This window comes from Perognathus longimembris, chromosome 1 (assembly GCF_023159225.1).
Source record: "Perognathus longimembris pacificus isolate PPM17 chromosome 1, ASM2315922v1, whole genome shotgun sequence".
NCBI lineage: Eukaryota > Metazoa > Chordata > Mammalia > Rodentia > Heteromyidae > Perognathus > Perognathus longimembris.
In genome coordinates, this window is record NC_063161.1 from 107493674 (window position 1) to 107599813 (window position 106140).

Here is a 106140-nt window from a genome sequence, read left to right on the forward strand (position 1 = left end):
AGGTAAGCTGGGGAGACCCGTAGGAGTCTGCCTGCCGTCCTTCCAGAAGGCCGAGAAGCAACTCCTTGGCCCTGAAACTTTCTTCTGACCCCCAAGTGGGACGAATGGGGATTTGGGGGGGGGGGGGTGAGGGGTAGCCCTCCTCTTCCTGGGCTTTGCTGCCTCCCTCCCACCCAAATCCCCACTGCGTTTTTGGCTCAAATACAACTTCCCCCTTCCCTCCTTCCTGGCTGGGGGCTGCTGGCTCCCTCACAAGATTCCGTGGATTTTCAGTCCCAATAGGTAGAGGATCAAAATCAGGGGACCCTAAAGCTTGCTGGCACTATTTGGGGTGGCCCTCTAAAGAGACAGCTTACCTGACGTTTGTGTTGTCCTGGAACTCCCGGTGGAGCCCACAGACCTGGAGACCTAAGAGGCAGGAGAGCAGTCGAGTGACCCTGCATCTGTGCTGCAGGGCCCTAGAGAAAAAGCCAAGGGGCTACATTGTCACAGTTGCCCCTGTAAGCCTTTGCACTGATCTGGCTCTTTGGCCTTTGGTGTGGGTTGCAGAGAGAAGGTGCCTACTGGGGAATGGTGGCCTTCCCCTGTCCCCTCCTCAAAATGATGCATCCTTTGGGCACCCCTGGTGGACAGGTGTTTTGGTTTTTATAAGAAACCTATCTGCTGGACCCTGCCTCCCCCCCCCAATCCCCAATCCTTAGCAAAATCCACATTCCCTTGCGAGATGCACATCACTTCAGATGACTTCGAGACTTAGACCTCACAGCAAACACAGTCCTTACCACTGTCACTGGCCAGCTCAAAGCTGCCCAGCAGTCCCATTGACAGCAATTCAGTGAAGATCCTCCTGTTAGAACAGAATCTGCCCTCAGAGTCACCAGCCACCCTTCAAACAGGTGGCTCCTGGGCCACAGATTCAGGATATGGTCCAAGGATGGGCCTTACCTGAGAGCAAGTATGAAGAGGAAGGTAGTGATGGGGTGGGGGGAGGGCTAGAGACAAGGGTAGAGAGTACTCTATCCACACCTTTGAGCTGCCCAGGATGACCACAGTAGGGCCACCTGTCTAGATTCCAAGATTCCAGTTGTCAACTTTTGGTGTTCTTCCCGCTGGGTGGTTCTTAACATATTAAGGTTCTGGGAAAGAAATAACTGTTAAGCCACTGTCTAGGATTAGTACCTGGCTGTGAATTCTTAGGCACAAAAGGTAGAGTCCAAAAGGAGGCTTAGGATGAGTCCTAGTGAACTGGGCACAGTGTAGTTACACTCCCCTTGACTGAAGTACTAAAGTACTCATAGGTCCAGTGCCCAGACCACTCTTGAACTGTCCAGTCACTAAGTCTAGAGACTTCTGGAAGCCCAGTACAGGGAACAGCTCTTCCTCCCTGGAACAATTTATTTTCTTGTTTACATATAGTGATGGCGGCTCCCAAAGCTCACCAAATGCTTCCCAGATTTCACAAGGTTTTGCCTGAGTCATAGTGCGGGAGCCATTTTACAGAAATGAAAACTGAGGCTCAAAGCAACTAAATGTGTAAGCCGAAGAGGACTGGTCTGGTAAGAGGACAGAGGGAGCAAGTGAAGGGCCCACATTTCTCCAAGTCCTCAACCTGTACTCCCTCCCCTTGGCCCTCTCCCAGGAAGTCCAGCCTCCCTTCACAAGTTATCCCCTGGGATGCCTTCATCCACCCTGCTTGGTCCCTCCTCTTGGTAGCCAGCTGTGCCCTCTGCAGCTATCCCTGTGAATGTCAGCCAAATACTTCCCTGGTACTCAGAGCCCTTCCAGGGCTGTCTGCTGTCTGCTGCATAATCAAGCCTCATCCCAAACCTCCCTATTCTCTGTCTCCATCTCTTCTCCTGACATGCTCCTCTCTCTTTCCCTCCCTCCTTCCTTGTACTTATGTGTATTGAGCAGGGAAGAATATGACTCCTGAGGATGGGACAGCAATTGACTCCCAAATTAAGGAGGCATGCTTCCCTCCACATCATATCACTTCTGGCCCCCAATTTGGTAGCCCCCTCTACTTGTGCTCCTTTACCACCAACGGGCCAACCAGCTAGTACCTACAAGTGTCCTCATGTCCCAGCATCATCACCAAGGACCCAAATTGGCCTTCCTTTTGGCAGGTATAAAGAGGGTGGGTGCAAATATAGTACCTGTACACATGGAATTTTACCCAGCCATTAGAATAATGTCATTTTCAGGGAAATGAATAGACCTAGAACAAACCCTATTAAGTGAGGTAAGCCAAGCTCAGAGACACAAACAGTGCATATGCAGAAGCTCTATCTAAAATACACTGGGACATGATAAATTACACAATATTCTAGGCATTCACACCCAGTGAGACCAAAGGAGGATACTCTTAGGAGAGGAACACAGAGGCGCAATCCCTATGTGCATCTCATAATATAAAATAATATTTGTCAAAATGAACTCCAGGAAATGGAAACAGGAGGTATTGGGGGTGGGGGGAGGGGGTTGTTTTTTTCCCCCCAGTCCTGGGACTTGAACTCAGGGCCTGGGCACTGTCCCTGAGCTTTGTTGCTCAAGGCTGGCACTGCCACTCCCCAGAAGGCCCTAGGAAAAAAGGCCTTGAGCCACAATGCCACTTCAGGCTTTTACTGTTTATGTAGTGCTGAGCTTCATGGTACATGGTACAGGACTTCATGCATGCTAGGCATATACTCCACCACTAAGCCACATTCTCAGCCCTTCCCTGAGCTCTTTTGCTAAAGGCTACCACTCGACCACTTTGAGCCACAGTGCCACTTCTGGCTTTTGAGTGGTTAATTAGAGCTAAGAGTCTCACAAGAACTTTCCTGCCTGGGCTGGCTTCAAACCTTGATCAAATCTCAGCCTTCCAGTAGCTAGTATTATAGGCATGAGCCACCAGTGCCCAGCTCTAAGGCATTCTTAATTTTCTTTTTACATTATTTGTTAGTGTATGGAAATTTTTCTTTTTTTAATTTTTGAGTCAGTACTGGAGTTTGAACTCAGGGCCTTGAGCTTTCTCTACTGGCATTTTGGAGATGGGAATTTTCTTCCTATGCTTGTTTTGAACCACATCATTTGACTCAGCCTCCTAAGTAGCTAAGATTACAATACAGATGAGAATCACCTCTACCCAGCAAAAGTGATTTTTATATGTTAATGTTATATCCTGATCTTTGCTGAATACGTGTATTAGTTCCAAGGCATGAGCTTACAGGTGTGTGTGTGTGTGTGTGTGTGTGTGTGTGTAAGAGTTTAAGGCCACTCTGGACGTGCACCTGAGATGCTCTGCCTGGGTACTTCCTGTCCTCTGGTGACTCTTGAAGGGCTTCCCTGATCCAGTCCTTCCACACTATGCATAGAAGTTTTCTTTTCCTCTCTTGTCCTCTGCTTTTCTATCACTACCATTGCTTTCCTCACTCAGGTGAAATTCCACAGCCCTGGGACTATCCCCTCTGCAACAAACCCAGCACTGCTCTGCCCTTCCAGGAGTGACCAGTGGGCAGATTAAAAATCTCCAATATACATTTCTCCACACAAGCCCAACCTAAGATCTTTCAAGACAGACTTCTGTAGGGTTAAAGCCTTCAACTTGTTATATGACCTCCATTTATCAGAGAGACAGGCCAGCTAAAATTCTGGCTCTTCAGGCAGGGTTATTCTCTGTGGATCTATGGAACCTTTCACATTTTGGCTTTCCAGTCACAAGAGTCAGAAAAAATGAGTGTAGCCAGACATTGGTGGCTCTTGCCTACAATCCTAGCTACTTGGGAGGCTGAGATCTGAGGATTGTTATCTAAAGCCAGCTCAGACAGGAAATTCCATGAGACTTTTTTCCATTTAACCAGTAAGCAGCTGAAAATGGAGATGTGGAGCAAAAAAAAAAAAAAAAAAAACTAAGGGAAAACACCCAGGTCCTGAGTTCAAGCCCTAGTATCAGCACCAAAAAAAGAAGCAGAAAAAAAGAAAGGTAGTGAGGGAAAGAACTGCAGCAAAGTCACTCTCCACTGGGGTAACTGTTGCAGGTCATTGCCATACATGTGTATGGGAGTTCAGGGTTGTGTAACAGAAGACCACACACTGGGTACCTTAAATAGCTGACACTTAGTGTCTCCAGTTCTGGAGGCCAGAATTCCCAGATCTAGCGGTCTATAAGGTGATGCTCACCAGGAGGCCGTAGAGAAGTCTATTCCCTGCTTCTGTCCACCTCTAGTAGCTCTTGGTAAACATTCCCTGTCAAAAGAAAAATTAAGAAATGGAGAGCGGATTAACCATGAACAGACAAGTTCATTCTCACTAGAAAACAGAGTCATCCAAATGAAGTTAGGTGTGGTGATACAAGCCAGTAATCCTATCTGAAGCAAAAGGATAGTGAGTTCAAGGCCAGCCTCGGCTGCATAGTGAGCACAGTAAAATCTCATCACACTAAAAAAAAAAAAAAAAAAAAAATACCACCAGACCAGTAGCTGAGTGCCAGTAGCTTATGCCTTTAATCATAACTACTCAGGAGACTGAGATTCAGAGGATCACAGTTTTAAGCTAGCCTGGGAAGAAAAGTTCACCAGACTATTTCCAAACTAGCAAAAGGTAGAGTTACAGGCATGGCTCAAATGGTTACTGTGAGTTACTGTGAAGAATTGTGAGGCACTCAGTTCAAATACTGGTACAAAAACCAAAGTCAAAGAAAAATGGACTCTGGTTTCCCTCATAGGGAATAATTAGTACAAGTTTAGGTTAGTCATAGCAGAAGATCACAATAGCCCAACAGCTATGCCCTTATGAACACATAAGTGAAATGAACTCCACGTTATGGAAACAAGTATTATATCATTGTTCTAATTATTTGCAACATGCCATGTGAAACTATACCTCTTTTTGTTTGTTTCTCTCATATTCCCTTCCTGTGGTTGTACCCCTGCTATCACTGTATCTCATCTGAGTATCTGAGTACCCTGGATACTGTATATATGTGTATTAGAACTAGGAAAGGGAAAGAGAATTCAAAATCAAGAGACAGGGCTGGGGATATAGCCTAGCGGCAAGAGTGCCTGCCTCGGATACACGAGGCCCTAGGTTCGATTCCCCAGCACCACATATACAGAAAACAGCCAGAAGCGGCGCTGTGGCTCAAGTGGCCGAGTGCTAGCCTTGAGCGGGAAGAAGCCAGGGATAGTGCTCAGGCCCTGAGTCCAAGGCCCAGGACTGGCAAAAAAAAAAAAAAAAAAAAAAAAAAATCAAGAGACAATGAATAAAAAGACAAATGATTCCAAAAGCAATACTTACAAAACCATTTGGTGTAAACAACTGTACAACTCATGGGGAGAGGGGATGGAGGAGGGGGGAGATGGAGGAAAAATGAGGGAGGAGGTAACAAGTTAAACAAGAAATGTACTCACTGCCTTACATATGAAATTGTAACCCCTCTGTACTTCACTTTGACAATAAAGGGGGAGGGGAGTTATGGTTGGGCACTGATGGCTCACACCTGTAATCCTAGCTACTCAGGAGGCTGAAGATCTGAGCATCGACGTTCAAGGCCAGGCCAGGCAGGAAAGTCTGTGACACACTTAACTCCAATTAACCATGAGAAATCTGGAAGTGGTACTGTGGCTCAAAGTGCTAGAGTACTAGCCTTGAGCAGAAGAGCTCAGGGAGAGCACCAAGGTCAGGTCCTGAGTTCAAGCCCCATGACCAGCAAAGAAAAAGTTAAGCAAATGAAAAGACATTTTTACCTGTCAAACTGGCTAAAGGCCAATAGCCTGGGTACTGTGCCTGAGTACTTACCAAGCAAATGAGCATACACAGACAAATGGCTTCACTTGAGTGACACCAGGCAGACTCTGGTGGTTACATCAACAGGAATAGCTCCTGGTGAAATGCTCAGTTGGGATAATGACACAGACCATCACAAGATTCATCTTCAGGATGGCATAGACTCTTGGGAACCACCAGGCTTCTGAGCACACGTACCCATCTCATGGCTTTTCAAGTCTACTCCAGGCCCTTGCCTCAGGTTTTTCTCCTCTCCATGTATTCTCCTCTGTCGCTAGTCACCCCATTCATTACCTCTTTTTTAACCTCATTCTCTCACTTTTTTTTTGGGGGGGGGGGGGAAGGGGTGCTGGTCTTGAAGCTCAGGGCCTAGGCGCTGTCCCTGGATGTTTGTGTTCAAAGCTAATGCTCTACCACTTAAACCCTAATTCCACTTCCCACTTTTTTGAATTGGAGATATGAGTCTCATCGAGTTTCCTGCCTAGGCCAGCTCTGAACCATGATCATGAGATTTCAGCCTCCTGAGTAGCTTGGATTACAAGTGATATCACTGACACACAGCTTTGCCTAAAGTATTCCTGATTGTACACATGTATGTTACTCTCCCATTCAAATGTAAAAACAAGTCAGTGGTAGGGGATGAGGGGCTGTGTCCTCCAGCCTTCTGTCCCTTGGGGACCAGGCAGGGTCCAGCAAGAGGTTCCACAAAACCTTGCTCAACAAATGAGGGAAATGTCTTGCTTTGCTGCCAAAGATAGGGAATCCACTGTGATGTGGTCATCATCACATGATCCTAGGTGGGAAAAGGGACACAAACATCTATGGGCATCCTGATTGTTTTCTGTAAAAGAAAAAACCAACTACAACTATATTGCACCAAAAAGAGAGCAATCCAGTCTTAACAATGAGTGTCTCAGAGTAGAAGAGTTCCTGGTAGCTTTTTTCTTTTTGTTTGCCTATATTTTTAACTTGTCACAATAAATACAACTTTTCAAACAAAAAGTCAATAAAAACTATTTTTCAAAGGGAAGAAAACAAAGCCAGAACTGGTGAATCACACCTGTCATCTTAGCTACTCAGAAGAATGGGATCTGAGGGCTAGGAATATGGCCTACTGGTAGAGTGCTTGCCCTCGCATACATGAAGCCGTGGGTTTGATTCCTCAACACGACATACATAGAAAAAGCCAGAAGAGGTTCTATAGCTCAAGTGGTAGAGTGCTAGCCCTAAGCATCAGGGACAGTGCTCAGGCCCTGAGTTCAAGAGTCCCTTTAACTCATCTCAACACTGTCTCCTGATTTTTTTTAATTTTTATTTTTGGCCAGTCCTGGGGCTTGAAATCAGGGCCTAAGAACTGTCCCTGGCTTCTTTTTTCTCAAGGCCAGCACTCTACCACTTGAGCCACAACACTACTTCTGGCCTTTTCTATATATGTGGTGCTCAGGAATCGAACCCAGGGCTTCATGTATAAGAGGCAAGCACTCTACCACTAAGCAACATTCCCAGCCCCTCCTGATTTCTTGTTTAGCCCCACATTGCTGATCCTTTTCCTTCATTCCCCTTGCTCAGGCCTGAACCTCTCAAGCTTTGGGAACCTGTGGAGTCCTGCTTTGGAACTATGCTTGATTTTCTTGCAATTGCCCCAATGATGAGATGATAGGAGGGAGCACTTATTTCACAGAGGGCACATCCCTGAGATGACTACATTTGTTGCTGACACTGCCTCCTCCAGCTTCAAGCCACAGGGCTGTTCTCAAATGTGGTGAACCTGAGGACTCTGGAATGGCGGGATCTGTGATGTTTTCACCCGGGGGGGGGGGGGTGGGGACACACCTGGGTGAAAGGTGATTGGACTGAAACCACTGTTTCTTCCACCAGGGGTTTGGGAAACAGAGTGGATTAAACTTTTCCTCAAACACCAATGTCCTTCCTGGAATGGGCATTTTGTCACACAGAGTCGTCCTTGCAAAGAAGGGGGCTTAATGACCTGACACCCCCCAGACAGCTGGCAACCAGAAGGGTAGGAACCCTCAAAGCTTATGAAGGATGAAAGAGGAGCCAGAGTGAGAGTTTATTTGCTCCAAGTTTGGAAGCCAAAGGGTTGGATTCATCGTGAGTCTGCAAAGGCAAGCTCATAAGGGCTCCTAGAGGCTTAGGCAGACCTTGAGGCCATAGATGGATCTGGGTATATACATCAGTCCCGGGTGGGCCCAGGGAACATCGGGAATGCCTTCCTTCTGGGGTTGCCCACGAAGAGGCCTGCAGAGTGAGCAGGATCACTAGCCAGCCAACTCTGGTAAAAAGCGCTCAGCTGGAGCTCCTGTGGCAGCCGCGTCTGGAGGACCCAGCAGACGCCGTCTGCTGGCGCCAAGTAGTCACCAGGGCTCACTAGGACATCCGGCCACTGCGTTGGACACCTCGGCAGGGCCACAGACGAGGCTCCGCCCCGGGCTGCGCGCGCACCGTACCCGCAGGAGGCCCGGACGAGCCACGCGTCATCCCGGCCCCGCCCTCCTCCGGGCACGCGGCCTCCTCTCAGGCCCCTCCCCGGTGCGGCGAAAAGCGCGCGCTCTGCCTGGCTGCACCGCGCAAGTCGGGAGGGACTCTTGTGTTCTACGTCAAGCAGCCGAGAGCCTCAGGTTAACAAGATGCACCAAACACAGTCCACACCTATTAACTCCCGAGTTTTAAAAACATGACTTAACCAAGATCCAGTTTATATGTTCCCTGGGACGCAAAGCCTGGAACTTATTGGAGTTTCTTTTTTGGCTGCATGAAAACTTGGAACGTGAATAATATTTTCATATTCACTACACATTAGTGTTCCCCTAGAGCTAGAAAAGTGGAATTATGCTGAAAGGGCATAATGCTTCTAAACTTTGACCAAGCTCTTCTGGAGCTATCACAATTAGAATTAAAATTCCTCCAGGTTTCTGCTTTTACAAATGAATTTAAAAGCCACACAGTAGTTTATACTAAAAGAATAAAGATTTTTATTAAGCATTGTAAGTTGCATTCAATAGCCTCCAGATACACCACACCACAATCCATCAACAGTCAATCAGACCCAACAGCAGTTCATTCTTCACAATCCATGAGTTAGGGCAGAACTCCCTTCAACTTACAGTAAGATCCTACTTAGCTCTTGCGGGCAGGGGTGGGGGAATTACACCTCATTTCTGATCACTAATGTGATGAAGAGCATCAGAAGTATATGAAAACGATAAGAAGTGATTCGGATTTCAAAGTACATTGTTTGGAAACATTAACAAAAACATCAAAATGATAGAAGTATACCTGCTTCTACTAAATTCTTGATGGGAAAGTTCTCAAGAACAAGCAATTTATTTCCTGCTACAGAAGGGGGGGGTGGTTGTTTTTTTAAAGATCAAAGGGTTTTTTTCACAGAATTTCATATTTTGCTAATATGAAGGCATAAAACAGCAACAAAGAACAATAATGCATACAGCAGTGAATACACCAGGGTAATGTCAATATTTGAAACGGCTAGATAATTTTTTCGGGGGGTTGGAATAAATGCAACAGAGGTCAATAATCACAAAATTTTAAGGTTAGAGCAAGATCAGTCAATGACTAAACAGAGTTAACATTTTTATAGGACTATTACTGATTATTAGCATTTTTTTGTTTTGCAAATGGGCACGTACTGGTAAGAATGGAAGAAAGGACAATAACATGCATAATATTAACTACACACTTTAAAAATTATGAACCATGCAGAAGTTTAGCTCAAGTAGTAGTACTAATGGTCTACATCCGATTCAAAACCACATAGTTCATTGATCACAGATGCATGGTATTAGTCACAAAAAGTTTCAGAACATATTGTGTTGATTTTGAAAGGTCATTTGCATCTTCTATGATTTCAACTTTATCTCCATTGAACTTGCTTGTAAAGTATGTATGATGTACTGTATATTTAAAATCAGCAGAACGGCAATATTACTCTATAATTTTTTAGTTTCGATAGTTGCACTTTTTTAAACACAAAAGAACCACATCAACAGTGATGAAATTTAAGTAAGAAAGAAAAACTGTGGTTGTGCCTTATTTCTTTCATAATCATAAAAATCAAAGCCTTAAACAAAGCTTCATTGTGAAACAGTAATGCAAAATCAAATATAATGGCATACATATGGTGCCAAATGCTAGAAATTATATTTTAAGCTATATATACTTAAAGACTGCCAAAATTTGTTTTCTTTATAGTTCAAGAAACACAACTATAGGCTTTTGTCATAACCAGTTTAAACTTTATGTGTACTTCATTTTAAGTGCGGGAGTCAAATGCTCTTCATTTTCTTTCTTTTTGTTTTATTGTAGCATTTTGACTACAACTGGTTAAAACTAAAAATGTGTTGTTTAAATCTCTGATATCAAAGAGGGATCTGAATTTCCAAAGTCCTCATTTTTCTCTTACGGAAAGGACAAAATGTACATAACTGCAGGCTCTCTTTCTCTCCAGATATTTCTAAATCCTTACCCTTCCCAGCATCCTTCACCCTCTATAAAAAATAAGTTTACTCTTCTTTATTTAAGACAGCTGCCTCCAGAGCAGCCTCCCTGCGGCAGGCGCTGTCTGTACTTAGTGCATTTAAATGAGGATTTGTATTGCACGTTTTAGAGTCATTATTCAAGGCACTTTCGAGGTGGGGGGCCCTGGTGTCTCCTGCACTCCCATTCAGCTGGGGCACCAGCTTCTCTTCGGCCATCACTCCGTTTTCAGCAAGGGACCCATCTGATGACACAGCAGAGGACTTGGATTCCCCAGATTTTGACTTCAGTTCTTTGGCCACTTCTTCTGCTGAAGCAGCATAAGGAGGTCTGCCCTGTTTAAAAAGAAGGACAACCAATAAGGCAGGCTTGGATAAAGAGGCAGAGAGAGAGGATATCAGTTTGGCCCTAATGACTCTGGCTGCAGGCTCAAGAGCAGAAAGTGCAAAGCTGGGTCCCTCTGAGTGTCTTTGAGTGGCCTTCCATTGGTGAAACTTCTGCCAAAGTCAGTTCCTTCTGCGTCCCTTCCCTGAACTTCTTTGCTGTTAATGTCGTAAAAATGAGGGAGAGTCCCATTTCAAGAGCTCTATCTAATGCCATATACAGGACCTAATCTTTTTTTTTTATCATTGAAAGATTTTATTGAGTGATACTCTTAGGTACAGTTATAGGTACGAATCATTGCGTCAAATGTGCAAAGTGGCTAAACATTGTTATGACTGGTTTTCTGAAGTTTTCATCTTTACTTTTTTTTTTTTGCCAGTCCTGCGCCTTGAACTCAGTTCCTGAGCACTACTACCCCTAGCTTCTTTTTGCTTAAGGCTGAGCACTCTGCCATTTGAGCCACAGTGCCACTTCTGGCCGTTTTCTATATGTGGTGCTAGGGAATCAAACCCAGGGCTTCATGTATACAAGGCAAGCTCTCTTGCCACTAGGCCATATTCCAAGCCTTATCTTTACTTTTTGACAGTGCTGGGGCTTGAACTTTGGGCCAAGGCACTGTCACTGAGGTTATATGGCTCAAGGCTAAGGCTCTACGGCTTGAGCCACAGTGGCACTCTGGCATCTTCTGTGTGGCTTACTGGAGATGTGAGTCTCTGAGACGCTCCTTCCCTGGCCTGGTTTGGAACAATGATCCTCAGATCTCTGTCTCCTTGCACCAGATGCAGGTGAGGGTTTGTTTCCTTTTAACATAGGGACTCCTCCCTTAGAGGACCTAATCTTTTAACCTAACAAATACCCTTTGGCAAGTCTGCTCTGAAGTTGTCTAGCATGCATGAAGTCCTGGGTTCAATTCCTCAGCACCATAAAAACAGAAAAGGCCAGAAGCATCACTGTGGCTCAAGAGGTAGAGTGCTAGCCTAAAGAAGCCAGGGACAGTGCTCAGGCCCTAAGTCCAGGCCCCAGGACTGGCAAAAAATAAATAAAGAAAGAAAGAAGAAAGAGAGAGGGGCTGGGGATATAGCCTAGTGGCAAGAGCGCTTGCCTCGTATACATGAAGCCCTGGGTTCGATTCCCCAGCACCACATATACAGAAAATGGCCAGAAGTGGCGCTGTGGCTCAAGTGGCAGAGTGCTAGCCTTGAGCAAAAAACAAGCCAGGGACAGTGCTCAGGCCCTGAGTCCAAGGCCCAGGACTGGCAAAAAAAAAAAAAGAAAGAAAATAAAAAAGGAGGGAGGGAGGGAGGGAGGGAGGGAGGGAGGGAGGGAGGGAGGGAGGGAGGGAGGGAGAAAAAAATGACCAGGTGTGTTGGTACACACTTGTGGTCTCAGACAAGACAGGAAGATCACAAATCTGAAACCAGCACTGCTTATACTTCTAGCTACTCAGAAGGCTGAGAGCTAGAGGACCACATTTCAAAAAATAATCTAAACACAAAAGTATGACACTCTATCCCCAACTAACCAGTAGTTCCAGGCTGGAGTTATGGCTTAAGCACTGCCACTATCACTACCACTAACACCACCACCCAAAAAAGCCCCATAAATTCAAAGGCTAGCCAAAGTAACTTAGTGATTCCCTGTTGGGATCAGCTGCACCTTTAAGGGGCCACAGCTTACCTCAGCCTGTCCCTCCTCTTCCTGTGTTTAACCGGAAGAGAAGGAAGTCTGACATCACTTGAGGGACAGCTCCTTGGGACCAATCAGGGGCCCCTCTCTTGTGCCCGCCTTTGGAGTATATTTGGGAGGTTCCTCATTTGAATAAACAGAAGCCCTAGAGGTTTTCTCCAGGGGCCCACACGCCCGGGTCACGCCACTGAGGCTACCCGTGCTCCTTCGTGAGCAATAATGGACCACCCAGGAAGGGGCGGACAAGCCCCTTCCCCCCCAAGCGAGGGAAATTTGAGAGAGACAAGGCTACCTGTGGCCATGTGAGAGCGATAAAGGGCCACACAGGAAGGGGCGCACAAGCCCCTTCCCCCCCCCAAGCGAGGGGAAGTCGAAAGAGAGAGCCCACAATTCCCTGCCTCAAATTTTAAAAAAGGGATTGGGGGTGGGTGAGGCTTGTAATCTTAGTTATTTGGAAGGCAGAGATTAGGAAGACTGGCTTGAGGTTATACTGTAAAAAGTCTTCAAGACTCCATCTCAACCAATAAGAAAAGGCCGAGTACAGTGGCATATACTGGTCATCTAACCTAAGCAGGAAGCTTAAATAGGAGGATTCCTGTTGAGGTCAGTTGGGACACAAATGTGAACTTACCTACAAAACTAAGTAAAGCAAACAAAGCAACAACAACAACAGAAACAGGGATCTGGCTCAAGAACATGTGCCTACATGCTTCTGGCAGCACTGAGGAGGCACCACTGGTATTGTGCTGAGGGGGTAAGTACAGTGAGAAAGAGTGAGGTCTGAGTTAAATCTCCAGCATTAGGGGGTAGAGACACCAAGAGCTTGGCACTGGTAGCTCACATCTGTAGTCCTAGTACTCAGGAGACTGAAATCTGAAGGATCAAGGTTAAAAGCCAGCTGAGAAGAAAAGTTCCAAAGATTCCATTTCCAAACAACCAGCAAAGAGTTAACTGGAGAGATGACTCAAATGGCAGAGTTGCCAGCTGAGCAAGTGTCAAGTTCTGAGTTCAAACCCTGATGTGAAGGCAGAAGACCAAGAATGTCTCCTCTTCTCAAAACCAGTGACTGAAATGAGGCTAGGGCTGGGGGATGTGGCTCAAGTGGAGTGGTAGCACTCCTGCGCAGCAAGTGCAAAGCCCTGACTTCAAATCAAAGTACCCCCCGCCCCCAAAAAAGAATTTTCAAGTGGTATGCTACACAACAGAAATTCACAAATCCAAAATGCAAGGCCCTAAGTTCACTTAGGGGAAGATGCTAAACTAAAAGAACCCTTGTAAATGAGATGCAAAGAAATTTCAAGAATTAAAAAGAAAAGGAGGGCTGGGGATATAGCCTAGTGGCAAGAGTGCCTGCCTCATATACACGAGGCCCTAGGTTCGATTCCCCAGCACCACATATACAGAAAACGGCCAGAAGCGGCGCTGTGGCTCAAGTGGCAGAGTGCTAGCCTTGAGTGGGAAGAAGCCAGGGACAGTGCTCAGGCCCTGAGTCCAAGGCCCAGGACTGGCCAAAAAAAAAAAAAAAAAAAAAAGAAAAGGAAAGCCAGAAATGAAGCTTAAATTAGACAAAACACAAGAACCAATAAATACCATAATATAAATCAAACTCACTATAACATACTAGGCCACTCATACTAGGATGGCTAGAATTAAGAAAATGGAAACGTGTGTGTGTGCGCGCTCGTGTGTGTGTGTGTGTGTGTGTGTGTGTGTTACTAAGGCTTGAACTCAGGGCCTAGATGCTGTCCCTAAGCTTTGCTGCTTAAAGCTAGCACTCTACCACTTGAACCACAGCTCTACATTTTGGTGGTTAACTGGAGATAAGACTCTCACATACTTTGCTGGCTGGCTCTGAACTGTGATTCTCAGATCTCCAGCTCCTGAGGAGCTAGGATTACAGCCATGCGTCATCAGCACCTAGCTAAGATGGAAGTTATTAAGTGTTGACAAGGCCATGGAGATAGTGGAACCCATATATGCAGCTGGCAGGAATGTCAAAGAGCACAGACACAATAGAAGATGATTTGACAGTTTCACAGAATAACCACACAATTAAGCAATTCTATTCCTAGCTGTATGCTTAGGAGAATTGAAAAGAAACGCCCACACACAAATTTGTAGCTGAATAATCATAGCTACAGTCTTTGAAATAGCCAAGAAATGTAAACAACATGTGTCCATCAGCAGATTAATAAATGTGGGATGTTCCCTGGAACATAATTCAGTAATGAAAAGGAGCAAAATGCTGCCACTGGTACTAAAACATGTACATTTACACCAAACCTTGGAACAGGCAAATCCAGAGGCATAACATAGATCAAAAGTGCCAGTTGCTGGAGGAGGATCAGTGAATGACTGCCAGTGGGTAAAGTGTTTCTTTATGAGATGAGATATTCTGGAATTAGTAGTGGCAGTTGCTAGATCTTGAGAACAGACTAAAAACTACTAAATTATAAGTAATTTGAATGGAAAAATGACACAAAGACCTAACAGATACCTAACCAAAGAAGACAGAAGAATGGCAAATAAGTGCATGAAAAGATGTTCCTCTACCATATGTCAGATAAACGCAAATTAAAACAAGATACCATTACCCATAAATATGTGGCCAAAATTCAGGATGCTGACACCACCAAATGCTCATTTACTGATGGTGGGAATGCAAATCGTACAGCCACTATGAAAGATAGTTTGATGGTTTCCTACAAACTAGACATATTATTGCCATGAAATGCAGCAACATTGCTCCATAGTACTTACAGTCAATGTAGTTGAAATTTACATCAGCACAAAAATCCGCACACAAGACAGGAGCCAGTGGCTCATGCCTGTAATCCTAGTTACTCAGGAGGCTGAGATCTGAAAATTGTGGTTCAAAGCCAGCAAGGCAGAAAAGTCTGTGAGACTCTTATCCCCAATTAACCACCAAAAAAGTCAAAAGTGGACCTGTAGTTCAAGTGGTAGAGTGCTAGCCTTGAGCCAAAGAAGCTCAGAATGTGCTCAGGCTCTGAGTTCAAGCCCCAGGACTAACACAAATTTAAAAAAAATTAAAAAGAACCTACACACCAATAATGTTTTCTGGTTGTCATCTGTGATGCTAGGAATCAAATCCAGAGTCTTGCATATATGCTAACAAGCATTCAGCCACTGAAAGACAGTATAACTTTTTTCAATCATCCAAACTAAACTATCAAGCTATCCTTCAGAATGATAATAGCTAGTAAGCCTAAACAAAGAAGTATTATATATACAGCTAAAAGGAAATCTACAAAAAGAAGTGACTTCCAAGTAAAAGTTTCTGGTCTGAAAAGATAATATCCTGTATAATTCCAACTATCAGATATTCTGGAAAAGCCAAAGCTTTGGAGAGAGGTAAATCATCAGTGTCTGCCAAGAGAGGGAGGGATGAGTAGGCAGAGGACAGAGACTTTAGAGCACTGCCCTCATTTGAGTACTACAATGAGAGAGATACATGTGGGTATACATTTGTCCAAACCTGCAGAATACACAATAACAAGAACAAAGTCTAACACAAATCATGAACTTTGGATAATTCTGTCAAATAGGTTCATCAACTGTAATAAAATTTTCACTTTGGTGCGAGATGTAATAATAGGGAGATTCAGTATAAGGGAGGGAGAGAGGAAGAGGAGAAGCAGGACATGTATATATGCAGCCCAATACCTTCCTCTTAGTGCTGAAAACTATTCTAAAAATTAATGTTTAAGAAAACCAAATTTAGGGGCTGGGAATATGGCCTACTGGCAAGAATGCTTGCCTTGCATACTGAAGCCCTGGGTTCAATTCCCCAGCACCACATATACAGAAAACGGCCAGAGGTGGCGCTGTGGCTCAAGTGGTAGAATGCTAGCCTTGAGCAAAAAGAAGCCAGGGACAGTGCTCAGGCCCTGAGTCCAAGCCCCAGGACTGGCAAAAAAAAAAAAAAAAAGAAAGAAAACCAAATTTATGTTGAATATCAACTATATGATTTGTGGGTAGGTATAGGTGGGAATAACTGTGATAGAGTGAGAGAAGGGATGACATTGCCCAAAAAGAAATGTACTCTTTACCTGACTTATGTAACTGTAACCCCTCTGTACATCACCTTTGTAATAATAATAAAAAATTAAGCTGGGCACTGGTGGCTCATGTCAGTAATCCTAGCTACTCAGGAGGCTAAGATCTGAGTATCACAGATCAAAGCCAGCCTGAGCAGAAAAGTCCATGAGACTCTTATCTCCAATAAACTACTCAGAAAAACCTGGAAGTGGTGATGTGACTCAAGTAGTAGAGCACTAGAGAGCACAAAGAGGCTCAGGGACCAAGCCCAGGACCCGAGTTCAAGCTCTAGGACATACAAAATAACAACAATAATAAATTAAAAAGGAAAACCAAACCACTGACTGCATACTTTAAACAGATGAATTTTAAATATGTGGGTTGTATGGCGAAAAGGAATCAAGAGTCTACCAAACACTGTAGGCAAAGAAAAACTAGTGTGAGGCCAAGAGGGCCACTGGGGATGAAAACAGCACAGAAAAAGAATAGAACCTAAAGACTAGTAGTTTAAGACATCTTTCTCAAAGAAATCTGAGTGCACGTGTGAGAAGAATCAAGAATAAGAACAATCAACACCAGGCATTAAAGGAAAGGCATTAATCTTTTACAAAAAAAGCACAGAAAAGCCACAATCAACCTGGGCACTTAAGCCTAATCTCCAAATGACTATAAAGAGAAAGACATTAGCAATGTCCCTGATAGCAAAGCTTTATGAATGAAGGAAATAAACAAACATAAAATATGTAAGAAAAAAAATGAATGAGCATGTTTCCTGATTAGGAAAACTTTTCACACAGAATGCTGTTTCCAGACTCTTCAGAGACCAAAATGGACATATGGGGGAGGTAACGGGTGCACTTGCACTGTCAAGATAGGTAAGAAGGGCTAGCAATATGGCCTAGCGGCAAGAGTGCTTGCCTCATATACATGAAGCCCTGGATTCGATTCCTCAGCACCACATATATAGAAAAGGCCAGAAGTGGCGCTGTGGCTCAAGTGGCAGAATGCTAGCCTTGAGCAAAAAAGAAGCCAGGGACAGTGTTCAGGCCCTGAGTCCAAGCCCCGGGACTGGCAAAAAAAAAAAAAAAGATAAGAATACAAAAAGGTAAGAATACAACTATTAGAAACTAATGTAGGGAGAGCAAATGGGGAATGCATATGAAAATATTTTCCTTCAACTCTTCTCAGTGAATTATGTCTCTGACAGTATGAACAAATATTCTGACATAATGGGAAAGTCTTAACTCTACCAAAACTGGAATTTTTTTTGTCAAACCTGGGGCTTGAACTTGGGGCCTGGGCATTATCCTTGAGATTTTATACTCAAGGTTAGCTACCATTTCAGCCACAGCTCCATTTCTAGCTTTTTGGTAATTAATTGTAGATAAGAGTCTCACAGACTCTCCTGCCTGAGTTAGCCTCAGACCGCAATCCTGACATCTCGGCCCTCTGAATAACTAGGATTACAGGCATGAACTACTGACACCTGGCTAAGCCTGAGACTCTTGAGATTCTCAGAACAGAAAATTAAATGTTATAATACAGAGTAAAATTCATCGGCCTTTTGATGGAACTAGAAGACTCACTATAGACAAGATTTTACTGCGGTGGGGAAAGTACGCTTAATGTGGCTCACACATAAGTGTGAGCTTTTTCTTAGTGTATATTTCCATAAAGAAAGTCTACAAATGGGCTCATCTGGAAGAAATAACACAAGAATATAAGACACAGAGGTAAAATAAAATCCTAGAAAATACCAAGCAGCAGCTACCCTGGGTAAGGGATGTCCAGGAACCTGGGCCTTGTGTCTCAAAAGCAAAGAAACTGGAAAGGCTTCCAAATAACAGCAATGACTAGGGCTGGAAGGGACTTACATCTTTTGAGTCTTGGACCAGTATACCGTGTTAAGAGACCTGACAATTACAGAACACAATCATAGCCTGGCAGTCTAGTTCAAAAAGGAGACACAGACAGGGAATGACAGAATAACACTGTGACATTGAGAGGACATTACCTGAATCGTTCCCTGGCTTTTATAGCCTCTGCCATAGTACCTTCCACCTCTTCCAAATGTTCTAATCACTGGGGTAGAAATAACTCCCCTTGGACGTCTAGATCAAAAAGGAAAAAAACAAGAGAAAATAGACATAGATCTCTCAAAGGCCACATTTAAAATAATATCAAGCACATATTAAGGGAACTAGTCTACTGTATGAGGCATTGAGTTTATTTACGGTCATACTAAATTATGGTCATACTTATTCAAAGGAATCAATATTTTTCTGCTTCAAACCCACATTTTATTTACTTATTGACTTCTTATTCATTTATCGATTTATTTTTACTAGCTAGCTAGTTCTGGGGTTTGAACTCTGGGCCTGGGCACTGTCCCTAGGCTCCTTTTGCTCAAGGCTAGCAATCTAGTCTACCACTTGAGCCATTGTGCCACTTGCAGCTTTTTCTGTGATTAATTGAAGATAAAGTCTCATGGACTTTCCTGCCTGGGCTGACTTTGAACCACAATCCTCAGATCTCAGTCTGCTTAGTAGCTAGGATTACAGGTGAGCCACCAGCACCTGGCCCACATTTTTTTGTATGTGTGCTGGTACTAGGGTTTGGAACTCTCACTAAGCTTTCTTGAGCATGGCTGACACTCTAGCAATTGAGCCAACACTTGCAGTCCAACATTTATTTTTGATTAGATGGAGATAAATGTTTCACAAACTTCTACCAGTATTGGCTTAGAACAGGGATCCTCCAAGTCTCAGCCTTCTGAGTAGCTAGGATCATAGATATGAGCCAGCTCAAAGTATTTGATTTGAAAAATAATACTTTAAAACAATTTTTAAAAGAGAACTAGTAAACTAAACATGTACCTAAATATTTAATAATGGTTAAATAACTATATAATGTTATATAACAAGACCCTGTGCAACCATTAAGAATGATGTAAAGAGGGCTGGGGATATAGCCTGGTGGCAAGAGTGCCTGCCTCGGATACACAAGGCCCTAGGTTCGATTCCCCAGCACCACATATACAGAAAACAGCCAGAAGCGGCGCTGTGGCTCAAGTGGCAGAGTGCTAGCCTTGAGCGGGAAGAAGCCAGGGACAGTGCTCAGGCCCTGAGTCCAAGGCCCAGGACTGGCCAAAAAAAAAAAAAGAATGATGTAAAGAAGTCTATACCTAATGACATAAAAACATTTCTGTTAAGTAAAGAAGCAACCCCAAGGCCGTTCTTTGCATTTATATAAGATTCGTTTTTCCAGTCTGGAGCTTACCCTCTTGCTGGTCCTCCCACGGAGACCACCTGCAGTGGAAAGGGCCCACGGCCTCCACGGCCCCGCCTGCTCCCAGCCCAGTGGCCAACCACAGTGCCAGCTATTTCTAGTTTCCCTCCCTGAGAAGGTATAGGTTGGACTCCTGCACACACAGAGAAAAAAAAAAAAAAAACATGAGAAAACAACTTTTTCTTTTTTTGGTCAGCTGTGTGTCATGAACTCAGGGCCTAGGTTGGTGCTGTCCTTGAACATATGTTTGCTCAAGGGCTAGTGCTCTACCACTCTGAGCCATAGTACCACTTCCGGTTTTCTGTTTTTGTGGTTAAATGGAGATAAGAATCTCATGGACTTTCTTGCCTGGCTGGTTTTGAACTGCAATTCTCAGATCTCAGCCTCTTGAGTAGCTAGGATTATAGGCATTGGCCACCAGACTGAGAAAACAAAATCTTTATAACATAGCTTGAGTGGCGAAGAGAAGTAAGCAAAAGACTTTTCAGTATTGGTTTCTAAAATCAATACAACATTATAAAAACTAATAAATACTTATAGTTGGTAGCACTTTTTTCCCCTCTCTCTCCATTAAACTCACGATCTTGTGGATGTCAGGCAAAATGTCTACAACTGAGCTATATTATTAACCCATGTTTTTTTAAGACAAGGTCTCACTACATACTTCAGGCTGGCCTGAAACGTCCTGCTTCTGCCTCCTCAGTGCTGGATTGCAGGCATGAATCACCATGCTCAGCTCGCTAGTTCTTATTTTGTTCAATTAGGATTTCCTTAAGCAGAATCTAAATTGAATTCACAAATCTCTACTAATTTCTGATAATAAGACTAGTTGGGACATTCTTAAGTTTTCTGATTTAAGAAAATTCTTAAATCATTAACCAATAGCAAAACAGATAAAACAGACCCCTTAGCATATTGTGTTCTGACAGGGAAATAGACTATCACAAGCTCTACACAATTCTGGTGTGGGTGGGGTGTCCAGGCTACTGCAGTAGCTATGTCAGTATTGGCCATAAGAATCTAGAATGGGCCTTATGTTTTCTAATGGTCACATAAAAAAGTCCAAAGAAAGAAGAGAAATGCTTTAATAATATATCTTATTTTACCAACATTATTATTTCAACATGTAACGAAAATAAGAAACTAACAAGTTGAGCTGGGTGCTGGTGGCTCATGCCTGTAATCCTAGCTACTCAGGAGGCCAAGACCTGAGGATCACGGTTCAAAGCCAGCTGGGGCAGGAAAGTCTGTGAGACTCTTATCTCCAATCAAGCACTACATAACTGGAAGTAGCACTATAGCTCAAGTGGTAGAACGTTAGCCTTTAGCAAAAGAACTCAGAGACAGTACCTAGGCTCTGAGTTCAAGTCCCAAGACTAGCCAAAAAAAGAAAAAAGAAAGAAAAGGAAAAAAAGCTACTTTAATTTTTTCCATGTATATACTACTGGCCATGCTACAAGTTATTAATGTACAAGTGGCCATTGGTAGCCACTTAGGACCGCACAGGGGGGAGATTTAGACACCATAGTAGCAAAGTTGGGGAGCAAGTTCCTTGTGCCCTGCTCTCTGCTACTCCCCAAAGACAAGGGCCTGAAGCACACCAAGAAGAAGGGTATGCTACAGAACAAGTAAAGTCCCAGGGAAGTAAAGTCGTAGAGGCTGGAGAACAGAAGGAAGGAGATGAGCCTTCTGTGGCTAAACATAGGTCGAGCTATTACTCCAAATGTGTTAGAACAGACCAGCAATGCAACTGAGTAAGCCAGCAGCTCATCCCGTGAGCATGAAGTGCTGGTCAAGTGACCCAAATACGAGATGGGCTTTGCTCTAGCAGAACACTCAGTGGCCTAGCCTGAAAAGAGGGACAGTAATGGCCAGGCCACTACAAAGACCTGCAGGCAGAGGGCTGGTCAGGGACCCATGAAAACAGGCACTGTAGTGAAGAAGGTGGCTCACAAAGACAATCAAGGAAGACAGGCACGAACCACTGCAGCAGAAGAGGTACAGGCAGGCAAAAGCTCTGGAAGGGGTGTGGGTATAATTACCGCCCTGGGACTTGCTAGTCCTGCTGTTGTCACTGCCTGAGAAGGCTCCACAGTGTCCTGATGCTGCTGCCACCCGGAAGGCACGGTATGGGCCTGTTGCTACTGTTTCCCCATAGGGGCCTCCAAAGCCACAGACTCCTGTAGGATTGGGGGTAGAGACAAGGGAGAAACATGAGGAATGGGGCTTAGGGCCCCCTGCAGGGTTTGAGACAAAGCAAAGCACCCCATCTCCTCAGCTGCTGAAGAGGGGTCTCCTAGACCCTCTTGTTCACCTCATCATCATGCATCCATCATCTCCAGGGGCCCAGTACTACTGGCCACCCTCACTTAGCAGTCATTTAATAGGGCCATGAGCACCCTGTGTGACATCAGTACTGGAAAATGAATCTCTCTGACTCAGATAGGATTTATTTTCTTGCACATAAGGAAGAAAAGTCTTTAAAAATATGAACACAGTGGTCAGCTTTATTGACAGACTGGCATTCTCCCTTTCTCTTTCAGACCATCTCCACTGGAATCTAGCTCACTCCTTTGCTGATTTGGAAGATTACTATTGCATTCTTTTTTTTGTTTTTGGCCAGTCCTGGGCCTTGGACTCAGGGCCTGAGCACTGTCCCTGGCTTCTTCCGCTCAAGGCTAGCACTCCGCCACTTGAGCCACAGCGCCGCTTCTGGCCGTTTTCTGTATATGTGGTGCTGGGGAATCGAACCTAGGGCCTCGTGTATCCGAGGCAGGCACTCTTGCCACTAGGCTATATCCCCAGCCCCAGGAAGATTACTATTGCAAACTGCCTAAGACCCACAGTTAACAGGTCTTTGCCAAAGTAAGCTATGGTTACACTAGAAGGACCACACTTTCTGTCCCCACCTGAATAAGTCTTGACATACAACTTACCTGCAAAGCCCCTACCCCTGCCCTGTGCGGGTGGGATAGGCCCAAAGTGCCGTGGGTATACAGATGTGGGATAGAAAGGCAGAGCAGGAGGTGGTGGGAAGGGGAGCGGGTGGTTCTGCCGAGAGAAATTGAGTCCCTCCAGGACACTCTGCCGCATCTTTTCCACCTTGGCAGCCTGCTCAGCCTGGAAGTCAACAATCAGGCAGGTAAAAGTCATTCACAGTAATCTAACTACAGTTGAATGAGCACTAACAAACTAAGATTTACTGACTATTGTAAATGTTCTCTATCTGCACATGTATCTACTTGCTGATTTTCACTTGCAATCCTAGCTGAGATCAGATGCGACAAAATTGGCCTGGCCTGGCTTGTTTTAACGCATACATTGCATTTTAATTGTTTTATTTCTAGGTGGTGGTTGTTGATTTTAGTTAAACATTGGTCTCCTCATGCTGCAGCACTGTCCAGGGCCAGTAAACACAAACGTGGCTAATGTGCCCATGGAGAAACCTGTGCCAGAGAAGCTTCCACTGGCATAAGTTACAGTGGTGTTGGCAATGAGTGTAATATGAACAAACAACATATACTAAATGATTGTCTGTAAATAGAACCCCATACAGAATGAAGTGTGAGCATACAAGAACAGAAATTTGCAAGCACCAAACCCTACATTTCTCAGAACAATGGTTCATACTCACTAACTCAGTATTCAAAGCAAAGTCAGAACCTATCAGAAATAATGAGAACCGCCCTGAGGTGATATTTGGTAGCACAGGGCTGGGCCTTCTCTAGTAGGATTCATGACAAGTAGGGTATAAAAGGCAAAAGATTTAACTATAGTTAGAGATGGCCACCCTGACTCCCCAACATACCTGACCATCACAGAGGTCGATGAGTGGGGTCTTTTCCCGGCTGGCTTTGAGGAGTTTGGACTGGAAGAGCTTCCCATCAAAATACATCCAAGGACAGCAATGTTCCCAGGGGATTGGCTGTCCGCATGCGTCGTTGGCAAACAATGCCATGTCTACTCCACTCATGAAGAGGGCTGACAGCTGAATTCCTCGGGGATCTAGGTTCTCAATCTTTAAATTGAAAAGAACAATTTCTATGGCAGAAGAGTACTACAGTATCTAACTCTTCCAATTGTCCCAGTCAAATTCCCCACAGTAAAAGAGCACAAAACCTTGACATAAGCATGACTAAGTAGCACCACTTGAGCCTCACCTAGACCTGCTCTTACTGACTGAGGTAACGACACATTTAAATTTAAGAGCATGTTTTATGAACATACTGAAATATTCCAGTTTGCATTATAAATTGTTACACAGCGTGGATAATACTGTATTAAGGCTGAATATCACAAAGGGTATCCTCAGAAGCCCAGAGCTCCACAATCACTTCATGAAATAATACTTCACTCTTCATATCTGAACACAGGCTGTGGTTGACAGAAAGGGTGTTCAAAAAGAAATGCTCTAAGATGCTACCCTTTTCAAGCAGTTATTTTTTTTTAATAACTATGTAATGTGATTCTGAAATAAATTTATACTGTTATACATATACATATATTGCTGTCCCAAATAGCCACTTATTAATCAAATTATCAAAATATTTTAGGAGAAATGGGCAGTTTGCAAAGAAACAAGGCAATACTAGACACTGTGTTTGAGCTGAGCACAACAGTAGAATCTGCACAACTTGCACTTCCTAAGTGTTGAAAACTGGTGTCTACAGTGCCCAGGGCCCATTCCAATGCATATGATGGCAGAGTTAAGATACCCTAACACCAGTACAGTCAACTTTTGATCATTTGTGTGTGAAGGACCCAGTTTGTGGATTACCCAAGACAGTTTTAATTCTGCTCTGGTTTCTGTCTCCCCACTTCGGTGGCTTATCAAAACTGCCGACTTTCAGTCTAAGCAATTCTTCACCATAATAGCAGCTAAAATAGGTTTACACTAAAGACCAAACATTCTGGTATCCAGTCCTAATAAAGATGCAATTATCATGCCACTTGTACCAACATTTTCTATCATTGGTTAATACTTTTTCACAATTTTGCCTAAATGAGCATGCATGTGAGTATATGTATATATGTGTGTGCTCCAGCACTGGGGCTTGAACTCAGGGCCTGGGCACGGGCACTGCCCCTTAGCTGTTTTTTTTAAAGGTTGATACTCTACCACTTAAGCCACAGCTCTACTTCTGGTTTTTGCTTGTTAACTGAAGATGAGCTTCTCACAGGCTTTCCTGCCTGAGCTGGTGATTCATGGATCTCAGACCCCTAAGTAGCTAGGATTACAGGTGTGAACCACAGGCATCTGGCTCTTTTCTGAAATTTTATTTTTGGTCAGTCGTGGGGCTTGAACTCTGGGCCTGGGCACTGTTCCTGCACTCTTCAGCTCAAGGCTAGTACTCTACCACTTAGCCACAGTGCCACTTCCAGTTTTCTGGTTGCTAACTGGAGATAAGGGTCACATGGACTTTCCTGCCTGGGCTGGCTTTGAACTGCGATTCTCAGATCTCAGCCTCCAGAGTAGCTAGGATTACAGGTGTGAGCCAATGGGGTCTGGCTTTTTCTAAAATTTTAAGTAAGTGTAATAAAACTTTCAAAAGTTGGAAGAGTACTACCCAGAGATTTACAAAAGTTGTTTATCTATACCTCTTGATCCTAGGATGTATCACTGTTCCTACATTTCTCCTATCAGTGTTGGGAAGCAGGTGAAGCTGGGTAAATGGAGTTAGTTGCACTCTCACATTTACGTGCAATGTGGAGAAAGAGGGAACAATTGAAGCAAAATGGGGGGAAAATGCACCTGGTTTATTTATACTTTAGTCTCATTTATTTAGCCCTATCTGTGAACTACAGAAAGGAAGGAGAATCCTCACAGCAGAAAGAGGAAACTGGCTATTAATGAGTGGTCAAGCAAAGGTAGAGCCCATGAGTAAATACAAATAAGCCCAGGACATGGGTCTCCTGATCTCACACTCTACAAGATGGTGACCATGAATCCTTTCTAGTCAGGTAAGCGTCCACTGCTTCCAGCCCTATTGCTAGAGAACAGAGAACTTGGGTCAAGGATTAGGGAGAAAAATGATGAAGTTGATGGTGCTCTGCTGCTTCTATGCAAACGTTTAGCGCACAATGTCATACCTCTTGTCTGTGGATGCACATGCAGCAGCTCGTGCAAAGTTCTCGGTCATAAGCTGCTGGTGGTCATGTCCAGAAACAAAGCTCTACTGACTAGCTGCTGTCCACATGCTGAGTTTAAGATAGCACAGCAGATGGGCACAGCACAGAACCACTCTTGTCAGAGCTACTCATCTCTGCATTTGCTAAAGCAGGAATAAAAACTATACTGTATGCAAACTCCCCACTGGTTGAAGGGCTGTATTTTTTTATGGATTAAAAAAATTATGTTTATAGTTTTGAGGTAATTAGCAATTTTAGTAATGACAACTTCCATTAATGTAACAGCTTAAAAGCTATATAACAATGTAAACCAAATTTCCATTGTTGTGTAATTTCTTCCTCTGGTTTTCACTTTGGGCTGTGTAGCAAGATCTGGTCTTGACTCTAGATCTTCTACCTCAGCTTCTAAATAGCTGAGATTAAGGCATGCACCAACATGCTCAGCAGAAAAAAAATTTTTTTAAACCTTACAACAAATAGTGTTTTTCTTTCCTCACATGTTAATTACACAAGTAATAGTATAATAGTATATAACATTTATGGAAAACTTAATAAAAATGCTTTTGTACATGCATTATCTCACTGCCAGCTCTCAATAACCCTAGGACACAGGTACTTGATAGTACTCCACTGTACAGACCACCACAGAACTCAAGGTCTCAGATATTCACATTCTAACTTTACTCTCTTATGCCAAGAGATAAATATTCAACATTAACTGAAATCCTCAAGTAGAGAAACAAATATTCTGACTGCATAGGAAATATATACATATGTGTATGTGTGTTTATGCACACACATCCACATATATATGTATTTATTTTCTGCCTAATTAGTTCATGAACAATTTCAGTGAAGTGACTTTGTCCAACTTCTAATTACTGGGCAACAGACTCTTACTTTAATTTTATATTTACCTATATGAAAAATAATTCTTACAGGTATCACAGACATGTTGCACGCCCCTAATACTGTCTTTAAAGCTCTTCATTTTCCATCTTTTATATTCTGCACTTGGCAGGTGAAACTGTTAAAAGAATTTAAAGCAATTATAGGGATGTCAAGAGCAAGGGAGAAGAAACTGTACACATATCACAATTGTACAGAGTTCCTTCTCCTCGTCCTTTACCCACCCTCCTTGAAACCCAGGCTCAGCGCTAAGTTTACCTTAGTGATTACATTCAAAGTGGTAATTTAGGAAAACAGCTTTGAAAATATAACAGGAAAAAAAAATGAGGATCATCAATCACCGTCACAGGTATTAAGGAATCACACAGAACACGCTCAATTATTCATGGACATGGGAGACGAAGAAAGCATGGATGAAATGGAATTCTTGAAAATTCATTTTAGCTAATGGTTGCAATGCTTTTTCCCATTGAACCTCCCATCAGAAAAGCTAGCAAGAGTCCAAACTGTAAGAAGTGGGTCTTTTCTTCCTCTTTTCCTCCCTGATGGCAAAGCGTGAGCTGGGCAGTGAAGGGGAGAAGAGTGATAATCAGTTCTGGGCAATCCACAAACCGGGTAAGGGTCCTAGCACAGCAGCACCAACAGTCAAGAGGTGACTGTATCTTTAACAGTAAAGTGGCATCTTACAGAAAGGCACTGTTATTGCTTCTAGTATGTCAAAAACACTTAATGGTTAAATGAAAAAGCAATTTTAAAAGCAATTTAGTTTTCTATCACTGAATTTTGGAACCCTCAGCTTTGCATATGAATTTTGGTAACACTGAAATAAGGATTATTCTTATCAGTTCTCAATGTGATAACTAAGAGGATCTTTAATCTTTAAAAAAAGAAAAGAAAAAAACAACTGCCTTACTCTCAGCAAATGTTACTTTTTCTCACAGCTCTCTTGAAATTCGCACTAATCCTGACAATGAAGCTCTTATGGTGTGGGCTGTGCTTGTGAAGGGGACCATCGACCTCCACACAAGAAGACCCAGGGCGGCGATGAGTGAGACAGAAGGCAACTTTATATGGAATGTGTCTTTCTGATACATCTCTAGAAACACCTCGCCTTAGATGAAGAATCAGTAGAAAACCAGTACTAAGACCTCAAAAGAACCAAAATGAAAGCTCTTTCAAAAGTTATATCCTGTGTGTGGATCCGAAAATGAAAAGGATATGGGAGATAAGATGAACTTTGATTAAAGTAACTTGATGGTGAATAAGGCTTGGTGGGCATACCTGATCCCTGGCGGTCTGATTTTCAGAACTGGGATGTCAATACTGAAGGAATAATCTACACAAGAGAAACAGGAGTAGAGGTAGAGGGTGGCACCACACTCTAGGGCAGTGTTTCCACCCCCTGAAGCACAGCCTGCAGCGAGGACGGTGGTGACGGGCACCCGGGAGGACCTGACTGGGCCCGCCACACTGCCTGACACCGAAAACAAAAGCGTTAAAGACAATAACAATTTCTGCCTAACAAACAGAAAAGCTTGATCTATAAACTAAAGAACACAATTTGAGGGGAATTCTGCTACATTTGAGTTTTGTACTTAGCTTATTTCAAAGTCATCAAAAGCCTTAGGTGAGTACCTCTGAACACCAAATTACAAAATTTAACACAGTGATTTAGGGAAAACCAGAAATTTATTGAGCATCACCTGTCAAAAATCTATAAAGCAAGTCTAAAATCCCTCTGCATGGAAAGATGCGTTCATAAAGAACGGCAAAAAGATCTAAAAGTGAAGGCAATTTTGTCAAAAGAGATTAAGTGATTGCAAATCAAACTTGATAAAATAAATAAAAATGTAATTGATGACAAAGAAAAAACAAAACCCTGTACATTAAAAAGAAAAGGCAGATCTATGAATTTAGCTAACTTTGAAAGTCTTGAACTAACATTTAATATAGAAATTAGAAAGCAATTATAATCATGTGAACATATCAACTAATAAAGGTATACTGAAAAGATATATACACTGAAAATTGAGTGACAACTTACACAACATAAAAATTGTCAAAACAAAGAACAAAAGAAACTACTAGAAGGCAAAATTAAAAGGAATATGATGATTAATGCTGACTCAAACGTGTTGGGATGATAGTGTAACATCGTTCTTCAAGTGGGGTTTTTTTCTTTATAAAGGGAGTTTTACAATATTTGAAGGGCAAAGAATTTTTTTTAAAAGAAAACTAAAGTTGTTGCTAGGAACAATGGAATAAGAAAAAGAATCCTCGCTAGATGTTAGAAAATAATCTTAAGATCAAGCCCTCTCAGGGCCTGGAATCCCATCCTAAAATAAAAAAAGAGAAGTTTACTTCCTGATGTGAAAAACAAGAATAAACATCCATTAGTGGTAAACAAGGGAAAAGTGGCATTGATTGTTAGGGATGGCAAATCTATAACTACACAGGAATGACCCCTTTGCCCTGAGGGCTCTCAACTCACATCAAATTAGTATCATTAGTTTAGTGCACTGAGCAATTCTGCCTGGTGAAAATTAGCTTTGTTACAGCAAGATCCAAAGCAAGACTTCCCAAGACAATGAAACAGGGTTGATGTGTTACCTTGAGCTCCTGTAGCTGGTCGGGCTCGTAGAGTTTAGGGGACAGCGCCTGAGCCAGGAAGGCATCCAGTTCTTGACGCCGTAGAATGCGAGCTCCTGGCCACTGCACCATGTACCTGAGGAGGCAAAGAAAGGATTAAAGTGGAATGACTGAGTTGCCATCTGTTCCATGGATGAAGCCAGGAGGATCTAAGTAAACACTAGGAATGCTTGGAGCTGAGAAGATACCAAGGCTTTTTTTCCAGTTTTTCTATTTAAAAATGCAATCACCATGTGGGCTTACCAGAATGCTTTAGAGTAATTAAAATCAACATGCTAAGCTGTACACACTATAAATGAGCTAGCTGGTCAATAATTTTTTTCAATTTTATTCATGTGAAATATTTAAAACCTCAAAGAACATGATAAGCAGCAATTGACATAACTGGCTCGTGATAATTAATTTTCTATCATAATCTTCCTCCAGGGTCACAACAGAAGATTAAAGGTCACAATAAGAAAGAAAGAGCAGCAAGTAAAGAGCTTTCCTGTAGCAGTTGAAAAATGGGGAAGGGCAAGATGGATCCACAAAAGAAATGAGTTTAAAGAATACAATACACAGGACAGTCTCTACAGCTAAAGTCGTCAAATGGGACGCATTCTGGTATGGGCAGTCAAAAGGAAACCAACTTCCAAATCTTCAACTTTCACTAAAACAACTCTGTCAAGGGTCCCAGGCTTCCCTTTTCTGCACGAATATTCCTGTGAGACAGCCTGGCTTACTCCTCAGGGCACCAATAATATTAATGTATGCTCATTCAAATAAATATTTGCAATGACAAAACTGCATCTTTTGCAATTGACTACCATAAGTCCTAAATGCAATTGCCTTACTGAATTTTTATTACAGCTTGATAAAGAAACAAGGATAAAGAATACTCCTACTGGTGTTTGAAAATTTTCACTGGGTGAGAGAATATGCTCAATATACAATGCTCCTTTCCATAAAGTATATTTGTTTTTAGGCTCCTTTATGTTTCTTCTCTACTTAAAAAAACAAAATTCTCGATTGTAATTCTTTAACATGTTCGTCCCAGTAGGGTTATTAGCACAGTCATGCAGCCCCACCATCCTCATCCACAGGATGTCTTTCATCTTCCCAAACTGCAACCTCTATCCGTGAGCACTAACTCTCTGCACTGGGTTCCTTTCGCATTTTTGAATCAGAAAAAGATGGTCTTGGCTATAGGCCCAGATCTTTCCTGTTTTTCTGGCAGCAGAGATTCTCAGAACTCAACATAGCTGCAGGAACACATGGCCTACTAGGATGGAATGTCTGTTTCCTCCATTTGCCTTTCCACACCAAAGTTACCATTTGCTTTTCTCAGATACAGACAGTAAGAGAATGAGCATACACATACATGTGGGTTAGATACTAAAACCTGCAGCAGCTCACTCTTGAATAACTCATTTATTCAGGCTATCCCTATTTGCACATTTAGAATGTTTCACACTGCCAAATCTTCCTAGAGAACTTTTGAAATTTTTTTCTTTAAATGTTCTAAGCAGAGTGAAAAACATTACTTGAAGAGTTTACTAGCAACAGGCCTTGGGAGAGCTGTTAACCTTACCTTCACTTTCACACACTGAAAGGTGAGGGTTATCTATACAGTTCTAGGGTTTTCCATGCTGTTCATTCACTGTCTTACACTATATTGGAAGCTGGAAAATACCAGAGCTCCAAACACAGAGAAGCAGCATCTGGGCAACATGGGCCCAAGTGTGTGCTTTGACCTTACCCTTGAGGAGGGCACTACTTGTCCAGATTATCTACTAGTCTACTGTATATTTCTGCTGTGTGTTCCATATTCAGCCCTATTCCATGCTACCCAGTGCTCTGATTCCCTTCTTCCTTATTTCTGCTACTGAGTGTTCCAGATACTGAAATGACTTTTCCTATATCTATCCCAATTGTGGTCATAAGGCAACATTTAACAACACAAAAATACTACCAAGAGGTAAAAATTCAAAGTATCAGTAAAGGCCAAACCTGTTTTCAGGTACATGAAGATGAGCACGCCAACATTCTGTGTCATTGTGCCTGAATGCATGGTCTGAATCTAATCATGAAAAAATATTTGTCAGTTCTAAACAAAGAAAGGCCTATATGGGACTTGAAAAACTACAGTCATAGGCTATCTACCTGTGTTTGTAAATAGTCTACTATAGCACATTCTTGTCTGTGCATCATGTCTGGCCTATGTCTTCTCCTTTGAACAGCGATGAAAAGAGGGTTTACAATTAAACTGCTGAGCCCTAGGGGAAAGACAAGCACACAGAAGCACAGAGGTGGGAGGAGTCGTGCCCCCATGTCTATGCTTCTCAGAGCTGGCACTAGCCACATCTGGAACTGGAAGAATAAATGGTCAAGATGCAATAACAGAAGCCATGACTGACACACAAAGGAGCACAAACTAGACCATGAAAATGTGAACCTCCCATTCTATCCATGACTAACACTTTGGCCCTGCACTGTTCAGATGTGCCCTCATATTACATCCTCACTCAGTTCCAGGATGCTCTGTAGTTAGGTCAGGTGTTATACAACATTTCACACTTGGAAGAAAGGAATACAAGTGACCAAATTCACTTGTTAACTTGGTCTCAAGTCACCTGAGTTCTCCATCTTAAATTTTTGACAAATAGATGATTTGGTAAATAAAAGTATGTCCTTAATTGAATCAGTTTATTGAATTATCCTTAATCAGAAGAGACCAGAACACTTTAAAAACAAAAGCCTAGTAAAATAAAGTTAATGAATTAAGCTTGCCATGCTCTAGTTGATCAATGTCTATTCAGGTAAGTCATTTTAACCAAATAAATGGTCTTAAAGTTCAAGATGAATTTAAGAAACTTTAGAAAATATAGTCTTTTCCTTTCTAAAGTCAGAGAGGTGGGACCCATAAGGACAGGTGAGAGTAGGGCTGAGTAGAGCCAGCTGGGCCTTCAAGAGGTCTACCCAGAGGGTAAAGTCAACTTCTAAAGGAGCATAGCTCCACGCTACACAAGGAACACGAACAAGAAGGGGGCCAGGGACCAAAGTGAATCCACTGTTTTTACTAGGATAGGAATACACAGACAGCTTTTGTCATGTGGATCCATAAATACAGCTGGAGGGATAAGGCATAAGGAGTCACTAGTAAAAGAAACTGGTTTTCAAATGCTACCTCCTACTTGGAGTAGACCCAGGGGAATGTGAAGAATTGGAGACCCTGGAGCTAAGGGCAGAGAAATAGGCTGTGAAAGAGAAAGTCTATAGAGATGTAAAGAGGTGCTCAGAGAATAGTAGGGTAGTTGGACACCATATATACTAGCTACCACAACATGAAGGTACGTCAAAATAAATAATGGTGCTATGAGTGAAAGACTCCCGGAGAAAGCCCACACTGACACAGGTATGTGGATGGCTGGATGGGAGAGATGTTTCAAAGCACCTCTTTATGCAGAAGCTACAGGATTCCACCAAGCCTTTAAGGTGCAAATCCTTACCAACAAGGAAGACCAAATTGTGCAACCCCAGATTGGACATCATTCTTGAAAACAGAGAAGGCCTGGAGTGGGTCTCTTATCGCAGAAAACACTGCTGGGACAACTAAGAAATGAGCCTGAGGTGAGATGAACTGAAGGATCTACATGGCTGACTTTGATAACACATGATGATTCAGTAAGAAAAATGGCTTTATGTTAGAAAACTACACTGAAATATGCAACTATAAATATTTTTAAAGCTTTTTATATTGTACTTGCCACTTTGATTCTTTCAAAACCATCCAAGCTCTAAAACCTAGTGAACATCTGATATGTCTACAAATTCTAATGAACCTTAAATGACACAGCCACCTACCACTGCAAGATTCTCAAGAGGGCCTAGGGGAGAGGCCTAGGGGCATACCAGCCTGGGTTCAAACACCCACTTCAGGGAGCCAGACTGCTCCCTGCAGATGGCTGGTACCAGGAGAGACTAGATGCACCCTAAGCATCTTGATATACCAGAAAGTAAGGAAGTGCCTCCAAACTGAAGGATATGTCCCAGGGCCAACACAAGGGAAGTCCTAAGGCTAGAGCCAGGACAAAGTGAGCAATAAGATAGATAACACATGCCACATGCTGGATCATAGCACAGAACCAAGTGATTGTCTGTGAAATATAACCATGTTCATATTGACTAAATGAAAGGGAAAGAAAACACCAAGTTTCTTCACAAAAGAACTGCTAATACATATACTTCCCCTATAATCAAATATCAAGTTATCTAATATTTAAATAGACTATGTTAAAATCATTATATAATATTTACAAGCTATACATATTTACTAAATATACCTTTCTATAAACACTCTGTACTATAAATTATTTATTGCATTTACACAGCCTACACTCGTAGAGTATTATGAGTTCAAGACACCATGATTTGTTTCCCTTTTCCCTTACTACCCTGGCACTCACCGTAGAACGCAGCAGAGCACCATGAGGTGAGTGGGCACATTGGCAGGGTTGAGCATGGCTGGGGTGTCAGACCTCATGCAGGCTAGGAAGGCCCTCATCCTACGGTTCTTGTCCTCTACTGCTTTGCCCAGCCAAAGCCTCTTCAGATTGGGGCAGGTCCACTCCCGGAAGGCCAGGGCTTCCACCAGTTCTGGAGTCTGAGGAGACTTCCCCTTGTAAGCTGCCCATTCCTTAATGATCACTGGTGAAACTGTATAAAAGAAAGAAAAAAAAAACCCTACACTTACTGAGGTTCACTCACCATCTTCATTCCATTCTGCAAAAAACAAAAAAACAACTGTGCTTGTATAGCAACCAGTCAGAAGATATGGCCTTGCAGGTAACTTTGGCAAGCTATCACCCACAAAGCCCTCAAGAGTTTTTGCCTCTTATATTGCTTGAAATTCATGGTTTATTCTGATTTTCAGTTAGGACACACATAAATTTCTTCTCAGTCAGATTATGATTTTTATTTTCAATGCATAACTCAAAACTAATAGTTTTAGTGATAACAATTGGTGTAACTCACATTAGTATATGATTATCTGGTTACTTCAACAGGGAAATCCAAATTACACAGTGCATCTCCTTTCTATGAAAATACTCTGATAAATTAATAATTAAGAAATACTTGCATTTGGCAGTAACTTTACTTAAGGACTACCTACTTGAATAAAAGTAACCTTTAAAGCCTGATCATAAAGGAACAAGTACAAGCAGTATTCTGAGTTTTGAATCCCAGATGATGCCAGTACAAAATAATTATATTCAGCAGAACTTAAGACAAAATGCAATATTCTCAAACATTTCACTTTTTTAAAAATGCAAAACATTCAAAGTCCATATAATACAAAAACAATGACCTCTTATCCACAATGTTTGGTCACTACTAGAGTCACTTAATTCTTACAGACACAGAACTATATATGTGTGCACCCCCCAAATAGTTTTCAAGTAAATTAAGGGAAATCTGAGGGTATACAATGAAAACAGTCTATGGTGCAAACTAGTTTGTTTAAACTTGTCATCAATTGCATTCAGATGACAATTAGGTGGTAAAATATGAGTGTGAGGTGGTAAAATATGAGAAGGACAAATAGCTCACTCTGGTTCAGTAAACACCAGAACCAGAGCAGAGACTCAAATGCCCTGTGCCCAGTGATATGCTTAGTGTGAGCCCAAGGCACCACTGCTGGCTACCAGCATCCCTGAAGCACGGCTGCTCCAAGACAGAGAGGTAATGTAAACCAGGATGGAGCCCTTCAGGACATTCTACTCAAGTAAAATCAATCCTCTTGGTTCATTTTCTCTAATGTACTGCCTATAGCCACAGAGAGGCATGACAAAATTACTTGGATAACCTTGTCTGGAACTGGTCTCCAGTTTTGCTACCAAACTCAATACAGTCATGTGATACAATCAATGACCTCTTGAAACATGGAACAGCAAGGAGTCAGGTACTGGGATGTACAGTTTATCAGCAAGAGGAAAACAAAAACAAACAAAACAAAAACACATTTCAACCCCAACAAGTCAGGTAGCAGTGTCGCATACAGGAACCTTTATCAAATGCCCCTTCTACAAGTTCCGACAGTCACTAAAAATTTTTCTTTTACAAAAAGGCATTAACTGTCATTAGGCAAATTCCTTTCATTTACACTTTACTCTCTTAGATGTAAAGTTAGCATCTTTAAGGGATATTTAATGTTAAGTGTTAAAGGGATATTTAAAACACTCAAAATGCTTATTTGGAAGTTCATTGACTGAAAGCAAAAAATTTACATGTATATATAGACATATACTTATTTACTTTTATTCAATATTTTTAGATGTCAAAAAGAAAACCAGTAAACTCTCCATCACCAGTAAACCTTGTCCTCAGACGCACAATCTAAGGCACCACCCTCCCACCTGGTTCCTACTGAGCTCCAGCACAGCTCAGCTTCCAGAAGCTTGCTTCCCCAGCAGCAGCAGCACAATATATGAAATAATCATCAACTGAGCAGCCATCCTGGGAGCCTACAACTCTTTCTACCTCCCTCCATCAGCCAAAACAAAGGATATATGGTCCTAAGAGGAGAAAGCAGGCCAAAGCTTGAGAACAAGATGTATGTATACCTCATTCCTAATGCACATACACACAAAAAAAAAACTGTTCCACAAACACACAGAGACACAAGTAACTCCCCAGAATAGATTTTTTTTTTTTTTTTTTTGCCAGTCCTGGGGCTTAGACTCAGGGCCTGAGCACTGTCCCTGGCTTCTTTTTGCTCAAGGCTAGCACTCTACTTCTTGAGCCACAGTGCCACTTCTAGCCTTTTCTGTTTATGTGGTGCTGAGGAATCGAACCCAGGGCTTTATGCATGCAAGGCAAGCACTCTACCATTAAGCCACATTCCCAGGCCCCCTCCCCCCCAAATATTTTTTTTTAAAATTTTATATACCGAAGCCAGAGTTCCCATCCACATCCTTTTGTGTCCTGGGATCAGTAAATGGGTGTGTGTTCTTTTTTATTTTTTAATTGATTGATTGATTGATTGTCAAAGTAATGTACAGAGGGGTTACAGTTACATACGTAAGGCAGTGAGTACATTTCTTTTTGTTTTGTTTTTTGCCAGTCCTGGGGCTTGAACTCAGGGCCTGAGCACTGTCCCTGGCTTCCGGCCTTTTCTATATATGTGGTGCTGAGGAATCGAACCCAGGTATTCATGTATACAAGGCGAGCACTTTACCACTAGGCCATATTCCCAGCCCCAGGATAGATTTTTATAAAACATAAAAGAGCATAGATTATATGTGTTAAGAATCCCCTTGGGGTTTTCTCAAGGAGAGGCATTATTATGAAATCTATCTTGATCTTCAAATTTTCTTTCCCTTTTGTTTGGACTTCTTTCCCTGAGTTTCTGTGGCCTCATTTTAGCAATAATGACTATTTAGTTATTTGAAACAGGGTCTTGCTAGATTTTACAGGCATGTACCACTGTGCCCAGGTAATCCTTTTTATTATGCTTTCTTCTTCATTCTAGGCAGACCTGGAAATACTGGCCCTACCTACTAGGCACTATCATAAACATTTACTCCACCTTCATGGCCCTGCCAACTCTCTTGCCTGGGTCTGAGAATTAGTAGCAGACTGAAATGGCCTCAACTAATGCTGCAACTCATATTTATACTAGGCTCAAGTGGGTGCACAGAGTAAGAAGCAAGATCTGAGACATGGAAGGGTCAAGAAAAAATTTGTGCCCTCCTTCACAGTGCTAACATTTTCATTGTCCACCTGTAATATTCAAAACAAACAGTGTAAATCTAACAGTGGGGATGAACTCAAAGCTGGATCCCCAAAGTACTCTATTCTTGCTTTATTTTAACAAGATGATCAGATGTTTTTAAACACTATTACCTGGGCTGGGAATATGGCCTAGTGGCAAGAGTGCTTGCCTCCTACACATGAAGCTCCCGGTTCGATTCCCCTGCACCACATATATGGAAAACGGCCAGAAGGGGCGCTGTGGCTCAGGTGTCAGAGTGCTAGCCTTGAGCAAAAAGAAGCCAGGGGCAGTGCTCAGGCCCTGAGTCCAAGGCCCAGGACTGGCCAAATAAATAAATAAATAAATAAACAAACAAACACTATTACCTGGGAAACGTTCACCATATTGCCACTCAAGAACTGTGGAACCTTTGGCAATCATTTAACAAGTATTTTAGTGGCTACTGTGTGCTAGGAAGGGCTAGGATAAGGGAAGTAACTCGCCTATCAGCTCAGCTAGGGTCTCTTTAGGTTCTCAGACCTGGTCCACTTACATAGACCAAAAATGCTAAAATTTTCCTGTGCAACAGAATCCTGATAATTAAACCTTTTGGCACCTGGCTCCCCTTGCCATGTAGGCAAACTCTAAAATCATAGTTCATACTACTTATATTACTATGATTATAATTTTTATATTAGTGGTACTTACAAGAAATTAATTTAAAAATAATATCTGAAGATAAAAGAACTGTAAAAGGCATCCAGTTTGGGGGCTGATGCAGTCTTTAGGGTGCTGGGAACTGAAAAGAAAATAAAGGCTCAGCCTTGGTTTCTAAGTTGAAATGAGAGAGGAGTGGCTAAGGATCCTCCTGCTCTCTGCTCTATCTCCCTGCTAATAGGTAACAATGAGTAATCTGGAGGTTGTTTTTGCATAAGCCCCTGGGCATGGGGGCTTCCCCACAAGGGTGCCAGGCTGAGTCAGAAGAATACCCTAGGAAGAGCACAGTAGGATCCATGATTCTGTGAAAAGTCCTGGCCACACTGCGTTTTCAAAACAGAAGAACGGGAATGCTGCTAAAGTCAGAGCAGCCAGCTAAATATCTAGAACAAATCTATGTATCACTATTGCCTATTTATCTTGTCTTTTCTATTGATAGGAAAAGCCACTGTTTCACGAAGAAACTCACTTCTAAAAGCATGAATTCAGTCTCTCTATTCTATCCTAAGCTTACTTTCACCCTGGCAAAAACAATTCTCTAACACTGGCTTCCTATGTGATTGGAAACTAAAAAAAAAAAATTATTATTATTTTTTTTTTGCCAGTCCTGGGGCTTGAACTCAGGGCCTGGGCACTGTCCCTGGCTTCTTTTTGCTCAAGGGTAGCACTATGCCACTTGAGCCACAGCGCCACTTCTGGCCTTTTCTATATATGTGGGCTGAGGAATTGAAGCTAGGACTTCATGTATAAGAGGCAAGCACTCTTGCCAGTAGACCATATTCCCAGCTCTGGAAGCTAAATTTCTAATGCTTTGGTGGGGGGGGTGGGGGGGAGGGGGAGGGGCGTGCCAGGGCCTGGGCTCTATCCATGAGCTTCTTTTGCTCAAGGTTAGCACTCTGCCACTTGAGCCACAGCACCACTCTGGCTTTTTCTGCTATGTAGTACTAAGGAATTGAACCCAGGGCTTCATGCATGCTAGGTGCGCACGCACACACACAGAGTCACATTTTGAATTTTCAGTTAAAACATTTTCAGTCCCATACATTTTAAGTAAAGGATAACCAGCCTATATAGGAAAATATGTGTGGTTTGAACTCCTGGGTACTGTCCTAGAGCTTTTTCGCACTCAGGCTAGTACTCTACTATTTGAGCCAAAGTTCTACTTCTGGGTTGGTTGCACTGTTGTTGTTGTTTTTTTTTAATTTTTGTTTCTTTGTGGTGGTTAATTGTAGGTAAAGAGTCTTTTAGGCTTTCCTTCAAATCATAATCCTACCTACTTAAGAGAATGAAAACAAAGGACTGTGGTTCAAAAGTAGCCCAGGCAGGAAAGTCCATGAGATTCTTTGTTGTTGATTGGTTGGTTTTGATGTTTTTGCTGCTGTTGTTGCTCAGAGGGCTTGAAATAGGGGCCTGCCCCCTGTCCCTGAGATCTTTTGCTCAGGGCTAGCCCTCTATCACTTTAAGATTCCACGCCACTTCCAGTTTTCTGGTGGCTAACTGGAGATTCATGGATTTTTCTGCCTGGGCTGGCTTTCAACAGCAAACCTTAGGTCTCAGCCTCCAGAGTAGCTAGAATTACAGGTATGAGTCACCAGTGCCCGGCCTGTGAGACTCTTACTTATCTCCAATTAACTACAAAAGGGGCAGAAGTAGAGGTGTGGCTCAAATAGTCAAGAGTGTTTAGTCAGAGTGTTAGCTTGAGCATAAAAGCTCAGGGATAGTGCCCAGGCCTGGAGTTTAAGCCTAAGGACTGGCACAAAGAAAGAAGGGAGGGAGGGGAAGCCCTCTTAGTTTATAAATTTGCTTGCCATTTCCATAAACTTACCTCAAGTATCTCTATTTTGGGAGAGGGAAGGTAGGGTTAGTGGCTAGAGGCCAAACCAAGAGCTTGCTTATGCATGCTAGGCAAGTAGTTTAAGATTATCATAAGGCCTTCAGTCTTCCACCTATGTTTAAAAGGGTTTTTTGGGGAAATTTTATTTATTTATTTATTTTTGGCCAGTCCTGGGGCTTGGACTCAGGGCCTGAGCACCGTCCCTGGCTTCTTTTTGCACAAGGATAGCACTCTGCCACTTGAGCCACAGTGCCACTTCTGGCCATTTTCTATATATGTGGTGCTGAGGAATCAAACCCAGGGCTTCATGTATACAAGGCCAGCGCTCTTGCCACTAGGCCATATTCCCAGCCCACCTATGTTTTATAATACTACTTTTTATGTAAATTTTGAGTTACTGGAGAAGATTACTTTTAGAAAACAAAAAGCAAGAAAGCAATAGCTAATTTTATTAAGATGATAAATTTTGATTTGGTCTGATAGGGCACTGCTATATAGTACAGGCCTCAAGTGTGCAATCCTCCTGTGAAAGATTCCTGAATGTGTGTGTTCCTACATCCAGCTTAAGAATGATGTTAATTTTAAAGAGTTAATCAAGCCAGGTGGCTCAAACCTGTAATTCTAGCTACTTCGGAGGTGTAGTTTAAAGCCACTGTAAGACTATCTAATTAAGCATGGTGGCCTGTGCCTGTCACCCCATCCATGGGGAAAAGCACAACGGCTGGGTGGAATGGCACATAAGGGAAAGATTAAGTAGGAAGTTCACAGCCCAGGACAGCTGGATATAAAACAAAACTACCTGAAAAAGAATCAGGAGTCAGGTGCTGGTGGCTCACTAAGGAGGCTACCTACTAAGGAGGTTAAGATCTGACAATTGAGGTTCAGAGCCAACCTGGGCAGACAAATCCTTTTTAGATATTCTTATCTATAAATATTGGGGGTGAGAAAGAGACACACGAAAGTGGAGTTGTAACTCAAGTGGCAGAGCAAAAGCAAAGCAAACATCAACAACAAGGCCAACTAAAAGCAGGAGACAGAGTTCAAGCTCTAGTGCATCATAACCAAAGAAACAAATAGGAAACTGAAAACATGTTTTAATTGGAGGCCTGGTTCAAGTGGTAGGGAGTAATTGGATGGACAGGGGAATAAAGGGGAATGGTAGGCAAATAACTGTCATAATACCTAATGAATATATATGTGAAATCGAAGTGGGAAACTTGTGACTTGTGGGCAAAAAGATAGGTAGGGGGAGTGATGGAAAGAGTGACTCTGATCAAGATATACCATTCTTAACATAAAGAGACATTAAATTGTAATCTTTTTACAACTATCTGAAGGTAAAAAATTAAAATAAAATAAGGGATTTGAGAAGTAGCTCAAATGACCAAATACGCCAGTACTGGAAACAAACCAAAGATATCTATTAAGCTTTACAACTTAGTAAGCTGTACAGAAGGCAGTTTGCCCCCTTACTTGTAGCTGAGGCTCCTCCTGACACTACATCCTTTTAAAAGTTAGGCCTTGCTCTCTTGTCCCACATCAATACAGCACTTGCCCTTGAAAAGAACCAGATGGCTAAGAGGCACCTAAAAGAGGAAAAGCCCCTGGAACTGCAAAGGCTCTCTCTCAGAAAGGAAGGACGGCAGGGAAATAGATGCACAAAACCACCTGTGTGTCTAGGGAACTCCCCATAGCTTCTCCATTTCCACAGATCAAAACCTCAAGTCAGAAGATGTGGCTTAAGAGACTGACTTCTACCTGTAGGCTGCCTTCCCAGGACACTTTCTGTAGCTTTTGGCTCTTTTTTCATGTTCTAATGATGTCATGTACCATACAGGTGATACAGGAGTGACCATAGGTTAAATTGCAGATGTCAATAAGACTGAAATTCAATTATTGTTCCATCTCATTAACCAAGTCCTCCTTCATTCAAGGGCCTTCATGCACGATTACTTTCCTGTCTCATTTTGGGAGCCCAGAAGTGGCAGCACTCTCTGTAACACTACTAAAATGTGCAATTAATTAACAGATATTTCAAGTAGGGAAATCTTAACAAATAACTTGAGTGGAGTTAGTATTTGGTCAGCTGAAATCTAAGGAGCAAGTTTACAGGGGAGGCCTTTTTATGCACACCCGTTAATAAGAATTAGTAGAGATCACACTAGCTGTACATATAAGGTTTGTTTTGAGCAAGTGGTGAGTAAGTTATTTGGCTCAACATTCAACAGATATTCTCAGGACAAGAAGAGCCCTGAGGAGACTTGGAGATAGGGATGGGGATTAGGGTGATCATGGGTGGGGATGAATTAGTGACTTAAGAACATTATTTATTTATTGCCAGTCCTGGGCCTTGGACTCGGGGCCTGAGCACTGTCCCTGGCTTCTTTTTGCTCAAGGCTAGCACTCTACCACTTGAGCCACAGCACCGCTTCCGGCCATTTTCTATACATGTGGTGCTGGGGAATCGAACCCAGGGCTTCATGTATACGAGGCAAGCACTCTTGCCACTCTTCCCAGCCCTTAAGAACAAGCCCTTAGACTTGTTTTCCACTCATGAACTTAGTAAGACCTTACCCACCCAGAAAGGACAAACAAATGAAATCATGCTATTCAGTACATACTAGGTAAAAATGTAATAGGCAGTTTGTAAACAGGGACAAGAGGAGAAAACTGGAGGTGAATGAAGGGAGGAATGAGTGACACTGTGGCCAAGAAGATTTGTAATCATCTGACTATGGAATTGTAACCCCTCTATACAACACCTTATTCACAACAATAAAATTATGTTAACTTAAAAACGCCAGATCTGTCCATAGTTACACAGTTTCCAGTCAGAAGTAATTTTTATTTGTAGCTATACAATAATCTTTCTCTAGAAACTTAAATTTTAGAGGTTTAATTAACTGTCTACTCAAAGGTCACCTGAATTTACTCTTTCCCACTTGAAGGCTTCAATTCCATGTGGAGATAGGCAATATCATTAAGCACGAGTATCAAACCCTTACCTCTAGGAAGTGCACAAAACACCTAAACAGAGAAGGATGTGATTTCACTTAGCACTTTACTTATTGAACCTCCAAAGATCCTCAGAAATTACGCACCCTCTTACACAGAAATATTTATTAATTTCCTAACATACTAAACTTCACATCCTCCTTCAATTCAACCAGAGCCATGCACCGCCATCATATCAGTCCTTCCTTTTTATTTTTGCCTGGTAATCTAACAGTGTGACATACAATAGTGATAGACAACTTTATAAAATTTCTGAACTTTAATTTACCATTCAAGAAGTACAAACTGTAAGGTCCACCCCCAGAAGGGCTCCATGAAGAGAAGATGTTGCCTCCCTCACCACCACCCCCAATATACCTGTTTAAGTCTCCGCCCAGTACATGCATCACCTAGGTAACTGGCACACACACCAGGAGACAGTTACTTCCTGCTTCTCTGAGATCACATCCACCTGACCACACCTTTCACCCCTGCTCTAGATAAGGCATGGACCAGGTGGTAGTTCAGCCCTTCTTCTGGCCATGCAGGCTAGCAGGTCAGGAATAAACTTTTCTCTCCTGCCTGAATACCGCGTGGTGTTCTCATTCACTGGCTACCTTCAATAAACCTTACTTTACTATACTTGGCAAGTGGTAGTCCTTACTCTTATGTGTGGACAACTGGACAGGGCCTCCATCCTCTTGCACAAATAAAACCAATGAGTATCTTCTAGGTCTTCTTGCCCTCACCAAGAATGGTGGCTCTCAATATTGGGTCATCTATCTTCTCCACCTAATTCTAGACATCAAATCCATACCCACATCCCCCCCCTCCCCCGCCCATTCTCTTCTGGCATCTTATCTCTTTCCTCCTGTTCAAAGAATACCACAATAGCCAAACTGTTTTATTTTCCATCCTTATAAAGGAAGAAGCAAAGTGAGGAGAAGATGGATAGTGTGGAGACTGAAGAGAGGAGGAAGGGGAGAGGAAGAAAACACAAATCCTCCTTCTGAAGACATGGCATTCTCATTATCTCAGCTGTGTCTGAAGAGAAAATGTTTGAAGACTATCTCTTCCACCCTTTATGGCCTGTCCTATATTCCTGTCTTGCTCTATTAAGATCTCATGTTAAGATCAACAACATGCCCATCAGAGATTTCATGTATCTCTGCCTGAGTCACCTCAGACTTTCTTCCCTTCATACTCATTTCTGTGACCTCTGACCCCAGCCAAAGCTGGCCTCTTGGAACATAGTTAGAGACTGGCAGGTAGTTCAAAGGCCAAGTCTTTGCCAGAGTCTCAGTAATTCCACTCTTGTGCTCTACATATATTGTTCTTCAGATGGCTTGTCCCTATTTCTAGGCACTGTCATACCCAGGCACAGATCAGCCAGCCCACCTGCAGCAGGGCATGAGAGAACAAGAATATTCTCACATCATCTCTGGTACACCATGATACAAAACATCCCATGAGTGAATGACATAGTACAACTAATCATTGGAAATTCCTTGAAGAGTTTGCTATGCAAAGGTAACTGTTTTTCAAACAGTTGCAAATAAATAAAAGGACACCTCCTGCAAAGCCAGCCTAGTGCTCTGAAGCAGAAGATGAAGACTGAACAGCCCCATCACTGAGGCACTGGCATTTTTAACTCTCAGCTCCAGGTAGGCTAAAGAACTGCTGGGCAGAGAAAGGCAAGCCATTCCTTCACAAGCTAATGAATCAAACAATGTAAGGAAAGAATGAGAATGTGTACAGGAAGAATGCACTATTCCTTTGGGAAGGATGTGTGCTCCTAGCCATCAAAGACCCTTACCCCTGTCAACTACAGTCGCATAAGCAATTCAGCAGTAGCTGGCAGCTTAGCTATTGCCAGGGAAGTAGCAGTGAGAAAGGTGTTTGTTTTAAAGCCTCACTGATCACAAATTTGGCAATGCAAACAGAAAATTTAAGCATCTTTGGAACTTAGCTCAGAACCACAGTCAGGACTGACAATGAGCTCTACGAGACCTGAATGTGCCACAGCAGAACATCTGTAACTCAGTGCCCTTGCTTAAAGAATGATCTAGCATTTGTAGTTCCCATAATTCATAATATCCTTATTTTAGACTATATGACTTGAGAGTTTTTTCCTTGTAATTCCTAATAATTAGAGTAACTTTTTTGAAATCCTTCTCCTAGGAGATAAAATTATAAAGAATAAAAAGGCACTGTTTCTCTGAAATATGACAGAGGCTCACTAGAAGATGAAGAAAAACCCTTGGAGCTCAACTATGATCTGCATTCGAAACAGTACTTTTTAGACTTCTCATCCACCCCCCAATTGATGAGCTGGAAGTTCACACTGTGTCTGAGGACTCAGGAAAAACAGGGCAAGTCCTATGATGACCCATTTGTCCCATGACCTCCACTATGGCAGCAGAGCCCTGTAGAACCTACTCTTCAGAATGCTAGACTATTGGGAGGGAAAGACCTGCACTTTACAAACACTAGAGTACAGACACACGTGTCCAGAGTGCTAAGATGGGGGTAATTACAGAGTGACAATCATTCCAGACTGCTTCCAGATCAAGATTCAGTTTAAACAATAAATCTACTGTTTTATTATTTTACTGAATAGACACAGTTACTGGAATGTTACTGAGGAAGAAAAGTCTGGATTCTCCTCCTGTTCTGAGGGCTCTACCCTGGTCTACTGCCCCAAGGATGGACCATGGAGCCAAGAGCCATGGAAGCTCCTGGGGCAACTCAGTCATGATTCTTCTAAGGCTTTAGAAAATGCATAAGAGATTACGAGGTACCGAGGAAAACAAACAACGGATTGTTACAGTACATACATTCTGGTGGAAGTCTGTTCTTTCTAAAAGCAAGTCTCTCAGTTTTCTTTCTGCTTTCTGCCAAACTAAACAGGACTCCGTAAACATACTGACGAACTGGCCTATAGAGCAGGGCGGCCGGAGGCAGGTCTTTGTTGGCTTCATCTTCAATAGAAACAGCAATTTTGATTTCACCCTTTGCATGGAAGAAAGCAGAATAATATTGCACATTTTTCATGATGAATTTACATCAAACTCACAGAAACATACTGTATTATCTCCATTAATGACATTCTATTTCAAACCAATGGCTTAACAATCTGCATACACTGAGATGTTTATGAGAGGTGTTTGGCAGTGGTCCCAACTTAATGCTCAAAGACTCAAAACCTATATTACTTTATTTTTAATCCAAAACCAAGAACAAAAGAAAGCCACAAAAATGACCCAAAGTCATTGAAACAATCTAGACAGATAACACCAGACAACAAAGAGAATAGAAAACATCGAAAACCTACAACTTTTATTATAATCTAAGTGGTCATATCTTATAAAATTTATCACTTTTAGTGACTCATATGCAATTCAAGGAATGAAGTGTTGCTCAAATAAAATGGTGACATTTTCTTTACTAAGCTCTTTCGAAACAAAGTAGTACACATGGAAAATGATCTACCCAAGAGAATTCTGTTCTAAACACTTATTAGGCTTCTGCCACATAGCAGCAGGTGCTCAATAAAAATCTCATTGAGTGAGGCTGCTAAAAAACAAGACAAAAACACCCCACTTTGCTAGTGTTTCAGGCTGATGTGGCAAGAGCTTTATATGGCTCAAGAAAATGCTACCAAAAGACAAACAACTGACTGGCTGTGGCTTTCCACAGCCAAGGTCACCAAATTTCTGTGGTCCCATCTTGGATATTTTACGGCATCAAAATACATCTCAACATATTTTGCAAGAAATTTTATTTACATATATTCATAATAACAAAGATACATGTATGATCCTCAATGTCTGTTAATTTTTTTGATAAATTCTCTTAATTTTCTGTAACATTTTCATATGAATTTAGTTTCAAAACTGTCATTCCCTTTATCCTAAGTACTTTCATCCTGATTTACTCTCATCTAGGGTTATTTCTCCTAATATTATAATGCTTTGATAATTCTCTACATTACCATGAAAGCTACTATTTCACTGAAAATAGCTGTCATCTAAACTTTTCCCTAAAGTACTGAAAAGGTCTAAGTAGCATTTGAAAATCTGAAAAAGACAGTTAAGTTTAATTTCCTCAAACACAGTTATTTTGTGAACATTTGCCCTTGGAATTGGTGAGAATTGAGGAAGAATATTGGTATCGCCTATACCCCTCACGCAGATCTAGCTGACTACTGTTGAAGCACCAGTAGTGGCAGTATGGATGCAGTAGGGGGTTCCAGACACTTTAGATTTTAAACAGGCCCATGGGAATGGGTGCCATCTTTATACATGTTATTCTGAAAGATGTCTTCCCAAAGTTTTGGGCTCTGAAACTTAGCAAACTCTTTTTTCCGTAACAATAACTTTCATTCTTTATAATATATTCCCCTCCCATATGATATTTACCTTACAATTAACATCTGAAATGTGATACTATTCATGTATGCCCATATTAAACAATAAGACAAGATTTGGAGAAAGTTACAACCAATATATAAATTTAAAAAACGGAATAAAATAGTATTGGCAAAATATTCTTTTTATCCTTTAGTTCATAAAAATAAGCAATGATGGATTAAACAATCAACAGTCCAGCTCACAAACACTGTGGAATAGGAGTCTTATGAAGTTACTAACTCCATTTTATAAACCACAGATATATTGCATAAAATAGCAAGAAAAAGGCTGTGGTATAGGTGTTGAGTAAAACATGTTAATACTACAAGATAGCAATAAACCAATTCTGTATGAATCTGTCACTGAAGTAACTGGTGCCAACATAAAGACTACAAATTATTAAAGAAATTTAAATACACAGATGCATCTGAGACATAAGATTCAAAACAACGCCACACTCTATATATCTAACATTTGGTAAGACATTAAAAAAGTGAAGTTATGACACTGAGTAAAATAATAATTGTACTTTCTGACTCTTCACATGTTTAGATCCTATATTCCATATTTTTCTTAGAACTATTAAAATTGCATCCAGAAAGATAAATCAAGTCAAAATGCATGAAGTGCACTTTTTTCTAAGAACAAATAATAAGAAATCAGTATGACATCAGAATTAAGCCTGACATTTCAGCACAAATATGGTATAAGAAATTCTGAAGTTGAAAAAAGGAAATAGTTACAAGTCATAATAAAAATAATGTAGTGTTATTATTTCATTAGACATTTCAAAACTATTTTACATTAATTTAAAAGGCTAAGTGAGACTTCTCACTGGTTTTTAGTTGTACTTACAAGTATACTTTTTCTCTTTTAGTTTAATTAGGAAAGGGAAACTAAAATCTGATTCAGACTTTAGTAGGATGGAAAATGGTTCCCAAATGGGGAAAAAAAAAAAAAAAAAAAGGACAGACCACCAGTCAAGTAACAGAAGCCACTCCAGGAGCCTGGATACTACCTTCGTCAGAACGTGGAAGATGTAGGGGTACATCAGCCCCTTCTTGTGCCTGTGTTCAGCCACTCTCAACACCTCAGGTGCAACTGGGGGAAGGGGAGGTGTAGTGATGTCCATGTGGTTCCTGGTAGGCATTGACAGAAGGCATGGGATTGGCTGGACAGTGCCCATCTGGCTTCCTTTGCCTTCAGCTAACTGACTTCCCGAAGAGGCAGTGGATGAGCCTTCTGCCTACAAAGCAGAGGGTAGTAGGGGGAAGAGTGAGTTAGCGTCAAGTTTCCACAATCTCAAGTGTTAGGTACTTGCCCACTATTTGCTAGCCACAGAAGGTACAGAGGTAACACCTGTTTGAAGAGACCAGCTGTAGTGTCCATCTAAAGATAAGGAAGGCAACCACAAAACACTGATGCGATTCCTTCTTAGACCAAGAAACACATAGAAACCTCATTGACATCATCTATGCTACACAAGACAGCCTTGTGCTCCCAGCTTCTTTGTGTTTCTCTTTGTGCTTCAGTGCTTGAGTGGGGAACCTGACAAGAAGGTTCATCTTAGGAAGCAACTTCAGCTCCTTACAGCCATTGGGTGCCTCCCTTGGGCCTTCAGCTCTCTACGCTTGCCTTACCATCCTGCTTGGCTCTCTTTGACCACCACTATGTAGTCTGCTAGCTCTGAGAAGGGCTATGTAGTTTTACCACTAGTATGTCACAAGACATATACAGGACTGATTCAAATCTTGCTCTCCATTGCCATATAAAACTAATTATGCACAGGAAAAAATTTTTAAAAATTGCCACGATAAAACACTCTAATTCCTCTCTGTGATTCCAGGCTAATGCCATCAAAATCAACGACTCTGATCCATGAGCACCACCAAAAAAAAGATGGGAGATAGCTATTCTGTAACAATAACCCACCAAAACAGGGTATGGATATACAGAACAGAAGAGCCTCTGAGCCCCAGCTGTTTAAAACTCAGTGCTGGATTAATGCCAGGCTAAGAGAGGAAGAAGTGAGATACTCTGACATACTTTGAAATATGTGACTAACTGCCCAAGAGCAATTATTATTTGTACAACAAACTAACACAGGGCCTGGGGGCTGTCCCTGAGCTCTACCACTTTGGAGCCACAGCTCCATTTCCGGTTTTCTGATGGTTAATTGGAGATAAGAGTCTCATGGACTTTCCTGCCTGGGCTAATTTTGAACAGGGATCCTCAGATCTCTGCCTCCTCAGATTCTCTGCCTAGATTACAGATGTGAGCCACCAGCACTCAGCTCTGTTTTTCTCGATCATAATAAACACTGAAAATGAGAACTGCTTATTGTTTTTTCTTTTTGTACTGTTACTCTAAAAATATGTACAGGTTTCTGTTTTTGAACACAATGTCTTTATTACAATTATATGTAATTAAGTGCTTAATTTTAACCTTCAATTTACGAGTGCCAAAATGGTCTTAGGGACTATAACCCATGGATAACTCATATTCTCTATATAAAATAGGTCAAAGTGCTTGCCTTCCAAAGCAAAAGATCTTTGAAAATAGTTATTCAAACTACTTAATAGTGATAACTTAAAAAATAGCTATTCACATAGTATTTCTGTTGTCTATTTGCAGGACAAGAAAATTGAAGAGTTTTAAAAGAATTACTGACAATTCTCACAACTCTGTATATAATCAGGGACCACAGGTGTTGATATGGCTTTGTAATTCAAATATCTATAAAGATCACTATGGGCAGGTAGAAGTAGGTAGGAAGGAAAAATGGATTTTAGTTTATTTCCATTTTTAACAAACACATTCTAGGCACACTTTCTCAGTTAATCCTCACAAAAGCCCCTAAGAAAGGCATGTAGGAAGGCTCAATCACATTGTTTTAGAGGACAGGGAGGTGCCTGGACATTCCTACTTCACTATGGAAGGCTCTGGTAGCTCTGAACTCCTCCTCCCTTCTCCTTCCCCTTTGGAAATGTGGTATGTGACTTATGGCATGCTTGAGAAGAAGGGTTTGTCTTTAATATTATTACTAATAAACATACTCAAACAAAAGAATAGACAGTACAAGCTCTGTACCTTCACTTGGTCTCCTGGGTCTCCTCGTGCCTGCTGTTCTGTGTGGCTTCCGGTCTTCTCCCAGCCAATCTTGTTCCCAGTGATGTGGCTGAACATGAAATAAATAAGATCAAATGAAAAGAAGGACTTAAAATATTCTGCAAACTCATAATAGTAACAACAATAATGCATTCTGTGTTTTATTAATCATGTTATACGTAAGAATGTATCTCCAGAAATAATTCTATTACAGGAATATTTCTTCTTCAAAGGGGCTGGCTGCTTGATAACCACTTACTAAGGAAAAGACTGTACTGAAGGCCAGCTGCAATGATTCACACTTATAATCCTAGCTACTAGGCAAGCAGAGATCAGGAGCACTGTGGTTTAAGGCCAGCCTAATCAAAAAGTTTCTAAGAAATAAGACAGGGGGGGGGGGGGAAGGCTGGGAATGCAGCTCAGTGGTAGGGTGCTTGCCTAGCATGCATGAAGCCCTGGGTTCTTCAATACCACATAAACAGGAAAGGCCAGAAGTGGCACTATGGCTCAAGTGGTAGAGTGTTAGCCTTGGGCAAAAAGGCTCAGGGACAGCTCCCAGGCCCTGAGTTCAAGACTGTCTCAAGTGATACAGTACCAGCCCAGAAAATGAGAAGGCCTAAGTTCAGACACCAGTAACTCTCTCCCCAAAAGCACTAAGCTAGGAGTACTGAATTAGGAATTATCAAGCAGTTCAAAGATATTCTCAGAAGGACAGAGATGCTGAGAGGAAAATGGTAGGGTTTGCCGCAAATGAGCTTTCAATGGTCATGAGATGACAAAGAATCACATTTCAGCCAGGTACTAGTACTCACTCCTATAATGTGAGCAACTGAGCATGATGACATCAGCAAAATCACCATTTGAAGCCATCCTAGGAAGGTAAGTCTACCAGACTCCATCTCCAAAATAATTAGTAAAAAAAAAAAAAAAAGCTAACTTAGAGATTGTAGCTCAAGAGGGAGAGCGCCAACCTTGTTCAGCTTATTTGCTTAGCAGCACCTGCTAGAGCACCTCTTCTACTTGCTACCATAGCTCCCATCCAGTCTTTTGCTGTGGATCTATCTTGTGACTAGCTATGATTACAGAGGTCAGTCACCAGCACCTAGCCTAAATCTCTGATAATAAAAATCAGGTTTAAAGAGAAGGAACCACTCATTAAATAAATAAATAAATAAATAAATAAATAAATAAATAAATAAATAAATAAATGGAGCTGGACCACGAACTCATTTAACACTGGCTATATACTGGCATAGGAAGCCTGCTGTAGATGAAGCTGGACACTTGCAAGAATGTAGCAAGTATACAACAGAAAAGAACAACTTTGTATCTGACTTCATCAAGCCAGTTATAGCTAGGGAGTCCAGCTCATTGAGTCAGGCTTTGCATGTTATTTAAGGCATCACTTCACAAGGGAAGCTCATCTATTTTCATATATGGCAGCCCATCATATCTATATGCTGTCTACAGGCAGCAATAATTTCCAGCCCCTGAACCATTTCCTCTCCCACATTTCTAGACAGCTGGGTGGTAGTGCAGAGAGGGGATGTCTTGGTGTGCATCCCTCTAATACAGTAGCATGTGACTTCAATGAGCAGAAAAGGAGATCATATGAACTAAAAGCAGGTTCTGTCAACAGGAAAGAACAAAGGAAAATAAAACCAATGTGGAAGAAATAAGTCATTAAATTTGTGTACATGTAAAGTCAGATACAACCTAACCAAAGCTGACTCAACAAGTACGTATAGATTTTTCACTGCTAGCAGCTCCTTAACTCAACAGGGCTGAGCACAGAAACAAGAAGCTAGCTCTAGGTCCATAAATGTCAGGAAGGCATGGGACCAAGGTGCAGTGGCAGCAGAACATGGCTTCATTTGGCAAGTGCTCAGGGCTCTCCAGCAGGCCCACCCTGAGTAGGTGCCACCTTCCTACAAAAGCATGACAAATAGGAGCTATTACAGAGTAGAAAGAGAAAATGCTTTCCCATGCAGCAACAAGACAAGGCTCACACTTCTCTCACAGGCTTTCACAACTACCCACTGTTTTTAGGAGTGTTTGTCCTGTCAGATCTAAGTTGCTACCTTGCCCAGGAGTATAAGATAGTTCCAAAACAGCTACCAAGTGTCTAATTACATCAATTGATATTTAGAGAAGGCACAGACCCTCTCACTAATGGCACAGATTAAAATTAATTTTTCTAAACACATGAAATTAAACATTGTTTCCATGAGAAAATATTAGAACCACCAGGTGTTTAAAAAGATCAAAATATGCTGGGCACCAATGTCTCACAACTATAATCCTGCTTCTCAGGATGCCGAGATCTGAGGATTACAGTTCAAATGAAGCTCTTACCTCAAATTAACCACCAAAAAACTAGAAGTGGAACTGGGGCTCAAGTGGGTAGAGCACTAGCTTTGAGCAAAAGAAGCTCAGAGATTGCACCCTGAGTTCAAGCCCCAAGACTGGTACCAAAAAAAAAAAAAGATCAAAATGTAGTCAAGACTGGGCTAGGACTGTGGCCTAGCGTTAGAGTACTTGAAAGCCCTGGGTTTGATTCCTCAGCACCACATACATAGAAAAAGCCAGAAGTGGTGCTGTGGCTCAAGTGGTAGAGTGCTAGCCTTGAGCAAAAAAGCCAGGGAGAGTGCTCAGGCCCTGAGTTCAAGCCCCAGGACTGGCAAAAAAATATAGTCAAGAGCAAGTAGCTCACATCTACAAACCTAGATACTTGGAAGCTTGAAAAGAAAAGGGCTGAAGCTTGAAAAGGTTCTCAAGACACATTCTCAACCCAGTGTTGTGCATGTGATTCCAGCCATAATGAGAAGCCTGCATTAGGGTGGGTCATGGTCCAGGTATGTGCATAGGCAGGAAGTGAAACTATCCCCAAAAATAACCAATGAGAGATATGGCTACTTGCCCACCAAGTAAAAGGCCCTGAGTTAAACTCCAGTACCACCCCACCCCACCCCAAATCAAGATATGAATGTGAAATAGATACTTGTCTGGTGAAAAAGCAAAGAATTTGAACAAGCCTACAACAGCATATAAGTCAATCATTCCTTCAGCTCCTAGACTGACTGTTCCCTAGATCCCAGAGCAGGGGAACATGAAATTTTCTTGGTGAATCAACTGCAAGGTTCTGAGGTGACTTCAAAACAGAAAATAACACTCCACCGCTGACCCTGCCCCCCCCCCAAAAAACCATACAAGAGACCTTTAAAAAGACATACATGTGTCAAGCACGTATTTCTTAAGATTCCAGGTCAAAAGGAGTCAAACAAAACTATTTAGCTATTTTACATTAAAAATTAAATTCGTTTTAATTTTATAGTGCTTTAAGACTTAATTTTTGAGTCATAGTAATAGCTGCCATTTATTGCATATGCAACTCTGCAGACTTCTCATCATATGGGATAGTACTGGATGGAGTATGGTGCGCAGGCAGTCATACAACCACATCAGTAGGAAGCATCAGCCCACATCTTTGGGCTGAGGCTCTTGATATCAGCTGGGTCATAGAGGCACCCACACAGAGGTCCGCCAGCCCCCGGGATGCTGATAGCAAATTGCCTTCCCAGGCTCATCTTCCAAGGTTTAGATGCAGTCTTTCAAGAGCCCCTGTGTCATTGGCATTAGGGTGGGGAGGGAAGTATAGGCTGCAGAAAACTATGAAAGAAATACTGCTATGTTTATAGATTAAAACCAGCAATACAAACTGACATGTCCTATTGCATTTCTAAGTGGAGAGACATGGGTTAATGTGCAAAAAAAAAAAAAAATCTATACATATAAAGTCACAAAATTCAAAAGTTAGTGTTCTCTCCAAATAGGACTTTTATGCAAAAACATGAAAGCAATATTAAGTCCCTACAGATATGTACTAAGTAGAAATACATATTTATACTCACAAGCACAAATAAGTACACATATAAATTTAAGTGCATTAAGTATAAAAGGAAGAAAAAATGGTGTCCTTAATACTCATAAAAATACATTTTAGTATATACAAAACAAAATAAAGTGTTAAAATATTCACCAATCTTTAAAAAAAAACCAAACAGGCAAGGACTGTTTATTGAGGGGCATAGACCTTCCTGCATATTTGGAGGTTGTGCCTTTACTACTCTTTTGAATATAGTATCTATCTAGAGGCATAATCATGGGGGAGTCTCTAAAATTTTCCAAAGCTTGGATTCTATATACCTTTGTATCAGATGCTAATTAGAAAAGGATGTAAAATGAACAATTAAAAATATCCACATTAGCCAGGCACGCCTGTAATCCTACTCAGGAGGCTGAGATCTCAGCATCGCAGTTCAAAGCCAGCCTGAACAGGAAAGTAAGTGACTCTTTAATAAATTCCATGTTAGCAACTTGTTTTTATTCAAATTCTAGAAACCTAAGGGACTTTATGAAAATAATATATACATCCTAGTGCCAGTTGCTCACGCCTGTAATCCTAACAACTCAGGAAGCTGAGAATTATGGTTTGAAGCCAGCCTAGGCAGGAAAGTTTATAAGATTCATATCTCCAAGTAATCACCAAAAAGCCAGAAGTAGAGCTATGGCTCAAGTAGTAGAGCTCGAGCCTTGAGCTTAGGGACAACCCCACCCCCAGCAACTTCTCAACCCTGAGAGTTTAAGCCCCAGGACTGGCGCGCGCACGCCATACACACACAAAAAGAATATATAACAAAACAACTCTAACAACTGTTCAAGTGTAATTTAATCCTCCAAATTACAAGTCAACAAAACAAAATAACAAAAGTCTGGCAGAAGAAAAACAAGAATGCAAGCTGATTTTTTTCTTTTTGGTGGAATTCTCACACATTGCTGTGGTAGTGAGGAATCAAACCCAGGGCTTCGTGCCTGCTAGGCAAGCACTCTACCACTAAGCCACATTGCCAGCCTATCCAGCTGATTTTTTTTTTTAAACAAGCGTGTTCTGATATTTTGGTGACAAAGGAAACAGGAGAAAATACAGCTTAGAAATAAACACATTTCTTTCTTATTTTACTGTTATGCTGTTATAGACCTAGATAAATGTCTGATCCATTACTACCCAACACATTGGCCTATTTTTCTTCACAGGACACAAACATTCTAGAGCACAGTGTGCCTCTCTACAGAAGTTTCTGATTAAACTCAACTCTGGACTTCCCACAGGCCTGCCTCTGTGGCTCTATCTTTGCAGGAAAATCACCTCCAGCAGCTGTATCTGTGCAGAACAGCTGCCCATACTGTAAAGAAGCTCTTACCTAACTGCAAGATTTACATCTAACTCTCCCAAATGGATAAACAGAAATCCTTCACAAGGCACTAAAATAAATGTAGAGGAAAATGATATAGCAACAGGGCCTCACCAGTGCAGGCTGTTAATCAGTTCTTAGCAGTATTGGCTTCCTTGCCCACCCCAACCACAACCTGGGAACATTCCACATCCTATTTGGCCTTGTGGGGTATCTGTTATTCATCAGGATGTCAGTCCCTGCATTGCAGGTTAAGTTCTGTTTCAGATGGCCCCTGATGACAGCATAAGGATATTCTTATGTCACTGTAGTGCACAACCCATTACCTTCACCTTCCTGTAGGTACAAAGCCCATATCTATGAAAGGTGCATAGGAGAAATGCCTGCTAGGAGAACCCACACCCTCCTGTCTCACACTCTTCATCCAATGCCCGCTCTACAGTTTAAAATGTTTGACAATGTTATGGGCTTTTAGACAGGTATCATGTACATTCACCAATCCTGGGGCTTGAACTCAAGAAGGCCTTGTGCTTGGCTCATTTGCTAACAGCTGGCACTCTAACACCTAAGCCACTACTCAACTTCCAACTTTTTGCTGGTTAATTAAAGATTCTCTTGGATATGCTTGCTTTATTCTCAGATCTCAGCCTCCAAAGTAGCTAGCTACAGACATGAGCCATCAGCACCCAGCTGAATGCTACTTTTTTATGTTTTAAGTTGCATTCCTTTGATCTTCTCTGTGTGAGGGCGCTCAAGCCTGTCCTGGCCAAATGAGTGCATCACTTCTTTTCCTGCAAGACCGTTCTCAAAGCACAGAATAGATCTGGGGGTCCTAATTTAGTTAACACCAAAGGTAAAGTCCTGACTTGTTATCCATTTGAGTTGTGTTGTTACAGACAGGTCTCATTACCTTGTTCGTGCTGGCCTCAAATGTCTGGGTCCAAGCAATCCTGCTGTCTCAGCCTCTTGAGTACCAGGGATTACAGGCAAATGCCACCAGGCTCAGCTTCTTAAACTACTAAAGCAATTCTCTATTCTGTGTGCACAGAGTAAATAGAGCTGTACATAATACATGTCATACACAATTCATTCAACAGGCCAGGATTCTCACTGGAAACCATTAACATCACCTCTTCTTAGTCCCTGCTACACACCTAAGCATAAATTGTAGCACAGCACTTGCTATAAGGAAGTTTGTCCCTACGTCTTCAGGTACAAATATGCTTACCTCCTCTGCCTTACTTCCTCACATCTCTGCTATAATTAATTACTGAATACAATAATTGCAGAAGCAGACTGAATTGCACAACCCAGTCCAGTCTTTTGCTTTAAGACTGCCTGTGTAGCTAGCCTTCTGCAGGCACTTCACAATACTAGGACCAGGCACTAGACATTGAGCAGTTCACTCCACTGCAGAAACAAAACACACCTCCAGAAAACAGTAAAACTGCAATAATCAGAGCTTTGAGAGTTCCAGAAGGTCTAGAAAAAAGGCACCCAGAACTTTAGAGTATGTGAGAACAGAATACAGAGGGAAGGGGAACCACTCAACAATTTTTCTTGCTTCATGTACACCTCTCATGCAGCTTTCTTGAATGTTCATCCTGAGGAGCAGGGCAGGCTCAAGATCCAGAGTCACCAAGCACCCTTCCCAAGCAGGGGACCATACTTGGTTTCCCCATTTGTCACTAGCATAGCTCTCAGAGTATATAGCTTATTCCAGTCTTTTTGCCTCTCTGCCTTCTATCAATGTTAAGTTTAGAATAAATATTTCTCTTTACCCCCACGTCCCCCCGCCCCTCCCCCCCCCCGGTCCTGGGGCTTGAACTCAGAGCCTGGGCACAGTCCCTGGTGCCTCTTTGTGCTCAAGGCTAGCACTTGACCACTTGATTCACAGTGCCACTTCTGGCCTTGTCTGAGTGTTTTATTGGAGAGAAGAGTCTCACAGACTTTCCTGCTTATACTGGCTTTCAACCATGATCCTCAGATCTCAGCCTCCTGAGTAGCTAGGATTACAGGTGTAAGCCACTGGTGCCAGGCTTAGAATAAATATTTCTTCTGCAGAATAATCTGCACTGTACATACAGATACTGTAATCTTGTTGAAAAGGGTGGATCTTGTGAATCTTTTACAGAAAATGCAGTGCCTCAGAATTTACACTGGAAGTCCAAGAAGGGACTTTCCAACAATCTGTTTATTGTTCTTAAGACTTTGTGTGCTTGAGATTCGCCATGTAATTTCTGCAACCCAACTCAGAGATTATAGTTAAAAGGTCTTAAAACTATCACCTCATAGTTAAATTACTTTGAGGGAACTGAGGTTTGAACTCAGGGCATACCATTTTCTAGACAGGCATTGGAGCCTTTGAACCATACTTCAGCCCATTATGTTTTGGGCTACTTGAATGAAGATTCTCCTATTAAGTTTCCTGTCATAGTTTAGATGACAGGCACATACTACTTAACCTAACAATTTATTTTTGTTGACATGGGTTCTTGTGAACTCCTTTACCATGATTTTCCAGACACAGGCTACCATGCTCAGCTATAAGCTGAGAGTCTCACCAACTTTTTGCCCAAGCTGATCTAAAACAGTGATCCTCCTGATCTCCCCCTCCCAACTAAGCCATCAGAACTGGCCTAGTTAATTTAAAATATACAAATACTAACTTACATTTATTACCTTTATTTTATGGTTTTAGGATTGCATATATAACAAGTTAACACTTATTCTTCTGCTACAGACAGCCCTAAGTCCCTGGGTAGCAGCAAACTTTGAAGCAAACACAGTGCTAGGTCAGCAGACATCTGCTCCCCATTTTGAAGGTGAACACTCCAAGGGCAGAGAGGATTTCAAGGGGACAAACCAGCAGGAACCTATGTTAAGGCTGGAAACGGTCTCTCAAATTTCTTATGCCAGAGATCAGAAACAGACATAATGTCTACCAGCCATGCTACAAATAATACAGTATTAACCAACCTTGCTTATCACTCCTAAAATGGAATTCAAAGTAAGAGGAAAAAAGGAAACATAATTCCCCTTTTGGGGGAACAGGATAGTTTATAGAAGGGAGAAGTGTATATTTAAGATTTCCTTGACATGAAGAAATGTTCAGTATCTCTCTGGCCATAAAAGAAATGCAAATCAAAACAACATTGAGATTCTACCTTACCACCCTTAGAAAGGCCATTATCAAGGAAATTAACAACAAATACTGGTGGGAATGTGGCCAAAAGGGAACTCTACTACACTGTTGGTGGGAATGTAAACTTGTTCAACCACTCCAGAAAGCAGTATGGAGGTTCCTTAAAAGACTAAACATAGAGCTTCTCTATGACCCAGCAATTCTACTCCTAAGCATTTATCCAACAGAACACAAATAAGGCCACACTAAAGCTATCAGCACTATGTTCATTGCAGCATAGTTTACTATAGCCAAGATATGGAATCATATCTTTTTAAAAAATGTATTTCTTATTATTGTGAAATGTACAGAGGAAGTTACAGTTACCCAAGTCGGAAAAAGAGTACATTTCTTTTGAACAACATTACCCCTTCCCTCACTCCGTTTTTCCCTCTCTTCTGAGGTGCCCCCTCAGAAGAAAATGTGGCATAAATATACAATGGAATTCTACTCATCCATTAGAATGATATTGTACCATTCATAAGGAAATGGAAAGACTTTCATACAGAGTGAGACCTAAGGAGGATATTCTTAGGACAGGATCACATAGGCACAATAAGCTATGTGGCATCTGACTATATAAAATAATATTTATTGGAATAAACTCCAGGAAATGAAAACAAGAGGCTCTTTTCTCTTTGTTGCTGTTTTTGTTTTCATTTCCTTTTGTCTTGTTAGTTCATTTATCTGTGTATGGGGCATACAGAAATGATGGGACAAAAGTGAAAAATGTAGCAGTGATACTCACTAGATACTATGTTGGGTGGAGATGGGAGAGAAAAACTGGGAGAGTGAGGGAGAAGTAATATTGTTCAAAAGAAATGTACTCTTTATCTGACTCAGGTAACTGGAATTCCATCTATACATCTTTACACTAACAATAAATATATTAAAAAAAAACATTTCCGGAAATAACTTTTCTCTCCTTCCTGAATTAAAAAAAAATATTTCCTTGGTTGGATTTTAACTAACTGGTGTGTACACACAGACATGTTAAATTGAAACCCCTTTACATAACATTTGAAAATAATAATAAAAAAAATTTTAGGATGTTAACCAACTGTATATTTGTCAATTTCACAATTCAAGAATTCTAGCCTAGGACCAAGCAATTTTCCATGCTTCTTGCTAGACAAACAGTACTATTTCAAGAATGGTTATATGAGCTGTTGAATTTGGAAAGGAAAAGGAAATCCAGAAGCTACAGGAATTGGTATCTGTGGAGATCAGCAGCAGCACCACCCCCCTGATAAAGCTCAAGTTCTAGTTTCTGTCAGACCCCTCCCTAGAAAGTTTACTGTAGCCCAGGCCATGAGACCAGGACAGTGCAGACTTGACTTCATGGAGACCTCACAGATCAGGTCTCCTCTTCCTTGCTTCACCCTATGCAGTCCTAGCCTATGGATAGGGTGCAGCACCTACCTGCAGCAGTTGCCTCTGAGCCAAACACCTGAGCAGCTGTGGCCAGAAGGGAGCCCCCCAGATCACAGGCACCAGGGAGCACTCTGTGACTGCGAACACTCACTTGGTCGCCCCTCCACTGCCCTCGTCGTTGTCTGACGATGATGATGTGGAAGAGCCAGGGAAGTAAGTAGAATCCACGTGATTGGGGCTGCCACTTTGGGCTGGGTTGATAGGTGAGGACCGCTCATACAGTGGCGTGTGCTTCCCCTCATGAGGAATGTTGCTATAGCTGTTCTGCTCCGTCAGATTCTTCCCACCCGTATCCAAAGTAAGGGCTGGCTCAGTGAGGCTGTATGGATACGGACTCTGGCCTGGGGCGCCCCCTGGGCTGGGTACCTGTGGGGCCTGAAGCACACAGCACAAGTTAGCACAGGAGATTTGTGGCACCTAAGGCAGGCCTGCCTGGACTGCCTGTGTCCATTCAGGTAACTTTTAATCAACAAACTCTGGTATCTATCCTATATAAACCCAAGAATTGAATAAACCTAGTAATCTTTATAAGTCCCACCTGCCTCAGGGGACACCTTACCAAGGGCTTTGCGTGCAGAGGATTATGTGGAATGTTGAGCATCTGAGGGGGAACATATGGTGGCACCATCCCAGGCATTCCAAATGGATTTGGTCTGGCTGTTTCACCAACATGGGAAGAGAAGAAAACAACTGTTAAGAGAATGTCATTTCCCCAGGACATCCTAGAGCTATATACCACAGCCCATATGTTTCACCCTACTTGGATTCTACCACTTGTCTCATTTCTCAGAAATCTTCAAAAACTGTAGTTGAATAAGAAGTTCCTGGCCTGAAATTTCAGCAGAACCAGACGCTTCCTCAGCTTTCTGTGAAAAGGGAACAAAATCAAGTGCAGGATTCCCTGAACTTGGTATTCCCCCTTTAAGCAGCAAAAGTGCTTCTCTTAAGGTAAGAGAGCCGTCTAGACAACCACCACCTCTTACCTCCTACTGACAATTAAATACACATGCAAATACATCCCAAACCTTGCTTCTCACTCTCTCAAAGCAAACTTCCACTATCAAGCTGACAAGTTGCTTCTTGGGCAATACAAGTAAGGGCAAAACCAGGCCTTCAAATGCAGAACTCAACATGCTCTGAGGACTCACTGCCTTCTGAGAGTAAAGACACAGCCCATTGAGGTTGGGAGAGAAGCACAGGCTCATTTCCTTTTACCCAATGAGAAGCTACCACATGCTATCATCCATCTGAAATTCCCATCTCCAGCAACCTATAGCTCTCAAACTCTGAAGTGCCAACAGTCTGTAATTCTGGTTCCCATAAGAAAGAAATCTTTCACTTTTCACCTTTGAACCAAACAAAGAAAACTGCTGGCTTGTTTGTGTATGGGCACACTCACAGACACATCACACAAGTTCCATTAGATCCAAACCTCTGGGTGTGAGGTAAAAGATGCTGCAGTTGTTAAAGGTCCAAATAGGGATTCTAACTCCCAGATTTGAACAAAAGAATATTATAAAATTCAAATAAGCCCTAATATCACCATTTATTGCACTGTAAAAACTGAGCACTAGTGGCTCTCACCTGTAATCCTAGCTACTCAGGAGGCAGAGATCTGAGAGGATGGAAGGTCAAAATCAGCCTGGACAGACAAATCCATGAGATTCGTATCTAATTAACCAGCAAAAAGCCAGAAGTAGAGGTATGGCTCAAGTGGTAGAGTATTAGCCTTGAGTGAAAAAGTTAAGTGAGAGCATGAGGCACTGAATCCAAGCCCCAGTACCAGCACAAGAAATGTCTAGCTTTTTTTTACTGGCACCATAAAAAAGTCTAACATAAATTCTTGTAGCTGACCTTCCATAGCTAACTCTAAATAATAAAAATGGAAGCCTGGGATTAATAGGTTACATAACCACAACTATCAGGGAAAGGTGATCATTTCTATGTTATTCTGCTTTTGTCTATAACATGCTAAAAAACTCCCTGAAAAGCAGAAACCTTCCTTTAAACAAACTAGTATTATAGCATCAAAACAAAGATTTCTACAGAAATCTAAATCATTGTTTGCAATCAATGACTCTAAACTCGGTGATTCCAGAAAGCAAGCCACTATTCTAACTTAATCTAGCACTAGAAAATATAGACTCATTTGCCTTCATTTTCCTAAAGCCTGAGAAAATGCCTAACCACCCAGCCTTCCTCTAAATCAGTTCTTGTTCTCTATACCACGTGCTACTGAGCAGAAGGAGGGTCTCCCTTTCCACAACAAGGATGTCTTTCTCAGAAGGGCCATCAGCACTAAGTGGAGACAGCAGTACCCATGTCCAAGTCCCTTCCTCTCACTAACACATGCTACAGGTAACTTCTGTTAGAGAGACAAGCAAAGCTAGGAGACAAAGAATGGAGGAAGAATGCTCAATTGCTACACGAGGGAACATTTAAAAGTATTTCTTTGATTTTATGGACTTTTTTTTGTACAGTAAACCAGCAGGCACAACAGACTCTGAGGTGCCCACTGACTTCCCTTAGACCACAAAGTTCTGCTCTGTGATCCACATCCATGGACACATGAGGTCTACATAGAGCTGCCCAGTGTTTGTACATTGAACTTGGCCAGTCCTGGGCGGTGAACTCAGGGCCTGAGCACTGTTCCTGGCTTTCTTTTTTGCTCAAGGCTAGCACTCTGCCACTTGAGCCACAGCGCCACTTCTGGCCATTTTCTGTATATGTGGTGCTGAGGAATCGAACTCAGGGCCTCATGTATATGAGGCAAGCACTCTTGTCACTAGGCCATATTCCCAGCCCGAACTATGAAACTTTTTAAAGATATAGTGTTTAAAAAAAAATCCCAACTTCCAAAGGCAGTCAGACACACCTCACACGTCCCACTCCTAGCTCAACCTAACAAAGACTCTTCTGTTAACCTGACATACCATTTCAAGAGATGTTACATTAACAAAATGCAAAATAGGAGCAAAGTAGGGTTTTTTTTTTCCTGTAAAATCTCAAAATGCAGACAAGTGCTACTGTAAACTTTTCTAAAGTTGCTTTAAAAACAGCGTTAGCCAGGCACTGGTAATCCTGAAGCCAGGGCCTTGTGATTGTTACCACTTAAGCCAAATCCTCAGCATATTTTGCTATCTACATTTCCGCAATAGTGTCTTGCTTTCTGCTAGGCCTACCTAAACCATCATCCTTCTATTTACACTTTCCATGTACAATGACACACATGCTGCCACTGTGACAATTTTTTTGAGATAGGGTCTTGCAAACTTTTTCCTATCTTGGCCTGAAACTGCCATCCTTGCAATATAAGCCCAAACAGCTAGGTATACACTCATGAGCCACTGTACAAGCTTGAACTTCCTAAGAATCAGAGAAGTCAACAATTGAGCAGGGCTGTTTCACTAGCTGCTTATACAACACCAACAAGAGTTGGTCTGGCTCTTAATACTGTATTCCTCCTACCTGGTCTCTACTCAGTGATGACTAGCCCCGATTTCAGAAAATCCTTGGTGCTGCCCGAGCCTCTTTGTGCTTGAGGCTAGCACTCTACCACTTGAGTCACACTGCCACTTCTTGCTTTTTCTGAGTAATTTATTGGAGATAAAGAGTCAGACTTTTCTGCTAAGGCTGGCTTCGAACCATGTTCCACAGATCTCAGCCTTCTGAGTAGCTAGGATTACAGGTGTGAACCCCCAGTGCCTGGCTTCAAGGAAATCTTTATAACACACATGTATTCATCATTATAATAGCATAAAGAGTAATTTTGTTGCCCCAAAGTGCTTTAGGTACCTTTATGTACCACTATTCCCTCCTACCCTTGAAATAATTCTGCCTTTTTTTCTATAGAAAAATGGAAACATACTCCACACAGTATGGAACCTCAAGTGAGTGGCTTCTTCGCCAGTGTCTTTTTATGGCCAGATAGCCCATTTCTTTGGTGTCAAATAACACTCCATTGTCTGGTATGTCAATTTATCCATTCATCCATCATGGCTGCTTCCAGGTGCAGGCAGTTAGGAATAAAGCTGGCATGAACACCCAAGTGCAGGTTTTTATTTGGCTCAGTTTTCAACTCCTATGGGTAAATAGCCACAGAAACCACTGCTCGATCTCACAGTAAGAGTATGTTACCTTTTGTAAGTAACTGTCAAATTGTCTTGTAAAGTGTACCATTTTGCATTCTCCCCAACCAGCAACAGAGAGCTCCTGAGTTCCACTTCTTCACCACCATTTTAGGGGTTTATATTTTAACCATTTGAACACATGAATAGTGGGAGTTTGTTTACTTTTCACAAGGAAGGCGAGTTACACACAATGGCTGTTTTCTTCAGCATTGGTGGGCCTCTGCTTTACTTGGCAGCTTTTCAAATGTCCACTAGCACTAGCTTGTGCCCATGTGTTGGCCTCTGCACCTGTATTATCTGTTACTTTAAATTTCTGTCAAAGCTTTTCAAGTTACTGGTTTAAACAGGAAACCACACATCTTGAGAACTCAACTGTGACATTTTTTTTTTTTTTTTTGGCCAGTCCTGGGCCTTGGACTCAGGGCCTGAGCACTGTCCCTGGCTTCTTCCCGCTCAAGGCTAGCACTCCGCCACTTGAGCCACAGCGCCACTTCTGGCCGTTTTCTGTATATGTGGTGCTGGGGAATCGAACCTAGGGCCTCGTGTATCCGAGGCAGGCACTCTTGCCACTAGGCTATATCCCCAGCCCATGTGACATTTTTTTACTGCAGCTTACGTTCAATGGTGATTCCCTAGTGAGCAATTGTAGCTGTGTGCTGTGACAGAAAGGACAAATCACTACTAGCCCCAGAGCCGTATGTCCTGGCACAATGGTTCTAAAAGTGAATGCATAAAAAGGAAGTATCCGTTGTATCTGTACTTTTTTTTTTAAGTTCAAGAATAGATATTTCCTGAGACCCATGGCACAGAGACAATATGAACTAGAACATATTCTTTTATTCATCCTTCAAAAATACCACATATCTGCAGCTCAGTGGTAGAGCACTTGCCTAGCATGCAGAAGGACCTGGCTCTGATCCCCTGCACCACAAAACAGAAAAGTACCACACTTATCCAGTCTGTGCCTTTCATCACTGCTGGGACAATGAGGACATATGTGCATGTGTGTATACATGTCTGTGTTTCTTTCTATAAATTCAGTAACTGTCTGGAGATCTGAGAGGTTTGTTTTATTGTTCCAACATTGCAAAAGACCCATAGGGTTCAGGGGGTGGGGGGTGGGAGGGAAAGAAGTGAGGATAAGCAATAGTTCTCAGACATGCATTCCTGCCACTGCTAACTAGCATGGCATGATGCAGCCAGGAGGTCCTCACCAGAGCTGGGCAGACCAGTACCAGACCCCAGACCTTTCAAAACTGTACACTAAATAAATTTCTTTTCTTCATAAGTAGCTGGGCTTCAGGTATTTCATGAGTAGTCACAAAAAACTGATAGTATAGGTTCCTGAGGCCCAAGCCCCTAGTACAGCAGTTTGAAGGAGTATCTAAAATCCTAGAGGCTTAGAATGAGCTTCACCCATTCATCCCCATAACCACCCTTTCAGCATAAAATGTCTTCCAAACCCTACATGTATCTTAATTTCCTGATTAATACAGACAAGTTGTAAAACTGGGAGGTGTTTTATTTTCCTTAGAATAACTTAATGGACAACAGGTAGTTCTAGAAGAGCTCACCAAGGAACATTCACCATCTACCTGTGACTTAAAAAACATTCCTATGGATGCATATCTGTGGCCTAACTATAGGATGCTAAGAAAGCACCTCCTCATGTTGGCACTGTTTTCCCTTATCCTCATTCTTTCACTGGGCAGGGCTGGTAGAGGGCAAAGTAAAACTCAACAACTGCTATCTCCATATTGCTTGTGTTTCTCAACAGTGATCAGAAAAAATAAAAAAAGCAATTTTCTGAGAATCCATTTTTGTGGATTATAAAATTGTGAGCATATAACTTAGAAGAAACCTGCCTTCTTGATCTCCCCTCACCTCTCTCATCATATCTCCCATCCAACACAGAACCACTTCAAAGTGGTTACACTGCCCCAGTTCCCTGCCCTATTGCCCTGCTGCAGTCCTGTCTGCTTTATTAGCCTGCCAAAGAAGCACCTGGAAATGTTCTGCAGGAGGATCTCCAGGGAGTTACCTATATCAGCCTGTCTGGAAATGATCCCTCCACACCCCCCAAATTCTTTTATAATTATACCCCTAAATGAAGTTTAAGTGAATGAATGCTATCTACAAAATATCTAAAACGTCATTTAATAGTTAAGGACATGAAAGCACTTGGTAGGGCATATTTTAAAGCTGTTCAAATTTAAAATTTAACTTAAAACTCACTTTGCTTATTCAAAGTATCTTCAAAATGGTTATTAGCCTAAATCAATGCCAAATATTAGGTGTACATTTGTTCCTTAGTCTTTCTAGAGGACTGGTTCCAGGAACTCCAGTGGATACTAAAATCTACAAATGCTCGAGTCCTTTATATAAAATGGCTTATCTGCATACAAACTATACTGTATCCTCTTTGGATACAGTAAATCATTCCTAGATTACTTACAATCTTTAATATTATGTAAAAGATACGTAAACGTTTTATACTGTATTGCTTAAAGAATAAATATGGAGGAAGGATGTACAGGCTTAGTATAGACAGGTGGTTTTTTTCCAAGTATTTTCAACTCGAGATTGGTCAAATACAGCTGATGTGAAATCCACAGATACAGAACGTGGACTATACCATTTTTCTTCACATTTACTCTTCTATTTTTTCCTCTTGTATCCTGTAATGACTGCTTAAACCACAACTGCCCCAAGGAGTGCCCCATATGCAACAGTGTAGATGTACTTGGGACTCAATTTCTATCCCCACTATCTGGGAAGTACTCCAAATTCTGCTAGGGGGTGTGTAGAGGGGAAATTTCTTTAGGCAGCCAAAAATTAAGGAGACCATGAGAAGCTCTAGAAAACTTTTGAAGTCCCAGAGCTGATATAGGCCTAGCTGTCTTGAGGGCTTGGTCCTCAGTTCTGTGGTATAGAAGTTAATTGAACTTTAAATGATGAGGTTTTGGCTAGAGGCATAATTCAAGTAACTAAATGCCTGTTTAGTAAGAAGTGAAGTCCAAAGTACCAGGGAAAAGAAAAAACAAGAAAAGCGCAGGTGGAGCTTACCTGGAAGACAGTAGGTTATTGAGAGTGCTTCCTTCAAAAAAGGATTATAGAACCCCAGTCACTGTCTTGCTGCTTTGAATATGATCTCTCACTCTAGTACACTCCTGCATCTGTAGTCCCATCTATCATGAGGTCCTCACACCACAACAGAACTGGCGCAAGCTACTGGCCCTTGAAATTTCTACAACTGTGGACTAAAGAGAGATCTCTTTTCTTTTTGGAGTTACCCAGCTTCGAGCATTTTGTTACAGTAGCAAACAAACAAACAAGACCCTAATAAGAGGAGGCACAGCATGTTGACAGAGACACCTATTATTTCATTTCTGCCTGCAACTTTCAGGCTTTCTGACTTTTCATTTCAACATTTCATCATTCATTCAGTCATTTGGCGCCCTCTTAAGCCATTCTACCTATAACAACCATAACATCTGCCACTGAAATTTACTACTGTACTTCACAAAAGCACTTTTGTACAATTTATCTCTTGAATGTTCATACATTCTATTACAGTGATATCACTCTATTAGAACAGGAAACCCAAGGACAGAGAGTGGTAGGGTCAGATGGGACATGTGAAGTACCTAGAGTTGACTTCATCCTTTACATTATCTCAATAATCAATTATTAAACATCTCCTGGAGCTGGGAATATGGCCTAGTGGCAAGAGTGCTTGCCTCATATACATGAAGCCCTGGATTCAGTTCCTCAGCACCACATATACAGAAAATGGCCAGAAGTGATACTGTGACTCAAGTGGCAGAGTGCTAAGCCTTGAGCAAAAAGAAGCCAGGGACAGTGTTCAGGCCCTGAGTTCAAGGCCCAGGACTGGCAAAAACAAACAAAATAAACATCTCCTGTGTGCAAGGTATGCTGCACAATGGCGTTAACTGACATAATAGTATATTTAAGTTTCTCTCTTTCCATACCCTGCTCCTTCTCTAAGAGCAATCCCAAACATATCTTTTCATTTTACTTCCCTGGTGTACGAATTGTTAGTGGATTTCATTCAGTCAAATACGTATTCACTGGGCATACTAAATAGGTCCTAGTTGTCCCAGTCCTTATACTTTCCTGGAGGGAAGGGGTGAAGAAGGGAGGCATAAGTGCATAGGGAAATATGGAGGGGTTACAGAAACTGTCAGAGAACCCCTACTACTGGCCGTTTACATATCAGGTGGCCCAAACATAAAGGGGATCAGGAAAAGGAGTGCTCCAGGCATAAGAGCCATTGCAAAGGCCACAAGCAGAAACTAGCTTGGCTCATGAAAGGCAAGAAAGAAGGCTGGGCCTTGGGTATGAGTGGTATGCTGTAGGCAGAAGCGGCTGAATCAAGGCGCAAGTGAGGTAAGGAGCAGGGAACTCATTCCAAGTATAATGGGAAGCCCCTGGAGGGTTTCAGTGTGGTCTGATACACTTTTTTTTTTTTTTTTTTTTTTTTTTGCCAGTACTGGGGCTTGGACTCAGAGCCTAAGCACTGTCCCTAGCTTCTTTTTTGCTCAAGGCTAGCACTCTACCTCTTGAGCCATGGTGCCACTTCCAGCCTTGTCTGGTTATGTGATGCTGAGGAATAGAACCCAGGACTTCCTGCATGCTAGGCAAGCAATCTACCACTAAGCCACATTCCCAGCCGAAGATACACATTTTTAAACAGCACTCTGGTAGCTGTGAGGTAAATGAGTTGTAGAGTCTATAAGTGAGTAAAGCATAATGTACCAATAGAAGCCTGTGGCTGTCCACACTGTCAACAGGAAAGCAGCAGTCCAGGCTTCCTTTTCTACCTCCTTCATCCATAACATCTCACACATAGTAAGGCCATAGTGACTTGCCCACCCTCCACTTGTAAACACAGTCATCCTGAGCCAGCCTGTCTCCAATCTGTGTCTCCAGTGCCTTGCACACAGGTGGCACACTTGAACCCATGAAAGAGTCCTATCAATCATAGTAAAGGCCAGCTCTTAGGGACACTTTTCAGCTCCTCCCTCCCCAATAGTTGACATGAAGCAAGCATCACAATTTCAACAGAGTTGTGTTACTTTTTCTCAGGCTTCCATTGCTCTGCATCTTTACAAGGTAGATTTAATTTAGGAAAAAGGAGAGTATTCATGGATCAGTGCTGTACAACTTCTCATTAGACATAATATACAAGCAGGCTTCAGGCTAGCTTATAAAATCTTCAATCCCAAATTTCAAATCTCTGTATTACATCTCATCTTTTCACAAAAGCAAAAGAAGAGGAAGTTAATATATTTAACAAATCATTTACAGTTCCAGAGGCCCTCCTGTGTCTTTAGGGGGACAAGAGACACTTAACACTTCCACATTGCTGTGACCTGCCAGTCTGTGTTTCCATGGCCCCAACCTTTTTCTTAGTCTGTGAATTTGCTCACAATAGTTGTGAATTAGTCCTTAATACTCTCAAGTATTACTAGAAAACTGGACTATATTTATGTGTGTAAATAAAAACAAAACCACACTTGCAATGAATAAATGTGTAAGACCTGGTAGCTAAAAAAATTAAACTGCTGGATTATCAAATGGTTAACACTGATCACAGAGAGGCCTTATTTACTTACCTAAGTAATGTGGTGGATGAAATGACATAGGCTTACTAGTCGCTGAGTAATATCCAATTGCTCTCTTAAATCGAATAACTTTGTCATCTGTTCTAGACTGAAGCAGATGTAGGAAAACCTTAGTTATGCCACTGGTCATATATACATATGAATATATTTTACAATTCAGCACATGTATAATACTCTTACAGACTTTCAAGATAGATAAGAATATAGAATGACATTAAAACTTTCAAAGGATTACTACTGAATCAAAATGAAATTAACTCTTTTAAAGAAAATGTAGTTAGAAAGCAGAACTCTGAGCTGACAGCAGGGCTGAGCACTATCTCAAGAACTCTGACTTTAGCTCTGCTATGGCTCTGATCCTCACAAGGGTTCAACCAGCCAATGGTCACATCCAAACCTCACCTAGTCTACAAAGACTGAGTTGCTTGCATTTCCTACTTCCTTCAAAAAAAGAAGAAAAAATATCTCTGACTATCCCAGAAGGGTAGACAAATCAGAGATCTACAATCACATATGATCAATCAATCTGATAAGTTCATATTGTAAAAGCCCTGAAATACAGATTTATTTATTTTTTTTGCCAGTCCTGGGGCTTGAACTCAGGGCCTGAGCACTGTCTGTCCCTGGCTTCTTTCTGATCAAGAGTAGCACTCTACCACTTGAGCAACAGCACCACTTCTGATTTTTCTATATATGTGGTGCTGAAGAATCAAACCCAGGGTTTCATGTATGAGAGGCAAGCACTTTACCACTAGGCCATATTCCCAGCCCCTGGAATACAGATCTTACTAGCAGAAAGTAGGAATAGTGGAGATTTAGCAATCACCTACTCTAATCTCTTTTTCAATTCAGGCTAAAAGTGAGGCTAGAAAAGGGGAAAAGCTGCTGAGACCACCCAGTCAAGGGTGGACATGTCAGGGCAGCCTCATCTTTTGGCCCTGTGCCTAGGGCTCCTTCATATTGGCCTGACAGGCCAAGCCAAGCAAGAACTTGACTCAGGCATACCCAGTCAGCTTACACCTCCCAATCTGGCCACATCACCACGCAAAGCCCTATCTCATAACCCTGTGTTTTTACCTGTGAATGCTGGAAAACATCTTTAGCTATGGCATCCAGGTCAGAGGTGTCCTGAATATTGCGGACATAGTCAGCTACAGCTTTAATCACTACATCGCAAGGTGGCAAGACCAGCTGATGGGCCCGGACCTGGGAAGACAAATGCACATGTCAGCAGCCAGCATGAAAACAAGAAACTCCAGCACTTCAGTTAGCATCTCATCAGGACCCACTTGCCACCTCTCACCTCTCTGTGCGACTGTGGCCCTATGTCTTTCCAAAGTGTTGCAGGTGACAAAATACAACCCAGCTACTCAAATCCTGTTATATAAAACACCGTAAGCACAACTCTAGAAGTCTGAGAGCAGGACCTAAACACCACAAGGAACTAAGCAAAGAGCATCTCACAAGAAAAGCCTGAGCTACTATTAGCTTCCTTCCTTCCCACATCTACAGGCAAAACTTGATACTGGCATGATCTGTGGAGTTAGGACACCTGAAACTGCATTTACCCAGTGCCTGCTGCATCTACCTTCAAAGGCCTAGTTCAGCTCTGAACTGGAAATAATGTTTCTAATACCCACTTGAAGGGCATGTCTGATGAAGAGGGACAAAGAATGTGCAATGAGGTATTTGAATATCTCATTATTTAACAACAGTTATGGAGCACGTGTGATCCTCTCCTAAGAATATCCTTCTTTGTTCTCACTGTGTGAATGTTTAGAGTGCTGTTTAATCCATTGGGTTTACTTGTAGATTTATAGGCACATTCTAATTATTATAAATGAGGAAAACTGGGGGTATGAGGGACAAGGTAACAAACAGTACAAGAAATGTATCCAATGCCTAACGTATGAAACTGTAACCTCTCTGTACATCAGTTTTATAATAAAAACTTAAAAAAAATAAATGAGGAAAACTATGCAACCTATGTTTCTTTAGGTCTAGTTTACTTCACTTAGGTTTTCTTTTTTCCCCCCCTTTGGTTTATTCCCTTTCATTGCTATTTTTGATTTTTGTACCTTTTGTCTTATATATAAGTCTATTTGATTTGGGGAAGGGAAGGGGGAACAGAAATGGTGGAACAAAAGGTGAACCAATTCAGCAGTGATAGTCATTAGATAGTGTGTTGGAAATGAACTATACAACTTGAGGGGTAGGGAAGTTGGGAAAGGAAAAACTGGAAGAGAATGAGGGAGGGACTAACACTATTCAAAAGAAATGTATTCATTACGTGCCTTATGTAACTGTAATCCCCCTGTATATATCACCTTTACAATAAAATCTTTAAAATAAAAAATAGTTAGAAAAAGATAAATTAGCAGATCAAGAGCACAAAAGAATTCAAGGTCTTTAGCATCTCACTGCTGTAAGGCTCTCAAGAGCCTGTGTGCATTGTGTTATGGAGCAAAGTAGAATTAAGATTGCTAGTCAGCTGATCTTAGAATAAGAATACTTTCTTGTATTATCTTGATGGACTCAATGTAACCATCAAAACATCCTATAAATCCAGGAAGGGATGCAAGCAGTTAGTGTCATAGTCAAGTTGGATGACTAGGATATGACGTGCCACTGCAGGCTTTGACAATGGAGAAGGGGCCATAAACTAAGGTATGTAGGTAGCTGCTAGAAAGTGGAAAAGACCAGGCAACAGAAATTCTTCCTGGAACCTTCAGGAGCAATAAAGGCCTGCTGACATCCTGACTTTAGCCTTGTGAGGCCAATTTTGGGCTTCTAGCCTCCACCTCTGAGATCTAATAATTGAGTTGCTTTAAACAACAAAAACAAAGGGAGGGAGGGAAGAAGGGAAGGACACAAGGAAAGAATTAGGAAAGCTCAAACTAAGGAAACCTAGAAACAAAAACACACTAATTTCTAGATTCGTAACACTACTTTAAATTTCCCTTTTTTAAAATGCAATTGTTAGACTCTTGGGCATCTACCACATTACAAGTCAGGATACCGTAAGACACTTGAACATCCATGTTCATTACTTCACTATTCACAATAACCAAGTTATAGAAAGAGCCCAGATGTCCTACAACATCATGTGAGATCAAAAAAGTGTAGTACCTGTATATAATGGAATATTACACTCAGCCATTAAAAAGAATATTATGTTATTTGCAAGGAAATAAATGGACCTAGAACAAATCATGTTAAATGAGGTAACCCAAGCTCAGAGAAAATGGTGCGTGTTTTCTCTCATATGTGGAAGCTACATCTAAAATATAACTGGACATGATAACTTACATAAGGCTCTATGAATTTATACACAAACCAACAGACTAAAGGTAGATACCCTTAGAGGAACCCAAAGGAATAACTCTCCTGAACATCTAAAATATGTTAATATATGAATTCCAGGAAATAGAAACATTTTTGTTATTGTTTGGTTTTGTGGGGGGGGGGGTCCCCATTTTGAGAGACAGCAAAAGGAGAGCACAGAAATGAGGGAGGAAGGATAAACAAATGCAGTCATGGTGTTCAGTATGTGCAAAAATAAACTATACAACTTGTGGGCAGAGACAGGAGGGGGGAATCTGAAGGAAAAGGTGACATTATTCAAGAAGAACTGTACTCATTACCTTATTGTAACCCCTCTGTACAATTCTTTAATAATAACAATAAAATTTGCATATATGTATACACACACACACACACACACACACACACACACACACACACACAAGCTTTTTTTTTTGTCAGTCGTGGGGCATGTACTCTGGGCTTGAGCACTGTCCCTGAGCTCTTCAGGCTAAAGGCTAGTGTTCTACCACTTGAGCCACAGTACCACTCTGGTTTTCTGGTGGTTAAATGGAGATAAGAGTTTCTCAGACTTTCTTGCCCAGGCTAGCCTTGAACTCTTCCATCCTCAGGTTTTAGCCTCCTGAGTAGCTAGGATTACAGGCATGAGCCACCAACATGTAGCTAAAATTATATTTAAAAAAACACCCAAATGGTGGTACCTCATTGTTAGTTTCTGTACTTATATTTTTCAGAGGAAAGAATACTATTGCAAATTGTAAACAGTCAATAAATAACTATTGTATGCAAATCCGTAACTGTTGGCAATGTCATCTGGGAAGAAGAGATAAATAAAGTTTATTTCCTGTATATAAAAAAACAAAAACAAACAGGGGCTGGGAATGTGGGTTAGTGGTAGAGTGCTTGCCTAGCATGCATGAAACAGTGGGCTGGATTCCTCAGTACCACCTAAACAGAAAAAGCCGGAAGTGGTACTGTGGTTTAAGTGGTAGAGTGCTAGGTTGAGCAAAAGGAAGCCAGGGACAGTGCTCAGGCCGAGTTCAAGCCCCAGGACTGGCAAAAACAAAAACAAAAACAAAAAATAAAAAAACAAACAAACAATGGTTGGGAGTCTTTATTTCCATTTCCCTCACAGGGAGCTGGAAATATATCTCTCTTTTTAAGACATTTTCCTCCATCTTTCCCTATTTTGCCCTGTTACACTAAAATAATTTCTGACCAAACTTTTTTAAAAGGCAATGGTTTTCTCTTAAAAACATTTTTTTTCCTGTTTCACTAGTTGCCCTGAACTTCCTAGGGTAGTACTTATTATGTTTTGGTTCCTACTGAAATGTTTGTGGAAAATGGGCTATGAGTACTTTCCTAGAAATCCAATTGCACATTTGCAGAAAAAGCTACCGATACACACATGCTCACGTCAAATATGGAAGCACAAAGCACACTCAAACTAACACATTCACAGTATGCAAAACACAAGGGGCTACCAGGACAGTCTGAGTAGCAAGGCCAGGACAGAAACCCCTCCCTGTCCTTACCCAGTTCCCTTATGCTTGCTTCTACTAAGTGACACTTAAGTACCTTCTTACTGAGAATACCTCATCAGAAGGGGCAGGTCAACTGCGGATTATCCTTGATGGCCACAACTCAATCTCAGCCTCGTTCTCTGCCTCATCTTTTGGGTAGCAGACCACTTAAATCCTTGATACTCCACAAATGTCTATCTGCTTATGCTGCTTGCAGTATTTAAAATGCAGGTCACTGTAGGTGGTTTTACATACAAAACAAATGACAGTAAAACATGGCAAGAATTGAAGTTGAATGGCCAAAATATTCAAAGGGCATTCCAGCAGAGGCAAGGTAAAGCCTATTGCTGGCAGTGAGCAATGAGGCAGCTTTGTCTAATCTATCTTACTCCAAAGTAGAAAGAACAGCTGCTGTTCTCACTCCAGTAGATACCCTTCCCATGGCTCCCCATCCACCACACTGGTCAACAGATCTGGACATGAACAGACCCCCTGTAATGAAAAGTGTCCCCTAAATCATTCTGAATACTAAATGCTGCCAGATAGATGTTGACTGTGCAGTGTTCCATCCTCTACAATTGCTTCACAGACAACCACAAGCCTTTGCAGCCAGCACCTACTTCCTTCTAGCTGGTTCCTAATCCAGCAATCTAAATCCAGTTCAAGTAAGCTCTTGCCTGCTTATGTGCCGGACAACTTCACAGCACTGTTCTCAACGCTGTTCTCACTGCAGCTTCCTCTCTGCCTACAGCAAAGCAGCCAGGAAACAGAAAGAAAACTGCAATGCCATATGAACATACAGTCGTCCCTTGCTATATCACGGTTCAGTTATTGTGGTTTCACTCTATTGTGCATTTTTTTAATGTGTAAATGGTGATCCCTCACCCATCACAAGTTAGTTACATTCCAGAGAATCCTGCAGTAGGTGAAAATTCACTAAGTAGCAATACGTTAATTGTGATATAGTGAGGGACAACTATCTAACGCTGCTACTTCATGGATTTTCACCTATCACAGGGGTCTCTAGAATATAACTCTCACCATAGGTGAGGAATCACTGTATAGAAGAGCTTTACTATACATAGGACACTAAGAGCATACAAAATAGCTGCTAATACATGTGATACAATGGTTTTATCATGTCAAAATACATAATGAGCTTCAAAAGAATTCACTATAAAACTTATTCTAGTGTAAAGATTCCTTGGCGCATTAATAAAGATAAATAGACATGTTTGTATACATGTAGATGAAGGTTATCCATTAATGTACTAGAAAAAAAAACATATCAACCCGTTTACTCACAAACTGACATTAGAATCTTCACAAAGATTCTAAAACACACGAGGCTCATTATCATAACAGTGACCACACAGGAGAGCTAAAGAAACTATCCTTGTCTATTCATAAAAATAAAAATCATGGGGACTGGGGATATGGCCTAGTGGCAAGAGCGCTTGCCTCGTATACATGAGGCCCTGGGTTCAATTCCCCAGCACCACATATACAGAAAATAGCCAGAAGTGGCGCTGTGACTCAAGTGGCAGAGTGCTAGCCTTGAGCAAAAAAAAAAAAAAAAAAGAAGCCAGGGACAGTGCTCAGGCCCTGAGTCCAAGGCCCAGGACTGGCCAGAAAACAAACAAACAAAAAAATAAAAATAAAAATCATGGCTGGGGAACTAGGGCTGAGGGACTCATGCCTACTCAATCCAGCTACTTGGGAGGTAGAGGAGGTAGATGGCAATTCAAAGATATCCAGGCAGAAAGTTGGATCATGCCCCACCCCCCAACCTGCACCTGTGATCACAGCCACTTGAAAAACCCTGGAAAATGTAGGTAGGAAGATCATGGCCTGAAGCCAGCTCTAAGCAAAAACATGAGATCCTACTTGAAAAATATAGCAAAATAGGTCTAGGTATGTGGCTCAAGTAGAGGTAGTACCTGCCTGGCAAGGGGGAAGTCTGGAATCCCAGTACCACCAAAAATATTTTTTTTAATATCTAAAGACTAAAATAAAATTCACACTCAAACCATGTAAGTGAAGTTTCTGCAGCGAAGGGACAGACTACAAAATCTTAGTACCAAACTCCCATTTCCTCCTCTATTTCCTTTTCTTGTTCAGTATTTTTTTTTTTACTTTATTTTTAGCAGTACTAGGGTTTGAACTCAATGCCTTCCAGACTGCTAGGCAGGCACTCTATTACTTGAGCCATATCCCAATCCTTTCTGCTGTCATTATTTTTCAACTAGAGTCTCTCTCATGTTTTGCCTAGCTGGCCTTAGCCTTGGTCTTCCAGTGCTTTTAGCATAATGGGTGATTTTGGTGGAAACTTCTCCATAGCCACTTGCTGGCCACTATGACAGGGATTGTTGATTTCATTACAGCTACTCAGCTACTAATTTCAGTCAACTATGTCACTCTTTCAAGGAGCATACTTTGCCAATAATTAAAAAGAAAATCTCCTCCAGGTTATAAAGGCAAAATACTAAGTTGTCCCTGCTACAAAACATTTGTTTATTCCTCTTTTTCAAGTATTTTACTGCTTTTTAATCTCAGTCTGTATTTACATATAGATATAGTTGTGTTTTGTTTTTTCCTGGTGCCGGAACTGGGGCTTGAACTGGGGGCCTGGGAACTGTCCCTTAGCTTTTTCACTAGCTTTTTGCTAGTTCACTAGAGATAAAAAGTTTCACTTGCTCTCCTCATAGCTCTGCCTTCTGAGTAGCTAGGATTCCGGGTCTGAGACTTTGGCACTTAGATCAGTCTTGATTATATTTTTATTTATTTTAATTTATTTATTGGTACCAGTTCTGGGGCTTGAACTCATGGCCTGGGCATGGTCCCTGAGCTTTTGTACCCAAGGCTAGGGGTCTACTACTTAGAACACAGCTCCACTTCCCGCTTTTTTGGTGCTCAATTGGAAATAAGTCTCACAGACTTTCCTGCCTAGACTGGCTTTGAACCTTGGTCCTTAGATCTCAGGTCATATATTTTAAAATTCAAAAGCATTTTTAAGCTACAAATTTGTTTAAATAAAGTATTCTAAGTTAAATCCATCATACCACAGTACTCAGAGAGTTAACTTGAAACCCAAGATTATTTTTCATATACTATTGCTGACTATAAATTCTTTCAAAGCTTTTAAACATTTATAATTATAGTGGTTAGCTTGTCTACTAAAGTGTACAATGTATCTTGATCAGCAACTTCGTTTTTTTTTTTTTTTTTTGGGGGGGGGCAGTCCTGGGCCTTGGACTCAGGGCCTGAGCACTGTCCCTGGCTTCCTTTTGCTCAAGGCTAGCACTCTGCCACTTGAGCCACAGTGCCACTTCTGACCGTTTTCTATATATGTGGTGCTTGGGAATCGAACCCAGGGCTTCATGTTTACAAGGCAAGCACTCTTGCCACTAGGCCATATTCCCAGCCCATTGATCAGCAACTTCTTCCCCAACTGTCTCTCAAGTTTCCTAGTTTCATTTTCACATATTATTTCACTAATTATTACAACCATATTTGCCCACCATTCATCTTCTAATTTGGTCTTTCCCCTTCTAGTCACCCCCAGTTAAAGATGTGTTTCAGTTTCATGGATTCATTTTGTCTTGACATTTGGTTGTAACTTTCATCCAACATTGTTCAACTTTTAAAAATTGTTAGGGCTGGGCTTGTAGTTTAGTGGTAGATCACTTGCTTAGCATGCACAAGGCATTGGGTTTATCCCCAGTACTGGGAGCAACATACCATTCTAATGTTAAATACTCATGATTGAACTGGAAAATAGTGTTTGTGGGCTGGGGATATGGCCTAGTGGCAAGAGTGCCTGCCTCATATACATGAGGCCCTGGGTTTGATTCCCCAGCACCACATATACAGAAAATGGCCAGAAGTGGCACTGTGGCTCAAGTGGCAGAGTGCTAGCCTTGAGCAAAAAGAAGCCAGGGACAGTGCTCAGGCCCTGAGTCCAAGCACCAGGACTGGCAAAACAACAACAAAAAAACAACAACGAAAATAGTGTTTGTGCTCAAGGACTAGTCCAAAGAAGCATCTCTAAGTGTCAAAAGGGTGGGGGATACCACATATATGAAAACTAGTCTTCATTTTGCAATACTGAGGATGGAGCCCAAAGCCTGTGCATATTAAGCAAGTGCTCTGCCACTGACTACATCCCTGCCTCTTATGAACTGGTCTTAAAAGGGTAACATTCTTCAGGGTGAGTGCTGCCCTGGAGACGCCAATATGTGGCTGGAGTGTGCTAACAGTGCTGTTATCCTCCCAGGGCAAGCAAGCAGCACAGAACAGGGAGTAGAAAGCTCTGGGTGGCCCTCCATACCAGTACTGTCACAAAGTTTGGAGTATTCTGAGCAGGAGGTAACAGTGGTCTCCTGGTTAGGAACAGAGCCAAAGTTATGGACTTACAGAATAGAAAAAAATGTTATTTTTAAGACTGATAACGTGCTATTTGTTTAGAATGAAATTAGCACATTCCAGGATAAGCAGGAAGAATAAAAACATTTATCACTGAACTTCCTTCCTTGCTCACCTCCTTCTGGTTTATTCCAGTGCCTCAGAGTCTGTACTGCAGACTCACTCAGACTAAGCAGGTGCTCTGTGATGGCTCTGCTCCTGATAGCTGGTTGCCTACCTCAAGAAACACATCACCTGGAAGCCCTATCTATTCCATGAAAGAGCAAGCTCGAGAGGAACCCTGTGGCACTTTCTTCCCAGATGAGTTCAAGTCCCAACAGATTCCAGCTGATTCCTCAGAATTATATGCTTTCTAGCTCAGCCTGGAAAGTACAAATAAGCAGAAAAATCACTGAGTTCAGCCTTATATTCCATTTAACAATTCTATATGTAAATTTAAAATGAGCAAAGAATAAATTTCTCATTAAATCCAAGACTTACAAAGCTTAAAGCCACAGGGTGATGGTGGCTCATGTCTATAATCCTAGGAGGATGAGATCTGAGAATCACAGTTCAAAGCCACCCTGGCTACTCTTACCTACAATGTATCAGTGTAAAGGAGATGTATGATTCACATTGTAGATTCAAGCCTTGAGTGAATAGTGAGACTGTAAGACCATGAGTTCAAGCCCCAGTTTGGGCACACACACAAAAAGTGACTATTTACCAAGATGTAGGGATATTAATTACCTTTCATTTCTATACTGTTTTGGCCATTTTTCTTATTTTTGTAGTAAAAAATTAAGTTTTTAAAATGACAACATAGTCCTTTAAGACAGTGAAAATAGGGGGAAAAAAAAGGAAAGTTAGATCAACTAATATGATCAAGTCTAGGTAAACCACTTCATCTTGTATATTTCCATCATTCCATGCATTTTGGCTGGGTGAGAAATGAAAATAATATACTTGCCTTCTGACGCTACTTTCTCTACAGCTTTAAGGGCACTTCAACTTTCAGATTTTTTTCTTAGCTTTACTTCCTAACTATAGAAAGATGTACTGGGAAAGAAATATATACTAAGCTAATTTAACTAACATACAAGCAGGAATTCTTTTGTTGGAAGATACACCAAGCTTAAACTATTTCCCTCCTGCTATGAGAAAAAAGTGAAACTGAAAAAAAATTAAAAACAAAAGAAGCAGCAGCAGCTTATCTTCCTATTTATAATTTATACACAACTTCATTTTAAGTAAGTATTTCAGAAAGATACAGCCATGGCCAACCGAGCTCCAAAGGAGTTAACACAGTACACTTGGCACACAATAAAGCCTCAAAGTGCCTGAAATCCTGCAGCTCCTCTGGAAAGAAAGCTAGCTCTACACAGTGCCAGCGACCCACACCCACTCCTCCAACCACAGCTCCATGGACAAGGGCCAGGCAAAGGCACTAGGGCAGCAGCTGTTGAAGCATACAAGATACCATCCATCTGAAAAGAGACAGAAGATACAGACAAGGGCCCTGCACTCTGTAAAAGTGACACCATCCCACACAGTCGCAGTCTAACACTGAGGGCTGCTGTCTACTCCCAGAAACCCTGGCTCCCAGACTCCTTGCTACTCCCAGAACCAAATTCAACTGCCACAGGACACTTTGGTTGAAAACCCTAAGATGTAAAAAATATAAGGTTATAGATCCCCTCTGATAAAATTTCAGGTGAACTGAAAGAAGTTTTCCTAATGTGCATAGGTTGTAAGGAAGATGACAAAGAACAAGCAAATGGAAGTGGTAGAGTTACAAACACTGACTAGAGTCAGAACAAAAAGGCTTGACAGAGCTAGAAGCTGAAGGAGCACCTAGAAGATGCAAGACAAAGCCTAAGTGCTTTGGGGGATCTGGGGGAACTTGGTGAGAGGACCAGTGGCTTCTGAGGGCATCTCTTATCTGCTTGCAACATAGTGACAGAAGTAGAAATTCTCAAGAGTAGACTAGTAATGTGGAGAGAGTAAAATAGAGACTTGCTTATTGGAAAACAAAATAAGCAGTAGCAGTGGAGTCTAAGTAGAGGAGAGGCAGCAAGAAGCCTGCAAGAAAGGGTAGTCCAGAGCCACAAAGGTTTGAGGAAATCTTGGGGGTTATAGCCAAACAGGGTCAGAAACTCAAAATATGAGTTCAAGCCCAGGTCTGGAAATAAGTATGCCCACATAAAAATTTCCTTAATTAATTAGGATGCAAAACTATAAAACCATATACAAAAGAAGCCCAAAAGCACATTTTTAAAAGCACTCATTTAGTGCGTGCCTATGGCTCGGAGGAAGTCTGTGCCAGGGCTAGTGGCTGCAGCCTCACACCATTCTATGGAGCACCTGCTACATCAGGGTTGTGTGAGATAGTGACTGCCAAATCACTAATCCTCTGACCCAAGCAAACTGAAAAACATATTCTCAGGGCACAGGAGATGAGCTCAGGAGCTATCACTTGAAGGGGACACAAGCAAAGCAGCCCACAGACTTCAAGATTTGAACTCTGCCATGACTTAACAGAACATAGCAGTCCAGGACAGGACTGGTAGCAGTAGCCCCCCCTTAAAGAGTCATGATACAGTGGCCTGGTTTTCATTATTTCATTATGGGCTCTTTGTAACTACACAACTGCCCCCCCCACACCAATGAAAGAATGTTCCATTGATTAGACAAATTAAGTCTAAATCCATCAGAAGATGAACATGGAGTTTCTCCCTTATTTAGAAATAGGCCGGGCTGGGGATATAGCCTAGTGGCAAGAGTGCCTGCCTCGGATACACGAGGCCCTAGGTTCGATTCCCCAGCACCACATATACAGAAAACGGCCAGAAGCGGCCGTTTGAGCTGTGGCTCAAGTGGCAGAGTGCTAGCCTTGAGCGGGAAGAAGCCAGGGACAGTGCTCAGGCCCTGAGTCCAAGGCCCAGGACTGGCCAAAAAAAAAAAAAAAAAGAAATAGGCCAATAAGAAGTACACTCCAAAGCCAGAGCCAGTGGCTCATGCTTGAAATCCAAGTGACTCAGGAGGCTGAGATGTGAGGATCAAGCTTTGAAGCCAGTCATGGCAAGGAAGTCCCTGAGACTTATCTTCAAATAATCACCGAAAAACCCAAAGTGGAGCTGTGGCTCAAATGATAACAGTACACACAAAAAAGGGACAGTGCCCAGGCCCTGACTTCAAACCCCAAGACTGATGCTCATGCACGCACATAAACACACACACAGAGGCACAAGAGGAGGTGGAGGTGGAGGAGGAGGAGGAAACGGAAGAAGGAAGAAGGGAGGGAGGGAAGAAGGGAAGGAGGGAGACAGAGAAAAGAGGGAGGAGGGGGAGGGGGAGGAGGCAGGCAGGAAGAGAAAGAGGATGATGATGATGATGATGATGATGATGATGATGATGATGATGACAGACACTCGAACTATTATTTTGAATAAGTGAACTATTCTCCAAAGTTTCTACATCCAATGAAACAGAAAAAGACGAGAAAGTACAACCTCAGGTTTGAGTGTCAGATCCATCCTGAGCTCTACACACTCACCCTAGCCCCAGGGTTCTCTGTCTAGAGACAGTCAGAATCCTCACTGACAGAGCCAGCTTGGCCACTGAGCCTCTAAGACTGCAGCAAGGAAATCAGGAATCCAATCCAGGGCTTTGTGCATGCTAGGCAAGCACGCTATCCATTATCCTGTTTATGAGGTGCTGAGGAATTGAACCCGGGGCATGGTGGCACATAGCTATAATCCCAGGTACTAGTGAGCCCAGAGACAGGTAAAGACCCTGGGTTCAAAAAACTCGTAAACAACAAAAAGATACCATCAATAACCTTTGAGTGACAACTGGAAAATTTTTAAGATGTATGTAAATTCATGATAGCAAGTAATTATTTTAATTTTGTTGATGTATTTAACAGTATATGTTGAGAAAATAGAGAAAGAATGTCTTTGTTTTTACGTTGTGGTATTGCAAGCTAATGTTTTCACAGGTGAAACAAGTAGTTTGAGTTAAAAGCCCAGTAGTATGAGTTAAAACAAGACATAGTCATAAACATGTATTTCATAGCAAAATGTCAAATTTTTCTGTATCAAGATGATGGGCAAACCACTAAAACATTTTTCCATCCTTTTAACATTTTCGTATTTCAAATTTTCTTCAAAAATTAGAAAGAACACAATAAGGATAATAGACTGAGCTGGTTTTGCAGTAACTCCTCACACTGCTCCTCACTTCTAGGCCTGTGACACATAAAACAAGAATGGAGCAACTGAGACCCATGCATCCTGAGACCCTGGGAGATGCTAATTTATGTCCTTCCAAAGAAAATCAATCTTCTAAGAAGTAGGTCTTCATTAGTGTCTCCATTTATGAGAACCTACTGCTTAACAGCTCTAATGAGCACCTATGCAACACTCTGAGGCCCTGCTGATCAGAGACTACAATTTCAATCTGTATTTCAATCACAGTATCATCATGAACTTAGGGCAAAAATTTCAGATCCTATCACTTCATTCCTGAGAGTACATATGAGGGACTCTACCAGAAATAACAAATAGAAAGCTTTTCGCCTTCAAGGACAAAAATCAAAAGAAAACAAGTTCTAACAAGAAGAGAAAACCAATTTTTAAAACAGAAGTCTGAAAACAGCCCAAACTAAGAACTATTGAAACAATTTTCCATCACACCAATAAGACATGAAAAAGGGAAGCATTCATATCTTTGGGGACCAACACACTTAAAAGTAAACACAAATTAAATCAGTTTATGGCAGGAAGGCCATTCTGACAAAATTCAGGATTTTGTAAGAATGCATGCCTGAAGAAATCCTTTACTTTATCTCACCTGCTTGACTGTAAGGAAATTACTCCCAGAGCTGGAAGCAGATACAATATCCAAGTCTTCCCAATTCCCCAAGTCACAAAGCACACTTGTGCCTAACAAGCCACAATTACAGTGACAGGAGTCACTAATGAGCACTAGCTCAAGTATGCTCCTGGCTCATACCAATTTCACTCATTACTATTACATCAGGCTGTCACCAAACATAAGCTCCTCACTTTATCACTTCAGAGAATCACAATGAAGTGCCTCTTCTCTGACATTCATCACTGCCATACACACAGAGGAAATCAAAGGTAGAAAGGTTTAAAAACAATTAAGTATTAACAAAATAGTTAAAATGGACTTGTTCTCTAATAGATTTGGATCTCTAAATTCATTATCTAATCTAAAAAGCATTAGAGTATTTTATAACTATAAAACTAGTAAGAAGGCTGGGATGTATCTCAGTGGCAAAGCGCTTGCCTAGCAAGTGCAACATCCTAGGTTCGATCCCCAGTACCAAAAAAGAAAAAACAACAACAAAAAAACCTAGTAAGAAAGTTATTAAAGTTCTCAAAATGTGCTAAAGGAGACTAATCTAAGTTAGCCGTGACTTATTACCTACTGAAAGAAAAAAATCCTTTATTTTGACAGGACCAGAGTTTGGATTTTGCTAGGCAGGCACTTGACCACTCAGTTACATTACCAGAAAAAATTGGAATTTATAAATTTACTTACAGGTTCTGGAAACAAGAGAGCAAAATAGTTGTTTTCTAAGGGAGTGCAGACCTTAAGATGAGGAGAAAATGTGATACTGCTAACTCAGTAGCAGTGTTTCCATACTGTTCTGTACCTTATTTTTATAGTAAAGTATATAACATACAGCAGCAACATAATAGCAAAATCAACACTTGGTTAGTATGAATGCTAGAAATGAAGTATGTACCTTTAGTGAGGCTAGTGGATGTTCTGGACCAAGTAAACTCCAATGAAAGGAAGCCAGATCTTCATCAGGTAGTATGTGATTTCCTAGAATAGCACACAACATAAAACAATCATCATATATGACATAAGGAAACATCACAACATGTTGTTTGCTGATATGCAACATACACTTTCCAAACAATATTTTTTCCATTTTTTTTTTAGCATGCAGCAACACAGAGCAAGCAGATCCTTGCAGCTATACCTCAAGTACAATGTAAATCCCCAGTATAGTTCCCACAACTTTCAAACTAAGGACTGCATAGTGCTATACACCGCAGCCACTTCCAGCCATGTTAAATAAATTCTACTTTTCAAGACATAGGTCACACAATGACAGAATGTCACATATCATCTAGATCTAAGTTTCATTTGTTCATGAAAACATCTGTGGCTCAAAAATATGTGAACAAGGCACAATTGTCAAATGCAGTATCAATAGTTATAAAATCTAAATGGCAGTGACTGCTGACTGTAGCATTAATGTCACCAATGAACAAAGCATAACCTACTACAGGACTCATATATGCTACTCAGCTGTCTGTCCTATCACTGGAGCTGTACCTATCTACAAATAAGAACTGCATTAAACTTGGAAAACTACATATTATACATTCACAGAAGAATTTGAATGCTCAATAGCAGCTATAGTATGTTTCTTATCTCAATGCAATTTAAAAACAGCAATTTCCTAAATAAGTCTGTGATTTTTATAACTGAGTTAATCACCTCCACATTAAGACGGCAGATTCATTTATTAGCTGCTATTAGAAAGCAAAACAAGTTGAGATTATTTCCAACACTGCTACACCATACTAGTACAAACACATAAAACAGAAGTAGGGGGTACCAGGATGTCCAGTAGAGCTAAGCCAACCCTTAACTGTCCAGATGACTGAGCTGTGCTGCTCTCCTGTTAATGAATTCCACACAATTCTACTGTAAATTATGATGTATCAACCAGGCAACAGTGGTTCACACTTTTTATTTATTTACTTTTGTAATTATGGGGCTTAAACTCAGGGCCTGGGCACTGTCCCTATGCCTCTTTGTGTTCAAGACTAGTGCTTTACCACTTGAGCCACAGGACCACTTCCAGTTTTTGAGTGGTTAGTTGGAGACAAGAGTCTTGTGGGGACTTTTAGGACCGGGCTGGCCTTGAACGGCAATCCTCAGATCTCAGACCTCTGAGCAACTAGGAGTGAGCCAAAGGGACCCAGCCACACTTGCAATTTTAGCTATTCAGGAGGCTACAGCCTGAGAATTGCAATTCAAAGTCAGCCTAGGGAAAAAAAGTACATGAGACTTTTATATCCAATTAACCACCAAAAAGCTGAAACTAGAGCTGTGGTTCAAATGGTAGAGCACTGTAGTCTTGAGCAAAAGAACTCAGGGAAAGTGCTTAGGCCCTGAGTTCAAGCTCCAAGACTGGCCCTTCTCCTTCCCCAAACCAAAAAAATGAAATATCAGAGGCTTATTTTGAAGATTCAATCTAAGAAAACATTAAGCTAATTCCAAACACTACTAATAGGCTTGGTGAAAATTTGCATGAAACACTCTCAACTTTCCTAAGACAAATTTTAGATAGCTGTATTTTCTATCACAGAAGAAAAAAGAAAAATTAGCTTTCTCATTTAAGACTTCTCAAGCCCTTACAAAATCTAAGAAAGAGCGATTACCCAAGGGCTGGGAATATAGCCTAGTGGCAAGAGTGCTTGCCTCGTATACATGAAGACCTGGGTTCGATTCCTCAGCACCACATATATAGAAAACGGCCAGAAGTGGTGCTGTGGCTCAAGTGGCAGAGTGTTAGCCTTGAGCAAAAAGAAGCCAGGGACTGTGCTCAGGCCCTGAGACTAAGGCCCAGGACTGGCAAAAAAAAAAAAAAGAAAGAAAGAGAGATTCCTTACTTACTTTTAGAAGATTCTAAGACCTAAATTAGTTGGATGAAATATTACTATTGATTTTATTTCAAATATTCACAATATAATTAGAAAAGTATGAGTTGACATTATTTATCAAGAAATATACTCAATATTGCTTAAACTAAAACTCAAGTAACCCTCCATATTTCAAGTTAGTAAGGTGTGCCTGTAATAATAGTATACAATTTACATAATCTGTAAGCAAACATGGAACTCTCTATACACCCCTACCCAGATACTTTTAACATCAGAGAAGCATTCCTTTTAGTATCTGAAAATAGATTGTTTCATTTTAAATCTCAAAAATCACTATTCCCTGAGAAAGATTATTTGAAACTATATCCAAATAAATAACTTGTGAATTCAGAATTCCATTACTTGTTATATAATAAAAGCTAAAAATATTTTTGCTGTACTTAAAAAACTAGGAATTTATCAAATTAACCCAGTGTAATTCCCCTCTCAAGCAGATCCAGACTGGGGTCCTAACTTCCGTTGGAAGCACATTACTTTCATTAGAAATGCACACCTTCCGGGCTGGGGATATAGCCTAGTGGCAAGAGTGCCTGCCTCGGACACACGAGGCCCTAGGTTCGATTCCCCAGCACCACATATGCAGAAAACGGCCAGAAGCGGCGCTGTGGCTCAAGTGGCAGAGTGCTAGCCTTGAGCGGGCAGAAGCCAGGGACAGTGCTCAGGCCCTGAGTCCAAGGCCCAGGACTGGCCAAAAAAAAAGAAATGCACACCTTCCAAAAAGATCCTGAATGTCCCTAACAGCCCTGACCCCTATCAGAATCTAACCACAGGAATGCCCACACTCTAAAACATAAAATCTTCTATTTGGACACAATTACTGCAAGTTCAGCAAATTAGAGCTGCAATTAAAGTAGCTTAAGGCATGCACAAAAGAGAAAAAAGAAATAACTACACTAGGCAGATATAAAGTGACCCCTTGAAAACATTATAAAATCTTTGTTAAAATAGTATTTTACCTTGCTACTGGGGGAGGTTGAGGTTTTTTTTTCAATAATTACTTATTTATTGTCAAAGTGATGTACAAAGGTTACAGTTTCATACGTAAGGCCATGGGTACATTTCTTGTACTATTTGTAATATCTCGGTTTAAAGCCAGGTTAGGAGAGGAAAGTCTGTGAGACTCTTATTTCCACCTAACTACCAAAAAAGCTGGAGCTATGGCTCAAGTGGTAGAGCACTAGCCTTGCGTAGAAAAGCTCAGGGAAAATGACACACCAGAGATCAAGCACCAGGACCAGCACAAAACAATGTCAACAAAAACCACAGTGTTCTGGACTTGGAGATAAGGGTCAAGTGGTGGTACTAACAACAAGGAATAAAAATAATTCATTCTTTCTTGGCATATGGCATAAAAATCCCTCCAAGAGAATATTTTGTAAAAAGATTATACATTTATATATAATATATATTATACATTTACTTAAAATAGTTTTGAAGCAATATATGTCCTAGTACTTGGAGTAAGGAGAACAAACTGAAGTGCTAGATCTGAGTTCAACCCCAGTACTGAAAAAAAAGTAGCAAGTGTCTGGAAAACCCAGGTTATTTTTTCTTAGTGTATAAATACATAACATAATTTGTACCACAAGTTTAACTGTTTAACACTTTCATAGTGGACATGTTAATACCTGTGACTGAGAAATGCCATTTTTCTAAAACTTTTGGTGTATTCACAAATTAGTTTTTCAGCCCAGATGACACAACACATAAACAAATGCTTAAGAACAAAAGCAGTAATACCAGTGGCTCACATCTGAAATTCTCTCATTTGAGAGGCTGATAGAGGAAGTATTGAGGTTTGAGGACATCCGCCCTGACAGAAATGTCTGTAAGGTTCTATCTCTAAAATAACCAGAAAACACACACACCCCAAAATGAAATAACACAGGACTGAAGATGGGAGATATGGCTCAAGGAGAATACCAACTTAGCAAATGGAAGGCCCTAAGTTCAAACTCTAATACTATCCCCAGAAGAAACAAAAACAGCACATTATCAGCTCTGCCAAAAAAATTATCATAAAGTAAATAATGCTATGGAAGAGTCCTCATTGGTGCTTTAAATTTTAAGATATACAATCAAAACTTAAATGCACGGCTGGGAATGTGGCTTAGTGGTAGAGTGCTTGCCTAGCATGCATGAAGCCCTGGGTTTGATTCCTCAGTACCACATAAACAGAAAAGGCCAGAAGTGGTGCTGTGGCTCAAGTGGTAGAGTGCTAGCCTTGAGCAAAAGAAGCTCAGGGACAGTGCCCAGGCCCTGAGCTCAAATCCCTAGACTGGCAGAAAAAAAAAAAAATAACAAAACTTAAATGCATCAAAATTTCTAAAAGATCAGCATGTTCAGTGTTTAACTCCCTTATAAAATGAAGTTTTACACTGCTCCACCTACCTAATAGAGCAGCAAAAATAGGAAAACGATTTGGGTTCAGGTCCAGTTGCTTGGCAACTTCATGCATCAGATATTGGCTTGTTGTGAGACTTTTCCCATTGCGGCTCAGTTTTAGGGCATGGGCACTGAAGTAGTAGGGGATGTTGCACAGTGCATAATCAGAATCATAGGCCACCAAACCATGAAAACCGTTCTCTCTGCAGAAACCAATCACTTCTTGATGGTGATCCTCAATGCTCTGGGCAACCTGTGTAAATGAGAGAAAAAAACTTCATCAGGTGTGGGGTAAAACTATAGCAGCATGCTCAACTAGCAGACATCTCTATACATAAGCTACAAAATTACAGATAAGAATATCATCCAGGAGAAGCTAGTCAAAACTACCTTTAATAAAGTATGTAGTACATAGTAAGGAAACCTCTGTGGGAAATCAGATTGAAGTCATCTGTCAGTATCTAGAATGCAAATTGTTTCCATTCTCATCAAGTTCAAAGATCACCTTAGAAAAATACACAAAGTTGGCTCACTCTTGTGACAGAGATTTGAAGGAGGGAATAAAGGACAACAGGAGAGAAAAAAAAGGAAAAGAGTAGAAGGAGGGAAACAGAGAAGCCACCCATCTTCAGTGGCTTCAAATTTTTTTAAGTAAATCAAATGCATCAAATTTCTATGACAGTTTAGTTTTTTGGTTGTTTTTTGTTTGTTTTCTTCAATCAAGGCCTGGGGTAATATAGCTCACCTACCTGTCTCTGGCCCTACTTCTCTGAGATATTCAACTCAGTAGATTTAAAGGTGTGCACTCTCATCCTAAAAATAACCACCAGACCGTGCATACCATCTCAGTTTCTACAACATAACAAAAAAAGAGGTACAGAAGCAACAGCACAAAAAAGGAGAAAGCCCTCCTGAAGTCCCGTAGAAACATACTCAAGCATTAAAATATTCTAAAATATTTCAAGCCCAAGACCATCTATTTCTCTCCTATTAATTCAATATTCCTTGGTCCAACAAAAATTCTAGGTGTTTGTGTCCACAATAGCTATAGTACTTCAGACACTAGAACTTTAAATCAGAAGCTTCAGTTATCAAGGGAAAATTAAATTTTCAGAGACTTAAGAGGAAAAACACATGTGCCTTTAACCTGAAATTTCTACAACTCCTTCCAATGTGGTTGTACTGAATTAGAACGTAAATTAAATTTAAAATTAAGTTCTAGTGTCCAATGGTCATGTGTCCAATGGTCATGTGTGTGATAGCTAACATTCTAACTGGATATCATAGACACAGAATGCTTCCATCTCCTCAGAAAATCTCACCGGCCACCAGTTAATCTCATTCACACTGATTTTTCAGTAACAGAAGTGACTTCCAAATATTGTTGGAACGTTAGCTATAATGCAATCTTCTTGACAGGCGAATCAAACCTGTTAAAGGCATTTCTTTAAAAGAAAAGCAACTTTCTGAATTCTCTTAGTGAAGATATTTTACTTAATAAGAAAAATATACGTAATGTTCTACCCCTTACAATAAGAGAAATGCTATTCCATCCTTAAATCTAAAAACACTATACACTAGTTAAAACAGAAAAGTATAGTTTGTTTTTTTTTAAATCTCAAAACTTAGGCTGCTTCATTTTATATCTATATACTATATCAGATATACTATATCTGATTTACAGATATAGTAATCTCTCAGTCCAAGTCCTTTCCCTCAAAGAATTTTGTTACACAAAACTTAAGGAAGAAAACCCTAAAGCAGGACACATGCAAAGGCCCAAAAACAAATGTGCACGTTCCCAGCCCAGAGCAACCCCAGTGAGCTCCACCTGGGATCAAGAAAAAAGGAAATGAAGTTTGGGGGTCAGGTCTAACCTGTCAGCTTTCAAATAACACTGTGAGCTTTTTTTGGGGGGGGGGGGCAGTTGTGGGGCTTGAACTTAAGACCTAAGCACTGTCTCTGGCTTCCTTGTTTTTGCTAAAGGCGAATACCCACTTCCGACTTTTTCTTTTTATGCGGTGCTATGGAATCAAACCCAGGGCTTCATGAAGCTAGGCAAGCACTCTACTGCTAAGCCACATTCCCAGCCCCACACTGTGAGCATTTTAAAACAGGAGGCAATATATTTCAAGAGCTGTAAAACATTCATGCTCTTTGACCTAGTAACTGCACTCCAGGAAATAGAACCTAAAAAAACAAAACAAACAAACAAAAAACAACAACACAACTGATCAAATAAAAAAATTAACAAACTTAAAAGGATCATAGTAATTTCTTTAGGAAATATATAAATTATGAAGATATATACCAAGTACAGTGTATTTTGGAGATGTGGAGAGAGTTGGGGAAAGTTCCACAATAAAAGATTAAACAAGGGATTGGGAATATGGCCTAGTGGTAGAGTGTGTGCCTCATATACATGAAGTCCTGGGTTCAATTCCTCAGCACCACATATATAGAAAAAGCCAGAAGTGGCACTGTGGCTCAAATGTAGAGTGCTAGCCTTGAGCAAAAAGAAGCCAGGGACACTGCTCAGGCCCTGAGTTCAGGCCCCAGGACTGATGGGGAAAAAAAAAGATTAAACAAGCATTTCAGAATACAATATGGCACATATACAACTATATGAAAGTGTGCTTTTAGGAACAGACTGGATACTCACTAGACACTATGTTGAAAATCAACTATACAACTTGCAGGTGAGGATGGGAGGAAAAAACTGAGAAAGAGTGAGGGAAGGGATGATATTGTCCAAAAAGAAATGTACTCTTTACTTAAGAAACTCCCCAAGGATTTCTTAAGTTATCTATAAAGATTAATAGTGACCAATATCCTAGAGAACTTTATAAAAGCAAGTTCGTATATGTGCAGCATGTTCACCCCTTTTTCTACTCCAACAGAAATGCTTGTTTACTCCCAACACTTACTTTCATATGGGCATAAAAAAAATAAAGTGTAGCTACATATGGTGACACGTGCCTGTAATTCCAGAATTCTGAAGGTTGAAGCAACAAGACTGAGAATTCAAGGCCAGCTTGTGATACATAGCAAGACTATGTCTCAAAAAAAAAAAATAAATTAGTTAATGTAACAATGATTAACAACACACTACAAATTTGCAAATTGTTAACAATACCTTAATCCTCCCCCTAAAAGCACATACAACATTAAACAAATAGCTAACTGCTAGAAATACAGTCCAGAAACACAAGGTAAAGTCACACCCATAAGTGCACACACCACACCTGCTGCTCAGAGCTCACCCTTTCCAGGCCTCCACTAGTTTCTCCATCTTAAATGAGTCATAGCAAGGGGGAAGTGGGCTGGTGAGTGGGAAGTGTGGAAATGTCTAGGCTCCAGCTCTTTTTCCATCCCCAATCTACTGGATACTGTCCAGCTCCCAAAGCAAAATCTGAAGGTTCCTTCACTTTTTTGCAGTTCTAATTGTAATAACCCCACCTGCACCTCTGTTAAAACTTATTTTGTCTTTTTTGTTTTGTTTTGTTTTTTGTTTTTTGCCAGTCCTGGGCCTTGGACCCAGGGCCTGAGTCCCTGGCTTCTTTTTGCTCAAGGCTAGCACTCTGCCACTTGAGCCACAGCGCCACTTCTGGCCATTTTCTATATATGTGGTGCTGGGGAATTGAACCCAGGGCTTCATGTATAGGAGGCAAGCACTCTTGCCACTAGGCCATATTCCCAGCTCCTTATTTTGTCTTTAAGGAAATAAAATGTGGAATTATAAACCATAAGATTGGGGTGTAGCTCAGTGGTAGAAGTGTGCTCAGCAAGGGATCCTGGGTTCAATCTCCAGTACCACAAAACAAAATCCCATCAGAGTAACAGAAAGGCTTTCTCAAAGGGTACAAAACAAAAGTGTGGTACAACAGTTACTGGGGGGAGGGATATTTGTCAGCGCAATTTACCAAAGAAATCCAAAAAAGCTTGAATAAATAGTTAAAAGTGGATGGGGTAGGGTACAGTGTGACTTCATTTGTCAAAGTTCATGCAATTGTTCAGCACAAAGAATAAAAATATGTGGAAATTTAAAAACAAGTTAACCAGTATGTCAGGGGATGCCAAGGCAGAACACAGATGGACAGATATCTCCAATTGTAGTACAATGTGTATGAAACAACCTTCACTGACCAGGATGCCTTGGGTAGCTGGAACACTATGTGTGATTGGAAACCTTAGGGCTAGACAAACACCTGCTCTGCTTGCTAAGTCTGGTATGTCTTTTTGAGTCTGAGTTGAAAATTCTGAAACAACTTGGCAAGAAGACTAGGGCAGAAGCAAATAGCACAGGAGCCAGGTTCTCACTGGCAGAGGAAGAAGGCACAGATGAGCAAGGGAGGAGGCTCTGGATAACCTAAGACTTTGATGAGCATTGGCGTTCAAATGAAGACAAACACAGACAAGGGAGGGACAAAGGTGCTGGTGTATCACTACACACAGACATTCCTGAGCCCAGCACAAGAACAGGAAAACACAAAATGCACTTGCAACATGAAATTTATAATCTTGGTACTCAAGGACCTCGGGCAGAAGGATCAACAGCTCCAGGCCAGTCTGGACTACATAGAGATCCTGATTTAAAACTCAATAAGCACACAACAAAAATTATTGCAAGACATAATGTTGAAAAGACAATCTCAGGACTGGGAATGTAACTTAATGGTATAACGCTTGCGTAGCATGCATGAAGCCTTGGGTTCAATTCCTCAGTACCACCTAAACAGAAAAAGCCAGAAGTGGTACACAAGCTATATGATCCAATTATATGAAGTACCTAACATAGTCAAACTCATAGACAGAAGCAATGATGGTTGTTCAGGGTTGGGGTAATGAGGGCAATTTCAGTTCAGAAGATGAAAAAATTCTAGAGATGAATGATGATGATGACTACATAACACTCAGGTGTACTAAATGTCACTGAGCTGTACACTTGTGTGTATTTCATTACAGTTCTTTTAAAATGGCAAAAGGTAAGGAGCTATAGCCCTGATTCCCAAAAGCTTAGGCACTTGGCTCCAAAATGCAATTTCTTACTTTAAAAAAAAATACGGGGGCTGGGGATATAGCCTAGTGGCAAGAGTGCCTGCCTCGGATACACGAGGCCCTAGGTTCGATTCCCCAGCACCACATATACAGAAAACGGCCAGAAGCGGCGCTGTGGCTCAAGTGGCAGAGTGCTAGCCTTGAGCGGGAAGAAGCCAGGGACAGTGCTCAAGCCCTGAGTCCAAGGCCCACGACTGGCCAAAAAATAAATAAATAAATAAATAAATAAATGCGGATTTGATTTTCCCTTTGTGTACAGATTTTAGCACATACATAACAAAATGTGTCTTCCAGGCTAAACTTGAGAGACTCTTTTTTTCTTTCTATTCTCTTCAGCAGATTATTTAATACGCTACTACAGTCTGGTTCAATGTTTACTGGATAAAACTGTTCTATTGCCTTTTTGTTTTTAAAAGGGGGGAGTGATGTCATAAATGAAACACAAATTAAACTTTAAAATATTTAAAAATCCAAATAAAGATAAAAGAAGACATAACCTGTGAATTGTATTTGCTACCCGCTTAAAATTGCCTATAGTATTAATCTCCTAATGACTCAGCTAAATCATAACATGATTACTCTTACTAAAATTCATTCCAATGGCATCCAACATGGTTCCAGCTATTCAGTATGCTTGAGGGCCAGAGAAATGCTTGAGCCCACAAGTTTCAGTCTAGCATGGGAAACATAGCAACAACCTGTTTCTAAGTAAGGAAAGTCATCCTAGCTATATGGGAAGCTGCAATGTGGAAGATCTGTTGAGCCTCTATCTCAACAGAAGAATCTGTGGGCATGGTAGTCCATAGCTTGTTATCCCAGCTTGGTTGGAAAACTAAAATAGGCAGATCACAGTCCAAGTACAGACACAGGCAAAATTCAAGATGGTACAATTTACTTCAAAATAGTGATACTACCAAATTCTCCATAAGACCTGGAGATTGAAAAAGACACCAATGAACTCTAGTAAAACCCACCAGCAGTTTGTGCTGGCTGTCACTGGTTGCTGAAATGTGGAGGATATGCTCTTTGTGAATGTGCTCTAGTTCAGCAGGTGAGCCCATGAAGGTTCAACTCTTGGCTATACAACCTATAGTTATTGCCTACAGTAAATGCCAATACCATGACAAATCCGTTCTTTCCAAAACACTCTTCCTGTAATAACCAAGAAAGAAATGCCAAATGACTAGGGCACAAAAGTTTCCTGTCTCTAAATTACATGCCCTTCACTATCATAACCTAGATATACAAAGATACATTTTCCCTAAGGTGTCTAGAAACAAATGTCACAAATGCAGGTATAGCAAGAGAAAAGCCAGCTAAATCAGAACAAGTGATCTAGGTAGTAACTCCCCTGTACTTGCCACACACTGAACATCTCTAGTTAAGAAGCATAAAAGGCTTATTCAAAGATAAAGCCTCTGCACCAGGTGGCCAGGCTTCACCTTTGGAATTAACTCTGACTCTGGACTGGCAAACTTCCACTTCTGGCCACCACATTGCCATGTGTGAAAGAGAAGCAATGGCACTTACTCTTCAAATATTCTGTGCACACCTGCTGAATATACACCAGGTACTGTTCTAAGAGCTGGGTATAGGTAAAGATGTCATGGCTTCATTTTCTAGACAGAACATTTTAAAAAAGTGAAATAAAAGAGGAGCTACATGATAAATTATACATGTCTCTAAGCATCCACACACCAGTAAGAGCAAAAGAGGATATTCTTAGAGGAGGAACACAAAGGCACAATGCCTATGTGTCTCTCTGGCCATATAAAATAATATTTATCAAAATGAACTCCAAGAAATGGAAATGAGGCATTCTCTTTGTTAAAAAATTAAAAAGAGCTATATAGAGAGATATCAGAAAAAATTAAAATTATGTAAGAACTGATTCATTTATATATCTAATTCTTTGTTTTTTGTTTTTTTGTCACTCCTGGGGCTTGGGACTCAGGGCCTGAGCACTGTCCCTGGCTTATTTTGCTCAAGGCTAGCACTCTACTACTTGAGCCACAGCGCCACCTCTGGTTTTTGTGTTTATGTGGTGCTGAGGAATAGAACCCAGGGCTTCATGAATGCTAAGCAAGCACTCTATCACTAAGCCACATTCCTAGTCCATCTAATTATTTTATTTGAAGAATTCTCTATCAGAGAAATAGTCTTGTTTTAATTTTTAAATATTTTTTCATATTATATACTATTTTGACATTCATATAGCTGGCTGCTTACTCAGGTTGGAATATGTAGCATGTGTAAATCAGCTTCTTCCCATTAGTATTCAGAAAACTAAAACGAAGAGCAATGTAAGACTAGAAATATTTCATAGATAGAATAGATATATATGTGTAATATATATACATGTATATTTTAATTTAGTGATCTCATGGCTTGATGACTTTACACAATTTATATGGCTTTACAAAGGCTCAAGGTTTAGAATTCTTGGATTCTTGGATTTGGTCACATCGGGATTTCCTTCCTTAGCACGCCTGGTGTTTGGCCCAGACAATATTTTTGCTGTGGTAATCAGTTCTGTAGAGGCCTTGTATCTGGCCTCTCCCCAATGCCTACAGTTAACACACCCACTGCTGTTCCCTAACAACCAATAATGCCACTAGACACAGACTTGTGTCTCATCTGTCAACTCCAGTTGAGAACTACTGACAGGTCTTTACAAGCATATTTTTTTATGTATCAAAGAAAAGTTCCAAATGTTAACTTGGACAAATGATTGTAATATCCACCTCTGCTACTGTAAGCTTCCTGGAGGTTTCCCTAATTTCCTGTTCTGTTCACTATTCCATGCCTGGGCAATGACAGGCACTCAACTATGTGTGGAAGGAATTAAGCACCCTGGTAAACTAGTCAGAAAAGAAATTTAAGGTAAGAAACTAAATCTTACTGGGCACTGGTGGTTCACGCCTATAATCCTAGCTAACTCGGGAGGCTAAAATCTGAGGATCCCAGTTCAAAGCCTGCCTAGGCAGGAAAATCCTTGAGACTCTTATCTCCAATTAACCACTAGAAAAACAGAAGTGGAACTGTGGCTCAAAATGGTTGTGCGCCATAAGCCAAAGAGCTCAGGGCTGGCTGGGTATGTGGCTTAGTGGTAGAGTGTTTGCCTTGCATGCATGAAGCCCTGGGTTAGATTCCTCAGCACCACATAAACAGAAAAAGCCAGAAGTGGCACTGTGGCTCAGGTGGTAAAGTATTAGCCTTGAGCAAAAATAAAGCCAAGGACAGTGTTCAGGCTCTGAGTCCAAGCCCCAGGACTAGCAAAAAACAAAAACAAACAACAACCAAAAATCAAAAGAAGAAATTCAAACAGGAATCTGTAGACCATGTTCATAGAAGCACTACCCATTATTCACAACTCATAAGTGGGAGCAACTCAAATAGTGGCAGTGCACACAAATGAAACATTATTTAGCCTAAAAAAGGAAGGAAATTCTGGGACACTGCAAAAGACACTATGCTGAGCAAATTAAATTACAGCCATGTGCTACATAACATTCCAATGTTTGATTGTGTAAACTATGGTGATTCCATAAGATAATAAGGTAAAAAAAATCCCTATGGTCTAAAATTTCTACTGTTCTTTTTCAATATTTAGCCACACAAGTACCATGGTGTTAACAACTGTCTACAGCATTCATAATTGTAACACAATGTACAGATTTGTAACCTAGGTTTACATGTACCTGTAGGCTACACGAGTTAGTTTTAAGTACACGCTATGAAATAGCCTAATGATGTATTCCTCAGGCTGTCTCTGTCCCTTAGCAAAACATGACTGTAGGTAGAAAATTGGCACACTGGAGAAAAATACTCACCTTAAATGGATGAGTGCTCTGAGTTATGACAGGACCAATTCTGATCTCTGAACCAGAATTCCTGGTAAAGTAAAGGTCCTTAAGAATAAGATATTAACCAGTGCTACTGGTGGCTCATGCCTGTAATCCTAGCTACTCAGGCGGCTGAGATCTGAGGATCAAGGTTCAAAGCCAGACAAGGTAGGAAAGTTCGTGAAACTCTTATCTCCAATAAACCTCTCAAAAATTGGAAGTAGCGCTCTTAAGTGGTAGAGTGCTACTACCCTTGAGCTCAAGATCTCAGGGACAGCACCCAGGCCCAGAGTTCAAACACCATGACTGAGGAAAAAATAAATAAATATCAGAGCTGGCACAACTGCCACAGCTACCATGGGGACAGTACCCCTAAGGTACTCTCACACAATGATTTGAGCTGCACTTCCCACCTGCCAGGGTTAGGAATGACTTCTCCCCAGGTGTCGCTGGATCAGCAGATCCTGATTCTCCACTAAAATGTGGCAGTAAGGTCCTGACAGCAAACTGACAGAACAAATGTGAGGTAGGGCCTAGCAAGCACCTGGTGTGATACCAGTGAGTCCCCTCCCCCAAAAAGTACACAAGGAGATCATCAACCCAAAAAACAAACATATTAGTCTGAAACCATGGTCCAATCTCACATTGTTTCTGCCTTACACACAAAACACGATTTTATGTAAGATCTCAATAAAAACACCAGAGCACCAGTTTAACAAAACTTCATCGGAGCATTTAGTAGGATAAGATCTGAAGAACTTGAAATATTTATAAAAACTTCAGTGATTTAAAGCCATCAAGATTTAAAAATAAGCCTACGTCACTTGCTGAAGTTTCAAAGGTTATGATGACTCAAGACACACAAGAGGAAACTCTCAGTTACCAGCTAAAGCCAAGTCCAAGTTGGCCTGTTCAATGCCCTAAACTAGTTAATACAGTAGGCCAACTTCAAATGGTCAGAAAAATATAGTATAACTTAAAGCAAACAAATAAAAATTGGTGATTATTACTCTGCCAAAGTATTCTCTACATCAAGATGTATTTCACTAAACAAAGGTGACAGGAAGTTATACTTTTCTGTAAAGTTACAAAACACTAGATAAGACCGACCAATAAGATGGTATGGTTTTTGTAATGTCATATATTACATATAGCTAGCTGCTTGGACCCCCTCACCTATCGCAGGAGTTATGTTCCAGAGACCCCCACAACAGGTAAATATCTGCAAAGTAGCAGCATTAGATAGTTGTCCATTGCTATATGGCAGTTCACTTATTGCTACTTTGCAGATTTTCACCTATTGCAGGGGTCTCTGGAATTCCCATGATATGTGAGGGATCACTATTTGCATATTTTTTAAAACCCACATTATAGTGAAGCCACAATAAGTGAACCAAAAGACAGCAAGGGATGACTGTATTTGCTTAACCTTTAAAAACAGTTATAACCAGGGTGCTGGTGGCTCAAGCCTATCTATCATCCTAGCTACTCAGGAGGCTGAGATATGAGGACTGCAGTTCAAAGCCAGACTGAGCAGGAAAGTCCATGAGACTCTTTATCTGCCAAGAAAACCAGAAGTGGCACTGTGGCTCAACATGGTAGAGTGCTGGCCTTGAGCAAAAAAGCTCAGACACAGCACCCAGGTGGAGCTCAAATCCCACAACAACAAGTTATCATAAGGTAAAATTAATTTTTATTTACTGTGATGGATATTTCTGATGATAAAATGTCACTATGGCCACCACTATCACTCCAAAATCTCACTCTTGCTATCCCTCTGCACAGACCCCTGTTTTCTGCTCTTACAGTCACTGACTGGTCTCCAGGAGTAGTTTTCTCTTTGTCTTATAAAGAAGTGTATCTTCTGAACTTAGCTTCTTATAAGAAGTATAAAACCACTGTTAAAGATTCAAGCAAGTAGCCAGGTGCCTAAATACTCAGGGGGCTGAGATCTGAAAATTGAGATTAAAAGCCAACCCAGGCAGATAAAACCAAGAAACTATTTTATCTCCAAATAACCAGGGGAAAAAAAGCTAGAACTAGAAACTTGGCTCAAGTGGTAGAGCTCCAGCCATGAACAAAGAAAGTTGAGAGAGCACTCCAGGCTGAGTTCAAGCCCCAGTACCAGGTAGAGACAGAGAGACAAAGACAGAGAGACAAAGACAGAGAGGCATGTAAGTTCTTGCATACACATTATCAGTCAATAGTTCCTTTTTTTTTTTAAACTGCCAGTAGTATTCAATAGTATGGATCTACTAAGGAATTCACATTCATTTATTAAAGGATATTCTAATCATGTCCAATTTAAGGCTATCATGAACTAAGCTGCTATAAATATTAAAGTGCCAGGTTTCATAAGAACTAAGAACTATGTTTTCTGTTTTGTTGTGGTTTTTTTGCCAGTCCTGGGGCTTGAACTCAGGGCCTGAGCACTGTCCCTGGCTTCTTTTTGCTCAAGGCTAGCACTCTGCCACTTGAGCCACAGCACCACTTCTGGCTTTTTCTATATATGTGGTGCTGAGGAATCGAACCCAGGGCTTCTTGTATACAAGGAAGGACTTTACCACTAGGCCATATTCCCAGCCCAGAACTAAGTTTTCATTAGGAAAACACCTAAGTGCGATTTGCTAGACTATATAAGAAAGTGATTCCAGCCAAACTGATTCCAGAGTGATGGTGCCATTCTGCATTTCCAACAGCAATGTGTGAGAATTCTGGCAGTTCAGCTTTGCTGCCAACACTTGCTATGCTCAGTCTTATTTTACCCATTTTAGTAGATACACATAAAAACCAAAATTCATTATGGTTTTAAATTTTTAACCATTTTAGTGTGTGGCTTAAAAAAAAAAAAAGAAGGGTAATGCAGTTCAAGCCTGCAATCTTGACTACTTGGGAGGTAGAGAACAAAAAAAAGAGACTCCACCTCAACCAATGGCTGAATGCTCCTGTCATCTCAAGCTATGGGAGAAGTACAATGACTGCACAGGGGTGTAACTGCCATCTCAATAACTCTTGGAAACACAAATAAGAGGACTGCAGGAGGACTGGTAGAGTGGTCCTAAGGGTGGTGTGCTTGCCTAGCAAGTGGAAGGCCCCAAGTACTGTCATTTAAAAAAAAAAGTATACTCACTTAAACAGAGACCACTTAAAATAAGTTCTTCCTGGCTGACTCAAAATCATTCTTATAAAAACAATATACAGGGCTGGGAGTATAGCTTAGCGTAAGAGTGCTTGCCTTGCATGCATGAAGCCCTGAGTTCCATTCCTCAGCACCACATAAACAGAAAAAGCTGGAAGTGAAGCTGTGGCTCAAGAGGTAGAGTGCTAGCCTTGAGCAAAAAGAAGCCAGGGACAGTGCTCAGGCCCTGAGTCCAAGCCCCAGGACTGGCAAAAAAAAAAAAAAAAAAAACACGCAAAAACAAAAAACAATAGGGCTGGGAATATGGCCTAGTGGCAAGAGTGCTTGCCTCGTATACATGAAGCCCAGGGTTCGATTCCCCAGCACCACATATATAGAAAACGGCCAGAAGTGCCACTGTGGCTCAAGTGGCAGATTGCTAGCCTTGAGCAAAAAGAAGCCAGGGACAGTCAGTGCTCAGGCCGAGTCCAAGCCCCAGGACTGGCAAAAAAAAAAAAAAAAGAAAGAAACTGCCTACACAATATACATACTGAAACAAACTCCAAAGATATGGAAACAAAGGACTCGTTTCTTTTTTTCTCTCTCTTTTTTCTTTTTGCCAGTCCTGGGGCTTGAACTCAGGCCCTGAGCAGTGTCCCTGGCTTCTTTTTGCTCAAGGCTAGCACTCTACCACTTGAGCCACAGCAAGGACTCGCTTCTTATTTTGTTTTTTTCTTTTGCTGATGATTCCATATTATTTAACTTATATACAGTATATTCATGTGCATATCTGTAGGAGGGTATGAGGAGGGCACAGAATCTGAAGGAAAGGGGTGAAAAGTGCAGCAGTGAGCGCACTGGACATTGATGAAAGTGAACTATACAACTCATGGGTGGAGATGGGAGGGAGAGAATGGAGAGAATGAGGAAACAGATGACACTGTATGAAAGGAAATGCATCTATTGCCTGATGTATGTAAATGTAACTCCTCTGTATATCACCTCTATAATAACAATAAAATGATTTAACAAAAAAAATCATCCTTATAGAATAAACAATATACTACCCTCAGCAATATCAGCACACAGGGTTATTTTTCTAAAATAGTCTCAGAATATCTGCTTTTTATAGCATTTTAAATCTCCTGTTGTCACTTCTTGCTATTAATGGTACTTCTGCCTCTGGCAGACTTTCCTCTCCACTCTCAAGCTGAGTGGAGAAAATAAACAACCAAGCTTGATAGAATTACATCTGAAAAAAAGAAAAGAGGGTAGTCTGAGAATGAGACCATAAAGGGTTCTTCAGTGAGGAAAGAGAAAGCTATTTTTTTCCTGTGATTGTCCCAGAATTTCCTGATCTCTCTCTTGAGTGCTGAGAAATTTCTACCAGCTAAATTTTTTGAGCATATTTAGAAGCTGAGGTTGTCAGGTAAGGAACCACCAGGTAATGGTCATTACAATATTAATATGTACATTTAGCACAGTACAATCCTATGTCAGGAATTAAACGTTTACATAAAGCAAAATACAGACAAAGTTATCCTGTATCCAGAAACCTAAGTGGAATATATCATCTTGGGTGAGGCACAAATCTACTTTTCAAATACATGTAGGCCCAAATATTGAGTTTCCAATTTAAAAAGAATCCAACAGTTCTTTCAAAGGTGCTGCAACCATATACATATACTGATTGGAATGTGAAGTAGTAGTATTCCCTTTAAAGTCTTTTGACTTAAGACACTGCTTGTGCTGTTAGCAAGAGCAAGGGAGAAAAGCTCATCTAGTCTCAACAAACCAAAAAACTAAAGGAAGACTTTGGGGATCGCTCTAGATCACATCAGAAAAATGGTATCACTTTCCCTCTCCCACAGCCTGAGGCTACCCACTGAGAAAACGTGAGGCACAGGGCCTCTCACCCGAACTTCTCGAGGAATGGCACGCGGCCGGTCTGCCTGCCAGGCTCACCAGCCAATCACCATTCCTCCGGTCGCCTCCGCCCTCAGACTTAAATATCGGTCTGCCAATTGCAACAGGATGCTGGGTGGGACTTCCGCTATCATTTTAGGCTTAACTACCACCATCTCATCACAGGCAGTGGGGCGATCAGGAAGAGAATTTTTTAAAACTTTGGACGCAAGCTAGGTTTCAAGAGAAATAAAAGAACAAGCCAGAGTGGCTTGTGCTAGAAAAGCAGAAAACAGCTTGCTTACACACACACACACACACACTCCAAAAAAAAAAAAAAAAAAAAACGCTTTAGGGAAAATCAAAATGCAAGCAAAGTCCAGGATCGTTTATGTGTTCGTTCATCTTTCCAGTTAACTGCAGGGTCCTGAAGTTCTCACTCTGGCCCAATTCTGGCCTCAGAGCCTTCTGCCAAAGGGATAGCAGAAGGCTGACAATGTACAGTAGTTCTCACTGCCCACCCACTGGAGCACTGTTGAAGGTCACTGAGCACACTGTGAGCTAGAAACAGATCCTGCAAGTTCATACCTGTACTGCACGGCCTCCAAATTCTTATCCCGAATTTTGAACTACTTCGTTGCCTCAGACTTACCAAACTGAGTTTCCAGAACGGACCAAAACCCTGTTCCTTCCAAGTTTTATAATGCCTTGAAAGAATCTAACACCAAAAATTCTTCTAGGCATCAATTTTCAAAAGCACAGGGGCAGGGCTCCGCGTTCTGAACTACAGGCCCATGCACAAGGCTCGCCTCCCACGGCTATGGAGGCAGCAATGCTATACCCCGCCGCATCTTCTCATGGTCCTAGCGACACCTCCCTGCCCCCCCCCCGCCCGCCTTTCAATTATTACTATTTATCCCACAGCTTTCCAACATAAACTTGTTGCTGGGAGATAAGGTTTTAAATTCTGAGAGAGGGGGAGTATATTGTTCAAGTCGAAGGCGAGTGGTTAACCTGCCAGCCTCCCAAAGGAAGAAAACCAGGAAGGATATGGAACAAGATGATGACACTGCCAATGCGAATCCTGACACGGGGCTCTCCACCAACCCTCGAGTGTGCTCACTCGCTTGTGCGGCCCGAGGAGACTGACCAGCAGGGGCCACAGTAGGTGGACTTCAACGGTGAGCGGCCTGGGCAAGCCGGACATCATCCATCTTGCGCCGTCGAGCCGGCACCAGACCCGCTCTCCACAGAACCCACGCGCCACACAGCCTGGAGACACGCTGCACCCCAGAAAAGCAGGCGGTGCGGCCCGATCCCCGGCCCTTGAAGCAAGAACCATCCCCTCCGGGCCCAGCTTCGGCCCCTCCCCGCTGCTATGACCCTTGGCCCAGCCTGCCTGACCCTGGCCCTGGCCCAAGGAACCCCCAAGTCCAACCTTGACCCTAATCGCCAGGGGCCCCCAAGCCCGGCCCCGAACTCCCCCCTCCCGTTCCCCGGGCACACCTTGACGTGGAAGCGGATGAGCGCCAGGCGGATACAGTGGGCCATGCAGACCGGTGGCAGGAACCAGACCTTGGGCGGCGGCGTGCCCTTGTTCTGGACATGGCTGACGATCTGCTGCGCCGTCTGGCGCTCGTTGCCCTGCCGCTTGACCCACTCGTGCAGCCGGGCCTTCTCGAGCGCTCCGTTGAAGAAGACGAAGAGCTCGATGTTGCCGCCGAAGCAGGCCTTGGCCAGCGCCGCTAGGTAGCCGAGCATGTGGTTCCATTGGCCGCCGCTGACCCAGTCGGTGTAGAACCCGCCGTAGAGGCGGTGCAGGCAGTTGTCGGCGTCCACCAGCAAGCGCAGCGGGGTCTGCGGGGGCCGCTGCCGCCCGCCGCCCACCAGGCTGCCCCGGGCCAGCTTCTGCAGCTCCACCGGCACCACGGCGCTCGGGCAGTGCTTCTCGATGTAGTCCTGGAAGCCCTGCACGCCCATGGCGGCGGCGGCGGCAGTGGTGACGGCGGGGCGAGCGCGGGCGGGCGGCGGGGCCGGGGGCGGCGGGGCGGGGGGCGGCGGGGCCGTGGCGCGGCCGGCAGATGGGGGCGGCCTCTAGGGCGGACTGGGGCGGGCCCGGGGCTCGCTCACGGCCGCCGCGGCCGCCATGTGCCGTCGCCTCCCGAGGCCATGTCTGGGGAGGGACCTGCGCCGCCGCCGCGCTGCGAGGCCGAGGCTGGGCCGGGCGGGGCGGCGCTGACGTAGGGCCCGCCCGCGCGGACGCCGGCGGGACGGAAGAGGCGGTGCCGGGCTGCGGCCGGGCTCCCGGGAAGTGGCGGCGGCGGCGGCGGCTGCTGAGAGGGCGGAGGGACTGAAGAAGCCGGCCGCGAGTCTCGGGCCCTCAGGGCGCCGCGGCCGGGCGGGCTCGAGGAGGCGCCTGGGCCTGCCTGCTCAGGCCGCGCCCCGAGGCCAGAGGCCGCCCCGTCGCGGCTCCGCCCCTAGGCGCCGGAGGGCGTGGCCGGCCCCGCCTGCTCCGCCTCCGTCTCCGCCTCCTCCTCCTGCGGGCGCCGCCGTCGCCGCGCCCTGCAACTACAAACTGGAACCGTGAGCCTCGGAGCGTAGACTCGGAGCGGGGGTGGTGGAGTGTTGGGGGCGATGGAGCTGCGGGCGGGCTCCGCCACAGAGAGAGAGAGGAGTGCGGGACAGCTCTATGTTTCAAGGATCACGGCCAGACACTTTCTGGAGTGGGAGGGTCCAGCAGGCCTTCCTGCCCGAGCTAAACCGCTAAAGAAACACCCAGAGCGCCCGCGGATCTCCCCGCTGTGTGCGGCCCGGGACAGCGCCACCCGCAGGCGAGGGTTGGATCTGCGCTGCTCTAGGAACGTCTGGGAAGGGGGTGGAGACGCAGTTGGTGCTTTGAGCTTCTTCTGCCAAACGTTCTGAAGGAAAGAAGCGTCTTTCAGAATGCTCCCACGAGTCTTAAAAAGTGGC

At 41.9% G+C, this 106140-nt stretch overlaps 1 protein-coding gene across 3 annotated transcripts; it reads right to left on the reverse strand.

Annotated features, from left to right (window-relative positions):
- Positions 1–9150: 9150 nt before the first annotated feature.
- Positions 9151–105417, reverse strand: Fam120a (family with sequence similarity 120A). 3 transcript variants are annotated; one of them, XM_048341751.1, is made up of 18 exons: positions 104677–105414; positions 89251–89497; positions 84861–84943; positions 70908–71036; positions 69822–69918; positions 60612–60709; positions 60144–60427; positions 50165–50252; positions 48093–48320; positions 45500–45674; positions 33831–34080; positions 29347–29461; positions 23507–23716; positions 22635–22818; positions 21741–21878; positions 19690–19831; positions 18425–18521; positions 9151–10616 (listed from the first exon to the last, which is right to left on the reverse strand). In XM_048341751.1, the coding sequence occupies exons 1-18, from the start codon at positions 105148–105150 to the stop codon at positions 10308–10310; spliced, it is 3348 nt and encodes a 1115-aa protein (XP_048197708.1). In that variant the 5' UTR covers positions 105151–105414; the 3' UTR covers positions 9151–10307. The 3 variants fall into 3 exon arrangements, with proteins under 3 accessions (XP_048197708.1, XP_048197789.1, XP_048197873.1); XM_048341832.1 differs by lacking the exons at positions 9151–10616; positions 18425–18521; positions 19690–19831; positions 21741–21878 and adding an exon at positions 22276–22296 and having other exon boundaries at positions 22522–22818; positions 104677–105417; XM_048341916.1 differs by lacking the exons at positions 9151–10616; positions 18425–18521; positions 19690–19831; ... (2 more) ...; positions 23507–23716; positions 29347–29461 and adding an exon at positions 33528–33646 and having other exon boundaries at positions 33809–34080; positions 104677–105417.
- Between the last annotated feature and the right edge of the window lie 723 nt (positions 105418–106140).

Coding starts and splice junctions, on each gene's coding strand:
- Fam120a (XM_048341751.1), bottom strand. CDS start 105,150: ATGGGCGTGCAGGGCTTCCAGGACTACATCGAGAAGCACTGCCCGAGC. Junction 29,462..33,830: donor GTGCTCTGCTGCGTTCTACG/GTGAGTGCCAGG, acceptor TTGCCTCCTCAG/GTACATGGTGCAGTGGCCAG. Junction 18,522..19,689: donor GTGGGAGGACCAGCAAGAGG/GTAAGCTCCAGA, acceptor TTTTTGATCTAG/ACGTCCAAGGGGAGTTATTT.